General features: G+C 43.8%; 3 protein-coding genes across 6 annotated transcripts; 1 reads left to right on the top strand and 2 right to left on the bottom strand.

The window, feature by feature from the left end:
* The first annotated feature begins 14563 nt into the window (after positions 1-14563).
* On the top strand, positions 14564-27615 carry PLA2G1B (phospholipase A2 group IB). The gene is made up of 4 exons (XM_044289393.1): positions 14564-14597; positions 22130-22289; positions 26180-26307; positions 27497-27615. Exons 1-4 carry the CDS (start codon positions 14564-14566, stop codon positions 27613-27615), a joined length of 441 nt encoding a protein of 146 aa, XP_044145328.1.
* A 2361-nt stretch (positions 27616-29976) lies between these two features.
* LOC122934148 (hydroxysteroid 11-beta-dehydrogenase 1-like protein A) lies at positions 29977-105700 on the bottom strand. The gene is made up of 7 exons (XM_044289378.1): positions 104585-105700; positions 80057-80227; positions 74740-74870; positions 66536-66647; positions 46717-46905; positions 31943-32086; positions 29977-30222 (listed from the first exon to the last, which is right to left on the bottom strand). The coding sequence occupies exons 2-7, from the start codon at positions 80139-80141 to the stop codon at positions 30008-30010; spliced, it is 876 nt and encodes a 291-aa protein (XP_044145313.1). The 5' UTR covers positions 80142-80227; positions 104585-105700; the 3' UTR covers positions 29977-30007.
* A 2280-nt stretch (positions 105701-107980) lies between these two features.
* On the bottom strand, positions 107981-120052 carry SIRT4 (sirtuin 4). Of its 4 annotated transcripts, none has more exons than XM_044275430.1 (4): positions 119987-120052; positions 116236-116752; positions 115783-116077; positions 107981-112465 (listed from the first exon to the last, which is right to left on the bottom strand). In XM_044275430.1, the coding sequence occupies exons 2-4, from the start codon at positions 116727-116729 to the stop codon at positions 112286-112288; spliced, it is 969 nt and encodes a 322-aa protein (XP_044131365.1). In that variant the 5' UTR covers positions 116730-116752; positions 119987-120052; the 3' UTR covers positions 107981-112285. The 4 variants fall into 4 exon arrangements, with proteins under 4 accessions (XP_044131365.1, XP_044131363.1, XP_044131366.1 ...); XM_044275428.1 differs by lacking the exon at positions 119987-120052 and adding an exon at positions 118518-118661; XM_044275431.1 differs by lacking the exon at positions 119987-120052 and adding an exon at positions 118403-118425.
* Positions 120053-127505: the final 7453 nt, after the last annotated feature.

Raw genomic sequence — 127505 nt, 5'->3', positions numbered from 1 at the left:
TAAGCTGCCCATAAACATTCAATAGCTGTCAATGATAGTTTGGCTGACCGCTATCTATCCCAACTTCCCCATACACAAGTTCGGCTCAGCCGAATGGGTAGTGTATTTAGTTGTTTGGCCGTCTGTGCACTAAGGACCGCAATTTGCGGTCCCCAATGCACGGGCACCATCTGTACGGCTGCTGTAACGGATCCAGACGCATTCAACTTGAGTGGGTCTGTGATCCATCCGCTCCGCAAAAAAATAGAACAAGATAAAGTGAATGGGTCTGCATCCTTGATGTGGTGAGCACACAGCCAGTGCACACATATTGTGGACCCGCTGTTTGCGGGCCGCAATACGGGCCATGGCCGGGAACAGCCGTGTGCATGAGGCCTTATCCTGCTAAAAATCTGGAATGATCTTTATAGTTTCTGATAGATTTGACCTCCCTCTGGGCAGAGCCTCATGGGACATGTAGTTAGTTACCAAATCTACTGCCTGCAGATAAGGATTTTTACAAAAATCAATATGCGAGAGGCTGGACTATTTACCGTAGATATAAAAATAAAATTAGACGTTGCATGAAGGAAAGTAGATTAAAACAGTGAAAATGTGAACTAAGGGGTGGTCAGTATAGATTGATATGTCGACTGTAGACTTATAGGAGTAATCAATGTACCAGAATACCAGCCCCAAGATGGTCTGGGTCCTAAGAAGAAGTTGCCAGAAGCCCTGCTAATTGGAGAACTAGATCCTAGGTTACACAGGAGTTTTAAATATTTCCAACCCAAAAATAGAGCAGATATCTTGCCAACTATTGTGACTTACTAGTTAATGGTAGATTGTGATGTGGGAGGGTGTAGAATGTGGCGTGACTCAGACCAGCAGGTAGTTTAGATATAAACCCTGCAGACAGTTTACAATTCTATGTGCAACGTAGGTTTACTGAAGGGTCTGTTAGGCTCGCTTCATACTTCTTATTGACCTTTATGTTTTGTTTCTTCACCCATATACTGGATTAAATTCAAGGAGGAGGTGAAAGGACATATTGTATTTTCCTTCTCTTAGGATGCGAGATCAATTTTTTTCTTTGCATTTTTTCATTTTTTGTAAAGAAAAAATGGAGGCGAAGTTAGTGTGAAGCGAACCTAATAATCTTATGCAATACTAATTTGATTGATCCTGCTATGCTATTCGTATTCTTTACGACTGAAATATAGTTATACAAACTTTTAAAATGGTTGTCATATGTGCCTTTTGGATGTGCATGTTTAACTAATACATGAGGGTCTCATGATCCTTTCTTCCCTAGCTGAGGCCGAGGTCCATGTTGGACACACAAAAGTACAACAGCAAAAAACATTTGCGGTACATTGCAGCTCCATGGCAGTTACCAGCTGAATGGAGAGCTTCCAACTGCAAGGCCCCTTCGCTATCAGCTCCTGGCCTGCAAACATCGTTGTAGGAAGTAGTTGTTTCATTTAAACAACTTTTCTACATTTAGGAGTGCTAAATGTAGAAAATATTTTTTTAATGGCCTCATGCACACGACCGTTGTGTGTTTTGCGGTCCGCAAACCGCGGATATGCAAAACACAGATGGTGTCCGTGTGCGTTCCGAAATTGGAGCCCTCTCCTCTGCATTCAGTAGGGACCCAAATTAGTTATCTCAGCCCGTTGAACACACCCTCATTAGCCACCCGCCAGACAAAAATGGATGGGACAGACGGAAATTAGCATCTCAGTTCTCTGTAAGCTTTTTACAAGATGGCCATAGGACAATTACTTCTGTTTACTTCTATGACTCATTCCCAGGTTTAATGATCTTCTGGGAGATGATCTGCGCAGAGCACCACATTGGATTGGTTCTTCTTTATGAACTAGCATAACCCTCTTTGTGTTGTCATATATGAGGAACTAAATCAGACTCAGGGGACTAGCAATTCTGAACATGAAAAATACCTTTGCAAGAGCCCAAATAATTTCCATCTGTTCAGCGCGAGCATATTGACAACTCACGCTTTGTAATATCAAATGTGTTAAAATGATGCTGTGGTGAGGAGCTTTCAAGAACGCAAAAATTATAAAAAAGAGTCAATCTCGCTCCAAAAACTGGACCAGCATTTCTAGAAACAAAGCATTAGGTTTAAAGATGCATAAAATTTCATAAAGGCCCTGCACCAAATATGTGGCGAAAAAAAAGTAGTGCAATTTGTTGCATCTTGGGTTTCTACACTTTTTTCCATGGGGATACAATATCTCCTTCTTGAACGCGCCTAATCGACATGAGGAGTCTTATAGGCCAAGCATTCCTCTGGAATTCTGGTAAGTCAGTATGCAAATCAGCTCTTAACAAGCTCTGCCTCTGATGCCACCAGATGTGAGGTAGTTATCCTATAAGTCAATATTTGACCTTTTAGACAGGCCTTGAGACATGACTTGGATAATAATTAAGCCATCATCTCTTCTACAGACAGCTATTTTTGGGTGATTGCCCCTCATCAGTGGAAAGCAAAGTGTACTGGCTTAGCTGGGTGAGAGGTACAGCTGTCTGTAGATGAGGTGCTGGCTTAATTATTATCCAAGCCATTTCTCAAGGCCTATTTAAAAGTTAGAACATGGAGTTGAAGCATAGTTACCTTATTTACAGCTATCCGGTGGCATTAGCTTGCTAAGAGCTTATTTGCACACACTTTCTTCTGACATGCTGGACAAGGAGGTTGGACTTAGTAGAAAGGCGAGTGGTTTGATTGGAAAGAGGGACGGCCAAAGATGCACCATTTTGCACCAAAATTGTGCCACAGTTCTGACGTTAAAATCTGTCAAAGTAAGCCGGTCTAAACAACTTGTCTAAGTTTACACCAAAACTGACTACCTTACCTTCATAATAAATTCCCTCCAAAGGGTGCAGCTGTGGTCAGAGTACAGTCACAGGAGAGAAAACTTAAAGGGGATGAACATGATTATGGGGTCGGCCATCTTTCCCGAGCTGTTACCAGCTTTTAGAGATATGCTTTGTAGCAGCCATCATGGGTCATGGACACAAAAGACTGAAAAAAACATATACAACTCATCAGGACATACATATAAATTAGTTAAGCTTGATTTCTTAAGAGAAAAACCTTACACCTTTGCATAGTTCTGTTATTCAGGCTTTGTTTACATGCTGCAGCAAACCTGTGGGGGCATGTAACAGCAATGACTGAGCTCTGATGCAACCAATTACATTCAGAAGTCACATAATTAGTGAAATGATGTCCACCTGTGTGCAATCTAAGTGTCACATGATCTGTCATTACATATACACACCGTTTTTGAAAGGCCCCAACACCTAAGCAAGAGACATCACTAACCAAACACTGCCATGAAGACCAAGGAACTCTCCAAACAAGTAAGGGGCGATGTTGAAAAGTACAAGTCAGGGTTAGGTTATAAAAATATATCCAAATCTTTGATGATCCCCAGGAGCACCATCAAATCTATCATAACCAAATAGAAAGAACATGGCACAACAGCAAACCTGCCAAGAGACGGCCGCCCACCAAAACTCACGGACCGGGCAAGGAGGGCATTAATCCGAGAGGCAGCACAGAGACCTAAGGTAACCCTGGAGGAGCTGCAGAGTTCCACAGCAGAGACTGGAGTATCTGTACATAGGACGACAATAAGCCGTACGCTCCACTGATGCCGGCATATTAACCCCTTGTATGCTGTGGTCAAAGCTGACCACAGCATGCAGGGTGTGTGCAGAGGGTACGGGTTCCCTCCGTGTCCCCGCGCTGCAGTGAAGGGGACCCAATGGCAGAGAAGGCAGCCTGATGCCTTCCATAGGTATCGGGGCTTGCCTTCTACGGCAGCCTGTGAGATCCAGCCCCTTAGGCTTGGTCTCACAGGCAGGCTGTCAGTGTAAAAGCTGATTCAGATGTATTGTAATGCATTGCAGAGGGGATCAGACCCCCAGAATTTGAACTCCTAGAGTGGGACAAAAATAAAAAGCAAAAAAAAGTGTTTTTCATAATAAAAAAAAAAATGTTTCAAGTATAAAAAGCCCCTTTCACATTAAAAAAACACATATAAAATTGTAAAAAAAAAAGAAAACCAGACATATTGGGTATTGCCGCGTCCGTAACAACCGTCTCTATAAAAATATCACACATTCCACCCCCATCACTTGAATGCCGAAAAAAAATTAAATAAAAACTGTGCTAAAACAACAATTTTTTGTCACCTTACATCACAAAAAATAATACCAAGTGATCAAATAGTCATATGTACCCCAAAATAGTACCAATCAAACTGTCATCCCGCAAAAAATTAGTTCTTACATAAGACAATTGCCCCCCTAAAAAAACTAAAACATCGCTTTCAGAATATGGAGACACAAAAACATGTTTTTTTTTTCCAAAAATGCTTTTATTGTCTAAAACCGAAAAATAAATATAAAACAGACATATTAGGTTTTGCCACATCCGTAACAAAATATTCTTTAAAAATATTACATCATCCACCCCATCACCTGATCGCTGTAAAAAAAATAAAAATAAAAACTGTGCTAAAACAACAATTTTTTGTCACCTTACATCACAAAAGATGTAATATTAAGTGATCAAATAGTCATATGTACCCCAAAATAGTACCAACCAAACCATCATCGTATCCCGCAAAAAATGTGCCCCTACATAAAGCAATTGCAGGAAAATTGTAAAAAATATGGCTTTCATAAAACAGAGACACTAAAACATGATTTTTCTTTTTTGAAAAATGCTTTTAGGTATCGCTGCATCCATAATGACCTGTTCTATAATAATATCACATGATCTACCCCCTAAGGTGAATGGTGTAAAAAAATAAAAATAAAACCTGTGCCAAAACAAACATTTTTTGTCACCTTACCCCAAAAATCATATGTCATGGTTTGAATCTCTGTGACAATGGCCACACCCATCTGCCTCCCAGCCAAGCTCTTGAACTAATCCCTGCTTACTTCATTTGCATAGCCAATCAGAGGGGGTTTTACAATTTGCCAATTGAAAGAGGTGTTCCAACTGTCAATATAAATATATGTGATGCATTTAATAAAGAATTTGTCAGTTTGAACTCACATACAGCCTGACTGTGAGAATTAAAACGACACGAGCGGTCGTTTGAGGCCGGATCATCAACGGTGGAACTAGCAGATATTGTGGTCACATCAGGGAGTGCCGTGAGAGCAGAATAGAGCGAGCAGGGGCTCGTTACATTGGTGGCAGCGGTGGGATTGGCTCTCCAGTTACTGGGACACTCCAAATCACAACTAGGAATGACCAGCTACGCAGCCTGCAGGAGAGACACGCTGAAAGATTTACTTGAGAGCCGAGGAGGGATCGCTGGGACAAAGAACAAGGCCACCTTGATCAGTGAGTTAGCTGAGATGGATCAGAGGGATGGCGATGCTGGGCCTCGGCCCGTGGAAGACTTGTTTCAGCAACGAGTTAGAGAGCGGTTGGCATTATATGGTGCCAACCCATCCGAGACCGCCATACAGAATGCCATCAGAGACATCCAGCTACAGGATGAGCGGCAAGAGAGAGAACTAGAGCGACAAGAGAGAGAATTGGAGCGACAACATGAGTAGAGAATGGCGGAAATACGCAGATCAGAGACAGCACCTAGAGATACAGCACCTGTCCGTAAGTTGCCCTTTCGCGCATTCAAATTATTTAAGGAAGGAGAGGAGGAAATAGAAGAGTTCTTCCAGGACTTTGAGAGACTGTGCCAGATACATAAAGTGCCGTCCCAAGATCAGGTCGCCTTACTGGCGAGTAACCTAACTGGCAAAGCTGCGGATGCGTATCGGGCCATGGAGAATGAGGACACCATGGATTATAACAGGGTAATAGAAGCCCTGCTAGCCTGATTTGCCATTACCCCTGAAGCCAGCCGGATTAAGTTTTGAGAATCCCAGAAACAAAGCAACCTAACCTACGTCGAGTGGGCACATCGTCTGCAGCGGAACCTCAAGGGCTGGTTCCAGGGAAGCCATGCTCATACCATAGAGGACATCACCCAGCTAGTTCTCTTAGAGCAGTTCTTTGACCACACCCTTCCGATAGTACGGGATTGGGTGCGAGATAAGTGGCCACAGACGGTACAGCAAGCAGCGACTTTGGCCGATGAATATCTGGACTCTCGGAGGCCAGCGCTATCCACTACTGCGGCCCAGTGTACCAACCTCGAGCCCAACTCCAGTATCTCAGTGGGCTGCCTCTAGACCCTTAGCCCGATCAAAACCTTCTACCGGGCCTAAGTTCTATACATGTAATCAGACGGGTCATCTGCAGCGTTATTGCCCTAACCGATCCCCGAGGTACCAAAAGACTGCCCAGTTATCCAGGTCGGCGACTTATTGCCTCCAGAACGAGGCCAACCCTCTAGATGTTCAGGAAGAGCTTGGTGAGCTGTTCGAGGCTGATCCCGTCGAGGCCGCAGCTGAAGATAATCGGCAACACCATCGTCAGGCGGTATAGGTTAATGGGCAGCCGGCCCAGGGACTTCGTGATTCCGGGGCTACGATTACCCTTATTCAGCCTCACATGGTTCCTCAGTCAGCCCGAATCGGCCAGCCTGTGGCAGGGGGCAAGGTGCTGCGTTTATCCACCGCCATAGTTCACCTGGATTGGGGCTCAGGGAAGCGACAAGTGTGAGTAGGGATACTCCGTGAGTTACCTGCGGAAGTACTTTTGGGGAATGACTTGGGGCATTTGACTTCTTCATTTGCACCAGAGACCACCATGGCCGTGACCACCCGACAACAAAGCCACCTACAAGGCAACTCCACTCCTATGGGGACCCAGGTAAGACCAAATCCTCCCACGTTACCCCGACTTGACAACCCCATGTCCTGGGATTCTCCTTCAGACGTTAGGCAAGAAACCCGGAGAGACCCTACTTTAGCGTGCTATTGGGACAGGGCGGGCAAGGATCCAGGGGGATTAGGGGAAGACAGAATAGAGTGGGAGGGAGGGCTTCTTTATCGTTACACTGAAGGGGTGGGCAACAGGAAGCACGAGGGCCCCGACAAACAGCTAGTCGTACCCCAGAAGTACAGACAGGAGCTATTGAGGCTGGCTCACGATATCCCCTTGGCCGCACATTTAGGGATAGCTAAGACCCGGAGTCGGTTGTCTCGTGCTTTCTTCTGGCCTAGGTTACATGCAGAGGTACGAGAATACTGCCGGACCTGTGAGACTTGCCAGAGGGTAGGAAAGGCGGGGATCATCCAAAAGCCTCTCTACACCCCATGCCGATAATTAGGGAACCCTTTAGCCGGATAGCAGTAGACATTATTGGCCCACTGGCCCGCCCCAGTGCCACTGGGAAGAAGTATATTCTTACAGTGGTGGATTACGCCACCCGCTACCCGGAAGCTATTCCCCTATCCAATATCCAGGCTGACACGGTAGCTGATGCCCTACTGCGGGTGTTTACTAGGGTAGGACTTCCCCAGGAGATATTGGCTGATCAAGTTCACCGCCGAGCTGACCCAGCAGCTCGTGCCACTGCGCTCCTGCCACTGGGGACTCTGAATACCTGCCGATGCTGGAGCTTCCTGCAGTCAGTAACCGTTCTGGGGGGGTGGAAGATGTTCAGTTAGGAGATGGGTTAGGACCCCAGGAACAAGAACAGGTCAGGGAATTACTCCAGGACCGGAAAGAGATGCTCTCAACACTCCCTGGATACACTCACTTGGCAGTGCACAAGGCGGAGACCCTCGGGCAGAAGCCCCTGAGACAATCAGCCTATAGGATTCCCGGAGCTGTGCATGAAGGGATGAGAGCAGAGATTAGGGAGATGCTTGAGTTAGGGGTGATCGAACCATCAGCAAGCCCCTGGGCTTCCCCTGTAGTATTAGTCTCAAAACGGGATGGCGACTGAATGACTGTACTGTGACAGATGCCTACCCCATGCCCCGAGTGGACGAATTGTTGGACTAAATAGCTCAGGGACATTATCTGACGACTATTGACCTGTGTAAGGGCTACTGGCAGATTCCCCTGGAGGCGGACGCCATTCCAAAGTCGGCCTTCATCACCCCGTTTGGCCTTTACCAGTTCCGGGTAATGCCATTCGGGATGAAAAATGCTCCGGCTACCTTCCAACGAATGATAGATCAACTCCTCGTGGTTTGCAGGATTTTGCATGCGCATATCTTGATGACATCGCAATCTATAGCCAGACATGGGAGGAGCATCTCAGACACTGGGCATAGTGCTAGACAGAATCAGAGTTGCAGGCCTGACCCTGAAGCCAGACAAGTGTAATATCGGGATGTCTGAGGTACAATATTTGGGACATAGAGTGGGATGTGGGAAGCAGAGGTCGGAGCCTGCAAAAATCGAGGCCATCCTAAACTGGCCGGTTCCCAGAACCAAGGCCCAGGTACTTGCATTTTTAGGGACAGCCGGGTACTACAGAAAGTTTGGAGGCACTAGGCCTGCAGCCTATCTGAGACCGGTGCAGGCGGGACAGAGGCCATACAGTGCGGGACACAGGCCGGAAGAGGCCTGCATCGCATCACTGCCAGCCTGATGGAGGTAAGTATAAGTGTTTATTTTTTTTATATGGTACTACTACTGGCACATGATTGGGGGGCATCTATGGGGGCACCGGTTACTGGCACATGAATGGGGGGCATCTATGGGGGCACCTGTTACTGGCACATGATTGGGGGGCATCTATGGGGGCACCTGTTACTGGTACATGATTGGAGGCATCTATGGGGTACTTGTTACTGGAACATTATTGGGGGCACATCTTACTGGCACATAATTGGGGGCACTGTGGGGGCATCTATGGGGGCACTTCTTACTGGCACATTATTGGTGGCACTTTCTACTGGCACATTATTGGGTGGCACTATGAGGCCACTTTTTACTGGCACATTATTGGGGCTACTATGGGGGCATCTACTGAGGCCACAAAGAAGGGGTATTTTATATGGGGGAAGGGGGCAGAGGAACACTATGGGGGCTTCTACTGAGGCCACAGAGAGGGGTATTTTATATGGGGGCTCTGTATAGGGGTATTTTATACTGGGGAACATTATGGTGGGTACTATGGGGAAGGGGAGAGAGGGGTATTTTATACTTGCAAATTATGGGGGGCACTGAGGGCATCTACTAGGGCACTATATATGGGGCATTTTATACTGGTACATTATGGGGGGCACTATCTGCATGGTACTACTATTATCAGGGGGTTTATCTGTTTCTGCAGTATAGTATTGTCGAGCACAGCTGCACAGTATTGGGGGTGGTATGATGATTTGTCCAGAAGATGGGAGGATGATGGAAAAGTAGTAAACTAAGGCCCCTTTCACACGGGCGAGAATTCCGCGCGGGTGCAATGCGTGAGGTAAACGCATTGCACCCACACTAAATCCGGACCCATTCACTTTAATGGGGCTGTGCAGATGAGCAGTGATTTTCACGCATCACTTGTGTGTTGCATGAAAATCGCAGCATGTTCTATATTCAGCGTTTTTCGCGCAACGCACGCCCCGTAGAAATGAATGGGGTTGCGTGAAAATCGCATTGGCATCCACAAGCAACTGCGGATGCAATGCGATTTTCACGCATGGTTGCTAGAAGATGATGTTAGTAAATTGATTAAAGTCAATTTACTGTATTATTTTCCCTTATAACATGATTATAAAGGAAAATAATAGCATTCTTAATACAGAATGCTTACTAAAATGTTGCTTGAGGGGTTGGGGTTAAAAATAAAATAAAAATTAACTCACCTCCTCCACTTGATCGCGCATCCGGCATCGTAAAAAAGTAATCTGCAAAATACTATATATTCGTGTCAGAAGTTGTGCTTTTTTAATTTTTTTGAATATTGATACAGCCATTTTATTTGATATCAGCTTTTGTGCTGATTTTTTTTTTTCCGCTATTTCCCCCCCCTCTAAATTAAGGGATACTATAGTCACCAGAACCACCACAGCTAAAGGTAGTAGCTCTGGTGTCTATAGCATGTCTCTGCAAGCTTTTTAATGTAAACACTGCCTTTTCAGAAAAAAAGGCAGTATTTACATTACCTCTAGTGGCCACTCATCATTATTAAAGTTTACTACTCAACGAGGTGTGTGGATTTTTTTTTTTGTGTGTATGTGTTGTGGTGGAGGGCGTGATTGCATGCTAGGGTATGGGAAGGCGGGATCCAGGGGGCCCAAGTAAATTCTTGCCCAGGGTCCAATTAATATTAAAGACGGTCCTCGGCCACCAGAGGAGTAGCAATAGCCCAGGGGTGGCGAACCTGTGGCTCTTGAGCCGCATGTGGCTCTTTGCTTCTCCAAGTGCGCTCTAGCTGTGGAGCTGGAAGCAGCCACGAGCACCCCGTGCTCAGATCTCTTTTCCTGATCGGGCACTGTTGCTACTTTGCAGCTCCAGCTCACTCTCCACTTCGTCCTGATGCACACAGTGTGAGAACGTAGTACGTGGAGACACGCACTATGACCTGACGTTGTGCTAATCAAGTCACAGTGGAGAGCATGTCAGAGTAGCAGGTGCTCGAACAGGAGCCCAGTGCCTGATCAGGAGAGGGAAGAGATTTATTTATTTATTATAGAACTGAGTATGGGGGTCTTGAGCTAAGAATGGGATGTTCTGATCTGAGCATGGGAGGATCCTGATCTGAGAAATGGGTCTCTGATTTGAGCATGGGGGGAAGATCTCAGCATGGGGGGGAAGATCTCAGCATCAGGGTTTAGATTTGAGCATGGAGGGCAGATCTGAGCATGGGGGGGGGGGGGGGCAGATCTAAGCATGGGGTCTTGTTTGAGCATGGGTTGGTCAGGTCTGAGCATGGGGATCAGATCTGAGAAGGGGGAGATCTGAGCAGGGGGGGGGATCTGAGCATTGGGGGGAGATCTAAGCAATGAGGGTCTGAAATTGGAGTCTGATTTGTGCTGTCTGATCCGAGCATTGGGGGTCTTATTTTGGGTGTCTGATCAGGTTTGGGGATCTTATTTTAGGTCAGATGAGAATTGAGGATCTGATTTAGGAGTCTGATCTGAAGTCTGATGAAAAATATATTTTTCCTTTTTTTCCCTACTAATGAAAAATAAGAAGAAAATATTTTTATCAGACCTCAGATCAGATGGAAAACATTTTTTTTCTCTTATTTTTCTTTGTTAAAACCTAGGTGCATCTTGTAGGGCGAAAAATACAGTGACTCTTGTGTAAATGTATAGCTTGTGGCTCCTGGTAGTCATATTTTTATTTATTTTTTGGCTCTTTGTGTCTGTAAGGTTGGCCACCCCTGCAATAGCCATTCACAACTGGATTCCTTTCATAATTATAAAACAACACACTGATTCAGAGGGTTGTCTGCTTCTATGAAAGGGGAAATAGGCTTGCAGATATATACCTTTGCTAACTTCTATGCCCCTAACTCTGGGCAAATCACCTGGCTACTCAAAGCGCTAGACACACTTCATCTCTTCGCAGAGGGCACGGTTATCCTAGGCACAGATCTTAATGTCACACTAGATCCAATAGTAGATTCCTCCACATCCAAATCCCACATTCCCCCCAAAAGAGTTAGGTAGACTCTCAGACAAACTTCATGATCTAGAACTAGTAGATACCTGGAGATTATGTAATCCATCGATGAGAGATTACTCTTTCCACTCAATACCACATAACTCATTCCAGCGCCTAGACTATATTTTTACCTCCAGAACAGCCCTCCCCTTGTCTCAGCAGCCCAAATAGGCAATATCACGATATTGGACCATGCATCCTGCTCAGTCACATACCTCTTGTCACAAGTCCCACGAGGGGAGTGGATTTGGAGGCTAAATGAAACGCTATTAGGCTTAGAGAAAAATCAAGCACATGTTAGAAAGCACCTTCAAGAGTTCTTTAAGGACATCGCGTCCGAACAGACTTCCCCAGCATTACTATAGGAATCACATAAAGCTTACATTAGGGGTGTTCTAATCGAATTGGGCTCTCGGAACAAGAAAGAGAGACAGAAGATAATAGATGACTTACTGGATCAAATAGCCAAGGTAGAAAGTTCTATCAAGCTTTCTTATTCTCAGGAAAAACAAGCTAACTTAGCAACGCTTAGACAGCAACTTAAACATATACTAGTCCTGCGTCATGCCAAACAACATCTCTTTTTTAAACACAAGTTGTATGCCCATGGAGATAAAGGGGGAAAGTTAATGTCCTCCCTGATTAAAAAATCAAGGGAAAAAAACGTTTATTTATTTTTAAACGTTTATTAAAAAGATCAAGGGGAACCAGGGACAACAGTACACGCAGACAAACGACATAGCTAGAGCTTTCCACTCATTCTACACAGGACTTTTTTTTTTTTATCAGATAATTTTTATAAAAATCTTCTGTAAATTGCAAAAATACAGAGAAAGAAAATAGTCTGCACAATATACATGTAACAACCAATAAAGGTATTACCACAGCATTACATGATCAGTCATAAAATTAATTCCATGAATACAATATGTAGCATCCAGCATAGTAGAAGACGTACATGAGATCAAGTAATATTGTTATACAATATCTATTGTACAAACCAAGTTTCCCTCCCCTTTCGGTTTATAAACAAAAGACCGTCCCTCCCGTGCCAACTAAAGCCCAAACCCCCCCCCCCCCCCCGCCAGAGCGATGGAACAGGTCCGACCTCCAAAATTGGTTACATTATCAATACTTCCAGAGAATAGCCACTGGTGTACTTCTCTTATCTGTTTAACAGGCCACTTCACACCCAACTTATGTCATTCTGTTCATCTTCAAACAACACATATCCAAAGCTAATTAGATACACAGGACTTTATAATCTCCAGTCTAACCCCTCCCCAGCAACACAAACATCGATCAAGACCTTCCTAGACACCCTAAATTTACCCTTAATCTCTGAATCTGAGGCGGACAGTCTATCAGCGCCAGTTACATTATCAGAAATACAAACCATCATTAACAGCTTCCCACAAGGGAAATGTCCTGGCCCAGATGGACTCCCGCTTCTTTATTATAAAAAATTTGGAGATGTGTTGACACACCAACTTGTTTTTCTGTGCAACTCTTTGTTCCAGGGAGGCAGGCTGTACCCCCAAACACTAGAGGCCCACATCACATTGATCCATAAAATCAAGCCTCATTAGTAGGGCATTTAAATAGAAGTATGCAATGGTGATTTCCTCATCTCAAACAATTTATTGAAACAAAAGTCAACAAAACAGGTGGTTATACCCCCACAAAAAATGTCAATGTCTCAAAAACTTGTCATGTGGCCTTCAGCATCAATTGTCATCCATGAAGATGAAATTAGGCCTGTGTTGTTCATGCAGAGGCACAATGACTGCATTAATTATGTTTTTCAAGTATTATGGGCTAGTCACTGTAGCAATCACAAACTGTAGGGCAGTTCTGTATTGACTAGACACACCTGCCCAAACTCTAACACCATCACCACCAAAGGCACATATGGTGGCAACAGTGGCTGATGCATAGCGCTCTCCTTGACGTCTCCAACATTTTATGGGGGCCTTCAATTCTGCTCAGTGTGAATAGACTTTCATTAGGGCACAGCACTGAGGCCTACTGGTCCCTCATCCAGCATAGATGCTACCTGGCCCAGTCAAGATGATGATGCCTGTGGTCAGGTACTCTTGCAGATCGTCTAGCACGCAGACCACGCTGAAGTAAATGGTTTTAAATGGTCTGAAGTGACACTTTGGTGCCTCGCACCTCCCTTAAATATGCTTGTAGTTGTGTGGCATACATCAACTGGTTCTGCAGGCCACTGTTCACAATGAAGTGGTCATCATGTGGGATGTGGCCAATGAACGTCCACTTCTATGCCTTTCTGTGACTCTTCCAGTCTCTCTGTATCTCTATTGCAACCTGCTGATGACTCTCTGGGACACTCTATGGTGAGGTAATGTTGATCAATTGTTAGGTGTCATCTTGGTCTCTTGATGTCAAAATGTAAACAGCATGATGAGGAGGACTGTTTAAATACCATATCTAATTGAACCAGGAAATTTATTGGGTGATTCATGGATCAAACACCTGTTGTGAATTTTGCCATTAAGCTCCTTGTTAGAGAACAGCAAGTTGTGCAAAAGATACTGAAACATTGAACAGTTGGACATGTGCATTCAAAAGTTTATAGAAGGTCATATTAAGTTCACTTGTAAATGTTAGAGCGCATTTTAGGTTCATCCTGAAATTTTACCCACAAGCCAAATGTCCCTAACTTTTTGTGAATAGGGTATGAATTTGTGGTATTTAACCTATTATTAAATTCAAATATATTATAGAGAAGTAAGCAACAGACTGATTACACAAGTAAAAAATTATATCTTTCCTACGAAAATACAGGCCTTCTAGTAACAGTAAAAAAAAAAACAGGTTGAAGGCCATGCTTCGTCTGTCACATCTAAAGTGAGAAAATGTGCACTTGGCAGCAGAGTGTTGTCAGAACTTGATATTTCTGAATGTGAAGGTCAATGTTTCACTATTTATAGGGCTAAGGTTAAACATGCACATCGAGTCTTTACCACCATGATGCTCCGATTCATCGCTGTTCTCCTAGCAGGTAGGGTTATTCTTTTTACCTGTGGCACATGATTAGTTATGGTCTTCAACTACCATGGTTGTGGAGAACGATTCTATCAAGAGTATTGTATACTGGTATAATATATACTGTGACACAGTGAGGGGTTGTGTCTGGCAAGGCAGGTATTTTCCTCCCAACATGTGCGGCTGGGCTGGTTTCCGTCCAGATGAGGTCAAATACCGGACCAGAATTTAAGTGCCCGTCCGGGTTTTGGCAACACCTGGCTGTCCTTAAATAGGCAGCTGGACTCAGAGATGTCTCTGTTTTTGGGATCTGAGGCTTTGTGCCGTGCTATAGGGCTGAGAGCCGCAGGCTGGGGAAACAGGCTGGAGGCAGAACTGCCAACAAGGTGACTTGTGTTATATGAACTTTCCATTGTGTGTGAATTAACACCAAGACTGCAAAGTTACATGCTGTTTTGCGCAACTGCCTCAAGTGTGAATAAACACTGACGTTTTGAGTTAAGAACTTGTATTTTGCCTCTGTACTGTGCCCGCTTACCCTATCTACCAGAGTGAAACCCCACAATACATAATGGTATAGCAAGGTTTTATATGTGTTACAAAAAAACATAGAACTATGCAAAGACACTAAGGCTAGTTTCACACTAAGAACTCCGACAGGCTTTTCCGCCGGGTGAACAGCCTGTTCGATCCGTGCTGCCGCTAGTGCACGCATGCCCCCGGACTACCGCACCGGCCCAATTGACTATAATGAGTTCAGATGGCAGCACGGCAAACATGCCGAGAGGCGGCCAGAAGAAAACTATGACACGTTGTAGTTTTATTCCAGCCAACTCTCTGCATTTTTGCCATGCTGCTGCCGGAACTCCAGCCTGCCCCCATTATAGTCAATGGGGCCGGAGCGGTAGTCCGGGAACATGCCTGCACTAGCGGAAGCACTGATCCAACAGGCAGTTTAACCACCGGAACAGCCTGCCGGAGTTCCTTGCCGCTAGTATGAAAGTACCCTTAGCGACTCCAGTGGCGGATCCAGAGCCTGGTCTCGGGAGGGGCACTTTCAGATTATTTTCTGCCCGCCGCCACAAAACAATGGTGCTTATAGAACAGACTACACAGTGTATGCTATATGTGTATAACATAAACATATTTCACATGAACACTTACAGTTACTTGGCTTGACTCTTGGGGATCTCGGACGCCACTTCCACACTTTCGCCGGGGGCTCGGCGGAGCTGATGTGCTTTAGCCTAATGAGAAAGATTTCATAATAAGGATTTGGAGAAGGGGCAGAGGGATAGCAGAGCAGGGAGAGGATGGTGCTGCTACTAGGGGGCTCATACCATAGGGGAGTAATAAAGCCCACCATAATGTTCCCCCCCCAGTAGAAATAATTCTCCTTATAATGTGACAGTGCAAAAAATACCCCCTTGTAATGCCCCCAGTTGAGCTAATGTCCCCATAGTGCCCCCATAATGTGCCAGTATAAAATACCCCTATATAGTGCCTCTAGTAAATGACCCCATAGTGCTCCACACCCTCCTTCCTCCTAGTGCCCCCCATAATGTACCAGTATAAAATGCTCCAGTAGATGCCCTCAGTGTCCCCCATAATTTGCAAGTATAAAATACCCCTTCTTAGTGCCCCCCGTAGATGACCCCATAGTACTCCTCTCCCCCCTTCCCCATAGTACCCACCATAATGTGTCCCAGTATAAAATTGTACTGTACAGAGAGCCCATATAAAATACCCCTTCTTTGTGGCCTCAGTAGATGCCCCTATAGTGCCCCCAATCATGTGCCAGTAATAATAGCCCCCCTGTGCCAGTAATAGCAGCCCCCCTGTGCCAGTAATAGCAGCCCCCAGTAATAACAGCCCCCCCCTGTGCCAGTAATAAGAGCCCTTCTGTGCCAGTAATAACAGCCCCCAATAATAAGACCCCCTCTGTGCCAGTAATAACAGCCCCCAGTAATAAGAGCCCCTCTGTGCCAGTAATAACAGCCCCCAGTAATAAGAGCCCCTCTGTGCCAGTAATAACAGCCCCCAGTAATAAGAGCCCCTCTGTGCCAGTAATAACAGCCCCCCTTTGCCAGTAATAAGAGCCCCCCCCCCCTTTTGCCAGTAATAAGAGCCCCCTTTGCCAGTAATAAGAGCCCCCCTTTTGCCAGTAATAAGAGCCCCCTTTGCCAGTAATAAGAGCCCCCCCTTTGCCAGTAATAAGAGCCCCCCCTTTGCCAGTAATAGCCCCCCCTTTGCTAGTAATAGCCCCCCTTTGCCAGTAATAGCCCCCCTTTGCCAGTAATAACCACCCCCAGGTGCCAGTAAAAGTATTGTATATAATGAAAAAAAAAAAACACACATACTTACCTCCATGTCAGCGATGCGATGCAGGCCTCTTCTGGCCTGTGTCCCACGCTGTATGGCTCAGGCGGCGCGATGACGTCATTGCGCCGCCTGCGCCGGCCTCTGATAGGCTGCAGGCACTAGGCCGGCAGCCTATCAGAGGAAGGGAAAGGGACACGCCTCTCCCTTCCCTGCCGCAGCACAGGCAGGCATCTGTATCACTGTCCTGAGGACGGCGATACAGATGACTGGAGATGAGCGCTTCCACAATGGAACGCCCGCCGCCAGCTCTTGCAATTGCCCCGTTGCCCCCCCCCCCCCCTGGATCCGCCACTGAGCGACTCATAGAGACACATATTGGTGTAGGCCTATTAAAAACTATTACAAAGGAAAAGTGATGGAATATAATCCAATGAGGAAACATGAAAGCCAGTACCTGACTGATTGTTATGAGTATGGGTGGCCTCACAGTTGACAAGTCAGCAGGGAGTAAAATCAATATTGAGATTGCAGAGGGTCCACTGCTGCTTTTAACTTCTGCAATTCAAAAGCTGAAAGCATTGGGTAAAACTTTCTGCATAAATTTACATACTGTACAACGCTGAGGATCTGTTGCCAGAGGCGGATTCGGAATTTAAAGTGGCCCTGGAAAAAATAAATAAATGGCCCCATGTTGTAAGCAGGTCCAAGTTGACAGAAGCTGGGGCAAGCAATACCTTAGTGCAAGACACAATACCACTGTTCAGCATTTAAAAGAAACCCCAGCAGAACCAGATACCACAGTGCAGAATAATATACTGCCCCAGCAAAACCACTTATCACAGTGCAGCACAATACACTGCCTCAGCAGAATCAAATACCATAGTGCAGCTCAAAATACTGCCGTCTGTGCCACAGTATGAAACTATATCTTCAGGGGGACACATGTCACCAATAGACAGGAGAGCATCAGATCTTTATATACCTTGCTAGTGGCCAAGAGGAGGACTTGGGTGGCTTTCTGGGCATCAGCCCACCAGGAAATTTCCCTGTAGGGTCTATGACCAGTCTGCCCATGTCTGTTGCACACTAATTCACCATAGCAAATTTACAGTGTTTATGCCCTATTGACTAGTACCGAGTTTTCCTTACGTTTACTCCAGTAGTATTATGCATTTACATGAATTCGCTTACTTTAGAGGCCCTGTTTCAAAACTTTTAAAGTCCCCCCTAATATACGGTACATCCACACGTGGCATACACTTAATTAAGACATATGGGTTTGAATTAGGAAAAAAATATTTTACTACTATTTGTAATGATTTAGTTCTATTACTTCTTTGCAGAAAAACTACAATTGTGTTCAAAATAATAGGAGTGTGTTTAAAAAAGTGAATAAAGCTCAAAATCCTTCTAATAGCTTTTATTTCCACACACAAATGCATTGGGAACACTACACGTTCTATTCCAAATCCAAACATGAAGGAAAATATATAAAATTTGTGTTGTCTCTCTAAAAAAAATGGAAGAAAAGTGATTAGACTGTTCAAAAAAATAGCAGCGTTTGTATTCTTCTTTACAAACTCAAACATTCACTATATAAACTGATTTTTTTTGAAGATTTAGCTTTCCTTTGAATCACTTAACTAATATTTATTAGTATACCCACTGTTTCTGAGAACTGCTGTACATCTGTGTTGCATGGAGTCAACCAACTTCAATCAACTTCAGGTATTCCAGCCCAGGATGATTGGACTACGTTCCACAGTTCTTCTCCATTTCTTGGTTTTGCCTCAGAAACTGCATTTTTTGTCACCCCACAAGTTTTCTATTGGATTAAAATCCGGGAATGGGGCTGACCACTCCATAACGTCAATCTTGTTGGTCTGGGGTCGTTGTCTTGTTGGAACACCCATTTCAAGGGCATTTACTCTTCAGCATAAGGCAGCATGACCTCTTCAAGTATTCTGACATATTCAAACTGATCGATGACCCCTGGTATGCGACAAATAGGCCCAACACTGTAGTATGAGAAACATCCCCATATCATGGTGCTTGTGCCACCATGCTTCACTGTCTTCAGTGTACTGTGGCTTGAATTCAGTGTTTAGGGCTCATCTGACAAACTGTCTCCGGCCACTAGACCCAAAAAGAACAATCTTACTTTCATCAGTCCACAAAATGTCTCTTTAGGCCAGTCAATGTGCTCTTTGGCAAATTGTAACCTCTTCAGCACATGTCTTTTTTTCAACAGTGGGACTTTGTGGGGGCTTCTTGCAGATAGCTTGGCTTCACATAGGCGTCTTCTAATTGTAACAGTACTCACAGGTAACTTTAGACCTTCTTTGATCTTCCTGGAGCTGATTGTTGGCTGAGTCCTTGCCATTTGGGCTATTCTTCTATCCATTTGAATGGTAGTTTTACGCTTTCTTCCACGTCTTTCAGGTTTTGGTGGCCATTTGAAAGCATTTGCGATCATTTTAGCTGAGCAGCCTATCATTTTCTGCACTTCTTTATATGTTTCCCCCTCTCCAATCAACTTTTTAATCAAGGTACCCTGTTCTTCTGAACAATGTCTGGAACAACCCATTTTCATCAGAATTTCAGAGAGAAATGCACTGTAACCAGCATGTACAACATTTGCTGCCTTCCTTCCTTAAATAAGGGCAATAATTGCCACCTGTTTTTCAAAGAATGAATGACCTCACTCATTTAACTCCACACTGCTATTATTTTGAACATGCCCCTTTCAATACGTGATTGAATTACAGAGAATCAGCAGCATGCATGTCATGACTGTTGAGTCTGTTGGGTTTCTATTACTCTACTACACCTACTAGTAAATTATTTGCCATGTAAAAATATAATTTCTACCAAAAACAGTGATTGATCAGGTTAGTGATGTCTGACTTATTATTTTAAACACAACTGTATATAGACAGAAAACATGATCTGTGCCAAAAAAAGACAAAATTACTTAATCTAACAAAATAAAAATCTATTGCAAGTAAACCTGAATGGTACTCAAAGTCAGTAAAAGTAAAAACCTTCTGTAATGAGTCACTAGAATTTTTATTTTTATTTTTTTAAACTAAACAAGCAATTTTCCAAATGAGTTTAGGTCACTGCGTAGCAGCAAAGGACTCAACCTGGCAATGCTGTATCTCTGCCTGTAGTGGACTTCACTACTAGTATTTCCATTAATGAGTAGCCGAGGGATAAATATGGTAAATCATTATTTACCCCCCCCCCCCCCTCCCCACCCTTTTTAAGTTAATCGGATGTAGAAGGCCCAGGGTCATATTATAATTGGAGGTAGAGAACTCCAGCTCTGGTCCTTGGCTTGTCCCGATTGTCCCTTGGGCACCCACAACATTTATTTCAGTTCTACTTTTAGATGTTACTTTCTTAACTTTGTTTTTTGCCTTAATTCATAATGGCACATTGGTTAATGTAAGCACTATTAATGAAAACAAGATCAGTTTCCATCAGAGAGAAACAAGCAATCCTTTCCCAAAGGAAAGTTTATTGAGAGATTTTCCTACATTCTGCTGGCTTCAAAAATGTACAGCATGCAAACTGTCTACTTTAATGGGAGCGGAGTTGAAGGACTACACCTTGAAACGGAGCTCTCTGCTTCAAGCTCCATCTGAAGACACTTGATCGGTGAGGGTTCTAGGTGTCAGACCCCTACCAGTCTGATATTGATGATCTATACTGAGGACGGGTCACCAACATCTAAAGAGTTCAAAACTCCTTTAAAGAGGACCTCTCACCACTCCTGACATGCCTGTTTTAATAGCTTCATACATTCCCCATGTAATAGCAATTCTGGAGCATCTATTCTTATGGCTCGATGTTGTGCCATTCCTTTTTTATTTCAACTAAAAGTTATGACTGCATTGCTAGCAGTCTGCAGTAAGGGTATAGAGGGGAGATAACAAGTTGGGGGTGTGTACCTGCACAGACTCACTCTATCCAATCAGTGCTTCCATTTTCAGACTGTGCAGGTACCTTGTTACCAACTATCTGTACCCTTACTGCAGACTGCTAGCAATTCATTCATAACTTCTAGTAGAAATAATAAAGGAATGGCACAACACGGACATTCTGCAGAGATAGTCCTACATGTTGATAGTGGAGTCTATCATTTTGTCACCCAAAAGATCTTTCATATGAAATGATGTTGCACAGCATAACATCAGAAATTCAAACCAGAACTGCAAGGGTAACACTGTGACCAATAGATGGCATTAAAGAGGACCTTTCATGGGTCCAGACATTATAAACTAAGTATCAGGACACGTAGGGCATAGTGCAGGGATCTAACTGCAGTTACTATTTTTTCTGGGCGCTGCTCCGTTCGCCCACTGTGGCCACCATTGTATTCTCCCGCCTGGTATGCTCATCTTAGCATTGGTACAGGGAGGAGGAGACTTCCCTGTTTCGCAATGGGCGTCTCCTTCTCCCTGCCTGTAACACAGTCCAATCGCAACGGAGAGTGTCACAGCCAGGGAGAAGGTGAGTTTTTTTCTCTTCTCTGCTGCGATTGGACAGCGCTGCAGCCAGGGAGAAAGACTCAGTCTCCTCCTCATTGCTCCGATGCTAAAATTAGCATACCAGGCGGGAGAATACAACGGGGGCCACAGCGGGTGAATGGAGCGGCTCCCAGAAAAAATAGTAAGTGCAGTTAGTTCCCTGCACTATGCCCTACGTATCCTGATACTTAGTTTATAATGTTTGGACCCATTAAAGGTCCTCTTTAAACTATCATACAACTACAGCGAGCATTGTGTGATACTGTTGAATTATAATACCGCCATGTTTCGGGGCATGTTTGGGATATAATCAATATATTCTTTTGTATATCTTATGTCAAAAGAGAATCAAAAGATAATCTTCATAGTTTCTATCTTCAAAACCACTGTCTCCGACTATGCCAGCTTTTCTCTGTTTAGTATGAAACTGGATAGTGCTGGGTTATAAAGACATTGGGGGAGATTTATCAAACTGGTGTAAAGTAGAACTGGCTTTGTTGCCCATAGCAACCAATTAGATTCTACTTTTCATTTTTCAGAGCTCCCAATCAGGTGGAACCTAATTGGTTGCTATGGGCAACTAAGCCAGTTCTATTTTACACCAGTTTGATAAATCTTCCCTATTATCTGTATGATAATCTGAGGACAAGTCCGTTTACCCCTTCAGTAACATATTTTGGTTTTGTCCTAGTATCCTGCGCCTGTGCCTCTCCTCCCAGTCGGGCACTCTGGCAGTTTCACAGTTTGATCAAATGTGCCATTCCTAACAGTGCACCCCTGCAAGAATTTAATAACTATGGATGTTATTGTGGACTCGGAGGTGGTGGGACTCCCAAGGATGCTCTAGACAAGTAAGCTTTAATTTCTCTCTACTGAACTGATGAACTGATATTGACTGTGCAGCTCATGGAGCATCCTGACAAATCAATATAGTAGATCTATGGGATGGTGCTATGGTTCATAATCTTGTTCATACTACTGTATATTCTAGTTCTATTTTATTGATCTGCAGATCATTCTGCTAAGGTTAGCCACATATAGTACCACAATAATTTTCTCCAGCATTTTGAAATATTTTATGCAGATTTTACCTTCAAATGGCTCTGCTTAGTTTAAAGCGGTTTTACAAGATTTTTTAACCAATGACCTATAGGTTACCGGTAGGGATGAGCGAATCGACTTCGGATGATACAGCCAAAGTCGATTCACAAAAAACTTTGTCATAATACTGTACAGAGTTCCTGCTCCGTACAGTATTAGAATGTATTGGCTGCGATTAGCCGAAGTTATTACTTTGCGAAGTCGCACGAGACTTTGTGTCATAACTTCGGGAATGAATTATTACTGTAAAAAACCTTGGCACCGAACTTGGCTACTGGTTCCTAGTGGTACCTTAGAACCAAAACTGAGTTCGGTACCAAGTTTTTTTTTACAGTAATAATTAATTTGCTACTTCGCAAAGTATTAACTTTGCTGCGGGAACTCTGTACAGTATTACAACAAAGTTTTTTGCAAATTAACTTCAGATGTACCATCCGAAGTCGATTCGCTCATCCCTAGCCATCTGTATCTGATGAGTGGGGTCCGTCATCTGGGACTCCCATGATCAGCTGTTTGAGATGGCACCAGCGCTCGCAGTAGCTCCACGGCCATGTTCATCAGTCACATGGCCTAGGCAGTGGCACAGCTCAGTCTTATTGAAGCGTATTGAGCAGAGCTGCGATATCAAGCACTGCCTCTGTACAATGTAGAGAGAAGGCTGCGGCGCTACTGTGAGCTCTGGTGCTGATTAGACGGTGTTTTGGGTGTCAAAACCCCACTAAATCAGATAGGACATCAGTTTAAAAATCCCAGAAAACCCATTTAATATATTACCACCATTATCTTTTAAAATCACTGTGTTAAATATACAGTGTATATATATATATATATATATATATATGTATTTATATATACAATATATATAAGTATATATACATATATATACACTATATATATATATATATATATATATATATATATACATACGGTCTTGTTTATGATTAGTGCAATTGTCTGTATTATGTATGTATACCCCTTTTCATATGTACAGGGCCATGGAATGAATGGCGCTTTAATAATAAATAATAATTACGGTATATATATATATTGTAGATAGATAGATAGATAATTAAAAAAAGAAACTCCACAGCACTTCTAAATATAGTGTGCGTATTTATTCCACCAGATGCGACATTTCGGTCCTCTCAATAGAACCTTTCTCAAGCAAGGTTTTACTTGAGAAAGGTTCCATTGAGAGGACCGAAACGTTGCATCTGGTGGAATAAATACGCACACTATATTTGGAAGTGCTGTGGAGTTTATTTTTTTATTTGCATGGTGGATTGCATCTACAGCAGCTGGCACTCTCTCCTCACTGTCTGGATTGCGGTGCTGCCCAGAGTTATATTTTTTTTTAGATAGATAGATAAAGAAAATGTTCTACAGAAGGCAATAATCCAATACTATAATAATTCTGTAGCAAATTTTCTCATATCTCTACATTGTGTTATTCCTCTGTTACTCCTCCTAGAAATCTATGAATAAACTGACAACTGTGCATTTCCATTCCTCCTATAACTGTCATTTTAGTCATATATATATATATATTTTTTAAATATTTTATTATTTTAATGCAAAATTAATAACCATATCACATATCCAATATTTTACAATCCATAAGTCCGTCCAATCCAGTCCACAGACGTAGTTAACAATATTTGCATACAAATATCCATATTTATGTGAAGAAATTTAAAAAAAAAACAAGTGGAGGACTCTATCTGAGGAGAATGGCAGGATTCGCCCGGCATCCAAAGCCTAGTAAAGGAGTTGTGCGAGGTGGCTCATTTTATCTAAGTTCTCTATAATTGGCGTGGGCAGAGGCCCGGGGTCCGGACGACCCTCCCAGCAACGAGCACGCCCCGCACACGCTCCCTCCCAGACACGGGTAGACACGATCGGCAGAGTCAACACTCATGTGGCCGATCACTTGATACTCACATGCTACATACTGCATAGGAGATGAGCTTGCAGCAAGCTTTAATCTCCAGCTTTTTTATTAGACAAAGGACAAAGAAGGGGGTCCAGCAGTCTTTATCGCCATGGTGGATAACCCACTCACATATTTTACTGCCTCGTCCCCATATGCTTGGATAAGATAACAGTGCAATAGTTCGCCATACCTCACAGAGATCTCATATGGTCGAAACTAAAATCGAATATCCCTCGACAGTCTCGAGGAATTAAAACGAATGTAAGCAAGAGTCAGGGCTGAAGGCCTACTCTGTGTCGTTAAGAATGCACTCAGTAGCACGCCCACCACACGTGACGTCTCATTGCCTGCTGTGCAGCCTCATGTCTGACGGGAGGAGCCGTACCTTGAGCCGCGCCCGGCGCCCGGGCGCCCCCGGGTCCCGAGCCCCAATGCCCCGCCAACATATCACTCACTATTCTAAGTACGAATTCCAATCTTTGTTTTACTGCCGGAAGGTCCTCCCATCCTCCAACATTCCTAGAGATCCTCGTATACTGAAGTATAGCTTCACATTCTTCCCCAATAGTATACATATAAACAAGGCGGACAAATGGAATTTCCCCCTAACCCCAACCACTCACCCTCCCACCTTGCAGGAAGAAAAAAATAAAATAAAAAAATCTCTGTATACAGTAGCGAAAAGAAATAGCCTCCTAATTAATTATCTATGTCCCATTCCTTCCATAAATTATTCCACTTTAAGTGAGCTCCTCTTTGTTTATAAAGAATCTTCTCGTAGCTTTTCACTTTCTCAACCAAGCTCAACCAGTTTTTACAGTCTGGGGCGATAGAGGAAAACCAGGCTCTAGAAATGAGGAGTCTAGCTAAGAATATCACCTTAATCAACAGATGAGAATTTTAGTCATATATTTAGAGAAGGAATAACTGTGCAGTTTTAAGAAAAGGTGCAACAGAATGGTTAAATTATTGTGAATATGAAGCATTTACTAAAACAAGAACATCAGGAGCAGTAACAGGTCCTCCTGAAAATTTACACTCATAGAAGTACTCAAGTAATTAAATTTCAAGGCCAAACATATCCAACCAGATTTAAAAGGAACCCGTCACCAGTTTTATGGTGTCCTAACTAAGGGCAACATAAATAAGTGACTGATTCTTGCAAAATGCTGGGTCACTTTCTTTAATTGACACAGTCAATCTGCCAACATCTTGTATTGAAAAGCTCCAGCTTATAATGATGAGTCATGAATATTCATGAGTTCCTGACACTCCCCGCCCACCTGCTGCTGATTGACAGTTATTTTCCATATGAATCAGCAGCAGGTGGGCAGGGGAGTGGCTTTAGCTGTTAATTAAATAAACGCTGGACTCAATGACATCACGCTGGACTCAAATCAGCTAATTAGCATGTGGCATCTTTGTGTGTATATTATGAGGTAACCATCTGTCACACCAGTAAGTGAATACATCTAAGGCACGTTTTAGTAGTTAATGATTGTATATAATTAGTTAGATTATAATCAAATATCCACATGACAGGTTCCCTTTAATGCAAATTTGTATTCACAACTCTTTTATGATTAAAACACTACCCTAGTGTTAAATGTATCCATTACTTGAATTGCTTAGACAGAATGGACAAAAACTCCACATTTTAGTGCAGATATAAATGTAAATGGATGACTCTTGCAATTATTCTTACAGATGCTGTCAGGTCCATGACAACTGCTACTCCCAAGCCAACACATACCCCAGTTGCAGTGGCCTTTCAGATAATCCATATACCAGGAGCTATGCTTATACCTGTTCAGGAACAACTATCACCTGTACATGTAAGTGTTAAATAATATTAGCTTAATATATACAATAGGAATGTCAAATACAATGTATACCGTAATTGCAGATGCAAGCTGTGTATAAGGCTACATTCACGCGAACGTATGAATGAGTCTGCATCCGTTCCACAATTTTGCGGAACGGGTGCGTACCCATTCATTTCTATGGGGCCACAAAAGATGTGCTGTCCGCATCTGTTGCTCCGTGCCTCGGCCCCGCAATTTTTCTTTTAACATGTCCTATTATTGTCCACAATTGCGGACAGGAATAGCCATTTTCTATGATAGCTGTGGCATGTGCAGTCCGCAAAACACAACGTTCGTGTGAATGTAGCCTTACAGTAATGTCAGTAACAGATATAAAGCTAGAAATTTCCCACTGACACTGCCAATAGTCTAATGTTGTAAGGACCTCTGACTCTACCCCGATGGCAAAAGAAAGGAGATAAAATAATATTGCAATGCAATGGATGGGTACACCCATGGCATCACATACATGACCAGTTGCTTGGACTGGCAGAAGCAATGTGCTTTGCACAGAGGCACACACAGATCTCATAGGGACCCCATAGAAAAACTTAGTATGTTCCCCCTGCACCTAGTTTCTCAATGTCCGTGAATCAGTCACTCCCAGGCAATGAAGAACATGCACATTACCCCAGTTTTTTTTGGGAAGAAATCTAAATTAAATACAAACTGTAATAAAAAAAAAATACTAGGTGTATAATGTACTTACACCTGAAAATGGCATAATCCCAAAATACATGAATACATCTCCTGCTTCTCTTCTATTACAAAGCTAGCCACCACTAGGGGGAGCTCAGTGAATAGGAATGAATACATCTACCATGCAAGCTGTAATAATCTCTTTGCATTGAGCTCCCCCTGGTGGCGACTGCATGAAAATGCAGTATTTTCGCACAGGGAAGACAAGAACAAATTCAGTGCCGGGCCGCCCTCCCCCCAGGCCCCATGGCAGCTGCGTGGTCTGCCTCTATTTCAGGTACACCACTGGCTTCGCAATGAGCTGCAGCTTGAGAGCGTGTTTAATGGGCAAAGTATCCACTGCTTCGGCTTTTTATGGAAATCTTTCCTATGTCTGACTAGCAATAGATGCACTTTTGCTCTACAAAACTTTATACAACTCTGAACCTTGACCATGCCATTCTTATGTGTCTCTCAACAGCTTATAGTGATCCGTGTGGCCAGTTTATCTGTAACTGTGATCGGGCTGCGGCAATCTGCTTTTCAAAATCTCCATACAACCCTGGCTACAAAAATTTGGATAAAAGCAAATACTGTTAAGGGACAGTAATATAACAAGAAATCAAATAAAGGTATAAAACCAAATGACTGGTCTGTGTTTTTCTTTGCTTATACCAATGTTGACCAACCTGCCACGTTCGCATTGAAAATAACTGTATGTACAGTACAATCGGTGGCCAGAACACTAACATACAGTACAGTATAGTGCAGCACATCACACTGGAGCACAGCACAATAATACTACGCACATACTGTATAGTACAAGAGGATAACGTATAGCACCAGATCCTATACATTATGCACTGTAACACAACGACATTCTAATAAACCATCACACATCAAAACAATCAACAAGCATCAGACATGTGATATAGGATGGGGAGAGGGGGGAAGGGAGGGGGGTCTCAAGCCCAAAGATTTTTGAAAGACGGACACGCCAAAGAGAGAGGGAGGAGGAGAGGGGTATCAATCATCTTCTTTATCGATGTCTGGATGGAATAGACTCTGAGCAGACTGTGGCAGTCCTGGACGGGCATCCTCTCCCATGTATGAAAGTTCTCAGGGGCAGGCCCTCCGGAATGTCCATACATGCCAAGTCTTTGTGCCCGCTGAATAACCTGCTAAAATCCACATGCTTCAAAACAGCCTCAGCAGTGGTAGCAGGGAACCCAGGAATAGACCATGTGAAAGGGGGTTGTCCAGGTTTTTTATTTCTCCCCCAGCCAGCGGTACCTGTGAAGAAATCTATACTCCCCTGCTCCCGCCTCTCTGTTCCTACTCCGTGGCTGTAAAGGTGCACCTGAACCTGTCAGCGCGGATGTTGACAGATGGGAACTGGAAGTCCAGTGAAGAAAGCCTGGGACCCACAGAGCTAGAACAAAGGGGCAGTGAGCTATTCAAGGGGTTGTGCCATAAACTACTTTTCTCTCTAAAGTTTATTTTCATCAAGTACTCTAGCTCCCATTCCACCTTGGATTGTTTTTTATTTTTTATTTTTCAAATTTACCTTTATTTGCAGTTTTCTCTTATCCCCCATGCTTGAATCCTACTTCCTGGCTTGTCGTGTGACTGCTGTTCCATCATGTCATGACCTGTTCATTTTCTACTTTCACATATTCAAATGCTCTGTACAATTTTTGCTAATGTCCATTATTTGTTAGAGCAAATTTATCCTTATGTTTATCCATCCGTCTGTCCATCCATAACTGATGCTGTAACTGACATGTGCCTGACACTACACATAGAAGAGTGGTTATTGAAGGGAAGGAATAGAAGAGCTGTGAGCCGGGGCGGCAGTATTTTGTGCTGCATTGTGGTATTTGGTTCTGCTGGGGAGATATTTTGTGCTGCTCTATGGTTTTGCTGGCAGTGCCTACTTCTTTTGTCCCCTAACAGTGATGCCCCCCACAATGCCCCGACAGTAATGTTCCCAAGTGGCTAGGGAATAAAAAAGAAAAAATCTTTCCCTGCTGCCCGTGATGCAGGCCGCAGACCTCTTCCCACCTACCGCCTGGGAAGCAGACGGCCAGACGCGATGTCATTGGGCTGCGTCTCAGGGCAGAGGGGCGTGATAGTGTCATTGCGCCCGTCTGATCAGGGATTTAATGCCTCATACGCCTCAGACATACTAGAGTAGGACTGTGGACAATTAGGGTGAACAGCGGAGCAGGGAACTATTGTATCCCTGCCCTGCCACAGTATTCAACTGAATTCAGGAGGACAACTTGTAGCTGCACAGTAGAGTGCCGCCACCCAACTTCCTGGTGCCCTAGACGTATGGCAAAGGTGCCTAATGGTAAATACGGCCCTGGACATATCCTGAGGATAGTTCATCAATATCAGATTGGTGGAGAGCCAACACCTAGCAGCTCCACTGATCAGGGGTTTTCAGCAGCTGCCTGGAACCGGAAAAACACAGTGGACGGTGTCAGAAGCAAAGAGCTCCAAGCAGAAAGGCCATGCTGGGTTACTGCATCTCATCTTCCATTTACTTGGTGTGGCCACAGCTTTGTATGACACCAGGGGCATAGCTATAGGGGTTGCAGAGGTAGCAATCGCTACTGGGCCCAGGAGCCTGAGGGGCCCAAAGACCCGTGTGCAACATAAGAAGACACTGGTATTATAGAAAGTGCATGCTGGTCAAGTTACATCTCTGGCTGGAGGGAAGGGGTTAGGTCAAGAGTTTGGCATGGTGGGGGTGCCGTTTCAGTTTTTCCCTCAGGCAGCACGGAGGCAATGTGCTTCCCTGACCCCTGGCCACAAAGCGCTGAGGGAAAGGGGCCTCAAGCTAAACTTCTGCACCAGGGTCCATGAGCCTTTAGCTACGCCCCTGTATGACACCATAATAGTATTTTAGCATAATTTATCTAATAAACAAAGTGTTCACAAAATGAAGACGTACAAATTTCAGTGTTTTATTGATTCAGGTTGTTCACTGAATATTTTCTAGCACATAGAATTTATCCAGTATATAGCTAATCAGAGTTGGAGTCCAATCTCGCAACATCACAAATGGTTTAATACCCCAGAAAGGATAAAACACTTCTGGTTTCCGTAAGACGGCTGCTTTTACCACCTCATCAGCGCATATCTCTTTGGGTGATGCTGACATGGTCACTTTGTCACCTACTTTACGCAGAGCACTCTCTGTAAAATAAAAACACATGTCACATAGTCCATTCGATCTGATACCAGTAGACTTGACCTTAATTAATATTAACCTAGAGCAGGGGTACTCAACAGGCAGACCGCGAACAGCCGTCCGGACCCCTGCATGTCCCACATTCAACTGTATGTACATCCTGAGCACTTACATAAAGTTCTATACCTTGATGAAGCAGGGTGCCGTCACCTCACTGCTCCACCATTCCCTGGCCGGTGCTCCCTGACCCCAGCAGCAGGTGCAATTAAATGACATTGTCATGTCCGCTGTGCTGAGTGGGAGAAGCACATGGCATGATGTGCTCTGGTGGAACGGGCACTAGGTAACTAGTGCTTATTTTATTAAAAGATACAAAATATCACTATTGGTACACTAAGTGGGCATATCTCCTGTCAGGGCGCAATAAAGTGGCATATCTACTACGAGGGGGCAAAAAGGGCATATCTACTGTGAGGGGGCATTAAAGAGGCATATCTATTGTCAGGGGGCACTAAATTGGCATATCTAGTGTGGTGAGCACTAAAGAGACATATGTACTTTGAGGGGACTATAAAGGGGCATATCTTTTGTGAGAGGGCGCTAAAGGGGTATATCTACGATGGGGGCACTACTGGGGCATATCCAGTGTAAGCGGACACTAAGAAGTCATATCTACTTTGAGGGGGCTCTAAAGAGACATATCTATTGTGAAGGGGAACTAAAGGAACATATCTAGAGTGGGGGTACACTAAGAAGTCATATCTACTGGGGGGGGGGCACTAAAGGGACATATCTATTATGAGAGGGAACTAAAGGGGCATATCTAGTGTGAGGGACACTAATGGGGCATAACTACTGTGAGGGGGTACTAAGGGGGCATATATTTTGGGAAGGGACACTAAAAGGACATATCTATTATGAAAGGGAACTAAAGGGGCATATCTAATGTGAGGGACACTAATGGGGCATAACTACTGTGAGGGGGTACTAAGGGGGCATATCTATTGGGAAGGGACACTAAAGGGACATATCTATTATGAAAGGGAACTAAAGGGGCATATCTAATGTGAGGGACACTAATGGGGCATAACTACTGTGAGGGGGTACTAAGGGGGCATATCTATTGGGAAGGGACACTAAAGGGACATATCTATTATGAACAGGAACTAAAGGGGCATATCTAGTGTGAGGGACACTAATGGGGCATAACTACTCTGAGGGGGTACTAAGGGGGCATATCTATTGGGAAGGGACACTAAAGGGACATATCTATTATGACAGGGAACTAAAGGGGCATATCTAGTGTGAGGGACACTAAGGGGACATAACTACTGTGAGGGGGCATTATGGGGACATATCTACTATGAGCAGAACTTGCACCGCACTGTGCTATCTGTGGCTCAGCGCAGCAGGTATGATGGCGTTTTGTCATTGCAGCTGCCATCTTAATCAGTGTGGGGGCCATTTAAGGGGGTCATTGTTGAGTGGGGGACACTTAACGGACATCCTAGTGGACACTAAGGGGATATTCTTATTGTGTTTGGGCACAATTGGGATTGGATGGCTTACTGTAAAAAAATAAAAATAATCTTAAAAATGAAAGCTGGAAACTGATTGGTTGCTATAGGCAACTAAGCCAGTTTTCCTTTACACCAATTTTGATAACTCTACCTCAATGTCTTAGTGTATGTTGAGCAGCACCCAAGCAGATGCCATGGACCTCACCTGTATCAATAAATCCCAGGACAGCCATAGTGACAGATACATTATTCTTGTTGAGATCAAATTCTCTGCGGAGGGAACTGTAGAAGCCTTCCAGTGCGAACTTGGTTGCACAGTAACTTGTTGTAAATGGTGCCCCAATACGTCCTGTTTGGAGAAGAGCTATAGTCACAATATGTTCCAGCTGACTCAACCTTGAATTAGGCATTCTATATTGTATTTAAAGGAGAAAAAGTGGGTAAATATTTCAGAAAGATCAAACCCGAATGGGTAATTAAAGGGATGCTCAGCTTTATTTTTAGCTGTTTGACAACGTTTTCAGTATGCGTTTTAACTTTTAGAGGACCGGTGGTTTTCTGTTTTTTTTCTTCCATCTCTCTGCCTTTCCAGAACCATAACTTTTTTTTTATTTTTCCGTTCACATAGCCGTGTGAGAGCTTGTTTATTGAGGGACAAGTTGTACTTTCAAATAGCACTATTTTATATTGCATACTATGTAGTGGCTAAGCTGGAATATATTCCAAATGGGGTGCAATTGTGGAAAAAATGCAGTTCTGCCACAATGTTATGGGTTTTGTTTTTATGGTGTTCCCTATGTGGTAAAATAGTACCTTATCAATTTCATTCTCTGGGTCAGTACTATTAAAATAATACCACATTTATGTCATTTTTCTTGTGTTTTAATACAGAGAAAAAAAATAAAAACCTTGTAAAAATGTTTTTTTTCCCCTTTATATTGCCATATTCTACACTCTGCCCCATAACTTTTTTAAATTTACATCTATGGAGCAGTGTGAGGGCTAATTTTTTTGAGGAGTGATCTACTGTATATTTTTTTTTTTACTTAAAATAAAACTAAAACAATAACAAGCAATCATTAGACTTAACCTGTTAGACTTTACCTGTAATCTGTAATGGATAGTTATCCATTACAGAATACAGCATTCAGTGTATTCCAATGCAGTGCTGCCACCTGCAGGCCTGTATTGGAATATACCGGGCTCTGGCCTGTTACTGCAATGTAACAACTTCCCCAATCTCAGCTGGAGTGTCCTTACAGCTCCACTACAATGTGGACGGTGAGCAGGTGAAATTACAGCTCCACTGCAATGTGGACGGTGAGCAGGTGTAATTACAGCTCCACTGCAATGTGGACGGTGAGCGGGTGTAATTACATCTCCACTGCAGTGTGGACGGTGAGCAGGTGTAATTACAGCTCCACTGCAATGTGGACGGTGAGCGGGTGTAATTACAGCTCCACTGCCATGTGGACGGTGAGCGGGTGTAATTACAGCTCCACTACAGTGTGGACGGTGAGCAGGGGTAATTACAGCTCCACTGCCGTGTGGACGGTGAGCAGGTGTAATTACAGCTCCACTGCCATGTGGACTGTGAGCGGGTGTAATTACAGCTCCACTGCCATGTGGACGGTGAGCGGGTGTAATTACAGCTCCACTACAATGTGGACGGTGAGCAGGTGTAATTACAGCTCCACTGCCGTGTGGACGGTGAGCGGGTGTAATTACATCTCCACTGCAGTGTGGACGGTGAGCAGGTGTAATTACAGCTCCACTGCAATGTGGACGGTGAGCGGGTGTAATTATAGCTCCACTGCCATGTGGACGGTGAGCGGGTGTAATTACAGCTCCACTACAGTGTGGACGGTGAGCAGGGGTAATTACAGCTCCACTGCCGTGTGGACGGTGGGCGGGTGTAATTACAGCTCCACTGCCGTGTGGACGGTGAGCAGGTGAAATTACAGCTCCACTGCAATGTGGACGGTGAGCAGGTGTTATTACAGCTCCACTGCCGTGTGGACGGTGAGCGGGTGTAATTACAGCTCCAATGCTGTGTGAATGTTGAGCAGGTGTAATTACAGCTCCACTGCAATGTGGACAGTGAGTGGGTGTAATTACAGCTCCACTACAATGTGGACGGTGAGCGGGTGTAATTACAGCTCCACTACAATGTGGACGGTGAGCAGGTGAAATTACAGCTCCACTGCAATGTGGACGGTGAGCGGGTGTAATTACAGCTCCACTGCCGTGTGGACGGTGAACGGGTGTAATTACAGCTCTACTGCAGTGTGGACGGTGAGCAGGTGTAATTACAGCTCCACTACAATGTGGACGGTGAGCAGGTGAAATTACAGCTCCACAGCAATGTGGACGGTGAGCAGGTGTAATTACAGCTCCACTGCAATGTGGACAGTGAGCGGGTGTAATTACAGCTCCACTACAATGTGGACGGTGAGCAGGTGAAATTACTGCTCCACTGCAATGTGGACGGTGAGCGGGTGTAATTACAGCTCCACTGCAGTGTGGACGGTGAGCAGGTGTAATTACAGCTCCACTGCAATGTGGACGGTGAGCGGGTGTAATTACAGCTCCACTGCAGTGTGGACGGTGAGCAGGTGTAATTACAGCTCCACTACAATGTGGACGGTGAGCAGGTGAAATTACAGCTCCACTGCCGTGTGGACGGTGAGCAGGTGTAATTACAGCTCCACTACAATGTGGACGGTGAGCAGGTGAAATTACTGCTCCACTGCAATGTGGACGGTGAGCGGGTGTAATTACAGCTCCACTGCAGTGTGGACGGTGAGCAGGTGTAATTACAGCTCCACTACAATGTGGACGGTGAGCAGGTGAAATTACAGCTCCACTGCCGTGTGGACGGTGAGCAGGTATAATTACAGCTCCACTGCAATGTGGACGGTGAACGGGTGTAATTACAGCTCCACTGCAATGTGGACGGTGAGCAGGTGTAATTACAGCTCCACTGCAGTGTGGACGGTGAGCGGGTGTAATTACAGCTCTACTACAATGTGGAGGCTGAGCAGTTTTAATTACACCTCCTTTGCAATGTGAATGTTGAGCAGGTGCAATTACAGCTCCACTGCCGTGTGGACGGTGAGTGGGTGTAATTACAACTCCACAGCAATGTGGATGGCAAGAAGGTAAACAGAGAACACAGCGCTCATATGAGCACTGAGTTCTCTTCAAACAGCTGATCAGCGGACGTGCTGGCAGTCAGTTCCCCACTTATCTGATACTGATGACCTATGCTGAGGATCTGCACCAGATTTATCACATGGGCTCAGGCTGGATGATACATATGATACAGGAATAGACACTTTTCTCTGACTGTATACCAACTATTGGCTTACTTTGAGACCATAGTTTACGCTAGAATTGTGGCATAATGTTGGTGCAAAAGGGTGCCCTGCCCTCCTTGAGAATGTCAGAAAAAAGTATAGAATCCCTAGTTACACCAAATTGTGCCATTTTGCACCACTTATTAGACAGATTTTTGACACAGACACATTAGTAAATCTGGGCCTTAGTTTTCTCTTTTCACAAAACCATGTATTTTGCAAACTTGGGATAAGAGTGCTTATCAATCAGTCATATCTGGTAACTACTAATGAGGTAGTTGGGAAGTGGGACAGTTTTTAATTAACATTTTGCTATAAATCATCTACAATTTTCAGCATCTCCTATGCATATTAGCTACCATACTATCAGGGGCAGACTAGGAACCTAAAGTGGCCCTGGAAAAAAAATCTAAAAGTTGCCCCATGCTGAGATGGGCTTGGGCTGCCCCCCAGGCCATCGCCCACAGCAAAAATTTTCTATAGGTCCTATGACCAGTCCGCCTCTGAATACTATCTACCTTTTATAGGGAGCCTGTCAACAAGAAATTCACTATTAAACCAGGTATCTTGTAGGGCTATCTCATCTGAATGTAATGATACCTTTCACTTCAATGCTTCATTCTGGAGAAAAGCACTTGTGATAAATATGCAAATGAGTAGTTAAATATGCAAATGAGTAGCTTTAAGGGTGGGCCCAAGCCACTCGATGCACCCTTGCACCTGCTGTCTCCTCTGCCAGACACTTCCTCTCCTTGATTGACAGGGCCAGTTTCCTGCATAGTCATCTTGCTTGGCCCTGTCAATCATGAAGTAGAGGCAAGGGTTGGCAGAGGAAGCAGGAGAAGCAAGGAGGCACACAAAGGGGTAGAAAAAAGGTTTAGAAAAACATAGTTGCTTTCTTACAGAATCAGCGCCATACCTGCCTATAGGTTGTGTCTGATATTACTGCTCAGCTCTACTAAAGTAACAGCTTATGGACAGATGTAGTTCAGTTTTTGGAAGAAAGCAGCCTGTGACTAGGACAGGTTGGCTCCACAGCTCCTTACAGTTACGCTGGGTTCAGACCTGAGCGTTCGCGATGGAGCGCTCTGTATGCGCGATTGTACGGGTGTTTGCAATCGCGCATACAGAGACAAGCGAACGCCCATTGTCGCGCGTTCCCGCTGAAGTCTATGTACGGGAACGCGCGACAAGACGCCCCAAAGAAGCTCATGTACTTCTTGAGGCGTCAGGCGTTTTACAGCGCGATCATACGCGCTGTAAAACGCTCAGATGAGAACCATTCCCATAGGGAATCATTGGTTCTTGCCTGTTGAGCGTTTTACAGCGCGTAGGAATGACAGCATATTTTATGTACTATTGCTCCATTACTATCTATGGCAGAATAAGAACGTTGTTCTACAATTGAGAATAATGGTACAAAAGGAGCAGCTGTCCCGGGCCCAGTTGCTCCTGGGCGGCCCAAGGCAGCTGCCTCTTGAGCCCCGCTAGACACTGGTGACGTGGGGGGTGGCGGCAGGGCACAGGGAGATGAGCGCTTCCATTGTGGAAGCACTCATCTCCATAGTCATCTGAATCGCCGTCCTCAGGACAGCGATACAGATGGAAGTGCTGCGGCGGGGCAGGGGAGGTAGAGACGTCTCCCTTCCCCGTTCCTCTGCTAGGCTGCAGGCACTATTGCGCCGCCTGAGCCGTACAGCGTGGAACACAGGCCGAAAGAGGCCTGCATCGCATCGCTGCCAGCCTGATGAAGGTAAGTATAAGTGTTTATTTTTCTTATATGGTACTACTACTGGCACATGATTGGGGGCATCTATGGGGGCGCCTTTTACTGGCACATGATTGGGGGCATCTATGGGGGCACTTGTAACTGGCACATAATTGAAGGCATCTATGGGGGCACTTATTACTGGCACATGATTGGGGGCATCTATGGGGGCACTTGTTATGGGCACATGATTGGGGGCATCTATGGGGGCACTTGTTACTGGCACAAGATTGGGGGGCATCTATGGGGGCACTTGTTACTGGCACATGTTTGGGGGCATCTATGGGGGCACTTGTTCCTGGCACATGATTGGGGGGCATCTATGGTGTACTTGTTACTGGCACATGATTGGGGGACATCTATGGGGGCACATCTTACTGGCACATTATTGGGGCAATGTGGGGGCATCTATGGAGGCACTTCTTACTGGCACATTATTGGTGGCACTTTTTACTGGAACATTATTGGGTGGCACTATGGTGGCATCTATGGGGCACTTCTTACTGGCACATTATTGGGGGGCATCTATGGGGGCACATCTTACTGGCACATTATGGGGGCACTTCTTACTGGCACATTATTGGTGGCACTTTTTACTGGCACATTATTAGGTGGCACTATAGGGGCATTTATGGGGCACTTCTTACTGGCACATTATTGGGGGCACTATGGGGGCATCTACTGAGGCCACAAAGAAGGGGTATTTTATATGGGGGAAGGGGGAGAGGAACAATATGGGGGCTTCTACTGAGGCCACAAAGAAGGGGTATTTTATATGGGGGCTCTGTATAGGGGTATTTTATACTTGGCCACATTATGGTGGGTACTATGGGGAAGGGGAGAGAGGAGTACTATGGGCACTATGGGGGGCACTAAGAAGTAGTATTTTATACTTGCAAATTTTGGGGGACATTGAGGGCATCTACTGGGGCACTATATATGGGGCATTTTATACTGGTACATTATGGGGGGCCCTAGGAAGAAGGGGGAGAGGAGCACTATGGGGCATTTACTGGGGGCACTATATAGGGGTATTTTATACAGGCACATTATGGGGGCACTATGGGGACATTAGCTCAACTGGGGGCATTAAAAGGGGGTATTTTTTGCACTGGCACATTATAAGGAGAATTATTACTACTGGGGGGGCATTACGATGGGCTTTAATACTACTGGGGGTCTATGGGGAACCTGATTACTAGTATGGGCACTATGGGAGCATTATTACTTCTGGGGCACAGTGGGGACATGTTGGGGGCACTGTAGGAGCAGTATTACTACTATGTGTGCTCTAGAAGAGAATTATTCCTATTGGTGGGACTTTTGGGAGCACTATTATTGTGGGGCACCTTAGCACAGTATCAGCTTACCACAATTATTTTTGGGGGACGTTATGTTTACACTATTATTGTCAGGGGCACTATTTGCTGGGCGCAGTTATTTTAGGGCACTGTGTGCCAATAATTATTAAAGGGCACTATCTGCATGGTACTACTATTATCAGGGTTTTATCTGTTTCTGCAGTATAGTATTGAGGAGCACAGCGGCACAGTATTAGGGGTGGTATGATGATTTGTCCAAAGGATGGGAGGATGATGGAAAAGTAGTAAACTAAGATTTTGTTTGTTAACTGCAGAGACGATAAATGGCTGAAAAATGGTGGTCTGGTCTGAAAGGAGAAGATGAGGAAAGAGAACATCTACATCAAAGAGACGTCACTGGATGTAAGAGGTATGTGGCGCTGTATTACCCTGTATGTAGGGGTGGATGGAGGGGTTAGTAGTACAGTACTATCTGCACATTGTAAAAAAAAAAAAAAGTAATCTGCAAAATACTATATATTTGTGTCAGAAGTTGTGCGTTTTTAATTTTTAGAATAATTATACAGCCATTTTATTTGTTACTTTTGTGCCGATTCTTTTTTTTCCTCTATATTAAGGGACACTATAGTCACCAGAGCCACAACAGCTAAACATAGTAGTTCTGGTGTCTATAGCAGTATTTACATTACTGCCAAGGAACACCTCTAGTGGCCACTCATCATTATTAAAGTTTACTACTCTATGAGGTGTGTGTATTTTGTGTGTGTGTGTGTGTGTGTTGTGGTGGAGGGCGTGATTGCATGTTAGGGTATGGGAAGGCAGGATCCAGGGAGCCCAAGTAAATTCTTGCCTAAGGTCCAATCAATATTAAAGACGGCTCTGAGTACAGCAGTGATCTGTCAGTTTTGCCAAACTGAAAGTACTGCCCATGCTGCCTACCCGCTTCACTACGGGCTCCTCGGCAGTCGGTAGCCAAGTGAATCTTCCCCCACCCACCTCAGCTGCTTTTGGCTGGGAGGGAGAGGGCAGCACTGCCATTGGCCTGCAGAGGCAGAAAAGAATGCGGCTTGGGGATTTAACATCAGGAAACATCGCTGCGCGCCCCTTCCCCTGCCACCACGCCTTGAGGAAAAAGGCACGAGGACAAAGCACATCAGAACTGTAAGTACCTTTTCTATCTGCGATGCACCCCTAACCAGCACCCCCTGCGTTACATGCACCCCTGACCAGCGCACCCTGCGTTACATGCACCCCTGACTAGCGCCCCTTGCGATACATGCACCCCTGACCAGCGCACCCTGCGTTACATGCACCCCTGACTAGCGCACCCTGAGTTACACGCGCCCCTAACCGCCACACTCTGCGTTACACGCACCCCTGACCTCCGCATTCTGTGTTACAAGCAGAATAAGTAGTATTAGTTGCACACACCAACAACACCCACAGGGTTATTTCACAAAAGGGTGAAGAGTTTGGAGAAGTCAGGAGAAGTGAACAATATAGGACAACATAGCTGATTTGAAAAAAATTCTCCAATTCAGCTCATTTTCCTATTCAGTTATATTGTCCTAGATTGTTCCCTTCTCCAAACTCTTCACCCTCTTGAATAAGCCTGTGAGCGTCTGTTCATTGGTCTTCTTTAGTGACATGTTTAACATATGGGATTATTTACACAGCCCTGGTGTTTGCTGAAACTGCTTTAAACTATAAAGAAAAGTTTCTCTCTTTCTCAGGTCTGAAGCAATACCGAGGAAGAAAGGAAAACTCTTGAAAGCTTGTCTTTTTAAGTTTTAGGTTAGTACAATAAAAAGGTATCCCTGCATACCGCAATACTCTCGTATTTTGTAATCTCTTTTATATATACGGTACTTATTTAGTTTTTTTTCAGTAGTATGATTAAGTGGTGAAAGTTATTAGTGCCCCCCAATTTTTGACTGTGGTATCTTATGTGCCCCCCTGCCCCTATATATTGTTCCTAGAGTCGCCACTGCTGACAGGAATGCAGAGCAGGATTACATCCCTTTTCCCATTCCTGTCAGACTGGTCAGCCATTACAGCATAGCATGTAAATCAGGCACGCTCAACTTGTGGCCCTCCAGCTGTTGCAAAACTACAACTCCCATCATTCCCAGACAGCCTACAGAAGGGCATGGTGGGAGTTGTAGTTTTACAACAGCTGGAGGGCCGCAGGTTGAGCATGTCTGATGTATAGGATCACATTATTACCATCTACTGTAGAACAGGGTAGTAAAGGAGCGACCGTAAATAAGATATGCTGCCAGGCTGAGTTGCCTGACAGCAAATCCTAGAAGTGTGAAGTGAAGGAAGCCCCAGCGCATAGTATAACGAGGCCCTGCCCCCTGATTCCCTCTAAGCAGATGTACAAGTGGAGACAACCCATTCTAATCCAGTTCTAGGACGGGTTGTTGAAGATATTGATGTCAGCATCAGTGGTGGCCTAAGGTAGTGATAGGGTTAATATAACATTCCTTATGGTCTAGGTAGGGTTGTCACAATACCAAAATTTTTATTAGATTTTAATACCATAAAAAATATTGCGATACTTAATATCATTTGATACCACGCGGAAAAAATAAAACACCAAAAAAGCCGTGTGCATTGCATATTTTATGGAACGTCCGGGTTATAATAGAACAGTCCTATCTTATTTTTTGGGGGTACAAGGTGACTAAAAATGGCGAATCAAATTTTTTTTCTGTTATGGCATTCACCGCATAGGAAATATTTTGGGCGTGGCGATATGTAATAGGTTTATTTTTTATTGTTTGTAAATTTTATATGTAAAATTGGGAAAGGGGGCAATTTAAACTTTTAGTATGTTGGGTTTTTTAAACTTTTTTTTTAAACTTTTTATTTACTATTAGCCCCCTTAGGGGCTAAAACCCTTGTCCTATTCACCCTAATACAGCTCCATTAGGGTGAATAGGATCTTACACTCTCCCTGCTGCCCTGTGCTTTGTGCACACAGCAGCAGGGAGCTTACCATGGCAGCCAAGGCTTCAGTAGCGTCCTGGCTGCCATGGTAACCGATCGGAGCCCCGCGAATACACTGCTGGGGCTCCGATTGCCACTGCCACCAATGAACAGGAGGGGAAGGGGACCCTGTGGCCACTGCCACCAATGAATATAACGACGGGGGGGGGGGGTGCACCTGTGGCCACTGCGCCACCAATGATACTAATACTGGGGGAGGCGCACTGCGCCACCAATGGCTATAATTTATAATACTGGGGGGGCGCACTAATGAATGTAATTAATACATTAATTCAAGTATAGGAGGCAGCAGCTGCCGGCAGCAGTATCACATACCCGGCACCCGGCCTCAATAATAGGGCATGCGATCCACCGAAACGCGGTTCTGCAGATCGCATGCCCTGTTATTGAGGCCAGGTACCAGGTATGGAAGTTGGTGCTGGTATTAAGATACAATGACAACACACTTTACTTGCTTAATGTGAATGGAATGAATATACCACAGAAACGTAGTCAGGTTTATCATACGCTTAGGAAAGAAAACCCAGATATACAGTAGTGTTTTTACAAGAGACGCATTACAGACACACCCATGTTCCCAATATGACTAGTAAGCATTTCCCAGAATGGCATCACGCCACCCATTCCTCGGCATCAAGAGGTGTCTCCATTGGACTAAGTAAAAACCTCCCACTTCAGGTGACAGCGAAATTGATTAACCCCAATGGAAGGTTTTTGTTTATTAAGGGGAAAATCCTAAATTCACTGGTCACCTTAGCCACTATTTACGCCCCGAATAAGGGACAGATTAAATGGCTCCTTCAGATGCTTGATCCCTTGAAAAACTTTGCTGAAGGAATCTTAATACTAGGAGGTGATTTTAATCTCACATTGGATCATGCGGTAGACTCCACATCTGTCACGCCCCATCTATCAGAGAAACAAAAACGTAGACTTCAAGTGGCTCTGGCAGACGTGGGACTATCTGATGTATGGAGATTATTTCACCCGGAGGTTAAGGACTTTACCTTTTTCTCCAAAGTCCATGGCACCTACCAGCACCTAGATTATGTGTTCCTTTCTAACAGCGCTATATCTGCGGTTTTGAATACTTCTATAGGGTCTATAACAATTTCGGATCATGCCCCTGTGAGCATGAAGTTACAAATCAGAGATATCCCTGGGAAGTCCTGGTCTTGAAGGTTAAATACTACTCTGTTAGAGGAGATTGCACATAGGAAACGTTTTAATAAGGTACTCTTAGATTACTTTAGTCTGAATGAGTTCCCCAAGATTACGAGCCCGATTTTGTGGGAAGCCCACAAGGCGGTAATAAGAGGAGAATTTATCAGCTTAGGATCCAAAGTCAAACGACAAAGGACCCAGATTATAGATTCCCTGCTCTTGCAAATTTCCACTTTAGAAAAAATACATAAAGCAGCCCAGACTGCCGAGGTACTGAATCAGCTAAAATCCCTTAGATCTCAACTAAAGGATAAACTGAATGTTAAATCTGCTAAAATACTTCAGGCACTGCGTTACTCACATGGGGACAAAGGTTCCAAATTAATGTCGAACCTGTTGAAGTCTCAGAGAAATAAATCCTTTATCCCGGTAATTAAATTTAAGGGAGGGCTTAGATTAACCGCTACCCCAGCAATTGTGAGGGAATTCTGTAGGTTCTGTTATACTAGAACACATGAGAATCTTCCCCTGCAATCCCGCATTAATGATTTACTATACCTACCTTATCTTCCGAGGATAAAACAGATCTACTAAAACCGTTTAGGCCCCTTTCACACGGGCGAGTATTCCGCGCGGATGCGATGCGTGAGTTGAATGCATTGCACCCGCACTGAATACCGACCCATTCATTCCTATGGGGCTTTTCACATGAGCGGTGATTTTCACGCATCACTTATGCGTTGCGTGAAAATCGCAGCATGCTCCTCTTTGGCCTCTTTCACACGGGCGTCAGTTTTTTTTCCCGGATAAGAGGCGGGTGCGTTGCGGGAAAATGCGCGATTTTTCCGCGCGAGTGCAAAACATTGTCATGCGTTGCACTCGCGTGAGAAAAATCGCGCATGTTTGGTACCCAAACCCAAACGTCTTCACAGAAGTTCGGGCTTGGGATTGATGTTCTGAAGATTGTATTATTTTCCCTTATAACATGGTTATAAGGGAAAATAATAGCATTCTGAATACAGAATGCATAGTAAAACAGCGCTAGAGGGGTTAAAAAAAATAAAATAATTTAACTCACCTTAGTCCACTTGATCGCAAAGCCGGCATCTCCTTGTGTCTCCTCTACTGAACAGGACCTGGGGTGAGCTGCTGCATTAAATAGAGGTTAAGGACTTTTGATGACGTCACTCCGGTCATCACATGGTACGTCACATGATCTTTTACCATGGTGATTCACCTAACCCCTCCAGCCCTATTATACTATGCATTCTGTATTCAGAATGCTATTATTTTCCCTTATAACCATGTTATAAGGGAAAATAATAATGATCGGGTCTCCATCCCGATCGTCTCCTAGCAACCGTGCGTGAAAATCGCACCGCATCCGTACTTGCTTGCGGATGCTATGCGATTTTCACGCTTCCTATGGGGCCTGCGTCGCGTGAAAATCAGACAATATAGAGCATGCTGCGATTTTCACTCAACGCACAAGTGATGCGTGAAAATCACCGCTCATGTGCACAGCCCCATAGAAATGAATGGGTCAGGATTCAGTGCGGGTGCAATGCGTTCACCGCACGCATCGCACTGATTGCATTTTATTGTATATCTTTTTAAGTGTGATTAATTGCTGTAATAAATTGCCACATTCTATATGACCCACATAATTGAGTGCCAGTCTCTTACCATTTATTTCCAATAATTCCATACTATGTGGTTCGGTTCTTTCCTCCACAGGTCCAGGAGGCAAATATCACTATCATCCCCAAAGAGGGGAAAGATCCAGAGGCATGTGGAAGCTATCAGCCGATTTCGCTCCTTAACACAAATCTAAAATGGTGGGCTAAATTATTAAGTCACCGCATGGCGGGTTTGTTGCCTGGGCTTGTGGGAGAGGGACAAGTAGGATTTGTGCCAGGTAGAGAGGGGAGACATAATATCAGCCGGGTGGTAAACGCGGTCTGTTACGCCAGGAAGAAAAACATGCCTTTAGTCCTATTGGGGACAGATGCCGAAAAGGCATCCGACAGAGTAGGATGGACTTACACGCGTAGCGCATTACTAGCTTTTGGTTTCCCAATGGAATTCATAGCAGCTATCTTCTCATTGTACTCAGCTCCCACAGCCCGCATTATGGTAAATGGCTCCCTGTCTGACCCTTTTATTATTAGGAACGGTACTAGGCAGGGCTGCCCTCTCTCCCCAACTCTTTTCATCTTAGTCTTTGAAACATTGCTGCTGAAATTTAGACAAGATTCTGATATCAAAGGAGTGCAACTAAGTGGCGACACACACAAGATGGCGGCCTTTGCCGACGATTTGCTACTGATGATCACCAATCCTAACAAAGCCATGACACGGGTATTAGATATCTTCAGAACCTTTGGAGAGATCTCCAATTTTAAAATTAACCTTGAGAAATCCGAGGCCATAGGGGTTTCATTAACCCCCACCCAACTGAGATAAATTAAAGATATATCCCCATTCAAATGGCCTACCTCTGCGATTAATTATCTAGGAGTGTTGATATCAGCTAATCCTGCCCACATGTTTCGTCTAAACTACTCTCCCCTAGTAGCGAAAGTTCTAACATTTTTTAACAAATCCTTGATCCCTAGGATTTCCTGGATAGGTAGGAAAAATGTGTTAACTACATACATCCTTCCCAGCTATTATATGTACTGCGTTCCCTACCAATCTCTGTATCTAAAGCCTTTCTAGATAAGTTGAGGTCCATCATGGGGAAATATCTATGGGCCAATAAGAAAGCTAGACTACCTTACTCCCTACTTACACGAAAGAAGAAACAAGGAGGGATTTCACTACCGGATATGTATGCATATGTCCAGGCTATACATTTAGAGAGATGGTTAGCTTTAGTCAGATCGAGTGATGCACTCTTGCATGTGCGCATGGAAAGAGCAGTGCTAGGGAAGCAGGGTGAACATTTGCTATGGCACAAAGTTCCTACATCAGGCACCTCGGGGCTTATAAGTGTTATTACCAACAGCACTATTAAGTGGTGTCAGAAGTCTCCTGCGCTGAATCTCAGTAAGGGCCGCTTATCCCCAGTAACCCCTCTAGATGCTTTGCCTCATGTACTATCTGACAGAGTGGTTGAGACTAATCTGGTGTGGGACTCAGTTTCTGAGCTCAGATTTGGTGATCTCTCGAGGTTGTCCACCTCCTCTGATTATTACCGGTCCCTCTGGGGCGAGTCGCCGAGGGTTGGTAATACTATACAAAGATGGGATTTTGAGGTCACGTGCAGGAGAAAATGAATCACCTGTGCAGAATGGAGGAGTTGGCGAGTTGGGAGACTCATAACAGACAAGGTTTCCTAAACACTTGGCAGCCATGGTTGACACATATCGGAGAACAGGGAAACATGTGTGATCAAGGGCCTTCTGATTAGAGATTATGGTTTAATGGTTTGCTAGAACCTTGGGAACAGGCAAGTCATAGGACAAACTGCTATTTCCTATAACACCATTCTGTTGGTATCTGAACAGGAGAATAATGTGTGAAGTTAGATATAGCATTAAGCAGTATCTTGATTTATGCTTATGTCAGGTTAGATCAAGATGTGAACATGTTAGACTCTTTTTCCTTTTTGTTGAGGTTTGACATGCTCAGATCTTGGAATCAAGACTGTATCAATAATCGTAATATTCACAATGCGTGATAAATTAGGTCGGCTGACCCATATTCCAGATTTTGCTATAAGTCATATTTGTGAATCACGATGTATTGACTTATTTGACCAGTTGCACTGGTTCTGACTTTTCTAAAGATCTTGTGTATATGTACTTATATGCTTTTTGTGTTGATAAATAAAATAAAAAGGGAATAATTAAAAAATATATATATTTTTTCCTCTTATTTTTCTTTGTTAAAACCTAGGTGCATCTTGTAGGGCGAAAAATACGATGACTCGTGTGTAAATGTATAGCTTATGGCTCATGGTAGTCATCCTTTTTTTTTTTGGGCCACCCCTGGTCTAGAGACTGAATTGGTTAACACCATCCCTAGTGGTCTAGGATGGTGAAGGAATTTAAAATTCAGTACCTGGTATCCAGTGGTTTAATCATTTCCCCATGTTCCAGCACTGTCTCTTTTCATCTTCCTCTTTCACTATGAGAACAATATAAGGCAGGAATCATGGTACTTATGTTGATTTTCCTTAGGTGGGTGTAGGGATGGGAGGGTTAGGAAGTTTTGATGCTGTGTAGACTTGGTACAGATTCACAATGAATTCTACCTATTTGATAGTTTAGACTGTTGAATTAATCTACAGGTGCCCTAACAATAATCATTTTAATAAAGCATTTTAATAAACCATTAATATTACCACTCAGAGAGGACATAACAACGATGCTCCCTTGGGAATCTAGTAGTGCCTTCAGTGCTGTAGACGTCAGCTGGATGTAACTGAGAAAATTGACATTGTTGGTACTCAGCACATCATCCATGTCACCATTAAAAGATCCAAATGACCCACTTCCTCTAATATGATTCAAAACCAGATAATCCAGACCACCTAAATAAAGAAACCAGAAATAAAGTCTTGCTTAAAATTCAATAAAATATCACTGTGGCTGTATCTACAGTGCATCTGGAAAGCCTCCAGTCCCTTTCATTTTTTTTTTTCACATTTTGTTATGTTGCGGCCTTTTGCTAAAATTAAAAATCAAGTTTCCCCTGTCAACCTGCACTAAACCTCCTTAATGAGAATATGAAAACAGAGTTTTAGAAATATTAACAAATTTGTCAAAAAGGAAAAAATAAAATTTAGCATGGACTTAAGTGTTCAGGCCCTTTGCTATGACACTTGAAATTTAGCTTGGGGGCTCTCGTATTTCTCTTGATCATCATTGAGATGTTTCTACACCTTGATTGGACTCCACCTGTGGTAAATTCAGTTGATAGGACATGATTTGGAAAGATACATGCATATAGGGTCTCACAGCTGACAATGCATATCAGAGCAAAAAACAGGACATGAAGAGGAAAGAACTTGTGGTAATGCCCAGAGACAAGATCTTGTGGAGGCACAGATCTGTAGAAGAGTAGGGGTAGGTCTACATGACAACATTTGTCGCGTGACAATTTTTATAATGGAAGCCTGTAGTGCCGCACTGCAACATGCTGCAACTGTGGCACGACAGTTGCAAAAAACCCAATAAAGATGGATTTTTCTGCGACCAAAATGTATGGTCGTGTGCATGTAGCCTAATGAGAAGAGAATACATTTCTGCTGCACTGAAAGTTCCCATGAGCACAGTGACCTCTGCACTTCTTAAATTAGTAACATAGTTTATAAGGCCGAAAAAAAGACATCTGTCCATCCAGTTCAGGCTGTTATCCTGCAAGTTGATCCAGAGGAAGGCAAAAAAAAAACTGTGAGGATTAAGCCAATTTTCCCCACTTAAGTGGAAATAAATTCCTTCCCGACTCCAATCAGGCAATCAGAATAACTCCCTGGATTCCTCTCTAGTAGGTATAGCCTGTGATATTATTACACTCTAGAAATACATCCAGGCCCCTCTTGAACTCTTTTAGTAAACTCACCATCACCACCTCCTCAGGCAGAGAGTTCCATAGTCTCACTGCTCTTACCGTAAAGAATCCTCTTCTATGTTTGTGTACAAACCTTCTTTTCTCCAGACTCAGAGGGTGTCCCCTTGTCACAGTCCTGGGAATAAATAGATGATGGGAGAGATCTCTGTACTGACCCCTGATTTAGTTATACATAGTTATTAGATCTCCCCTCAGTCCTCCTTTTTCTAAAGTGAATAACCCTAATGTTGATAATCTTTCAGGATACTGTAGTCCCCCCATTCCAGTTATAACTTTAGTTGCCCTCCTCTAAACCCTCTCCAGCTCTGCTATGTCTGCCTTGTTCACAGGAGCCCAGAACGGTACACAGTACTCCATGTGTGGTCTGACTAGTGATTTGTAAAGTGGTAGGACTATGTTCTCATCACTGGGATCTATGCCCCTTTTTGATGCAACCCATTATCTTATTGGCCTTGGCAGCTGCTGCCTGACATTGGTTTCTACAGCTTAGTTTGCTGTTCACAAAAATTTCTAGGTCCTTTTCCATGTCAGTGTTACCCAGTGTTTTACCATTTAGTATGTACGGGTGACTTGCATTATTCCTTCCCATGTGCATAACCTTACATTTGTCAGTATTAAACCTCATCTGCCACTTATCTACCCGAGCCTACAATCTATCCAGAGGGGCAGCGAAGTGGCAGGGAAGGGGGCGCGGTTACCTTGACATGAAGCAAGGACGCCGCTGCCCCCTTGACTTCAAGCCTGATTGGAAAATAGCACAGGTAGAGGATAAAAGAAAGTTTTTCATACTTCTGCCTCATCTGAATGCAGTAAGAAAATCATCATTAGAAACTCACTGCCATCTACTTGAAGGTACTGCTGGCGGTTTGGGATGGCTTTTGCGTCTGACAGATTCCCTTTAAATATGAGAAATAAGGGTCTGGCTATGACATTACTTAATTTTCTTAGGAAACAGGGGTGTATGCCATCTGTTCCTGGCAATTTGTCTATTTTAGTCTTTTTAAGATGCCGCTGTACTTCTTCCTGGGTCAGACAGGGCACTTTTAATGGGGAATTTACTTTCACATTCTGCATTTCATCTGACAGTTTATTTTCCTCAGTAAATACAGTGGAGAAAAAAATATTTACAGCTTTGCTTTCTCATCTTCGTTCTCTGCAACTCCCCCCCATTACTCTGTAGAGGGCCGACACCTTCAGATTTATACTTTTTACCATTTATATAATTGAAGAACATTTTAGGGTTAGTTTTGCTCTCTTTGGCAATTAATCTCTCAGTCTCTAGTTTGGCTGCTTTTATTTGTTTTTTACATATTCAATTTTTTTCTTATAGTTTTTCAGTGCTTCCTCGCTACCCTCCTGTTTTAGTGATTTAAATGCTTTCTTTTTGTCATTTATTGCTTTCTTTACAGTTCTATTTATCCACATTGTTTTTTCTTGTTTCTTAACCTTTTATTCCCATAAGGTATGTACCTCTCACAATTAGATTTTAGGATGCATTTAAAAATATCCAATTTCGTGGTTGTATTTTTATTTTTGACGACTTTGTCCCAGTTAGTTAGGCCTATGGCCTCTCTTAGTTGGCTAAATTCTACTTTTTTGATGTTTGGCATTTTTGTTCCTCCCTGAAGAAACACTCTTTTGAAGGACAATTGGAAGGTTATTACTTTATGGTCACCATTTCCCAGGTGTCCCCCAACCTGCACATCTGTTGTTCTGTCAGGTCTATTGGTTAATGCAAAGTCCAGTATGGCTGTCCCTCTAGTCGGGCCCTGAACCAGTTGGGAAAGGTAATTGTCTTTGGTTATTGCCAAGAACCTGTTTCCTTTACGAGATATACAGGTTTCAGTTTCCCAGTCTATATCTGTCACTGCCTGCCCTATGAGAGGTCTGAGAAGATCAGATAGATTTGCAGCACGTCAGTCTATCTGAAAGGTATTTCTGTTTTTCCTTGCTGTCTGTTGTTGTGGGCAGGATCTCACCTCTCCACGGGTTCTGCTCATTTGCTGTTTAATGGATCTATTTAAGCCCGCCTCTCACTGCAGACCTTGCGGTTGTTATTTCCTTCTGGAGTTCTAAGCTGGTTGTTAGAGGTTCTCTTGCTTCTTACTCATCTCAAGCTAAGTCCTCCTGTTTCTACTTTGTGTGTGTTTTGTCTCTAGGTCTCAGGGAGACGCTGGTCCCTTTACGGTGGAAAGCCCCGGCAGTCTCATCCCCGCTCTCTAATTTAGGGTTTGTGACAGTTTCAGCAGGTCTTAGGTTATAGTGTATGAGTTTTTCCACCATTAGGATTAGCATACTGTTAGCAGTCAGGGAGAGGCTCAGGGATAACTAGGAGGTTACCATCCCCCTCCTCTCTAGGTTTGGGACCTAGTCTGTGTTACTGTGGTAGTTTGTTTATTTGGTGTTCTTCCTTTCCCCACTTACCGTGACAATATCTGGGTAGTTGAAGTCCCCCATAATACCAACCTCGTTATGATCTGCCGCCTCGTCTATCTCGTTTAGTAGACTGTGGACTCTGGAATATTAGGTGGTTTATAATAAAGTCCTATTAGTATTTTATTATTGTTTTTGCCTCCATGTATTTCTACCTGCAGTGACTCCACAGGTTCATGTCCCTCACTTATATCTTCTCAGACTGTGGATTTTATACAGGACTTTACATAAAGGCAGGCCCCTCCTCCTCTCCGGTTTTTGCGATCCTTTCTAAACAGACTGTAACCCTGTACATTAACTGCCATCCAGCCATGTCTCAGTTATTCCTACTATGTCATAGTTCTCCTCACACATCACTAATTCCAGTTCACCAGTTTTATTAGTCAGGCATCTGGCATTAGTATACATACAATTAAGAGGTTTATTTATATTTTTTACTCTACACATTTCTTTCTGAACTGTTCTAGTCCCTCCTTCCATTCCTCCCCCAGTCCCATTACCTTGCCCCTGGTCTCTATCTGCACTATCTTCCCATTCTATAACGTAATTACCCTCCCCCAATCCCTAGTTTAAACACTCCAACCTTCTAGCCATCTTCTTCCCCAACACAGATGCCCATCCTTACGATAGAGCCTGTAGCCGACAGAGAAGTCGACCCAGTTCTCCAGGAACCCAAACCCCTCCTTCCTACACCAGTTCTTGAGCCACTTGTTAACCTCCCTAATCTCCTGCTGCCTTTCTTGTGTGGCTCATGGTACAGTTAGTATTTTGGAAAACACTACCTTTGAGGTCCTTGCCCTAAGCGCGTGACCTAAACGCCTAAAATCATTTTTAAGGACGCTCCACCTACCTCTAACTTTGTCATTGGTTCCGATATGGACCATGACTGCTGGATGTTCTCCAGCCCCACCCAGTAATCTGTTAACCCGATCCGCGATGTGTCGAACTCTAGCGCCAGGAAGACAACACACCGTTCGATGATCCTGGTCTTTGTGACAGATCGCCCTATCTGTACCCCTAATAATTGAGTCTCCCACTACCAGCACCTGTCTGGCCTGCCCTGCTGTCCTGGTCCCCTGCTTACTGGAGCTGACATTCCCCTGACTGCCAGAGGAAGTGCCCGCCTGTAGCAGTGCTCTCCCTAAACTGACATCCCCCTCATCTGCCAACCTAGCAAACTTGTTGGGGTGTGTCAGATCAGGGCTATCCTCCCTGGCACTCTTCCCTCTACACTGCTTTCTAACTGTTATCCAGCTATCTACCTCATTTTCCTGAGCCTCCTCGCTATCACTGCCCCCCACCCCTCACATCTACCCTATAGAGTGCTTGCTCAGTGAGCAGCAAACTCTTTTCCAAATTGTCAACGCTTCTCAGTGTTGAAACTCGCCCGGTTAGATACACGATGTGCGATTCCAAACTGGCAATTTTCTAACATTTTGAACAAAGATATGTACACTCAAACGGCTCTTCCAGGACTGTATACATTAGACAAGATGTGCACTGAACTGCGCTTTTAATAATAGAACACATACTAAATAGGGATTATGCAAGAAAAGAGAAAAAATACAATATGGTGCAGTGATAAGAATCTAACTTACTGTAGTCCCCTCCTAAAGTCCCTGAATCTCAAGTCACGTAATCTAAAGTCACACACTTAAAATAAAAACACACACTTGAAATCAAACACGCAAACGCTCACAAACTCGCGTTGTTTGTCTGCTTGTATAAGTGCAGCTCTCAAACCAGACAGCTTTTTTCCTCTGGAGTCAAAGAAGCTTGGAACAATCAGGGCACTTCCTATAGCTGTCCACCCTACCAAACTAAGTAATCAGGGCAAAAAGGCTTTGGTAAGAGAGATGACCAAGAACTGAATAGTCTCTCTTGCTTAGCTCCAAAGATCCTTTGTGCAGATGGGAGAAAAGTAGGTCAACCATCACCACAGTATTACACCAATCTGGACTTTATTGCAGAGTGTCCATAAAGAATCATCTTCTCAAAGACACATGCAAGTTTTGGGGAAAAAAGCACCTAAAGAACTCTCTGATGGTGAGAAACAAGATTCTCTGGTCTGATGAAACCAAAATTGAACTTTTTAGCCTCAACTAAGTGTCATATTTGGAGGAAACCAGGCACTAACCAATACCATTTCCACAGTAAAGCATGGTGTTTTTGAGGGGCTCTGACTGGGAGACTGGTCAGAGTTGAGGAAAAGCTGAATGGAGCAAAGATATTCTGAATGAAAACCTGATCCAGAGTGTTCTGGACCTCACACTGGGCTGAATGTTCACCTTCCAACAACACAGTGACCCAAGTATACAACCAGGACAGGATAACTCTGTGAATGTGAGTGGCCCTGTCAGAACCCTGACTTAAACCCAATCGAACATCTCTTGAGAGGCCTGAAAATGGCTGTTTACCAATGATCCCCATCCAACTCGACAGAGCTAAGTAATAAGTAAAGGGTCTGAATATTTATGTTAATGCAACATTTTAGTTTTTGCTTTTCAATAAATGAGAAAAATTTCAAACATTCAGTTTTCACTAACATACATAAACACAGGGTGGATGCAAGATCTTGGATAAATCTGGATGTTATAATACTGATTAAAAATAAGGTTATATGAGATAGCCATCACGGGACATGTGCTGTCCTATGGTGGGTGATATACTTGGATATACTATGTCCTGGAGTGCCATTACTACAAACTGGATTCCCAAAAAGTTGGGACACTATACAAATCATGAATAAAAACTGAATGCAATGATGTGGAGGTGCCAACTTCTAATATTTTATTCAGAATAGAACATAAATCACGGAACAAAAGTTTAAACTGAGAAAATGTACAATTTTAAGGGAAAAATATGTTGAATCAGAATTTCATGGTGTCAACAAATCCCCAAAAAGTTGGGACAAGGCCATTTTCACCACTGTGTGGCATCTCCCCTTCTTCTTACAACACTCAACAGACGTCTGGGGACCGAGGAGACCAGTTTCTCAAGTTTAGAAATAGGAATGCTCTCCCATTCTTGTCTAATACAGGCCTCTAACTGTTCAATCGTCTTGGGCCTTCTTTGTTGCACCTTCCTCTTTATGATGCGCCAAATGTTCTCTATAGGTGAAAGATCTGGACTGCAGACTGGCCATTTCAGTACCCGGATCCTTCTCCTACACAGCCATGATGTTGTGATTGATGCAGAATGTGGTCTGGCATTATCTTGTTGAAAAAAGCAGGGTCTTCCCTGAAAGAGATGATGTCTGGATGGGAGCATATGTTGTTCTAGAACCTGAATATATTTTTCTGCATTGATGGTGCCTTTCCAGACATGCAAGCTGCCCATGCCACACGCACTCATGCAACCCCATACCATCAGAGATGCAGGCTTCTGAACTGAGCGTTGATAACAACTTGGGTTGTCCTTGTCCTCTTTGATCCGGATGACACGGCGTCCCAGATTTCCAAAAAGAACTTCAAATCGTGACTCGTCTGATCACCGAACAGTCTTCCATTTTGCCACACTCCATTTTAAATGATCCCTGGCCCAGTGAAAACGCCTGAGCTTGTGGATCTTGCTTAGAAATGGCTTCTTCTTTGCACTGTAGAGTTTCAGCTGGCAACGGTGGATGGCACGGTGGATTGTGTTCACTGACAATGGTTTCTGGAAGTATTCCTGAGCCCATTCTGTGATTTCCTTTAGAGTAGCATTCCTGTTTGTGGTGCAGTGTCGTTTAAGGTCCCGGAGATCACAGGCATCCAGTATGGTTTTACGGCCTTGACCCTTACGCACAGAGATTGTTCCAGATTCTCTGAATCTTCAGATGATGTTATGCACAGTTGATGATGATAGATGCAAAGTCTTTGCAATTTTTCGCTGGGTAACACCTTTCTGATATTGCTCCACTATCTTTCTGTGCAACATTGTGGGAATTGGTGATCCTCTACCCATCTTGGCTTCTGAGAGACACTGCCACTCTGAGAAGCTCTTTTTATACCCAATCATGTTGCCAATTGACCTAATTAGTGTTAATTGGTCTTCCAGCTCTTCGTTATGCTACTTTTTCCAGCCTCTTATTGCTACTTGTTCCAACTTTTTGGGGATTTGTTGACACCGTGAAAATTTGAATCAACGTATTTTTCCTTTAAAATTATACATTTACTTGGATTAAACGTTTGATCTGTCATCTACGTTCTATTACAAATAAAATATTGACATTTGCCATCTCCACATCATTGCATTCAGTTTTTATTCACAATTTGTTTAGTGTCCCAACTTTTTGGGAATCCGGTTTGTACTTTTTTCTGGCACCTTGCTACTTTCTCCTATGTGCTAATTTATATCACCTAATGTACTTCATGTCATCTTCTCATAATGTGCATATTTGTTCATTAAACTGATTATGTTCATGTAATTGCCTGGTCTACCAGAAGATGGAGGCAACATTAGCAATGTTAGTTTCCCTGGAGAGGAACCTGCTAGTTCCATTCCAGCCCTCTCTAGAGAGGGAGGAGTTTAGTTAGTCAGTGAGTCAGAGTCTAGTCCACCCTCCTTAGGGAGAGGTTGTGTTTCGGCTAGCAGAGCACTGCCTGCTCTGCTAGGCCCCAGATGCCCTGCCTCTGAAGTCTACATGGCTGCTTGTCCCCTTCTGGGCTTGCATTGCCTTCATCCAAGCTGAAGCTAGAGCTTGAGGTACTCCAAAGCCAGGACAAGAAGTTGCTAGGATTAAAGATCAAGTAAGAGACAGACTACAGCTAAACTAAGCTCCAGAAGAAGAGGAAAGTTCGTATTTACTCCAGCTAGCATAGCAGGGCTAAGATTGTTGCAGAGAAGTATTTGCCTGCCAAGGTTAAGCCAATACCTGCTGAAGACCAAGATACCGTTTGGAAACTATTTGGATTACCATTTATGCCAAGTAAAGCTGTGTTCGATGTTACTACAAAGCCTGGACTCCATTTATTCTACTTATTATATCATCCAAGTTCACCTACACCTTTTTTCACTTCTTCGTACCACATCACATCTTTAATCCAAGGATATCTAGGTAGGAACACTGTGACACATGTACATAACATCTACAGAGACTGTAGGCCACCCTGCACCACTCTGGCAATCCTACCCTGGGTACCACCAATACATCTACAAAGGGGACTCTAAGTCCTCTCTGCTTCACGTAGAAACCTCCCAAGGGGCAAGGGATACCCCAGGCATGGCCTGTGGGCCCTTTGCATACTTTTGAGGGGAAATGCAAGGAAAACTAGAGGAATGGTCAAAAATCGGGCAACTAAAATAAGTGCAAGATAATGCACCTGGGGCGTAAAAACCCAAGAGCAGAATATAAAATCAGTGATACAGTCTTAACCTCAGTATCTGAGGAAAGGGATTTAGGGGTCATTATTTCAGAAGACTGAAAGGTAGGCAGACAATGTCATAGAGCAGCAGGAAATGCTAGCAGAATGCTTGGGTGTATAGGGAGAGGCATTACCAGTAGAAAGAGGGAGGTGCTCATGCCGCTCTACAGAGCACTAGTGAGACCTCATTTGGAGTATTGTGCTCAGTACTGGAGACCATATCTCCAGAAGGATATTGATACTTTGGAGAGAGTTCAGAGAAGAGTTACTAAACTGGTACATGGATTGCAGGATAAAACTTACCAGGAAAGATTAAAGGACCTTAACATGTATAGCTTGGAAGAAAGACGAGACAGAGGGGATATGATAGAAACTTTTAAATACATAAAGGGAATCAACAAGGTAAAAGAGGAGAGAATATATAAAAGAAGAAAAACTGCTACAAGAGGACATAGTTTTAAATTAGAGGGGCAAAGGTTTAAAATTAATATCAGGAAGTATTACTTTACTGAGAGAGTAGTGGATGCATGGAATAGCCTTCCTGCAGAAATGGCAGCTGCAAATACAGTGAAGGAGTTTAAGCATGCATGGGATAGGCATAAGGCCATCCTTCATATAAGATAGGGCCAGGGACTATTCATAGTATTCAGTATATTGGGCAGACTAGAGGGGCCATATTGGTTCTTATCTGCCGACACATTCTATGTTTCTATGACGTAAGAGATATCTGGTATACCTGGGAGATGCAGAGGAAGCATTGATGCAGCCATCTTGCAGCCCTCAGATCCATTATATATATCATGTTGTCGTCACACAAAAGATACAAGGTGAAAGAGAATGTTGTAATCCACATTATGCACCTTATTGTGATTGGTACCGTATTTTTCGCCCCATAAGACACACTTTTTCTTCCCCCAAAATGGGGGAGAAATGCCCCTGCGTCTTATGGGGCGAATGCTGCCACTTTTACATCGCAAGCTGCGATGTATGAGCAGAGCGGGGACTCGGGGAGGGACTGGGAGGAGCTGGGGGCCGGCAATAGCGGCGGGGCGGTGCAGTCAGTGTAGTATAGCACCGCCCCGCCGCTCCGGTATGCTAATATAAGATCTCATATTGTAGTAATAGTTATTAAACTTGCCCCCCAACTGCTATTACTACCTTACCTCCTAATCGCTGCTGTAGAATTCAGGCCAGGCGGGCGGGCGGCAGCGTAACTCGTGTCACGTGCCTGCGCCGCCTACTCTATGAATGAAGTAGGCGGCGCAGGCAAGTGACGTCAGTGAGACGCGCCGGCCGGCCGTCCTGCCTGCCTGATTTTTACAGCAGCGATTAGGATGAAAGGTAGTAATAGGAGTTGGGGGGCATGTTTAATATCTATTAATGCAATATGACAACTTATATTTTGTGCTGGCGGCGGCGGGCGGGCGGGAGGAGGGGGTAGGTTGGGGTTGGTTCGGATTGCGATCTGTGGATGGCACTGTTACGGGGGGGGGGGATCTGTGAATGGCACTGTTATGGGCTGGGGGGGTCTGTGCATGGCACTGTTATGGGCTGGGGGGTCTGTGGATGGCACATATATAACAGTGCCACCCACAGACCCCCCCCCAGCCCATAACAGTGCCATCCACAGATCCCCCCTGTAACAGTGCCATCCACAGATCCCCCCTGTAACAGTGCCATCCACAGATCCCCCCTGTAACAGTGCCATCCACAGATCCCCCCTGTAACAGTGCCATCCACAGATCCCCCCTGTAACAGTGTCAGCCACAGACCCCCCCCCTGTAACAGTGCAAGCCACAGATCCCCCCATAACAGTGTCAGTTATCCACAGATCCCCCCATAACAGTGTCCGTCATCCACAGATCCCCCCCATAACAGTGTCCGTCATCCACAGATCCCCCCATAACAGTGTCCGTCATCCACAGATCCCCCATAACAGTGTCCGTCATCCACAGATCCCCCCATAACAGTGTCCGTCATCCACAGATCCCCCCCATAACAGTGTCCGTCATCCACAGATCCCCCCCATAACAGTGTCCGTCATCCACAGATCCCCCCATAACAGTGTCCGTCATCCACAGATCCCCCATAACAGTGTCAGTCATCCACAGATCCCCCCCCATTACAGTGTCAGTCATCCACAGATCCCCAGTAATAGTGCCATCCACAGACCACCATTAGTTCCAAACCCACCAAACACCTTTTGGCTAAAAAAATTTTTTTTTCTTATTTTCCTCCCCAAAAACCTAGGTGCGTCTTATGGGGCGGTGCGTCTTATAGGGCGAAAAATACAGTAGTTATGGGAGTGCAACTGTGCAAACAATATTGATTGGTGAAAGGTTTGTCACAACCCCTTTTGTAAGGTATATTTAAACTGATGATAACACTGATGTATTATAGCTTGAAAAAGGCTTGTAAGAAGCCAAAAACATTGCCTGTTCTTATGTATTAACGGGTTTGGAATAAAAGATGCAAGGTTGCTTCTAGATTGAGCTTTGATGAGCCTGTCCGCTGGTGGCTGTGCATCTGAGGATTAAGAATTGGGCGCTGGTGCTGTCTCCGCATATTGACTATCCTGAGGATAGGTCATCAGTATCAAAATCACGGAAAACCCCTTTAAATATTGTGGAACACCCAAAGGGTTAACAAAGTTTGTAAAACCACATTTGAATAACTTGTTGTTGGGAGGTTTGTATTATGTAAGCCCCAAAATTGACTTCATAACTGGTTCTTTAACAATGTGGATTTTGGAATATTTCTTAAAAATGTAAAAAATGACATCTAAAATTCTAAGTCGTTTTCCTAAAAATATAAAATGATATTTTCTAAATGATCCCACCATAAAGTAGACATCTACTGTCTATGTAAAGCATCTTTTAGTCTAAGGCTACATGCACACGAACGTTAGGGCTCCATGCCCGTGCTGTGGACCGCAAATTGCGGTCCGCAATGCACGGGCATAGACCGTGGGGCAGTCACATGAGGATCGCGGACCCATTCACTTGAATAGGGTCCGTGATCCGCATCCGATGGTCCGCACCTCAAAAAGTAGTGCATGCGCTACTTTTTTGCGGTGCGGAGGCACAGCTAGAAACACCACGGAAGCACTCCTGTGGGGTTCTGATGCGTGCCTCCATTCCGCATCTCCTGGATTGCGGACCCATTCAAGTGAATGCGTCCGCGATCCGTGATGCCGAATGCACACGGCCGATGCCCGTGTATTGCGGACCGCTATACGGCCACGGGGGGCACACGGTCGTGTGCATGTAGGCTTAAAAGCAGAGAAATTCTAATTTGTAAATTGGTAATTTTTTTAAATTTTTGGGTAAACTTGGATTATTTTTATAAATAAAGGTGAGACATATCGACTCAAATTTAGCACTGCCATTAAGTGCAATGTGTCACACAAAACAGTCTCAGAACAGCTTGGATAACTAGAAGTGTTCCAAAATTATTACTACATAAAGTGACACATCAGATTTGCAAAAAAATGGCCTGGTCAGGAAAGTGAAAACGGGCCAGCGGTAGAAGGGGTTATAAAAATATTTTTCTTGCACGGTAAACTCTGTGATAGAATAAAAAAAAAAATAAGAATAAGGCCTCATGCACACGACTGTTGTATGCATCCGTGGCCGTTGTGCCGTTTTCAGTTTTTTTTCGCGGACCCATTGACTTTCAATGGGTCCGTGGAAAAATCGGAAAATGCACCGTTTTGCAGCCGAGACAGTGATCCGTGTATCCTGTCTGTCAAAAAAATATGACCTGTCCTATTTTTTTGACAGACAACGGTTCACGGACCCATTCAAGTCAATGGGTCCGTGAAAGAACACGGATGCACACAAGATTGGCATCCGTGTCCGTGATCCGTGGCCGTTGGTTACTTTTATACAGACGGATCCAAAGATCCGTCTGCATTTTCAGAGCTGAGTTTTCACTTCGTGAAAACTCAGATCCGACAGTATATTCTAACACAGAGGCGTTCCCATAGTGATGGGGACGCTTCTAGTTAGAATATACTAAAAGAACTGTGTACACGACTGCCCCCTGTAGTTAACACATTGGTGGCCAGTGCGGCCACCCCCCCCTCGCCTGTAGTTAACTCTTTGTTGTCCAGTGCGGCTGCCCCCCCCTCCCCTGTAGTTAACTCATTGGTGGCCAGTGGGACCCCCCTCCCTCCCCTGTAGTTAACTCTTTGTTGTCCAGTGCAGCCGGCCCCCCCTCCGTCCCTGTAGTTAACTCGTTGGTGGCCAGTGGGCCCCCCCCCTCCTTCCCCCTCCTAATTAAAATCTCCCCCCCCCCTATCATTGGTGGCAGCGGAGAGTACCGATCGGAGTCCCAGTTTAATCGCTGGGGCTCCGATCGGTAACCATGGCAACCAGGATGCTACTGCAGTCCCGGTTGCCATGGTTACTTAGCAATTTGTAGAAGCATCATACTTACCTGCGAGCTGCGCTGTCTGTGACCGGCCGGGCGCTCCTCCTACTGGTAAGTGACAGATCATTAAGCAATGCGCCGTACAGACCTGTCACTTACCAGTAGGAGGAGCTCCCGGCCGGACACAGATATCGCAGCTCGCAGGTAAGTATAATGCTTCTACAAATTGCTAAGTAACCATGGCAACCGGGACTGCAGTAGCGTCCTGGTTGCCATGGTTACCGATCGGAGCCCCAGCGATTAAACTGGGACTCCGATCGGTACTCTCCGCTGCCACCAATGATAGGGGGGAGATTTTAATTAGGAGGGGGAGGGAGAGGGGAGGGCCCACTGGCCACCAACGAGTTAACTACAGGGGAGGGAGGGGGGGCCGGCCGCACTGGACAACAACGAGTTAACTACAGGGGAGGGAGGGGGGCCCACTAGCCACCAACGAGTAAACTACAGGGGAGGGAGGGGGGGGGGCCGGCCGCACTGGACAACAAAGAGTTAACTACAGGGGAGGGAGGGGGGGCCCACTGGCCACCAATGAGTTAACTACAGGGGAGGGAGGGGGGCCGGCCGCACTGGACACCAATGAGTTAAAAACAGGGGGGGGGGGTCTGCCCAGGCAGCAGGGGGCAGTCATGTACACAGTTCTTTTAGTATATTCTAACCTGAAGCGTCCCCATCACCATGGGAACGCCTCTGTGTTAGAATATACTGTCGGATTTGAGTTTCACGATCTAACTCATATCCGACAGTATATTCTAACATAGAGGCGTTCCCATCGCTTCAAGTTAAAATATACCATCGGATTGGAGAAAACTCCGATCCAATGGTATAAAAGGGACTCCTGACTTTACATTGAAAGTCAATGGGGGACGAATCCGTTTGCAATTGCACCATATTGTGTCAACATCAAACGGATCCGTCCCCATTGACTTGCATTGTAATTCAGGATGGATCCGTTTGGCTCCGCATGGCCTGGCGGACACCAAAACGACTTTTTTTTCATGTCCGTGGATCCTCCAAAAATCAAGGAAGACCCACGGACGAAAAAACGGTCACGGATCACGGACCTACGGACCCCGTTTTTGCGGACCGTAAAAAAAAACGGCCGTGTGCATGAGGCCTAAGGATATCATGTCCTCAGCATATTTGCCAATTCTCCTGGAACGTCTAGGATGTTTCCAGAAAAAATAGACATCCCACACACTTTCCAAACATTTCCTTCGCATGGTGTTGCAATGCTGCATCCCCAGCCCTGCTACAGTACACTACTGACAAAAAGTTAGGGATATTTGGCTTTCAGGTGAAATTTATAGATGTATAGAGCTGAGGACATGGGCTGCTAGATGGCCTCTAGCACATCTGCAATACCCAGTCCCCATAGCTCTGGGTGCTTTTATTGTGTCAAAAAACCTGATTTGACATATATATATATGCAAATTAACCTGAGATAAGTCCTGTCCCTGACTCATCTCAGGGATGTGCTATCGGCCATCTAGCAGCCCATGTCCTCAGCTCTATACACAAAATCCCAGTGACAGGTTCCCTTTAAAGGGTTTCTGTCACCAGAAATACCTAAATTAAACTGGCTGACATTAGCGATGTGCTAATGTCAGCTCAACCTAACTAGCCTATTCCTCGTTTTATCCATGCCCCCGTTACTCCATAAATGTAACTTGTATAATATGCAAATTAGCCTCTAGGAGCAGGGGGGGCGTTGTTTCTGCTCCTAGAGGCTCCGTTCTCCCACCTCTGTCACTTCCCTCCAAGTCTTGATTGACAGGCCCAGGCAGCGTTCGCATCCTCCTGCCGACACTGAGTGCATGGTAAATCTTGCGGCTGCGCCGTGCCGTTCTAAGTTCAGCGCAGGCACAGTAAGGAGGTCAGCAGCCAGTTAGCATCCTTCATTCACTATGCCTGCGCTAAATACTGAACGGTACGGCACAGGCGCGAGATTTAACATGCACTCCAGACTGGCAGGAGGATGCGAACGCTGCCTGGCCCTGTCAATCAAGACTTGGAGGGAAGTGACAGAGGTGGGAGAACGGAGCCTCTAGGAGCAGAAACAACGCCCCCCCTGCTCCTAGAGGCTAATTTGCATATTATACAAGTTACATTTATGGAGTAACGGGGGCATGGATAAAACGAGGAATAGGCTAGTTAGGTTGAGCTGACATTAGCACATCGCTAATGTCAGCCAGTTTAATTTAGGTATTTCTGGTGACAGAAACCCTTTAAGTAGAAGCATGCACTGGTGATTTCCTCATCTCAAACAATTTATTGAAACAAAAGCCAATAGGTGGGTATACCCCCACAAAAAATCTAGGTGATACATTTCCTAGCTCTACTTCATTTTGAGGATTGTAAATTTTCCATAAGTTGGACTCTCACCAATCAAATATATAAAGCTAAGTGTTTGTATGTGTGTGTGTATGTCCGCTAAAGCAGCGGTCCCCAACCACCGGGCCGCGGCCCGGGACCGGGCCCTGGAAGATTGTTTGCCGGGCCGCGGCCATACAGAGGAGGGGAGACGCCAGGACAGGGGAGGGCAGGGGGGAGGGCCCGCGGCCCCGCAAGTGCTTTTTTTCAGTGCGGCGGCCGGGCCCTCCCTATATTTTGAGTGCGCCTGCGCTGCATAACCTGTTGTAATCCCGCGAGACCCGTGAGCTCCTGCGGCGGGTCTCGTGTCGCAGAATCACACGGCGGTGCGCCGCAGGAAGAGCCACGGGATTGCGCATGGAACTGAAGCCCGCCACAGCCTGCAAGTACGGGGGGCAGATGATCAGTGGCACTAATGTTTGAATTTAGAAAGGGGTGAGCCCGCACCGGCCATATGAGGGCAGGGACAGCAAATAATGAGGGGCAAAAACTGAAATATATATATAGAGAATGGGGGCAAAATGAAATATAGGTAGAGAGGGGCCTCTGACAAAACATTGGCAATTATAACTGGGTTATTATTGCCAAAGTTTTGTCAGTGACCCCTCTCTACCTATATTTCATTTAGCCCCCAATCTCTATATATTTCCTTTTCATATTGCTCCCTCATTATTTGCTGCCCCTGCCCTAATATCATATCACATTATAATAACCGGCACTAATGTCTGAATTCAGAAAGGGGGGCCCACGCCGGCCATACGAGGGCAGGGGCAGCAAATAATGAGGGGGCAAAATGAAAATGAAATATATACAGAGAGGGGCAAAAAATGAAATATATAGGAGTGGGGGCAAAATGAAATATAGTGAGAAAGGGGGCGACTGACAAAACTTTGGCAATAATAACCACGTCGGCCACATGAGGGGCACGGTGGTGCTCATGGTTATTATTGCCACAGGGGGGGCCCAAATTCAAAGGTTGCCCTGGGGCCCATATTAATTCTAGTTACGCCACTGCGCCAGACGCATGCGTGCCCGACGCGCATATCAGACACAGCGTGTGGCCGTACTGTGGGTCGGAAAAAGAGTGTTCCTTCCTTCCAATTGTGATGCCGGACAGCCACTGCCACCAATATGAAAGCTGAAAAGGGCTAGTGAGGGAGGGATTGGTTAGGTCTCATTGCCCCACCAATGGAAATTAATATGAAGGGGGGGGGGGGGTTGTCTGCATCCAGTTTCAGATAGTATCTGAGGGAGTGAGTGGGAGAATGACCTGCAGTTCCTTTTCCATGTCACCTTGAAAATATCAGCAGTGCAGCAGAGACCCTAGTCAGTTTTGAGCCACATTTTAATAATAAATGTAATAGTTATCTATTTTAACATGAACCTTGTGTTTTGTTATGCGCGTGAATCAGTCAGCGCCGACCATCCCCCAATAAGCCCCGCCCAACCCCCGAAGCCCCGCCCAAGACCTAAACCCCCCTCCCTCCCCGGTCCCTGGGAAAATTGTCTGACATGAAACTGGTCCTTGGTGCAAAAAAGGTTGGGGACCACTGCGCTAAAGGAATCCGCACCGTTGCATTTACAATCACAAAATTTGGCACACAGGTACATCAGGTGTCCGAGAAGGCTTTAGACCGGGTCTCAGCTCTTTAGCACGTACCGTTCCTGAGATATTCCCAAAAAATGCATTAGCCAATAGAAGCTTGGTCACATGACCCTTATCAGCCAATAAAAGCTCGCAGGCCCTTAGTCTCCACATACACACAGTTTTACACCAGGTTTCCATAACAACCCAGAAATTTTTCTTCACTGCTGTAGGCCAGCTTTAAAGGGGCAGGGCGCTGTGGATGACACTGTTAAGGGAGTGGAATGCTGTGGAAGTCACAGTTCAGGGGGTAGGTAGGGTTGCCATGCAGGCCACCCTCAAAAGGCAGACTTAAAAACCCCGCCCCTAGGTCATGCTAAGCCTTGCCCCTGACCTGGTTAGGCCACGCCCCTCCCAAAAATGAAGGAAATATTCAACTTTTGTCAGCTGCAGGGGTGGAAGGGTAACTTTCTCCTTGCTGCTCACGCTCATACACCACAGTGCTACTGTCCGAGAGTGAGCTGTTCAAAAGGACTTCCCTTGTTTCCGTCCAGGTATGCGACGGACGACGTAGGACAAGGAGTCTGAAAGCTGGACTGTCCGTCTAAAACTGGACCTCTGGCCACCCTAGAGGCAGGTTGCTGTGAAGGTCACAGTTAAGGGGACGGGATGCTGTGGAGGTCACTGTTAAAGGGGTTGGATGCTGTGGAGGTCACTGTTAAGGGGGTGGGATGCTGTGGAGGTCACTGTTAAAGGGGCGGGCTGCTGTGGAGGTCACCATTAAAGGGGCGGGCGCTGTGGAGATCTCTGTTAAGGGGGCAGGGAACGGTGGAGGTCACAGTTAACGGGACGGTCCGCTATGAAGGTCAGTGTTAAGGGGCGGGGTGCTATAGAGGTCACTGTCAGGGGCGTAGCTAAAAGCTCACGGGCCCTGGTGCAAGAGTTCAGCTTGGGCCCCCCTTCCCTCAGTGCTTGTTGGCAAGGGGCAGGGGAGCACATATCCTTCCTGCTGCCTGAGGGAAACATTGAAAGGACACCCCCTCATGCCAAATTCTTAACCAAACCCCTTCCCTCCAGCCAGAGGTGTAAATTGACCAGTATGCACTTTCTATAATGCAGTGTCTTATGTGGCAGAAGGGTCTTTGGGCCCCCTCAGGCTCCTGGGCCCAGTAGCGACTGCTACCTCTGCACCCCCTATAGCTATGCCCCTGGTCACTCTTAAGAGAAAGGGTGTTGTTGAGGTCACATTTTAAGGTAACATAGCTTTGTACAGGTCACTGTTAAGGGGGCGGGTTATTGTGGAAATCCCTGTTAATGAGACAGGGTACTGTGGAGGTCACTAATAAAGGGGCGGCCACTGTGGAGGTTACTGTTAAAAGGGAGAGCACTGTGAATGTTACTGTTAAGAGGGCAGGGCGCTGTGGATGTTACTGTTGAGGGGGCAGGCCACTGTGAAGGTCACTGTTAAAGGGCCTGGGTACTGTAGATGTAGATGTGTAGTGGATACTGTCAATATCTTTTAAGGACACAGACAAACATTAAATGAAATAGATGAAATATACCCGTGTGAAGCTGGGTCCTGCTGCTAGCAAAGAAATAAAGGGTAGATCAGTAAGTAAAGTCCTATCAGTTTATGACTTTTGTTTTTTATCCTATCTTTTATTATAGAAATAATGAACTTTTATTTGCATTATGTTTTTATCAATTAAAAGTACATACCTAACATTTTTTCCCCATATGTTTGGGGAAGCTAGCCTTAACTTCTGAAACATCATACTTTACCCTGGTAGAAGCGTTACCCTTGTAGGTAGGGACAGACACAGACAGTGAGCCCTGACCTAGAACTCAGCCCGTTTCACTATCAAACACCAAAAGACAAACAACACAAAAACAGGGTAATATGTAAATGGGTCAGAACCAGGCAGGCTATGTAGTACCAAACAAGAGACAGAGAGTGGTCAGAATAACATCTATACTCAATATTTCTCTATAATGTTTTGCATGCTCTGCTGCTACTCTGTATATGAAAGCTCAGGATAGGGTAGCAGAATTTCCTCCACTTTCTATGTGCAGTGTATGGGAGACAATATAGCAGCTAGACTTCATACACTAGCTCAGGGAGAAATGAGAATTAGAGGTGAAGCCTACAGCAGAGACAATTGCAAAAAAATCCAGGATATAGTGTTAATTCTCATGTACATGCACATGACAGCTTATCCTGTAAAGCCACCTGTAAGTGTAGGTAAGCTTTAACATAACTATTTGACTTACAAAAACAGTAGGTCATAAATGTATGATAAAATGATAGGTATAACTAAGTGATTCTAGATTGTCATCTACATTGATCAGTGAAAGTTCTAATACTGTAAGTCAGTCAGCTAAATGTGTAAATGTGATGGTGGAGTCTTTGGTTCATATTTTACCAAGTTTTGTGATTGCTTCTTGGGCCACATTCTGAGCCGAGGTCAAATTCCCCATATCAGACACCATGTAATGGGCTGATCCTGCCCCCAGTGTCAGACATTTTTTTGCCACCTGCAAAACAAGTAAGATAAAGAATAAAGGCAGAGTGCCATAGGTCTGATCTGGTTGACATACATTGTTATTTTTCTTTTTATGGTAGTATACTTAGAACTTAAAGACCAAGGTGTCCATAGAGATGAAGATAGAGACGTCAGAAACCAGTACAAATGAATATTATCCCAGTCAGCACTCAATCACATTCAGCGGGAAGGAGTAACCTCCACGTGTAGTCCTGAGAAATCTCAGCAGCCGTGTAGTTATAAATCAGTATGAATAAATAGAAGGAAAAAGCGGCACTCACTGAATCTTCACAAATCGTAGCTTTATTACAGGTTAAAACACTGCGGATGAGGGTCACAATTGCAGCTAAATTAGGCAAAAGCCGTTTCGCGCTAAGATCGTGCTTTGTCAAGCCCATAAAGCGCGATCTTAGCGCAAAACGGCTGTTGCCTGATTTTGCTGCAATTGTGGCCGGCATCTGCAGTGTTTTAACCTGTAATAAAGCTACGATTTGTGAAGATTCGGTAAATGACGCTTTTTCCTTTTATTTATTCATGCGATTATTGGTCTGCTAATTCTAGCAGAGCAGCACCTATTTCACTGCATGTTTGCTGAAAGAGAAGTGTTGCTGACATTGGTCCACGATTAGCAGTGCCGACTGTGATTTCTTCTTGTTGTGGAGTTAAATCAGTGTTTTGTTTTATTTTCTGATCATAATATGCATCAAGGATATACCCGGACGCGTTTCGGCATAACATCCTTCATCAACAGGTGATCCAACAGAGTCAAAGGATACATTTACAGTCAGGTCCATAAATATTAGGACATTGACACAATTCTAACATTTTTGGCTCTATACACCACCACAATGGATTTGAAATGAAACAAACAAGATGTGCTTTAACTGCAGACTGTCAGCTTTAATTTGAGGGTATTTACATCCAAATCAGGGGAACGGTGTAGGAATTACAACAGTTTGCATATGTGCCTCCCACTTGTTACGGGACCAAAAGTAATGGGACAATTAGCTTCTCAGCTGTTCCATGGCCAGGTGTGTGTTATTCCCTCATTATCCCAATTACAATGAGCAGATACAAGGTCCAGAGTTTATTTCAGGTGTGCTATTTGCATTTGGAATCTGTTGCTGTCAACTCTAAAGATGAGATCCAAAGAGCTGTCACTATCAGTGAAGCAAGCCATTATTAGGCTGAAAAAACTAAACAAACCCATCAGAGAAATAGCAAAAACATTAGGCGTGGCCAAAACAACAGTTTGGAACATCCTTAAAAAGAAGTAACGCACTGGTGAGCTCAGCAACACCAAAAGACCCAGAAGACCACGGAAAACAACTGTGGTGGATGATCGAAGAATTATTTCCCTGGTGAAGAAAACACCCTTCACAACAGTTGGCCAGATCAAGAACACTCTCCAGGAGGTAGATGTATGTGTGTCAATGTCAACAATCAAGAGAAGACTATACCAGAGTGAATACAGAGGGTTCACCACAAGATGTAAACCATTGGTGAGCCTCAAAAACAGGAAGGCCAGATTAGAGTTTGCCTTCACAGTTCTGAAACGACATCCTATGGACAGATGAGACCACGATTAACTTGTACCAGAGTGATGGGAAGAGAAGAGTATGGAGAAGAAAATAAACTGCTCATGATCCTAAGCATACCACCTCATCAGTGAAGTATGGTGGTGGTAGTGTCATGGCGTGGGCATGTATGGCTGCCAATGGAACTGGTTCTCTTGCATTTATTGATGATGTGACTGCTGACAAAAGCAGCAGGATGAATTCTGAGGTGTTTCGGGCAATATTATCTGCTCATATTCAGCCAAATGCTTCAGAACTCATTGGATGTCGCTTTACAGTGCAGATGGACAATGACCCAAAGCATACTGCAAAAGCAATTAAAGAGTTTTTTAAGGGAAAGAAGTGAAATGTTATGCAATGGCCAAGTCCATCACCTGACCTGAATCCAATCGAGCATGCATTTCACTTGCTGAAGACAAAACTGAAGGGAAAATGCCCCAAGAACAAGCAGGAACTGAAGATGGTTGCAGTAGAGGCCTGGCAGAGCATCACCAGGGATGAAACCCAGCGTCTGGTGATGTCTATGCGTTCCAGACTTCAGGCTGTAATTGATTTCAAAGGATTTGCAACCAAGTATTAAAAAGTGAAAGTTAGATTTATGATTATTATTCTGTCACATTACCTTTGGTCCCTTAACAAGTGGGAGGCACATATGCAAACTGTTGTACTTCCTACACCGTTCACCTGATTTGGATGTAAATACCCTCTAATTAAAGCTGGCAGTCTGCAGTTAAAGCACATCTTGTTAGTTTTATTTCAAATCCATTGTGGTGGTGTATAGAGCCAAAAATGTTAGAATTGTGTCGATGTCCTAATATTTATGGACCTGACTGTATATAGAGAAATGAATCAATCACAATCCTGTGACGTCAGACGCCCAAATGGGCGGTAAATACAAAATAAACAATCTACAACAAGGTTTCACTTTAGGTAACATATAGTATATACTACCAGTCGCAGTATTCAACGTGAGGACAAAGTCTATATAGAAAACAAACAAAATAAGGATCAATGTTGAAAATCAGTTTTAGAACATTCCATAGGACAATATATTTCATTACAATCGTGTTATTTCATAGTCCCTATTTAAGCCTCTAGGATGAAGTGTATCCAATGTGTGGATCCAGTAGGCTTCCCTGCGTATCAAGATTTTTTTAATGTCACCACCCCTCCTTGGTCTCCTGATTTGCTCCAAAACCTGGAATTTCAATTGTGCTATTGTATGTTTATATTTATCAAAATGATATGGGAGGGGTAACAATAGATTTTTTGTTCGTATTGTGGACTTATGTTTACAAATCCTATCTCTTATTGTCTGCATAGTTTACCCGATATATACCAAGCCACATGGGCATTTTACCAGATAAATAATGTTAGTTGATTCACAGGTAAAAAAGAATTATATTTTAAAAGGCTGTCCTGTACTGGGAGGATAGAATATAAGGCCTTTGATAATGTGAGAACATTGAAGGCACAGGAAAGTGCCTTTTCTTTGCGTAGCCAGAACACTCTGTCTGCTGGTTACCTTCTCTGTCTCTAATATTTTGCAAATCAGTGATTATACGGAGACACAGAAGGAATTTTTCTACAGATTTTACGTTTGGTTCTGTTTCAGAACTTTTTCATGTTTGAAGACACTTCTTACGTACAGCGGCGTGGAACCACGATGGGCTCGAACGTGGCCCCGCCCTACGCAAATGCATTTATGTCACCTTTTGAAGAATTATATGTATACAACACTGAACTAAACCAGAATTTATTGATCTGGAAAAGATTTATAGATTACATTTTTTGCGTGTGGGTGGGGCCACGGGAGGCCCTCCTCTCCTTTTACAATCATTTGAATACAGCCTGTGAGGGCCTGAGATTCACCATATCATATGATCAAAATACAGTGAACTTTTTAGACACTGTAGTGATGAAAGTGGTGATCTTTACACTGATTTATAAAGGAAAGAGACAGATAGGATGTTGAGATTGACCTTTATACATAAATTTCATCCCTATAACTCAGGTTTTGACAATGTGGTACGAAAACACTGGCATTTACTAACAAAAGCCCATCCAGGAGTGGAAGAATTTAAACATCCACCATTAATTTGCAATAAAAAAAACAACAACTGAGTTACAGGGACAAATTGGTACATACTGATTTGGGCAGTGAGAAGGTAACCAGCAGACAGTGTTCTGGCTACGTAGAGAAAAGGCACTTTCCCGTGCCTTAATTGCTCTCAGTGTTCTCACATTATCAAAGGCTCTATATTTTATCATCCCCGTAAAGGTCAGCCTTTTAAAATAGAAGGTTTTTTTACCTGTGAATTGACTAACATTATTTATCTGGTAAAATGCCCATGTGGCTTGGTATATATCGGGTAAACTATGCAGATAATAAGAGATAGGTTTTTTAAACATAATTCCGCAATACGAACAAAAAATCTATTGTTACCCCTCCCATAACATTTTGATAAATATAAACATACAATAGCACAATTGAAATTCCAGGTTTTGGAGCAAATCAGGAGACCAAAGAGGGGTGGTGACATTAAAAAACTCTTGTTACACAGGGAAGCCTACTGGATCCACACATTGGATACACTTCATCCTAGAGGCTTAAATAGGGACTATGAAATAACACAATTGTAGTGAAATATATTGTGGCGAAACCAACCTCGCCACTGGGTGCTGGAGAAGCCTGGTTGCCAGCCTCTTGCCCCAGGACTATGGGCCCTCTCATCAGCCCATGCTAAACTTAAACCCCATGGCGATTTGACTGTTTGTGGCATCTGAGCGCTGTTCGGATATTTTGAGCGCTCAGATCCAAGCCATCTGGGGATAAGTTGAATGTGGGGGTTCTGTTCAGTTTGATAGGAGTTATGTATTTTTTGTGTAGTTTTGTTGTTGTGAATAGAGGTATTTTCTGTACCTAGTTGGCTTACCACACCCAGTTAAGCCAATTATCTCACACATGAGCAATTATTCTCTGTGGAAACAACTACAGACTGACTTGCTGACTGTAGAAGCCTACGGCCTGTTCCTACATTTATTATCGATTGGGGTTTGGGCTATCCTAGTAGTGCTACCTGACACTGTGTGGTGTGCAGAGTCTCTCTTATTAGAGACCTGTCACATTCACCCATTGTTTCAATCAGGTGCCTATGTATGGAAGCTATCTATACACCCCAGATAAATAGAGGAACACGCCACATATCATTGACTCCTTATATTTTGGAGCTCTAGTGGTAGGGATGATTATAGGGATCAGCATCATCAGTCTGAGATATCCCCCTTCACCCTACCAAGCCTAACGTGTTGCAGATAATTTTAATATATAATTTAATAAAAATAATTTTAACGTACTTTATTTAGGCAGTAAAAAGATACACTTTGAGCTAGTACGTAAACGCTACTGTGAATCACCAGTTAATTCAATTATCTCACACAGCCTAACTCTGTAAAAACTGGTTTTGGGCAGAAAAGCCATGCTTCCTTTGGTCACAAAGGACTTTTACTAACTTTTGAATCCCTGGTCTAATTCGTGCCATTTTTGGATATGTTAAATGTCTATGTTTTATGCAATAGCTGCACAATTAAATATTCTTATGTTTTTTATTGTCTTTTGCTACCACGTGCCTTATTAAGTTTTGCCTCTACCCTTGGAGATAAATTGGATTACTTCCCAATTGTCTCCAGGACAGAAGACATTGTGAAAAACTGTGTATTCTCCTGCCTGTGATAATTACATTAACCCATTGTGTAAGGTAATTGTATCCACAGGCAGAGGGGAGGATTTTGTGTGGGAGTGTCTGAGTGTATTGTACGTGGTTACTGGTTGTTTTACAAAACCCTGTGGGTGGTACTAATGTGTAAGAATGTGTATATAAGAACAATAAACACACAGCTCAGGCTGACCACTGCTTGACCCTCAACACAGAGCCTCGTCTCATGTGTATGGGGATTGCTATACGCTGTATACTCCCCTGGCTATAACTCCTAGCTCTTGTAAGAGCTGTTCCTGTTCCTTGTTCCTGTGGTGGTTACGGTGTAGAATGGAGTGCTTGGAGTCCTCGGGAAGCACTAGGAGCATCCATCAACGGAGGTACCCGGTTAGGGTGCCAGGAGATCCGTTACATATACTGTCCTATGGAATGTTTTAATACTGATTTTCAACATTGATCCTTATTTTGTTTGTTTTCTTTATAGACTTTGTCCTCACAATGAATACTGTGACTGGTAGTATATACTATACACTCACCTAAAGAATTATTAGGAACACCCTACTAATACGGTGTTGGACCTCCTTTTGCCTTCAGAACTGCCTTAATTCTAAGTGGCATTGATTCAACAAGGTGCTGATAGCATTCTTTAGAAATGTTGGCCCATATTGATAGGATAGCATCTTGCAGTTGATGGAGATTTGAGGGATGCACATCCAGGGCACGAAGCTCCCGTTCCACCACATCCCAAAGATGCTCTATTGGGTTGAGATCTGGTGACTGTGGGGGCCATTTTAGTACAGTGAACTCATTGTCATGTTCAAGAAACCAATTTGAAATAATTCTAGCTTTATGACATGGTGCATTATCCTGCTGGAAGTAGCCATCAGAGGATGGGTACATGGTGGTCATGAAGGGATGGACATGGTCAGAAACAATGCTCAGGTAGCCCGTGGCATTTAAACGATGGCCAATTGGCACTAAGGGGCCTAAAGTGTGCCCAGAAAAAATCCCCCACACCATTACACCACCACCACCAGCCTGCACAGTGGTAACAAGGCATGATGGATACATGTTCTCATTCTGTTTACGCCAAATTCGGACTCATCAGACCAGGCAACATTTTTCCAGTCTTCAACAGTCCAATTTTGGTGAGCTTGTGCAAATTGTAGCCTCTTTTTCCTATTTGTAGTGGAGATGAGTGGTACCTGGTGGGGTCTTCTGCTGTTGTAGCCCATCCGCCTCAAGGTTGTGCATGTTGTGGCTTCACAAATGCTTTGCTGCATACCTCGGTTGTAACGAGTGGTTATTTCAGTCAACGTTGCTCTTCTATCAGCTTGAATCAGTCGGCCCATTCTCCTCTGACTTCTAGCATCAACAAGGCATTTTCGCCCACAGGACTGCCGCATACTGGATGTTTTTCCCTTTTCACACCATTCTTTGTAAACCCTAGAAATGGTTGTGCGTGAAAATCCCAGTAACTGAGCAGATTGTGAAATACTCAGACCGGCCCGTCTGGCACCAACAACCATGCCACGCTCAAAATTGCTTAAATCACCTTTCTTTCCCATTCTGACATTCAGTTTGGAGTTCAGGAGATTGTCTTGACCAGGACCACAACCCTACATGCATTGAAGCAACTGCCATGTGATTGGTTGACTAGATAATCGCATTAATGAGAAATAGAACAGGTGTTCCTAATAATTCTTTAGGTGAGTGTATGTTAACTAAAGTGAAACCTTGTTGATTGGTTATTTTGTATTTACCATCCATGTGGGCGTCTGACGTCACAGGCTTGTGATTGATTAATTTCTCTATATATATGTATCCTTTGACTCTGTTTGATCACCTGTTGATGAAGGCTGTTATACCGAAATGCGTCCAGGTATATCCTTGATGCATATAATGATCAGAAAATAAACAAAACACTGATTTATAACTACATGGCTGATGGGATTTCTGGAGAAAACAGTACAAAAACAGAATTGTTTTCTAAAAATGCTATGTTAGACTTCCCTTAGTATGTTTCCTACTAATCTTAGAGCAAAAACTGCAGCCATATTGCATCTGACCATTGCAGCTAATAACTGATCTCTTTGGTGCATTGTTAAGGCAAGCAATTGACTGCGGCTGTCACATGTTGTCAACGTAACCTCCCTGCTGCAGCCTTGTGCAGTGGCGCTGGATCCATTAGGTAAGTACTGCTCAATCCTATATCTCAAGTTATGCCCAAGCTGGACAACCCCTTTAATGGGGTATTCCGGTTATAACAAATTATTACCTATCCTATCGGAGCGCCAGAGATAGAAATGAATGGAGTGGTGGCCCTGTGAATCGGGGGTAACTTGTTATAACTGTAATACCCCTTTAAACATCCCCTAGCCCAGTGGTGGCTTACCTATGGCACGGGTGCCAGAGGCGGCACTCAAAGCCCCCTCTGTGGGCACCCGCACCCTGGAAAAAGTCTATGGTGTACCAATATGCCTTAGACTTTTCCTGCCATTCACCAGCACAAGGCGCACTATAAACAGCACAGGCAGCGCATTGAATGTAGGTAGGCTATTATAGCTAAATGATAAAGTACATGGAAGATATACTATATTGGTATAGAGGTTAAATTGCTGTGTTGGAACTTTGCGATAAATAAGTGGGTTTTGGGCACTCGGTCTCTAAAAGGTTCACCATCACTGCCCTAGCCATACTGTCATACTGTATGATGGCCATTTATTTGTGGTATAGCTCATTTAGCGTGAATTGTATTCATAGAAAGAAAGATTAATCTGTATAAACCTACCTCCTCTAGTTGTTTAGCTCTTCTGGCGGTGAGCATCACATGAGCCCCCATTTCTGCAAATTTATATGCAATCTGTTCTCCGATCCCAGTACTTGATCCAGTCACTAGTACTCTCTTCCCTTTTACCATTTCTGCAAGAAAGCAAAAGTTACACAATTGGCAGGCAGCACCATGCTTGGCAGTGTCCGTACTACTCCTGACATAAACATTAAGGCAACAATCTTCCATCACCACATGCGATCCAGATAAAAAAAAAAAATTATCTTTATTGTCTCCATTAAAAGGTTTCCATAACAGAGCGGTATGACAGGTTTACATAAAAGCATGCTGCGCTTTTTGCTCCGGCCAAAAATCCTGAACACTTGCCGCAAGGCCGGATCATTGAAAGGCATTAATCCGGATACAGCCTTAAGCTAAACGTCGTTTCGGCGCATTGCCGGATCCGACGTTTAGCTTTTTCTGAATAGTTACCATGGCTGCCGGGACGCTGAAGTCCTGGCAGCCATGGTAAAGTGTAGTGGGGAGCAGTATACTTACCGTCCGTGCGGCTCCCGGGGCCCTCCAGAGTGACGTCAGGGCGCCCCAGGCGCATGGATGACGTGATCGCATGGCACGTCATCCATGGGCATGGGGCGCTCTGACGTCATTCTGGAGCGCCCCGGGAGCCACACGGGCGGTAAGTATACTGCTCCCCCACTCCCCACTACTACTATGGCAACCAGGACTTTAATAGCGTCCTGGCTGCCATAGTAACACTGAATGCATTTTGAAGACGGATCCGTCTTCAAATGCTTTCAGTACACTTGCATTTTTCCGGATCCGGCGTGTAATTCCGGCAAGTGGAGTACACGCCGGATCCGGACAACGCAAGTGTGAAAGAGGCCTTAGTATCACACAAATTTTAATTTGCTGACAATTATATTATAATATAACCAATCAATATTTGTATATCAAATCATATTGATGGCTTAAAAGGGTTGTCCGGGTTCAGAGCTGAACCGGGACATGTTTATTAGTTGTACACGTTCCATCTGTTTTATTCTATTTTCAGCATGATGTAACAAATGATGGGAATATCCCCTACTTTATAATCTATCATGCAGCTTGTCAGATTCTGCAGGGAAAGAAAAACACATCCGTAATCGGATCCAGTCACCATATGGGATATTAGTCACCACATGTTGCGGATGAGGATGCTAGCAGTCACGTGTTCCCACTCAATTATTTTCTATATGTAGCAGTGTTAACCTTATTCCCCTTATTAGACAACATAGCATTCAAAATTGGCAAATTTTATTTTGCAATATTGTTTGTAAAGTGTAAATTCATATCGTTGTTATTAATATTTTGAACAAATTAATAAAGTCCATCTCTGTCAATATCATGCCTGTCTCATCTATACACCTCTCGTACCAATTAATGCGTGGGCGGTATATACAGGGAGTGCAGAATTATTAGGCAAGTTGTATTTTTGAGGATTAATTTTATTATTGAACAACAACCATGTTCTCAATGAACCCAAAAAACTCATTAATATCAGAGCTGAATATTTTTGGAAGTAGTTTTTAGTTTGTTTTTAGTTTTAGCTATTTTAGGGGGATATCTGTGTGTGCAGGTGACTATTACTGTACATAATTATTAGGCAACTTAACAAAAAACAAATAAATACCCATTTCAATTATTTATTTTTACCAGTGAAACCAATATAACATCTCAACATTCACAAATATACATTTCTGACATTCAAAAACAAAACAAAAACAAATCAGTGACCAATATAGCCACCTTTCTTTGCAAGGACACTCAAAAGCCTGCCATCCATGGATTCTGTCAGTGTTTTGATCTGTTCACCATCAACATTGCGTGCAGCAGCAACCACAGCCTCCCAGACACTGTTCAGAGAGGTGTACTGTTTTCCCTCCTTGTAAATCTCACATTTGATGATGGACCACAGGTTCTCAATGGGGTTCAGATCAGGTGAACAAGGAGGCCATGTCATTAGATTTTCTTATTTTATACCCTTTCTTGCCAGCCACGCTGTGGAGTACTTGGACGCGTGTGATGGAGCATTGTCCTGCATGAAAATCATGTTTTTCTTACCTTGCAGACTTCTTCCTGTACCACTGCTTGAAGAAGGTGTCTTCCAGAAACTGGCAGTAGGACTGGGAGTTGAGCTTGACTCCATCCTCAACCCAAAAAGGCCCAACAAGCTCATCTTTGATGATACCAGCCCATACCAGTACTCCACCTCCACCTTGCTGGCGTCTGAGTCAGACTGGAGCTCTCTGCCCTTTACCAATCCAGCCATCTGGCCCATCAAGACTCACTCTCATTTCATCAGTCCATAAAACATTAGAAAAATCAGTCTTGAGATATTTCTTGGCCCAGTCTTGACGTTTCAGCTTGTGTGTCTTGTTCAGTGGTGGTCGTCTTTCAGCCTTTCTTACCTTGGCCATGTCTCTGAGTATTGCACACCTTGTGCTTTTGGGCACTCCAGTGATGTTGCAGCTCTGAAATATGGCCAAACTGGTGGCAAGTGGCATCTTGGCAGCTGCACGCTTGACTTTTTTCAGTTCATGGGCAGTTATTTTGCGCCTTGGTTTTTCCACACGCTTCTTGCGACCCTGTTGACTATTTTGAATGAAACGCTTGATTGTTCGATGATCACGCTTCAGAAGCTTTGCAATTTTAAGAGTGCTGCGTCCCTCTGCAAGATATCTCACTATTTTTGACTTTTCTGAGCCTGTCAAGTCCTTCTTTTGACCCATTTTGCCAAAGGAAAGGAAGTTGCCTAATAATTATGCACACCTGATATAGGGTGTTGATGTCATTAGACCACACCCCTTCTCATAACAGAGATGCACATCACCTAATATGCTTAATTGGTAGTAGGCTTTCGAGCCTATACAGTTTGGAGTAAGACAACATGCATAAAGAGGATGATGTGGTCAAAAAACTAATTTGCCTAATAATTCTGCACGTAGTGTATTTGACTTTTCCCATTATGCCATATAGATATTTTCCAACTAGGTAAAAAATTATGCCCTCATGGATACCCCCCTCATTTGCAAATAATATGCTCCATTAAATACAAATAATTGTATTTTAAGGTGAACTCACCGGCCATAATTAGAAATTCCTTTAAAGGGATTCTATCAGCTAGGTTTAGCCTATTGAGCTGAGGACATGTGCTGCTAGATCGTCACTAGCACGTCCACAATATACATTTCCCAAAGCTCTGAGTGCTTTTATTCAATTAAAAAGTGAGGCTAGTAAGGAGCGCTAGCGGTCTGTTACCAACGGTTCAGGAGCCCAGCCACTCCCTTTGTGAAGGAGCCCAGCACCTCCGCATCCTCCGAATCTCCTCCTTGCTCCCAAAACGTCACAGATTTGAAGTGTTGTAATCTCGCGCATATGCGAGTATGCGGCATGTGAGTGCCGACATGGTGTTCCTTCCCTGTGCTGGCATCAGGCTCAGGGAATGAACTGCGCATGAGCTAGCTGGCATGCGCGAGATTACGGTGCTTCAACTAAGTGACATCAGGGGAGAAAGGAAGAGATTCAGAGGATAGGGGCAGTGTTGGGCCCCTGAAACGTTGGTAACAGCCCCTTGGGCTCCTTACTAGACTCATCTACATATATATAAAATCAAAAAATGTAATTGAATAAAAGCACTCAGAGCTATGGGAAATGTATATTGTGGACATGCTAGTGGTGATCTAGCAGCACATGTCCTCAGCTCTATAGGCTCAAACTAGTTGACAGAATCCCTTTAAGAGAGGACTGTACATACTGTAACTGTCCAAATGCCATTTCAAAGCCTATAAACCCAAATCATGGGAAATAGAGGCATATAGGGTCACAACATCCACTGTGGCCAACTGTGCTATTCCCAGTTTATTTATGTCTAGAATCGTGCGAAATACATTAAAGTCAAATATGGGTACAAAGTTCAAACCCTTATTAAGTACCGAAACTTGAGCATCCAATAAAATATAGCTGAAAAGATTAATAACAGAGTCACTTCTCTCTGATTCAGTCATTTTCTGATGAGATATTTACTTGTTTTCTTCCATCTTTCTTCTGTTTTTTTGTTTTGTTTTTTTAAATCCTTCTGACTATCAGATTCCATTATGATTGCCTTTCTCATTATGATTGCTCCGGTGTATGATTAATGTGGGAGGTGTCATAGGGTTATGAAAGAGAACAATGCCATTCATTGTTCACAAGATTATAATTAAAGGGGTTGTCCCATCTTGAACACTGGGGGTATATTGCTAGGATATACCCCCAAAGTCTGATAGGTGTGGGCCCCATACCTATTCTTAGAACGGAGCCCACAAAATTCAGGAGGGTGCACCGTGCATGTGCGGCTCCCCTCCATTCATTTCTATGGGACTGCCGAAAAATAGCACAGCAGCTATTGAAATTGAAATCAATTAGAAGCGCACCGTGCAAGCACAGCCAGCTCTCCATTCACTTCTATAGGGGTTACAGAAATAGATGCTGTCCCATACAAATGAATCAAGGGTGACCGCACTCGCATGGTGCGCCCTTCAGCACTTTGTGGGCTATGTTCTAAGGAGGTTCTATGTTCTAAGTCCGGAAGTGGGACCTGCACCTATCAGACATTGAGGCATATCCTAGTGATATACCCCCAATGTTCAAAATGGGACAAAACCTTTAAGACTTTTTAGCTGAAGTATGTAAACCTGTCATTACTGCTCTGATATGGAAGCCTTTTAATGGAGGCTTTACAGCGAAAGGTAAGATGCACAATACACTGCAATCCCATACCCGTATTTTCATTTTATATTTCTCAATACATTTTAATAGGAATACTGAAACGTATCTAAAGCCTCATTCACACGTCAGTGTTCCACGGACGAGTGCTGTTCATGTTCTCCGCGGACAGCACATGTCCCCATTCATTTTAATGTTTGCATTCACACATCATTGTTTTTCCACGGTCCGTATTTTAAGCACAGAAGCATGCTCTATTTTGTCCGTGTTCATGAATCCATCATGTCCATTATAGTCTATGGGTCCGTGAAAACCACAGATGCCATCCGTGTTTCATGGATCATTAGGAAGAGATTCTTTGAAAATTATTTTTCAGCTGTGCAGTGTCAGTGAAACACGGATGACACACGGACAGCAAAAAATGGACACATGGACTACACACGGATCCTTCACAGGCACATCACTGAACACCTTTTCACGGACTACATCACGGACTTGTGAATGAGGCTTAAGGCATATTATATAGAATACTACAATTAGCACATCATCTATTACAATATACTACCACACTTACCTGGAGATATGCTCTCCGAGCTGTAAAAGTAATAGGCACCCAGCCCTATGACCAGAGAGAAGAGCAGCACATTGATCCCAGCCATGCTGCAGGTCAGCCACTTGTTGATGACAGGAAAGTGACTACTGGACAGAAGAGTCCGCACTGACTCACAGCTTGTCTGCCAGAGACCTGTGAAAGGGAAGGGAAAAAGCTCCTCCCAGGTAAAAGTCTGGCAATCTCTGCAGCTATAAACGCCCAATCTTTACTGCTTTTTACAGGTTTTATGGCTAAAGAAACATTTCACCATGCAAAGTCCTCCAATAAAACGTATCTTTTACTATAACCATTTAAAATATCCAGTATAAAAAAATACACAAAAAATAGCTAAAGACACTGTGACGGACTGAAACATCACTGGGGCTGCTGGAGAAGCCTGAGGGCCAGCCTCCTTCCTACAGACTATGGACCGAGAACTATGGAGACCCCCCTCAGACCTTTTGGGGTTACAAGGGACTATGAACCCTGATTTATGTGTGTAATTTATATGCCACATATTTCCTATTGCCCATTAAAAAGGCATGGTGTGGATTGAGCAACACAAAAAGGGTTAACTCTGCACTGAGACTCCCACTGATTGTGTTAGTAATGGGATTAAGATAGTTGATTATAATAGCAGCCGACTCCTATGATACAGATAATCCCATCACATGTGTCTCCTCTTCCCATTCATTCATTATAGAGGGGGTGAAGATATCTGTTTGCATGTTCATTGTTGATTGCGTCAAAGACAATGCCAGTGTGTTTGTGAATTGCGTCACAGACAATGCCATTGTGTTTGTTGAATAGCATTAGTTTTGTGTTTAAACTGTACAGGATTGGCTGCTATGCCATGTCCTCAGTATGTCATGTGTATATAAGTCAATGCTGTGTGTTCAATAAAGAGTTCCTGTTTTACCCTTAATCATGTTGAGGCTGGTGTTTGGGTAACTGATCGAGACTGGGGATTGCTATACGCTGAAGATTTGCTATACTCCCCTGGCTATAACTACTAGCTCTTGTAAGAGCTGTTCCTGCTCTCTGGATTTAGGAGAGGTACACCCACTGGAGCCTGGAGCCTTGTTGTAGGTACAGAGTGGGTTGGAGACGGCGAGACCTCAACCAAGCTTCGGCGGTTCGTGGGGTCTGTGGCGGTTATGGTGTCAAGTGGAGTGCTTGGAGTCCTCGGGAAGCACTAGGAGCATCCATCAACGGAGGTACCCGGTCGGGGTGCTAGGAGATCTGTTACAGACACCCACCAGAGGCAAAAGCTAGGGATTTCTATCCAACCAACGAAATAAGTCATACAGGGGTACTAATGCAAAGAATATTTTATCCATTGTATTGTATCCATAATGGACTGTCCATTTATCCCCCATTCCTAGCCAGGAGTGATCTATCGTCTGAGGAGGGTTCAGTACACAAATCCCCTTTATCCAGGGTTAATGAAGCTCCTGTGTTGGAGATTAAAGGGGCCTGTCCCATCGGCGTGGGGAGCCTTTTAGGCTATACATGCTTGGACCCAGTTAAACCAGTACTCTCTGCTCTGCACTGATGAGGGACAATAACCTTAAAACAGCTGTCTGCAGATGAGGTGCTGGCTTATGTAATATCAGAGTTATGTCTCAAGGCCTATTTAATGGGTTGAACATTGACTTAGAGGATAGCTGCCTTACATCTGGTGGCATCAGAGGCAGAGCTTGTTAAGAGCTCATTTTCATCCCTTTCTTCCCAGAATTCCAGAGGAGCATGTATGGCCTACAAGTCTCACGCCGATTAAGGTGCTTTATCTCTAAGGAGAGATAGTATCCCCCAAATATTGTGATGGAAAAATGAATCTAGCCAGCAAAGGAGATAATATGGCCAATCACAATACATTAGTAAGTGCTTGTATTAACTTTCTCTACACTATAAATGCAATTTAGTGAAGTGAGACAACCCCTATAATGGGGGGGGGGGGGGAGGGGGAGAATTTATGATAAGGGGAATATTTGAAGTCAGTTTTGCTTGAGTACGTTATCAAATGTTACATTGTTTGATATATTTATCTTTCCCTTAAACCTAACACTTTTGTCTAGAAAAATTGCTTGTTTTCCTACTCCACCATCCTACTGGAGTGAGACTATGACTTTTTTTGTTGTTAAAAAGTGAAATTCATTAACATAGCTAACCACTTTTCCATCTATATATTTAAAAACTGAAATGAGTGGTGTAAAAATGCAAAAAGTCAAAGAATTCCCCATTTTGTGACTTTTTGAAGTCAGCATTCTGGAGTGAAGGCATAATAAATCAGATAATGTCACAGAGTTGAAGCGCTGTAATCTCGCGCATGTGTGAGTATGCAGCATGTGTGTGCCGACATGGTGTTCCTTTCCTGTGCTGGCATCTGCCTCAGGGAATGAACTGCGCATGCGCCCGAGATTACGGCGCTTCAACTATGTGGCATCAGGAGAGGAAGGAAGAGATTCAGAGGATAGGGGCGGTGCTGAGCTCCTTCACAGTGGGCGTTGCTGGGCCCCTGAAACGTTGGTAACAGCCCCTTGGGCTCCTTACTAGACTCATCTGCATATATATAAAATCGTTTTGTTTTTTATTGAATAAAAGCACTCAGAGCTATGGGAAATGTAAGCAAAGCCTATAAACCCAAATCATGGGAAATAGAGGCATATAGGGTCACAACATCCACTGTGGCCAACTGTGCTATTCCCAGTTTGTTTATGTCTCGAATCGTGCGAAAGACATTAAAGTAAAATATAGGTGCAAAGTTCAAACCCTTATTAAGTACTGAAACTTGAGCATCCAATAAAATATAGCTGAAAAGATTAATAACAGAGTCACTTCTCTCTGATTCAGTCATTTTCTGATGAGATATTTACTTGTTTTCTTCCATATCTTTCGTCAGTTTTTTTTGTTTTGTTTTTTAATCCTTCTGACTATCAGATTCCATTATGATTGCCTTTCTCATTATGATTGCTCCGGTGTATGACTAATGTGGGAGGTGTCATAGGGTTATGAAAGTAAATGCCTATAGGACCAGACTAGGGCAAGGTTAATTATACACTTTATTTACAGATGCCTAAACAGGCAGAAAAACCTATCTTGGCCCAAGTCAAATTAATATATCACTTTTATTGAATATACATTAAAACCTGAATAGATGCATAGAACACAATGGTACTGACCATTGAAACAGAAAAGTATATAGGATATTAAAAACACAGCCACCAAACCTCTGCTGTTGACATTGGCTTAATGACATAGGAGAAAGCAAGAGGAAAAAGGGAAAAACACGAGGGAAGGGGGGGTGAACATTCACTATCCCTGCCCCTAATTGTGAAAGGGAAATTTGATTACCCTACCTCGTCTGCACTTAATGGCTACAATGACAACTAATTGTATTACTTTCACATCTATTGCATGTATACTGGTGTACGATTTGTGTCATCAGAACACCCAGGCAAATATAGATGCTACCTATCTCCTGCCTATTAGTGCAGACGTGGATAACACTTTAAATTCTCCTATAATCGCCAACTACTGTCAGTAATGAAGCTGTAATCCATCCGGACTACTCATGAGACAACCACACAGTGGGAGGGTGACCGCACATTAAAACCTAACACTGCCCCCCGACATGTTTCGCCAGTACTCTGGCTTCCTCAGGGGTAATGGGCAGCAAACTTTGCTGCCCATTACCCCTGAGGAAGCCAGAGTACTGGCGAAACATGTCGGGGGGCAGTGTTAGGTTTTAATGTGCGGTCACCCTCCCACTGTGTGGTTGTCTCATGAGTAGTCCGGATGGATTACAGCTTCATTACTGACAGTAGTTGGCGATTATAGGAGAATTTAAAGTGTTATCCACGTCTGCACTAATAGGCAGGAGATAGGTAGCATCTATATTTGCCTGGGTGTTCTGATGACACAAATCGTACACCAGTATACATGCAATAGATGTGAAAGTAATACAATTAGTTGTCATTGTAGCTATTAAGTGCAGACGAGGTAGGGTAATCAAATTTCCCTTTCACAATTAGGGGCAGGGATAGTGAATGTTCACCCCCCCCCCCCTCCTTCCCTCGTGTTTTTTCCTTTTTCCTCTTGCTTTCTCCTATGTCATTAAGCCAATGTCAACAGCAGAGGTTTGGTGGCTGTGTTTTTAATATCCTATATACTTTTCTGTTTCAATGGTCAGTACCATTGTGTTCTATGCATCTATTCAGGTTTTAATGTATATTCAATAAAAGTGATATATTAATTTGACTTGGGCCAAGATAGGTTTTTCTGCCTGTTTAGGCATCTGTAAATAAAGGGTTATGAAAGAGAACAATGCAAATCATTGTTCATGAGATTATAATTAAAGGGGTTGTCCCATCTTGAACATTGGGGGTATATTGCTAGGATATGCCTCCAAAGTCTGATAGGTGTGGGTCCCACCTCTGGGACCCATACCTATCCTTAGAACGGAGCCCACAAAGTTCAGGAGGGTGCACCGTGCATGTGCGGCTGCCCTCCATTCATTTCTATGGGACTGCTGAAAATAGCACAGCAGCGCGCTTGGCTATTTTTGGAAGTCCCATTGATATCAATTAGAAGCGCACGTGCAAGCACAGCCAGCGCTCTATTCACTTCTATAGGGGTTACAGAAATAAATGCTGTCCCATACAAATGAATCAAGGGTGGCCACACTCGCATGGTGCGCCCTTCAGCACTTTGTGGGCTATGTTCTAAGGAGGTTCTATGTTCTATGTCCAGAAGTGGGACCTGCACCTATCAGACATGAGGCATATCCTCATATCCTCAACCTGTCATTACTGCTCTGATATGGAAGCCTTTTAATGGAGGCTTTACAGCGAAAGGTAAGATGCACTATACACTGCAATCCCATACCCGTATGTTCATTTTATATTTCTCAATGCATTTTAATAGGAATACTGAAACTTATCTAAAGCCTCATTCACACGTCAGTGTTCCACGGACGAGTGCTGTTCATGTTCTCCGCGGACAGCACACGTCCCCATTCATTTTAATGTTTGCATTCACACATCATTGTTTTTCCACGGTCCGTATTTTAAGCACAGAAGTTTGCCCTATTTTGTCCGTGTTCATGAATCCATCATGTCCATTATAGTCTATGGGTCCGTGAAAACCACAGATACCATCCGTGTTTCATGGATCATTAGGAAGAGATGCTTTGAAAATTATTTTTCAGCTGTGCAGTGTCAGTGAAACACGGATGACACACGGACAGCAAAAAATGGACACACGGATCCTTCACAGGCAGCTTCACGGAAGGCATCACTGAACACCTTTTCACGGACTACATCACGGACTTGTGAATGAGGCTTAAGGCATATTATATACAGTTGCAAGAAAATGTATGTGAACCCTTTGGAATAATATGGATTTCTGCACAAATTGGTCATAAAATGTGATCTAATCTTCATCTAAGTCACAACAATAGACAATCACAGTCTGCTTAAACTAATAACACACAAAGAATTAAATGTTACCATGTTTTTATTGAACACACCATGTATACATTCACAGTGCAGGTGGAAAAAGTATGTGAACCCCTAGACTAATGACATCTCCAAGAGCTAATTGGAGTGAGGTGTCAGCCAACTGGAGTCCAATCAATGAGATGAGATTGGAGGTGTTGGTTACAGCTGCCCTGCCCTATAAAAACACACACACCAGTTCTGGGTTTGCTTTTCATAAGAAGCATTGCCTGATGTGAATGATGCCTCGCACTAAAGAGCTCTCAGAAGACCTACGATTAAGAATTGTTGACTTGCATAAAGCTGGAAAGGGTTATAAAAGTATCTCCAAAAGCCTTGCTGTTCATCAGTCCACGGTAAGACAAATTGTCTATAAATGGAGAAAGTTCAGCACTGCTGCTACTCTCCCTAGGAGTGGCCATCCTGTAAAGATGACTGCAAGAGCACAGCGCAGACTACTCAGTGAGGTAAAGAAGAATCCTAGAGTGTCAGCTAAAGACTTACAAAAAGTCTCTGGCATATGCTAACATCCCTGTTAGCGAATCTACGATACGTAAAACACTAAACAAGAATGGATTTCATGGGATGATACAACAGAGGAAGCCACTGCTGTCCAAAAAAATACATTGCTGCACATTTACAGTTTGCACAAGAGCACCTGGATGTTCCACAGCAGTACTGGCAAAATATTCTGTGAACAGATGAAACCAAAGTTGAGTTGTTTGGAAGAAACACACAACACTATGTGTGGAGAAAAAGAGGCACAGCACACCAACATCAAAACCTCATCCCAACTGTGAACTATGGTGGTGGGGGCATCATGGTTTGGGGCTGCTTTGCTGCGTCAGGGCCTGGACGTATTGCCATCATCGAAGGAAAAATGAATTCTCAAGTTTATCAAGACATTTTGGAGAAGAACTTAAGGCCATCTGTCCACCAGCTGAAGCTCAACAGAAGATAGGTGTTGCAACAGGACAACGACCCAAAGCCTTCTGGAGTGGCCCAGTCAGAGTCCTGACCTCAACCCGATTGAGATGCTGTGGCATGACCTCAAGAAAGTTATTCACACCAGACATACCAAGAATAATGCTGAACTGAAACAGTTCTGTAAAGAGGAATGGTCAAGAATTACTCCTGACCATTGTGCACGTCTGATCTGCAACTACAGAAAACGTTTGGTTGAAGTTATTGCTACCAAAGGAGGTTCAACCAGTTATTAAATCCAAGGGTTCACATACTTTTTCCACCTGCACTGTGAATGTTTACATGGTGTGTTCAATAAAAACATGGTAACATTTAATTCTTTGTGTGTTATTAGTTTAAGCAGACTGTGATTGTCTATTGTTGTGACTTAGATGAAGATCAGATCACATTTGTGCAGAAATCCATATCATTCCAAAGGGTTCACATACTTTTTCTTGCAACTGTAGAATATTACAATTAGCACATAATCTATTACAATATACTACCACACTTACCTGGAGATATGCTCTCTGAGCTGTAAAAGTAATAGGCACCCAGCCCTATGACCAGAGAGAAGAGCAGCACATTGATACGAGCCATGCTGCAAGTCAGCCGCTTGTTGATGATGGGAAAGTGACTACTGGACAGAAGAGTCCGCACTGACTCCTAGCTTGTCTGACAGAGACCTGTTAAAGGGAAGTGAAAAAAGCTCCTCCCAGGTAAAAGTCTGGCAATCTCTGCAGCTATAACGCCCAATCTTTACTGCTTTTTACAGGTTTTATGGCTAAAAAAACGTTTCACCATGCAAAGTCCTCCAATAAAACGTATCTTTTACTATAACCATTTAAAATATCCAGTACAAAAAAATACACGAAAAATAGCTAAAGACGCCAGAGGCAAAAGCCCGGGATTTTTATCCAACCAACTAAATAAGTCATATAGGGGTACTAATGAAAATAATATTTTATCCATTGTATTGTATCCATAATGGACTGTCCATTTATCCCCCATTCCTAGCCAGGAGTGATCTATCGTCTGAGGAGAGTTCAGAACACAAATCCCAATATATCCAGGGTTAATGAAGCACCTGTGTTGGAGATTAAAGGGTCCTGTCCCATCTGAATATTTATGGCATAAGTGTCAAGTAGATGTCGGTTCTATCTCTGATAACTGCTCCTATCTCAAGAATGGGCCTGGCTGTGAATGTTGCTATGGAACTTCTGAAAATAGCCACCCCTTCATAGTAGTGAATGAAGGTGTGGTCACACAGCTTGCTCTCCATTCATGGTGGGTCCCATACCTATGGGACAATTATGTCATATCAAATAGATATGGGAATAACCCTTTAATAAATAGACAGAATAAGATTGCGTTAGTACTATAGCAGCGATCTCGAGAGAGAGGAGTGAAGGAGGATGGGATGAGTGGCTAAGATGGAGATAATTGTATTTACAGGTCACAGTGACAGTCCTCCCTGCATCCGTGCAGTGAATGGAGGGCGCACCCTTTCTTCCCTCGGGGCACTCCCTGGTATTGGGGCACCTGCCTGGTGGTACTTCAGGTGCCCTTGATGGATTATGTTTGGCTGGGTGTAAGGCTGGAGTGTGGACGCCAGTGAATAGTGGAGACAATAACCAGGCCCATTGATTGCAATAAGTCTTTCTTTACTCAGTCGATGATAGGTGCAGTAGTACATTTAACAGCAAAAAATACAGAGTTCCAAAGCGTATCACAATGCAGACTTCTCCCAACAGCAGTATATAGGTAACAATAATGGCAGTTGTAGTACTCAATAGTTAAAGAGGTCTTCCAGGTCTTCTATACTGATGGCCTATCGACAGGATAGGTCATTAGTATAAGATCTGTGGGGGTCTGACTAGGTCAGTGATGTCATGTCCAATGGTCTAGTTACAGCAGTTACAGCTCAGTCCCATTCAAGTTAACGGGCCTGAGATACCAAGCACAATTTTTTCTTCTCTTTCTCCCCCCAGGCTGCCATTGTCTACCCTTTACCCTTTTCTAGTGTATAGCTGATAGCTTACTATTGAAGGGGTTTAGGAGTGGCTTAATATTGATGACCTATCCTCACTTGAATGAGACAGAGCAGTAGTAATTACACTGCACTGGCAGTCGATGACATGCACTACCTTTTCAAACAGCTGATCGGTGGGGTTTCCAAGAGTAAGACACCTGTCAATCTGATACTGATGACCTATCCTCAAGATAGGTCATCAATATTAGGCCACAGCACAGCCCGTTTAAGGCTACTTTCACACTAGCGTTCGATCGGATCCGTTCTGAACGGATCCGCTCATATTAATGCAGACGGTGGCTCCGTTCAGAACGGATCCGTTTGCATTACCATGAACACTATTTTTGTTCATGATAGTGCAAACGGATCCGTTTTGACTTTACATTGAAAGTCAATGGGGGACGGATCCGTTTGAAAATTGAGCCATACTGTGTCAACTTCAAACGAATCCGTCCCCATTGACTTAGGCTACTTTCACACTAGCGTTCGATCGGATCCGTTCTGAACGGATCCGATCATATTAATGCAGACGGAGGCTCCGTTCAGTACGGATCCGTCTGCATTAATAATTTAGAAAAAATTCTAAGTGTGAAAGTAGCCTGAGCGGATCCGTTCAGACTTTCAATGTAAAGTCATAGGGGGACGGATCCGCTTGAAGATTGAGCCATATGGTGACATCTTCAAGCGGATCCGTTCCCATTGACTTACATTGTAAGTCTGAACGGATCCGCTCGCCTCCGCACGGCCAGGCGGACAGCTGAACGCTGCAAGCAGCGTTCAGCTGTCCGCCTGTCCGTGCGGAGGCGAGCGGTGCGGAGGCTGAACGCCGCCAGACTGATGCAGTCTGAGCGGATCCGCTCCATTCAGACTGCATCAGGGCTGGACGGAGGCGTTCGGGTCCGCTCGTGAGCACCTTCAAACGGAGCTCACGAACGGACCTATGAACGCTAGTGTGAAAGTAGCCTTACATTGTAAGTCTGGACGGATCCGTTTGCCTCCGCACGGCCAGGCGGACACCCGAACGCTGCAAGCAGAGTTCAGGTGTCCGCCTGCTGAGCGGAGCGTAGGACAAACGGAGCCAGACTGATGCATTCTGAGCGGATCCGTATCCACTCAGAATGCATTAGGGCTGGACGGATCCGTTCGGGGCCGCTTGTGAGAGCCTTCAAACGGAACTCACAAGCGGAGCCCCGAACGCTAGTGTGAAAGTAGCCTAAGTTCAACCCCTGTTTATTATAGCACTTTACTGTATATTGCTGCTAAGTCTCCACTGTGTTTTCCAGGTAAGTATTTTAGTATCCATGTAATTATACTGTGACTATTGTGTACAAAAGTCTGTATACTGCCATAAGAGAGGTTGGAGCTTTTCCCTATATTATCCAAGAACGCCAACCGCTGCTGGATTGCAGGGTGGTCGTAACCATTGAAACAAGCAGTGTATATTGTGATGGCAGAAAGGGACGCAAATTAGCTCTTAACAAGCTCTGCCTCTAATGCCACCAGATGTAAGGCAGCTATCCTATAAGTTAATGTTCAACCCTTTAAATAGGCCTTAAGACATGACTTAGATATTAAGTAAGCCAGCTTCAGGCCGATTGCCCTTTATCAGTGCAGAGCAGAGAATGTTAGTGTCACGGATGGTGTTGCAGAAAACAAGAAGTAACAAATAAAGATCCGACTGACTTGATCCCAAACTAAGGAACAAAAGGGTGAGCCCTATTAAAGCCCTATAGCTCTCCCTGACTGCTCAGCCCATGCAAAGATCTCTGTGATAGAAAGTTGCATGTCCACGTACCTAGACTGAGTGACACCTGAAAACCCTATAATAGTGAGGGGACACGACCATCGGCTCCCTGCACTTAATACGGAGGGAGTCAGGGTCACCTAGACTCAAGCCAACAGGAAAACACAAATAAAGGGATAGACTTATCTGAGAAACCAGCAGTAGCAAACTTCTAGCAGTGAGCACAATCCAGGAAGTAGTATAAACCGCAAAGTGAAGCAGTATGGGAGGGGATATAAAGGGAGGCAATCACTGCTAATAGATGACAGCTGGGAGAGGGAGAAGAGATGTCAAAGCAAAACCAAAACAAAAGAACATCATGCAGGAGGTACTGAAGAACGTCTGTCAGAACTTCTCAGATATCTAGCAGTGACAGTTAGTTTAACTGGGTGAGAGGCCTAAATCAGGATTTGGGGTGTACTATCTCTCCTTGGGGAGAGAGATGGCCTTAATCAGCGTGGGGAGCCTTTTAGGCTATACAAGCTCGGACCCAGTTAAACCAGTACTCTTTGCTCTGCACTGATGAGGGACAATCACCTCAAAACAGCTGTCTGCAGATGAGGTGCTGGCTTATGTAATATCAGAGTCATGTCTCAAGGCCTATTTAAAGGTTTGAACATTGACTTATAGGATAGCTGCCTTACATCTGGTGGCATCAGAGGCAGAGCTTGTTAAGAGATCATTTGCATTCCTTTCTTCCCAGAATTCCAGAGGAGCATGTATGGCCTACAAGTCTCATGCCGATTAAGGTGCTCTCTCTCTAAGGAGAGATAGTATCCCTCAAATATTGTGATGGAAAAATTGATCTAGCCAGCAAAGGAGATAATATGGCCAATCACAATACATTAGTAAGTGCTTGTATTAACTTTCTCTACATTATAAATGCAATTTTGTGAAGTGAGACAACCCCTATAATGGGGGGGGGGGGGACTTTATGATAAGGGGAATATTTGAAGTCAGTTTTGCTTGCTTACGTTATGCCACATTTATCAAATGTTACGTTGTTTGATAAATTAATCTTTCCCTTAAACCTGACACTTTTGTCTAGAAAAACTACTAGTTTTCCTACTCCACCATCCTACTGGAGTGAGACTGTGACTTTCTGCCTTGTACAGGTGCTGAAGAGATCCAGCCTCAGGCTGGATCTCCTAGGCAAACTGTTAGTGTATGACTCAGACCCCCAAAAGTGAACATCAGAAATAAAGTAAAGAAAAAAAAAAGTTAAAAAAAAAAAGTGTTTTTAATAAAATTAATAAAGTAATAAAATGTATAAAAGTAAGAAAAGAAAAAAAACTCCCCTTTCCCCTTATTTTATAATAAAAAACAGAAGACAAAACAAAAGAAACCACACATATTAGGTATCGCCGCGTCCGTAATGACCGGCTCTATAAATATATCACATGACCCACCCTGTCCGATAAACACCATAAAAAAAAGTACACCTTACATCACAAAAAGTGCAACACCAAGCGATCAAAAAGGTGTATGTCCCACAAAATGGTATCAATAAAACAGTCACCTCATCCCGCAAAAAATGAACACTAAAACATAATTTTTTTGTTTCAAAACTGCTATTATTGGGCTAAAGTGAAATACATAAAAAAATATATACATATTAGGTATTGCCACATCCGTAACAACGAGCTCTATAAAAGGTGAACACTGTAAAAATGTGTAAAAAAAGAAGCCATTTTTGTCACATTACATCACAAAAATTGCAACAGCAAGTGATCAAAAAGGTGGATGCCCCTCAAAATAGTACAAATCAGACCCTACCTAAGAGAATCGGTCAAAAAATAAAAAAGCTATAATTCTCAGACAATGGAGACCCTAAAATATGATTATTTTTTTGCTTCAAAATGGCTATTATTGTGCTAAAGTGAAATAAAAATAAAAAAGTATACATATTAGGTATCGCCATGTCCGTAACAACCATCTCTGTAAAAAATATAACATGACCTAACCACTCAGGTGAACACCGTAAAAAAAAAAAAAAACTGTGTAAAAAAAGCAATTTTTGTCACATTACATCCCAAAATAGTACCAATCAGACCGTCACCTCATCCCTCAAAAAATGAGAGGCTAACTAAGAGAATCGGTCAAAAAATTAAAAAGCTATGGCTCTAAGACTATGGATACATTATTTCAGTTTAAAAAATGCTATTATTATGTAAAACTTAAATAAGAAAAAGTAGATCTACACATCCGTAACGATCTGCTCTATAAAAAAGTCACATGACCTAATCCCTCAGGTAAACGCTGTAAAAACAAATAAAAACTGCGCCAAAACAGCCAATATTTTGGTCACCTTGCCCCATAAAGCGTAATAATGAATGATTAAAAAATCATATGTACCCAAAAATGGTACCAATAAAAACGTCAACTCTTCCTGCAAAAAAACGAGCCCCTGCACGTCGGCAGAAAAATAAAAAAAATAGGACGTTCAGAAAATGGAGATACAAAAACCTAATTTTTGTTTTCAAAAATGCTTTATTATGCAAAACTGAAACAAACATCATAGAAAATAGACATATTTGATATCATCGTAACAACCTGCTCTATGAAAATAGCGCATGATCTAACCTGTCAGATGAATGTTGTTAAAAATAAAAACGGTGCCAAAACATAAATTTTTTGGTTACCTTGCCTCACAAAAAACGTAATATAGAGAAATAAAAAATCATATGTGCAGTTAGAGTGGAATAGACGGCTCTACCACTTGGGTAAATGCTAGAGGTGCGGGCTGCTTGAACTGACTCACCCAGTCAGGGGCATGTAATTATAGAAAGAAAGAGATTAAGCAGGCACACTCTATTTGGGTTCAATTAAATATTTATTTAAATTAGTAATAGGATGTTAGGTTATTATATGTTTGGGTATATATGGTTATGAGGGTACTGTGTGAGTAATATCACTCTGAGGTGAATGTCCTGGAGATGAGGTGACAATATATAATGATGTAGATAAAAATGAAAATAAAAATAAAATACTAGTAAAAATGCTCTGTGGTGAGTATCTTGGAGACAAAGTCACAGTATATAATAGTCTGGAATAAAAAAATTTTTGCAATAAAAACTGCTGCAATAAAAAGACAGCTATGGTAAAAAAAGGCAAAAAGTCTGTTAGGTCTTTAAAGTGCTGTTTTTTGTCACAGTGACTGCTGTTTAGAGGACAGAGATAATTCAAGTAGTTAGTGAGGATGTCCTGAGTGCAGTATTAATCCTTTATAGAGATAGTTCATCAATAATGTTGCCGCTTAATCCACGGTAAGTGCTGCGCTTGTAACAGTGTTTTAGTATAAGCATGTATGTATCTTTGTTATACACGCTGTGGAAGGAAGCGGAGCTCTGTGCCTGGGTGCGGCGTCCCGCACTGTCTCTGGCTACAGAGATCACTTACCCTTCCTGGCGCTGGCACTGTTCTCTTCTCCTTCAGGTCGCAACTTCCTAGGAGGCTCTCTGTTCAGTAGCGTCCCTCGTGTTGCCTTGGATGCTGGGGGCGTGGCTCGCGCGTCTTGCTGAATGACGTCAGCGGCCCGTAGTAGCGGTCCTGGTCAGCGCTTGAATTTCTCTGCTGTTCGTACTCTAGTCCAGAGTAGCAATTAGTGTGATGATCCCCGGCTGCTTAAACGCGTTTCGGGACTTAGTCCCTTCATCAGTAAGTGGAGGATCATAGTCCATGTTGTGATATTTATAGGGCAGCAGTAATTAGCTTCTTTATTGGCTAATTCATTTAATAGGGTTCCTTTGTACATTAATTACTTTCATGCCCATCTTTATCTGTTTATTTAGTTAAGATTTAAAATGGTGTGAGGGATATTGGTTTTTATAGTTGCTTGTATAGGCACACATATATATATATATATATATATATATATATGTGTATCTAACGGTGAAAAATAAAATAAAGACATAATTGAGGGTGATTGATGTCAATTGCTCTTTCAATATGATAGTCCCTCTATTTGTTAAGTGAAACAAAAATAGTTTGTGTTGCAGGGCCAGTCCTATATATATGGAGCTCCCTAATCTATCATATTGATGACATAATTTGAAACACACATGAAACAAGAAACTAGAAGATAAAATTAATACTCATTGGTACCCCAAGTTTCAACAAACCAAATCAGTCACTAAATACACCAAATAAAAGATTTCCCCAGTATACTGACCCTACATCAGACCTATACATCAGATTATCTTTTAATCCAAATCAAACATTCTCTCTCATGCTACCATACCCGGGAAAGCACATTCTTCCCCCCATCACGCCTTTTAAAACACACAGGGAACTAAATCCTAGAAGGCCCAATTTAACTACCAGGAGTACATGATACCACACTTTGGAATTCACACCTTTCTATCCTTGAAATGTAAAGGGGGACAATCCAGGCAATCTCTGGGTCTAGCATATTACGGACCAGCGATGCAATGAGTGCCCCCAATTATATTTCCATAGAACTCCACCTTTACGGTTATTTATATTAATATACTCCACAAATACAAACAATTGGATATCCCAAGACCATCTGAGATGAAAAACCAATAAATTCCAATCACGCATACCACCCCTCAACATTATCCCTCAATACTATCCCATAATATTAAATTGAACTCTGCACTTTAATGGACCTTCTGTTCCGTTATATTTGGGATGATAAACCATAATACAAAAACATGTAGGATCCTCTACTCAATGGACTGATAACACAAAAAATATGCAGGATCCCCTATTTAATGGACCAACAATATATGTATCCAAAGCATAGAAGCATCAAGACCACAAATTATGTCATCAATATGATAGATTAGGGAGCTCCATATATATAGGACTGGCCCTGCAACACAAACTATTTTTGTTTCACTTAACAAATAGAGGGACTATCATATTGAAAGAGCAATTGACATCAATCACCCTCAATTATGTCTTTATTTTATTTTTCACCGTTAGATACACATATATATATATATATATATATATGTGCCTATACAAGCAACTATAAAAACCAATATCCCTCACACCATTTTAAATCTTAACTAAATAAACAGATAAAGATGGGCATGAAAGTAATTAATGTACAAAGGAACCCTATTAAATGAATTAGCCAATAAAGAAGCTAATTACTGCTGCCCTATAAATATCACAACATGGACTATGATCCTCCACTTACTGATGAAGGGACTAAGTCCCGAAACGCGTTTAAGCAGCCGGGGATCATCACACTAATTGCTACTCTGGACTAGAGTACGAACAGCAGAGAAATTCAAGCGCTGACCAGGACCGCTACTACGGGCCGCTGACGTCATTCAGCAAGACGCGCGAGCCACGCCCCCAGCATCCAAGGCAACACGAGGGACGCTACTGAACAGAGAGCCTCCTAGGAAGTTGCGACCTGAAGGAGAAGAGAACAGTGCCAGCGCCAGGAAGGGTAAGTGATCTCTGTAGCCAGAGACAGTGCGGGACGCCGCACCCAGGCACAGAGCTCCGCTTCCTTCCACAGCGTGTATAACAAAGATACATACATGCTTATACTAAAACACTGTTACAAGCGCAGCACTTACCGTGGATTAAGCGGCAACATTATTGATGAACTATCTCTATAAAGGATTAATACTGCACTCAGGACATCCTCACTAACTACTTGAATTATCTCTGTCCTCTAAACAGCAGTCACTGTGACAAAAAACAGCACTTTAAAGACCTAACAGACTTTTTGCCTTTTTTACCATAGCTGTCTTTTTATTGCAAAAAATTTTTTATTCCAGACTATTATATACTGTGACTTTGTCTCCAAGATACTCACCACAGAGCATTTTTACTAGTATTTTATTTTTATTTTCATTTTTATCTACATCATTATATATTGTCACCTCATCTCCAGGACATTCACCTCAGAGTGATATTACTCACACAGTACCCTCATAACCATATATAGCCAAACATATAATAACCTAACATCCTATTACTAATTTAAATAAATATTTAATTGAACCCAAATAGAGTGTGCCTGCTTAATCTCTTTCTTTCTAAAAAATCATATGTACCCCAAAATAAAACTGGCACCTTATCCCGTAGTTTCCAAAATGTGGTCACTTATTTGAGTTTCTACTGTAGGGGTGCATCAGGGGGGCTTCAAATGGGACATGGCATCTAAAAACCAGTTCAGCTAAATCTGCCTTCCAAAAACCATATGGCGTTCCTTTCCTACTGTTCCCTGCCGTGTCCCCCCACAGCAGTTTACGATCACATGTAGGGAGTTTCTGTAAACCGCAGAATCAGGGTAATAAATATTGAGTTTTATTTGGCTGTTAACCCTTGCTTTGCTACTGAAAAAAATGGATTAAATTGTAAAATCTGCCAAAAAAGTCAAATTCTGAAATATCATCTCCATTTTCCATTAATTCTTGTGGAACACCTAAAGGGTTAACAGTTTGTCAAATCAGTTTTGTATACCTTGAGGGGTGTCGTTTCTAAAATGGAGTCATTTTTAAGTCATTTCTATTATGTAAGCCTCACAAAGAGACTTCCGACCCAAATTGGTCCTTAAAAAGTGGGTTTTGGGACAAGATGCAATCCTTACTCTAACTCAGCTCCGCAGAGGACACACCTCTTGCACTATCCCCACCAGATAATGCCATGGGGCCTGCAGCATCGCAATTCAAAGGCCTAGCATGGTTATTCCGAGGACCTTGGGTGGAGCCCCTGCAGTGATGATCGGAATGCTTGTAACCACCTTACCACAACTCTGGAAACTATGTGCAAGCTTCCTTGAGCAGTACATTCTGGCAGATCGAGGGTTGTTGAACTCGGCAGGTGGGAGAGTACCGTGGATTGACCCTACCTCAGACCCTGCTGGTCCTGATATAGTGAACCAGGTTGTAAAGTGCGCACTCTCTGTGGTATACCACATGGTGAGAAAACCAACAAAGGACCCTCGCCAGCAAATAACTAAACGGTTCAATGCCCTCTATGCTACCGTAAAGCCAGGTGCGCAAATCCCTGTTGTATACTTAAACACTGAACTTGATGGTCGTGGGGCGGCACAGTGGCTTGCATTGAAAGGTCTTGATGGGGACATACTGAGGGCTTTACTGGAACTTGAGGATCACGACAGTGTTGGACCTTCAGGGAGAGCATTTATTGCTCAAGTAAAGTTAGTCGCATCGTATGCTGAGATGACCTCGTACCTCACCATTAAATTGTTTATTGACGAAGGGCTGTCAAGGGCTGCTATGCTTCCTGGTGTTGGCAAAGAAATAAGGGAATTTGTCACCGCTGAGAAAGAGCTCTGCAACCAGCACAAGGATTTGTTCCCTTACCTTAAATCACTGAGGATGTCAGGCTTCAAGAGGCTTGCACCCGGGAAGTTTTCCAACTTGTGTATCACGATCGGCGTGACTATCACATACGTGACACAGAGGGAGGGAAAGAGGAAGGCCCTGCCCAAGTGAGAGGGAAGGTGGTGACCCCTGACTCACCTTGCGGCTGGCACCTGGCTGCCCTGACGTCCCTAGACGGGTTCCTCACCCGTACGCCGATCACGTGCCTAAAACCCTGGCTTTCCCTAAGATGAGCCCTAGATAGTGAACAGGGCGGTGGGAACACTAGTCCGCACCACTAGCTCTAAAGGAAAACACCAAGGGGAGGACAGACAATACAGACTCAACGTATAATCCCAGGTGGGCGACAACAGGAGACAACAAAAAGCCCAACAGGGATCCGGAGGGTAGCACTCTGGAACAACCAGGATTCACAGCTCCAGTGGGTCAGTATAGAAGTCCAGGCAGGAAGCTCTATAACTGGCAACTAGAGAAGTGTGAGAGGAGAATATAAGGAGGTTGGGAGTGGCAGACAAGAAACAGCTGAGGAGGAGAAGCTACGGATCCCTGAGTGAGACAAAAAGGATTGCAAGGCAAACACAGAAAACAATCACTAAGAAACAACGTGATCTTTAGACATAGAGCGCGCAGCCACCCGCTGCGACTTCCTGACCCCGGATATAACGGAGTCAGACGTGGCTCTTGACACCCTCGTGACAGTACCCCCCCTTTCACGAGGGGCCTCCGGACACTCAGGACCAGGTCTCTCAGGATGAGAGGCATGGAAAGCCTGAATTAACCTGTTGGCGTTTACCTCTGACGCTGGAACCCACATTCTTTCCTCGGGACCGTAACCCCTCCAAAGCACCAGATACTGAAGAGAGCAGCGGACCCGACGAGAATCAACAATTCTGGATATTTGAAACTCCAGATTACCATCCACAATAACAGGAGGAGGTGGCAGCGGTGATGGTTCTAGAGGTGGAACATACTTCTTGAGTAACGACTTATGGAAGACGTTATGGATCTTAAAAGTCTGAGGTAGCTCCAGGCGAAAAGCCACAGGGTTAATGACGGCTACTATTTTATAAGGACCAATGAACCTAGGGCCCAGTTTCCAAGAGGGAACCTTCAACTTAATATTCCTAGTAGACAACCACACATAGTCATTCACTCCTAGGTCCGGACCTGGCGACCGTTTCTTATCGGCCATGCATTTATATTTACCACTCATATTTTTCAAGTTAGCTTGCACCTTCTGCCATACCGATGAAAGAGATGAAGAAAACCGTTCCTCTTCGGGAACCCCAGAAGACCCCCCCTCTTTGAAAGTACAAAATTGGGGATGAAAACCGTATGCACCAAGAAATGGTGACTTGCCAGTGGATTCCTGACAGCGATTATTTATGGCAAACTCGGCTAACGGTAAATATGATGACCACACCTCTTGGTTTTCAGACACAAAACACCTTAAATATGTTTCTAGGTTTTGGTTGGTACACTCAGTCTGTCCATTCGACTGAGGATGGAAAGCTGAGGAAAAGGACAAGTGTACCCCCAAACGGGAACAAAAAGCTTTCCAAAACTTAGAAATAAACTGGGTTCCCCGATCCGAAACCACATCGGAAGGGACCCCGTGAAGCTTCACGATTTCACTGATAAACACCTGAGCAAGAGTCTTAGCATTAGGAAGTGCGGGTAGCGCAATAAAGTGTACCATTTTGCTAAACCTGTCTACTACTACCAAGATAACTGTTTTACCCGCAGACAACGGTAAGTCAGTGATGAAATCCATTGACAGATGTGTCCATGGCCTATTGGGGATGAAAAGTGGCAATAAAGACCCTGCTGGACGTGTATGAGAGACTTTCGCGCGTGCACAAGTAGAACAAGTAGACACGAAATCCATTACATCCTGACGCAACCTTGGCCACCAAAAACGACGAGACAATAGCTCCAAGGTTGCTTTACTACCCGGGTGCCCAGCAAGTGCCGAATTATGATGTTCCTTTAATAATTCAAGACGCAGGTTTAACGGTACAAACAATTTCTCTGAGGGGCAAGAGGCCGGGGCGTTCCCCTGGGCCTCTAACACCTTTCCCTCTAGAACAGAGTGTACAGCAGAGACAACCACTCCTCTTTGTAAAATAGGTACCGGATCACTAACATTACCCCCTCCAGGGAAACTACGAGATAATGCGTCTGCCTTGGTATTTTTTGCCCCAGGACGATAGGTGATTACAAAGTTAAATCTGGTAAAGAATAGCGACCACCTAGCTTGTCTAGGGGTGAGACGCTTAGCCGATTCTAGGTACAGAAGGTTTTTGTGATCCGTAATCACCGTGACGGGGTGGATTGCTCCCTCTAAGAAGTGACGCCACTCTTCAAACGCCAGTTTAATCGCCAACAGTTCCCTATTTCCAATATCATAGTTCTTTTCTGCAGTAGATAACTTTTTGGAAAAGAAAGCGCAAGGACGCCATTTGCCAGAAGACGGACCCTGAGACAATACAGCCCCCACTCCCACCTCTGACGCATCTACTTCAACAATAAAAGGCTGGGAGACATCAGGTTGAATTAGAACAGGTGCCGAGGTAAATCTCTCTTTTAGAGAGGAAAATGCAATTTTAGCGGCGTCAGACCATTTAGAAAAATCAGTCCCCTTCCTAGTCATGTCAGTAAGGGGTTTAACGATCACTGAATAATTTTTAATGAACTTTCTATAGAAATTTGCGAAACCCAAAAACCGTTGTAGAGCTTTAAGGTTCTCAGGAAGATCCCAATCTAAAATTGCCTGGACCTTCCTAGGATCCATACGGAAACCTGAAGCAGATAATAGATATCCCAGGAACTGTATTTCCTGAACGGCGAAGACACATTTTTCAATTTTCGCATATAATTTATTCGTCCGTAGGACCTGCAGTACTTGCCTGACATGTACTTCATGTGTTTTCAGATCAGCCGAATAAATTAAGATATCATCTAGGTATATGACTACAAACCTGCCGATGAGATGACTAAAAATATCATTAACGAAATGTTGGAAGACAGCAGGGGCATTGGTCAGACCGAAAGGCATGACTAAATTTTCATAATGCCCCTCAGGGGTGTTAAAAGCTGTCTTCCACTCATCCCCTTCCTTGATACGAATCAGATTGTAGGCCCCCCTAAGATCAAGTTTGGAGAACCACCTAGCACCCGCAATCTGATTAAAAAGGTCAGGAATGAGAGGAAGAGGGTATGGGTCTCGGATGGTTATCCGGTTTAGCTCACGGAAATCTAGGCAAGGACGCAGGCCCCCATCTTTCTTTTTAACAAAGAAAAACCCTGCAGCCACGGGTGAAGAAGAGGGTCTGATGTGTCCCTTAGCCAGACTCTCGGAGATATAATCTTTCATGGCTTGTCTCTCGGGACCCGAAAGATTATACAACCTGGACTTGGGTAATTTTGCACCGGGAATCAGGTTAACCGGGCAATCATAAGGACGATGAGGTGGTAGCTTCTGACAACCCTTTTCAGAAAAAACGTCCTCAAAGTCCGAAATAAATGTAGGTAGGGAAGCTATGGAGGCGATTAAGCAATTGTTATTTAAGCAATTCTCTCTGCAATGCTCACTCCACTCCAATATCTCCCTGGCCTGCCAATCCACCACTGGATTGTGCGCTACCAACCAGGGAAGACCCAATACCACAGGAGAGGGAAGGCCCTCCAGAACGTAACATGAAAGACACTCATTATGGTGGTCCCCTACCCGAAGGTGTAAGTTATGGACAATGTGAGTGAGGTTTCTCTGAGACAGAGGAGCAGAATCAATAGCGAATATGGGAATAGGTCTCTGCAGCGTACAGAGAGACAAACCCATAGTGCGGGCAAAATGGGCATCTATCAAAATTTACCCCTGCTCCACTGTCTAGAAAAAAAGAAATAGACTCCGTCTTAACACCAAAAACAATAACCGCTGGCAACACAAATTGAGATGTTCGTATGGAGGAAACGTATACCCCCCGGCTGACATCCTCCGCACAGCCTGGGGTTAGTAGTTTTCCGACGGTCTTTTGTTTTTGAGAAAGGAGGGACAGACATTAATGAAATGACCCCTCCCCCCACAGAAAAAACAAGCCCCCCACCTACGGCGAACCTCAGGAGGACGGACCTGACGAGAAGTTCCTCCTAGCTGCATAGGCTCATCTAAGTCAGTACAGACTAACTGCTGCTTGGGAGAGGTTACCAATTGCTCAGGAATTTTCGATCTCTCCCTAAGACGTCTATCTATTCTGATAGAGAGGGACATAACAGCATCAAGGGAAAGGGGGGTCTCATACAGCGCCAGCGCATCCTTAACCCTTTCAGATAACCCAGAGCACAACTGACTCCTGAGAGCCGGGTCGTTCCACTGAGTATCCGTAGCCCACCTACGGAACTCTGAGCAATATTCCTCTGCTGGCCGATCTCCCTGTAGGAGTCTCCGTAACTTCGACTCATCCAGGGCGACTCGGTCAGGGTCATCATATATGAGACCCAAAGCCCCAAAAAATCCCTCCACTGACCGGAGAGCCTGGGAACCAGGGGGTAACGAGAACGCCCAGGATTGCGGGTCCCCCTGAAGCAGGGAAATAACAATCCCCACCCGCTGTTCTTCATTACCTGAGGAGTAAGGGCGCAGCTTAAAATATAATTTGCAGGCCTCACGGAACGTCACAAATTTGTCCCTTCCCCCAGAAAATCTGTCAGGAAGAACAACCTTGGGTTCTGTAACAACCTGGTTACCCATAGCAACCGCTGGGCTTGCGGTCTGCTGCATTTGCTGCTGTTGTTGGAGGACAGACGCCTTCAATCCTGCCACCTCCAAAGACAGGCCTTGAAGCTGTTTTGCCAAAGCAGCAATAGGATCCATATTGGATTCTAAGTAGAGAGAAAATTTATTTATTTTTTTCTCCCAAAAAATAAGGGCCAGTTATAATATCACGATCGGCGTGACTATCACATACGTGACACAGAGGGAGGGAAAGAGGAAGGCCCTGCCCAAGTGAGAGGGAAGGTGGTGACCCCTGACTCACCTTGCGGCTGGCACCTGGCTGCCCTGACGTCCCTAGACGGGTTCCTCACCCGTACGCCGATCACGTGCCTAAAACCCTGGCTTTCCCTAAGATGAGCCCTAGATAGTGAACAGGGCGGTGGGAACACTAGTCCGCACCACTAGCTCTAAAGGAAAACACCAAGGGGAGGACAGACAATACAGACTCAACGTATAATCCCAGGTGGGCGACAACAGGAGACAACAAAAAGCCCAACAGGGATCCGGAGGGTAGCACTCTGGAACAACAACCAGGATTCACAGCTCCAGTGGGTCAGTATAGAAGTCCAGGCAGGAAGCTCTATAACTAGCAACTAGAGAAGTGTGAGAGGAGAATATAAGGAGGTTGGGAGTGGCAGACAAGAAACAGCTGAGGAGGAGAAGCTACGGATCCCTGAGTGAGACAAAAAGGATTGCAAGGCAAACACAGAAAACAATCACTAAGAAACAACGTGATCTTTAGACATAGAGCGCGCAGCCACCCGCTGCGACTTCCTGACCCCGGATATAACGGAGTCAGACGTGGCTCGACACCCTCGTGACATTGTGTAAGGTTGCTGTTATCCAGAAAAGAAAGATTTATGGAACATTTGATCGCTATGTTTCTACAACTTCCACTCCCACCTTAGCAGAGCATGAAATCAATGAAGCTGTCCAAGAAGGGCCCTTAAGGAAGAAGATGATGAGCAGTGAAGATGAAATTGGGGTCAAGAGTGTTTTCCGAGCAACAGACGCAGATATTATATCTTGCAGTGGCCCGAGCCAAAATCAAGGCCGCCAGACAGACCTACTAGCAGCCCTCTTAGAGAGACTATCGCAAGGAAACATGACAGCCTAATGTATATATTGTACAATTCTTCTCCGAATTACAGTAATAAAAAACATGACACAATGTCATCGGAACTACTCGCCAAAACCCTCGAGATTCTAGTTAAAAAGCTCAGGTTAGTTGACGAGCACGATGAGTCAGAGACTGAAGAGGGATCCCTCTCAGGCAGTGAAGGACAAGACGAGGAAGGCCAACAAGGAGGCCAGGGAGAAAGAGAAAGCAGAGCAGAGGCTAAAAGGGATAAGCCAGGAAGAGATAACAGAAGCTCTTCAGCTGGCACAAGACGAGATGGACGAAGCACTGTCGTCGGTGGAGTCAGTACACGCAGCATCACAAGTTCAGGGCCTGGTCCTCGAAGCACAGCAGAGGTCCCAAATATTAGGAATGTCGATAGAGACCGTGTTATTACCCAGAGAGGTTGTGTAGAATCGAGGAAACCTATGTTCTCCTTGACAGCTGCAGTGATTAGGATAGAGCAGAAGCTACAAACACTCAATCTGTCTTGCGTTGTTGGGTCATATTCCCAAAAGCCGATGGTTAACCTCACTCCTGCTCTTTCCCCACAGGTCTTACCGGAGAAGCCGTCCACCAGCAATGCTGTTACTAGCCTTCCTAGCTCTGGCCCAGCTTCCACTTCTGGTTTCTGGGGAGCCTTTGATTAAGGCAAATCTCTGCTCTACCTCGGGAACCCCTAGTGTCTTGTCTTTCTCCCTCCCATCGTTTTCCCCGATACAACCTGAGCAAAAAGTTTGCAGAGTTACCATTACCCACACTGAAGCACGTCCTCTTCAAGCAACTCTTCATCGATGCAAAAGGCTTGTTACAGTAACCTCATGGGGAGTATTCCAAGACTGTGATTTTACATATCTTGCTACGCTGCCTCGCAAAGGATGTGTACAAGTTGAAGCATACCCCCATGACCCGTGTGATGATTAGTGGTATGCCGGAGATCACCCCTACATTTGGAAATTATCTGCACAAAGATTCAAGAGCGAATTTTGTTTGTGCTTACCTACCACTGAAGCCACCGTTAGCTTTCTACCTTATCCAACGAGGCTCTATTGCTCCTTTGATGACTGCTCAGTCTGCTCTCCTACAGATTTGACCTCGGGGGTTTGTGTATTATCCTCCGGCACGGAGATTACCTTTGTTCCGCCCGTGATTAACGACGAGTATGAGAAGCTAGGAGGTTATTGGAAAGTTATTCTATAACCCTCGTCATGTGATGATTGACACCCTCCATGCCTCATACCCTTTAGATAAAAATTTCCTTTTCCGAGATGACAAGTTCAAAGTCTAATGCCGAATCCGTACAAAACACGATACAGAACAGAAATATACTAATGATAAACAAAGGCTTTTACTCCGCGTTTTGAACGACACCACACATATGGTACACCTGTTACTAACTTCTTTATTGAGTCAACCTTTAAACAACATGTCTGCATTTGCCCGGCAAATACTTGGGATAAAAAACATTATTGGGGTGGTAAACAAGGGCTTAGTATTGTATTGGGAATGTCAGCCCGTGCCGGTGGAACTGCTCCCGTGGGCCAACGATACACTGTATACTCCTGTATTATTCAACAATCAAACCTATTACATGAACCCTTACACTCAAAATCTTTATGCCACATCTCCCCTTGTTTCGTCTGGTATGTACGTAATTATAGCCCAGCCGAGCAGCTACTACTTAGGAGCGACAGGGTCAGGCATGATACCAAAGAAGATTCAAGCTTCAGGACGCTACCTCAACCTTACTTCGCCTCTAGAGGGTCACGAAGCATTAAAAGATCTGAGGACCCATGTACATCTGTCTGATCCATTGTCAATTGCAGTAGGGTCTAACTTCGATCGAGATGACTTTAAACATGAAGTTCTAAGTCAATCCAGCGACTACGCTGCGCTTTAATCCATGGGGTTTAGCTCTATTTTACTATTTATCTATAATTTTTACAAGTACGGCAGGTTTGCCAGAGCACTCCCTCCTATATCTGGGGACCAGTATTAAAGGGGGAAAAAATAAAAAAAATAAAAATAAAAAATAAGTGGGTTTTGGCAATTTTCTGAAAAATTTTAAGATTTGCTTCCAAACTTCTAAGCATTCTAACGTCCTAAAAAAATTAAATGTAATTTTTAAATTGATCCAAACATGAAGTAGACATATGGGGAATGTAAAGTAATAACTATTATATGAGGTACCACTATCTATTATAAAAGTAGAGAAATTTGTGAATTTTTCTAAATTTTGGGTAAATTTGGGATTTTTTTACAAATAAAGGTGAAATATATTGACTCAAGTTTATGACTATAATGAAGAACAATGTGTCACGAGAAAACAATCTCAGAATGGCTTGTATAAGTAAAAGTGTTCCAAAGCTATTACGACATAAAGTGACACATGTCAGATTTGCCAAAAATGGCCCGGGCAGGAAGGTGAAAACAGGCCCTGGGTTGAAGGGGTTAGAAATAAAAAAAAAATCATTCATGCAAAAAATGTATATTAAAAGAATTCTGTCATCTATTTTGACTATGCAAAACTGCTGATAGCTTCAGAACAGGAGAAACACATATTTTCAGGAGTTTATTATCAGTAGTGTGAATATGAACTTTTACTCTGCTGTGCACTGCCCTGAGTTGCTTCACAGTCCCATCACTCTGCGGGTTGGATGATACAGTGATCTGTTAGAGTGCAAAATGTTGGATCAAAATCCACTTTGCCTCTCTCAACTAAGTGGTGTAACTTGACAGAAGAGGGGGATGTTGCGTAGTAAAAAAAAAAAGAAAAAAAAAGGGCACAATCTAATATAAACACAAAAAAGGGCATGATGATTACTTCCCCTAAAACTACCACAGATCAATGACACAAAAAGAAAAATGGAGGTAGTAGCGTATATAAAACGTAACTTTTAATCAATTTTACATAAAAAATATATGAATAAACCATGCACCTAAATATAATAAGTGTGCACACCAAAATACGTGCCACAAACAAATTGCAAAAATGTTAATTACCCTATCAACAGGCAAATACTAAGGGCAAATAACAAAACAAGCTTCCAAATACTGAAGTCGTGGTTACCGGATACCAAAAAAAGGAAACACTGTCCCTAGATCACCCTGTCAGGTCTAGTATGCCCTAATGACCTCCTAATACAGAGTCATCTCCCTGACAAGAGCAGCCCTGTCAGGAACCTTTGCCTAGACAGGAGGCCTTGGATGTCCTTACCCAGGGAGAATAATATTGAAGGACCCCCAGGGAGGACATTTTTCAATTTGATTGTGGCACGTGTTTTGGTGTGCGCACGCTTTTTGTTAAAAGTTAAGTTTTATATATACTACCTCCATATTTCCACAAATTTCTGCCACAAAGTGAGCCAATATGTGGTATAAAGTCAGACCCATATTTATCATCCAGGGTGTGCCCCTTTCATAAATATTGTGCATATTTAGGCCTAAATTTTTGCGGTCTATATTTTTGGCAGGATTAGTAAATCAGCCCCCATCAGCCTTCTCCATTTCCAGCTAAGCCATGCCTCCTCATCTACTGAGACACAGTGGGCATTCATATTTTTTTGCCATATACAGGTTGAAGAAGGCCTATATGCTGAAACATCACTGTTATGTGCTTTTGTCCTGTATACCTAGTGTGGTCCTCAGAGTGCCTGATGAAGGGCGATTATTACGCCTGAAACGTTGCAACTGACAAACCACCTATTCCGGCTGAAATAACATGAAATAAAATCATTTAATTATCACCAACAAAGGAGTGCTGTCTAAATATTTGTGACACTTACAAGTTCTGGAGGTGGAGCTTTAGAAGACAACCCGGACGTGCACCCACCCTCGCCATTCTATGAATAGAGTGCTGTGGCCTATTTTTCTATAAAAGGGCCATTACTCTTACTGGGGCACACTAATGGGGGCATTACTATTACTGAGGGGGAACTAATGGGGCATTACTATCACTGGGTGCATTACTATTACTGGGGGCGCTAATGGGGGCTTTAATATTCCTGGGGAGCCACATTATGACAGTGACTTCACACCTTGTGTTAAGCCACACCCCCACAACCACACCCCCTTTGGGTGTGGCTTAACTTGCCCAGTATTTTTTGTTGGGAAAGGTGGCAACCCTAGCATGAGCCCTTAGGTGGTCAACGTATTTTAAAGTGATACAATTACACTGCCAGATGGATCAACAAACCTCCAGCCGAGCAACATAAGTGTAAGGGTTTCTGCATGCAGTTTTGAAAGTGGATCATAAAAAGAGAGAAAGTATAAAGAATAGATACAACTTCTCTTATTTTTTTTTTACTCATTCCTGATTTTGCCACCAAAACTGCATGAAGAAACCTGACCATGTGGCTGTATGATAAGAATCACGAGACTATTTGTAGCAGCTAGAAAAGTATAAAGAAAGCCACTTTTAATGCATATGTCAGAAATACAGACTCCATTAGGAAGATTTATTATGGCTTACCACTACCAAAACATGGGCAGGGCATGAGGAGGCGTGCACCAGAAAACTGGAGTACGTTACATATGAAATCCATGTCTGCTCCTGGCTAGCATAGATTTCAGTCTGGCCCATGGAGAACAGGAGATGCAGCAAATTCATTAAGAGGCACGAGATTTATCTAAACTAACCCTTACGGTTAGCGGAACTAGAGATGGCACTTCAGTCGTTCCTGAATGAAAAAGCGCCTAGATGGGTTACCGGCGGAGCTCTTTAAAAAATATAGTACTATCTTATTAACATAGTTACTGATAGTGTTTAATAAGGCTTTTCAGAGGGGACTACTGCCTGCTTCAATGAGGAAGGCAATAGTCGTGGTTTTGCCGAAACCAGGGAAAGACCCGTCTCTTCCTGATTCGTACAGACCTATTTTCTTACTGACCTCCGACGTTAAAATTCTAGCTAAGGTCCTAGTAAACAGGCTGCAAACTGTAATTACTACTATTATACACACTACTATATACATCACTTAATCTCAGGCGGCTGTTCCTCAATATTCAGAGGCAGTTGGAGGCGGTCAGGAATCGGGCTATACTATCCCTTGGTGCAGCTAAAGCCTTCAATAGTATTGAATGGCAATATCTGTGGAAGGTGTTGAGGGCTATGGGCTTTGCCAATATAGAAATTGAACCCAAGAGATAAAAGTATCAATGTCCTATGGCAAGGATTAGGTCTAATGGTGACACTTCGGAGGCTTTTGAGCTGAAAAGGGGAACCCGACAAGGCTGTCTGGTCTCTACTCTTTGCTATAGCAATTGAACCAGTATGTATCTTCCAATTTTGCATGGCCATGCTTAAAATTTCAGACTCTTTATGAATATCCCATCGATCCCAGACACGTTTTGAAATAGATCCCTATTTCTTCCTCTCGCGTCTGGGATCGATGGGATATTCATAAAGAGTCCGAAAATTTAAGCATGGCCATGCAACATTGAAAGATACCAAGGAAATTACGTTCTGAAACGAACGAAAGAAAACCGTCTGGTGGTCGACTTTATTAACAGCTGGCTACTGATAGCAATCTATCATCAAAAGATCGAAGCTTCACTGCGATTTTTAGCCGCGATTGAAGAGTCTGTATTATACGAAAGAAAAAGTAACAGCTTATCTCGCGGTAATTGAAGCGATCTTACGGAGTTCCGATTTTATGACGTTAGTAAGCAACTACACTCTGCCTTTTGCATTTGATTGAATCGACATCGACGTAAGCGCTCTTACATGTGGGACGCCACAGATTTGCGCAGTAAACAGTGAGTACCCTACTCATCCTATTATGAGACTGTTTGCTATGGATTTTGCCGAATAGGTATTTGCATTGGTGACATTATGCATTACCTGCATTTTATGGACTTGTTACATGAGATAGTCCATCCATTATCTCATCCACCCCACTATTACGTGTATGTATGCATGCTTTTATGTTTTAATTTAATAAATTGCACTATTTTACTTTATTGGTTCTTTGCGAGAACCCATATGTTTCAGTGCCGGTACAATACTATTTAATTTTACTGTTTTTGAAGGGGTGATTCATTTTGGACATTGGCACCTATCCGTGTATATAGAGAGTGAGCCGTCCCATTACAATTCATTAGTGAAGAACGTGTCTCCCTATATGCGGATGACATGCTAATATACATAGGGGATTTGAAGGGGTCGATCGGTCTTATAATGTCCCTCATACAAGATTTCGGTGATAAATCAGGTCTAAATTGGGATAAATCTATTCTCTTCTCGTTGGACCCGATTCCCTCTGGTTTCTTCCTTCTGTCCACCCGACTACAAGTTGCTAAGTGTTTCAAATATCTGGGCATTAACGTCTCATCAGATATCGGCAATTATGTAAAAGATAGTATTGATCCGCTTCTAAAAAGTATGATTGACAAAATGAATGCATGGTGTAAGCTGCCACTGACTGTAGTGGGCAGAAGCAATCTCCTTAAAATGATACTTATGCCGAAGCTTATGTATGTTTTGTATAATTCCCCGGTGTGGCTCCTGCAAAGGATCTTTTTTTTTAATACAGGGCTTGTTTAGAAGCCTGATCTGGCGTAAAACAGCCAGGATGAAGCTGGACACCTTGCAGAGGGGAAAGGATTCAGGAGGATTATCTATCCCCAATCCTTGGCCATACTTTATCGCTTCACAGATGCAACAGGCTCCTTGGGGGAAATGAGTCAGCAAAACTAATAGCTCACATTATAAGAAGCAAATTCCCTATAGTATTGTTGGAATAGGGTGGTCTTCCCGCTCAGGTTGCGGGACTACCTACAATTAATTTAATCTGCAAGGTGTGGCGCAAATGCTGAGATCTGCTGTCAGTAAACGGTTTCACCCAGGCTACTCAACTGTGGAAAAACCCTCGGTTACCCGAAATATTCCACCTGGAAGGGTTCTCCCCGTGGGAGGAGAAGGGAGTGGTATTTCTGTACCAACTGCAGAAGGACAGGGAGTTTAAGTCATTTGAACAGATCCGCAATACACTAGGGACGTGTGAATGGATCCTAAGAATGGCAGGACCATCTCTTCGCTAGGAGTTGGGGGGGATTGGGTGGGGGTTCTGGGACTCAACTATTGGCTCTATATGTCATTTCCATTTCTTGTTGCCATATTACATGAGATGTATGAGTCCCTATTGTTTGTACAATTTTCAAAATGTGTTGAATAAAAAATATCTGATTTAAAAAAAAACAGGCATGAGACTAGCGCAGGGCAAATTAAGAGAGACATTAAGAAAGTTCTATCATTTCCCACTGAACCAGTTAGCACTGTTCGGTGGAGCAGTTGTAATCTGCCCCAGGACATGATCTGCATGAAGACTGTATGTTCTGTGCCTAGGTAGGTGTGCTCATTTGAAAAGTAACAAATATATAGGTGTTTTTACAGTTATGCATGAGAGCCGGGGCATATGTTTAAAAATCTAATATTTGCAGGGGAAGAAACACCTTCATTATATTATTGGAGTCACCAGATTTAATAGTTTGGCAATATAATAATATCAGCCACATTCTTTCACCATCCTACAAGTAATGACATATGTTAGCCAAAGGTTAAGTGCACAAGTGGTGCATGTGGCAAGTGAGGTAGTTTCATCATAGTAACAAACTACTATCCAAGATGGACAATACACTCTGGTGGTCTTTGTGTGGTATCTTCAAACTATTTTCAGTATACTTATGCCCATTTTTATTTGCTCTTACTAGAATCTGTGTAATGTAGTTATGCTAATATTGCTTTTTACATATACTGTATAACCCATGACCTGAGGGTGCTTTTGTACTTCGCAGCAGGGGTGACAAGTCTCTGATGCGTCATGTGAACCAGTGACATGACAGCAGCGCTAGGGAGAAAAGGGGTCAGAGCCCTCCTCAGATCCAGCTACGCTGGGGGAGGGGCTGCCCGAAAAGCCACCAGGGGTGAACAACCCTTTTAAGCCAATGTCACGAGTGGATCATTCAGGAGGGGAAATATATGGGAAAGTTTCCATTTTGTCTCTTTTTTTAAATCCACTCCAAAAACAAACTGCAAGTGTGAAAGCACCTTTAGGAAAGTTTTACCTGACTCACAGTCGGCTCAGGATTTACTATTGTAATACAGGCGCAGGAGTACACCCATATTACACTGGTTTGAAACTGGCTCTAGTTGTAGTCTTGTGGACTGTAGCTATCACTCCATAATAAAAATCAGTTGCATAAAAAATAATAATAACCATGTGTAGCTCTACTCCTTTACAAGTGATGAACTATTCTCAGGACAGACCATCAATATCGTATTGGGATAGGTCAGACATACTGCCCCTCCTCGCCATCAGCCGGTTGGCAGTGGCTCTGGAAGTCGATCAGATGTTGATGTCCTATCCTGAATCTGATAGACCATCACTTGTAAAGGAGTGAACAAACCCTTTAAAGTAAAGGTCCACCATTTGTTTTTCTCACTCTAAACTGGTCCAATATACTGTGCAGATGAATTTCTTAATATATATTTTGACTGGCGGGAGCCACGTTTTTTATGGTATACAGAGCTCCAAATCACCCTGCACAGACATGAATTTAGAGGGAGCAATGTAATAAGACCTAAGCACCCCTAACTGGTGCATATAAGCAGCCACCATGTTACCTTTTACATTTCGGACCTAAAAATGAGAAAAGACAGGATGGTAACAGGTGGTTTCACTTTAAGTTCACATGAAAATATTCAGCCCCCAATTTCTTGCTGCTCCTGATCCACTGCCATTATCTTGGGTAAGACATCTCCGCAGCGAGCATTAACTTTAACCGCTGAAAGGTGATCGGCTCTTGTGGCTCCAATGTTAAGTATAGCAACAGGAATGTTCTTCTCTTGGGCTTTCAGTGCAAACCGATATCCAGAATAAACCTGGAAAAAAACAAAAATGTAATCATTCAAATATGTTTAAAGGAGTTGTGCAAGAATGGCCAGCTGGACCTGTAAAGGGAAGCTTACTTTCCTACTTTCCGGCTCTGGCTCGCGATACTCTGCTGCACTCCCTTGCTGAAAAAAATCCGGTTTGACTCCACCTGCAGCCAATCACTGGCCATGCTGGTAATCACCGTATGTTGTGTGACCATTTGTCATGATGAAAGGGGAGCCCATCACCACCACAGCCAGTGATTAGCTGTAGGTGTTGTCAAACCGAATGTTTTCATTGAGCGAGCCTAGGGGAGCATCGCAGGCCGGGTGAGAAGGAGCGGGGAGCCAGAAGCAGGGAGCAGGAGAGTAAGCTTCCCTTTACAGGTCCAGCCATATGGGGGGGAATGGGGGGCGGGTTCTATTTTTGCACAACAATATTTTTAAATAATTTATCAGGGTATTTTATTGGTTTCGGATGTAGACATTTAAGTTACATATCATGTGAGAACAAGACATGGAAAAAATCCAGCCTGTAGTTTGACATCTGACATAGTTCAACGCTAGATCCCGGGGTGTAATTCTAGTTATCAATTAACATGCAGTAAAAGAAGAACCTGCTTCTCGGTCTTAAACAAGGCAGAAGGTGGATGAACTCCGTGTCAGAGTGTAAAAACCTTGCATTCAAACAAACCTATGTGTGAGGCTTACAGCTTCATAGCTCAGGGCATTCGACAGGTCATTTTATTTTATAGGGACTGCTGTGGATTTTGTGTTATGTATGGTAAAGGGTGAAATCCAATGACCGTTTTCACTTGCTAATAATTAAAGGACTATACATGGAAAGACGGCTCCACCAATGCAGTAAGTCAATAACACTTTTTCGAATAATGTACATTATATTTTTTCATTCCAATAAAAAATCCTGTTTTGGGTGTAAAATATACTGTATTTACTTTTGTGGCTTATTCCCATCTAGACATTTATAGGATTTCCAAAGGATATGTCATAAATGTCCGATAGGTTCAGGTCCCAGAGGTGAGACTCACACCTATCTCACGATCAGATATCTGTCACGTGGCGGCTTACTCAGGTTTTTTCAGTCCCGCAGCAGTAAATGAAGAAATACGCATATGTACGGTTTCATCTCCATTCCCGGCAGCGTGCTGCAGGGCCTCCTTGTTGAAATAGGAACAGGTTCCAAAGGTAGGGCCTGAACTCATCGTTCTTTTATGGCATATTCCGTGGATATGCCATAAATGTCTAGATGGGAAAACCCCTTTAAAAGGGGGTTCTCCATCCTATTATGAAATATTTGTCCAGAGCAGCTCAAACACTGCTTATTTCTGCTCTAAATACCTGTGTTTCAGGTCAGAATTTTCCTTCCCCTGTTCTTGGCATCAATACATCCTGGCTGTAAGTTAACATGCAGAACTTCCTGTTTTCATCAGATTCCTGCTGCGTTTTCTAACCAATCCTAACATGCTTTGCTCTGTAATGTTTCTCACATGAGAGTTGAGCCTTTGCTCTAATGGCCCGGACCGGCAGGAGTTCTGATCCGGGCTGTTTAACTCCACAGATATCAAGGTCAATAGTGACCGCAGCATCTAAGCGTTTACAGAAGGAGCGGACTCCCTCTCAGGGTTGCCAAACAGAATTTTTCCTTTTTCTGGACAACTTATTCAAACATCACAGACAGTCAACATTTTTTTACTGGCAAATTAGAAAATCATAATGAATGAGAAAGATTATAAGTAAGGGTACTTTCACACTGGCGTTGTTGGATTCCGGCAGCCAGTTCCGTCACCGGAACTGCCTGACGGATCCAGAAATCCATATGCAAACGAACAGCATTTGTAGATGGATTCGGATGCGGATCCGTCTCACAAATGAATTGCAATACCGGATCCGTCTCTGGTGTCATCTGGAAAAACGGATCCGGTATTTGTTCTTTTCACATTTTTAAAGGACTACGCATGCGCAGACCGGAAAACCAGATCCGTTTTTCCAGAACACTTGGTGCAGGATCCGGCATTAATGCATTTAAATGGAAAATAATGCCGGATCAGGCATTCCGGCAAGTGTTGCTGCAGTACTTTCTCCAGCTAAATACTGTAAGAGTGACTGAACTGAAGACATCCTGATGCATACTAAATAGATTGCTCTACATTCAGAATGCATTAGGATAAAACTGATCAGTTTTCTTCCAGTATTGAGCCCCTAGGACGGAACTCAATACCGGAAAACTTTAACGCTAGTGTGAAAGTACCCTTACATGTCTATAGATCACTATACTAACAAGAACTCATTACCAGCATTTACCGTGAGCTGTAAAATGATAATAACCACCAGCCTCCAAAAATAAATAAATCATGGACACGTCTATTTTTTTTATACGGACACAAGCAAAGAGTTGCCTATTTTTACAGACTGTCCAGAAATTTCTGGACGGTTGGTAACCCTGCTCTCTCTGTATCCTATCGGCACCCCACAAATGAGGCCTGCTTTCAGCATATTTGTAGATGGCTGTGCCTCTCTGGCGCAGCCTGCTGGTGAATGTCACTATAGCACAGACAGAAAAATACATAACATTGCGTAAGCAATACAATGCATCATAGAAATGATCAAAAGAACGCTTATTAAAGTTCCCTTGTGGGACTAAAACGTTTTATTAAGGCCTCATGCACACGGCCGTGTTCCGCGGCCGAGAGCGGTCCGTGGTAACACGGCCTGGATTCCTGTTGAGAGCAGGAGCGCGCGGCGGCATTGGTTGCTATGACGCCATGCGCTTCATGTTGCCACTGTACTATAGTAATACACTCGTATAGTGTATTACTGTAGTGCAGCGGCGGCATGAAGCGCACGGTATGTGTGTGCTGCAAGGTATGTGGGTTGCGCCTGCACAATCAGGCAACCTCGGGCACTGACTGCTCATAGCGCCCAAGCTGGCTCACTGGTTATACCGGGAGCGTAGCACTGGACCAGTAGAACTATATACAAAGTTTATCGCTATTAGACTGTTTAACCACATAAAGGGGAGGACCATTAAAAAAAAAATTACCAAAAATTGCAGATAACCCTTTTAATGCCTAAACAAAAAAAAAAACGTCTTTCAATGATTGAGAAATACGTTTTTTATCTGCCTTACAACCACAAATATGTACAGATATTTTACTACCGATTTTCTCTTACAAACCACAGCAGAAATCATTTTGTATCGACCCACAGTAAGCTAAAACAGCAACAGTAACAACCAAGAATCATGGGGGGAAAAAAAATGTATTATCCCATTCCCTAACATACATATTATCTCCATGACTGCGTACCTGAAGCGAGGATCCAACAACGAGCACTGCATCCGATTCACCTAAGCGCTCATAAAGAGAGTACACCAATTCTCGGTTTACCGTGTCACCAAAGAAAGTCACCTGTGGTTTAAGAATACCTCCGCATTTCTCACAAGAAGGCACACGGAAGTACGACACTTGTTCATCTGTGAGGAAGACGTCGCCATCCGGTGCAACTCCATATGCTTGCTCGTTCCAAGATGGATTTAGAGCAATAAACTTTTCTTGAACTTCAGATCTCTTAATTACTGTATGACAGCCGAGGCAGATCACCCTAAATATGGGGAGTATTCACAATGAGAATGGGTAATACTGAAATTAGGCCCTTAGCAGTACTGGATAGATGAGAACAGCCACACTAGGAACAGGGTTTGCAGTAAATGATAAACTTGAAGAGAATATTGTGAAAATGGAGATGCAACAAACACCTACCTATGAGTACAGCCATGTAACTCGTTCATACGACGCTGTCCGGCCTTGGCATGTAGAGCATCTACGTTTTGTGTTACTAACCAGTGCAATTTCCCAGTATTCTCCCAGCTAGCCAGGGCCAGGTGTGATGGATTGGGCTTATGGGAAGAAAATTGTGGCCACCCTACAAAGTTGCGAGCCCAGTACCGTTTGCGCGCAGCGTGACTCCTGACAAACTCTGCGTGCTGGATAGGCCTCCGTTCAGTCCTGGCATACAGCCCTACACCCTCTGAGCGGTAATCGGGAATTCCTGATTCCGTAGAGATGCCAGCTCCTGTCATGACAAACAGGCGCCGAGAGCGAAGAATAAAGTCTTGGAGCTTCTGCACGTCATTTGGATCTGCAGATGGGCAAGATGGGACATATTCGGACACGTGGAGGTGAGAGCTGAGCCTGACCAGACCTATGCGTCGCATTCGATGTAAAGGGGAGCATTTCATGACACAGATCCACATCTTTCATGTATAAATCAGCTCATCTGCAAGGGAAGCAGAGAATACGTTAAAGCCCATCGGGTCGCCAGAATTCAAGTTTCTAAGAGTAGAAAGAGCAGAGCTGTTAGCTGCCGTCACCGTCCGCGATGGACAGAGCTGTGGAGTGCCGGCGCCAAGTCTACTCCAAACCAGCTGATTAGTGGGCATGCCAGGTGTTGGACTGCCACCGATCAGAGACTAAAGTACGGATACAATTCTGAATAACCCTTTTGTTAAAGGAACATTCCGTTATTTAAAAAAAATATCTTCTAATATGCTGAGATTCCTCATCAAACAGATCATCAATACCTGATCAGTGGGGGTCTGACTCCTGAGACCTCTGCCAATCAACTGTATGAAGGGGCTGCAGCGCTATGTGTGCACTTAGGCCTCTTCCTAGGCCACATATATCGGTCACATTGCCTAGGCCGGTGATGGCTAACCTCTGGCACTCCAGCTGTGGTGAAACTACAACTCCCAGCATGCTCTATTCATTTCTATGGAGTTCTGAGAAAAGCCAAGCAAGTGTACATCTCGGGAGTCGTAGTTTTACCACAGCTGGAGTGCCGGAGGTTAGCCATCACAGGCCTAGGCGCAGCTTAGTTCCATTGAAGTGAATAGTAAGTAGTACGTTTTAAGGTCCGTGGTAGCGGAATCCATAACGGAATTCTTAGATAACCCGACCTTGTACGCCGAACTTGAAAACAGAAGTTCACTCAACACTACTCTGCACCAGTTGTGATTTTACCACCGCTGACCATGCTTCATATTGAACTCCATTATTCGTGGTCAGCACTTTAGTAGAGCTTAGGCCTCTTTCACACTTGCGTTGTCCGGATCCGGCGTGTACTCCACTTGCCGGAATTACACGCCGGATCCAGAAAAACGCAAGTCTACTGAAAGCATTTGAAGACCGATCCGTCTTCAAAATGCTTTCAGTGTTACTATGGCAGCCAGGACGCTATTAAAGTCCTGGTTGCCATAGTAGGAGCGGGGAGCGGGGGAGCGGTATACTTACAGTCCGCGCGGCTCCCGGGGCGCTCCAGAGTGACGTCAGAGCGCCCCATGCACATGGATGATGTGCCATGCGATCACGTGATCCATGCGCTTGGGGCGCCCTGACGTCACTCTGGAGCACCCCGGGAGCCGCACGGACGGTAAGTATGCTGCTCTCCCGCTCCCCACTACACTTTACCATGGCTGCCAGGACTTTAGCGTCCCGGCAGCCATGGTAACCACTCTAAAAAAGCTAAACGTCGGATCCGGCAATGCGCTGAAACGACGTTTAGCTTAAGGCCGGATCCGGATCAATGCCTTTCAATGGCAATTTAGCTCAGGGCAAAGGAGAGCATCAGAGCATGAACTGCTCCGATGCTCAAGTCAGAGTAGTTTCAGAGTTGCTGATCCCTGCTCTATAGGAACATATCTCTTCACTGTGGTATCTGGCAAGATCTCCACATCTGCGTCCTTCCCTATTGGCTCTCCAGCTGAACCACATTGGTTAATAGTTTGTTATGGCGGCTCCTTAGGAAGTGCAGGGACCGGTCCCCCACAGAGCAGGCGCAATGTCCGCAGCATGGGCGGATCTTATACACCAGTGTCCCGCAGTGCTCAGAGGACACACAGGGAGCAGCCATTACACACATGCTACACACCACAACAACACCGGCACCATAACCCGCCTCACAGCTGGGTGTCACCGGCCACGGTAATGGGAGACACCGCAGTAGTTGTACAACACCCGATACACTGCCCACAATACACACTTACCCCAGCACCGATAGGAGCTAGAAACTACAATTCCCACAGTCCTTTGCGACAGGAAGTTCTCATGTCATAGGAGCCTCAGTGCAATATAGGACGGGCAGACAGGTCATGTAGGATACCAGAGGGTCCATCAATTTCCTGACAGCCCCGGAGGCTGGAATGGCACACCGAGGGAGCCCTGTGAGGAGAACCTGCACACCCCTGACCTATAGACTAGCATTTTAAGAGTTTGTGCTTATTGGTTGTTGATAAACATATTTTTATTATTATGCATCTCAATATATTTGTCACTGAGCCAGGAGTATAAATCTCTGTACTGCCCTCGGTGACAGGGAGGGGGGCTCACCTCCGCCAATCTCTACCCCATGTCCTAAACCAGTCTGGGTGACCACTGTGACAACTGATTGGCTGAGCAGTCACATCACTGCAGAGCCTAGGGCCCCTGACCCATACATATGGGAGTGATGGGGCATCAGTGAGGACTCATGTTCTACAATTTTTTTATAGCATTCTGAGACCCCCTTTTTCAGACCGCTGTCCAGACAGCCCCTCTAATATATCTGTGAGCTAAGCAGCTGCAAAACACTGACACCACTTTGGGGGATCTGTATGACAGGATTGGTAACAATCCAGTTGGTCCAATAGGTTCTGGAGATGTCTGGGCTGTCTCGCAGCCTTTAGACTATGTTCGCACGGTATAAAGGGGTATTCTGGTTGTTACAAGTCTATGGATAGGGGATTATTAGAATATTCTACCACTGGGGACCCCACTGATCATGACAATTGGAAACTGTACGTCTTGGAGACCGCCACCCCAGAAATGAATGGAGCCGCAGTTTGCATGCCCAAACTATGGGAGTTCCAGAAATAGATGAGAGCTGTACCGGGCTGTCTCCGGAACTCCCACAGAAATGAATGGAGCGGGTGGCAGTGAACATGCTTGACCTGCCACTCTGTTCATTTTGTGGGTACAGGATCCCTGTTCTCATAATAGTTATTCACTATCCTGCAGATAGAGGATAACTTGTAACAACTGGAATACCCCCATAAATCCATGTGACCAAAACCAGGAGCGAATCTCCCTCTGAGGACTTGGTGGTGGAAATGCTGCCAAAAATGTGCCAAATACCACTAGCTATTTTAACCCTTGAAGTCAATGGAGAACACAGCTAAAATACGCTAGATAGAAGCAACATGCTACAGCAACAAGCATATTTGAAAAGTGCTATGTAAAAAAATTAGTGGGAAGCTGCTCATGAGTAAAGGTACTTTCACACTTGCGAGAATCAATTAAGTTATGGCGACAGGCACTCTATCATCTAGCATTGCATGGCGAACAAACTACATCATGCGGGTCAATATATCATTTCAATCATTTAAAGTGTAACTGCCGTTTCATTTTTTTATTCCCTAATGGTATAGTACACCCCGCTGTATAAGTTTTTTTGTGATTTAAAATTTGATCATTTTACCTGCTAATAACTCCCACAAACGCAGGCTACTTTGCTATTCAGCAGCTCTCATCTCACAGTCTTCTCAGTATTAGAACAAGAGACGGAGGAGCTCAGCCCTGGCAGCCTGGAGCTGGGCTGGGGCAGAAAGTGGAGGGCGGAGGGTAGCAGCTAGAAATATGCAACTGGTCTTGTTTGAAAGCTGACAGACCAGAATGACAGCTCTAGGCCAAGCAGCAGAGGAGAAATCACTGTTAGAAATAGAGTTGGGAATAATCACGGGTAAAATCTGCTTTTACTTTCAGCTTCATTCACAGCATCCCGATTTCTATCTTTGATACCTTCCCCTGTACTGAACAGATTTATGTCATTCTGGTATTGTCTGAAAGCTTGGAATGTCAGCTTTCAGACAATACAAATCCCATATACCAAACAAGAGATATAATCGGCTAAAGCAGCCCTCCCCTCCCCATCGTTCTATGGAGTTCTAAAAACAGCCAAGTAAGTGTGCCTCTTGGGAGTTGTAGTTTTACCACAGCTGGAGGTTAACCATCACAGGGATTGGTTATCAATATCAGATCCGCGGGGGTCCGACACCTGGCACCCCCGCTGATCATCTGTATGAGGAGATGCCATCTCTTTTTCTGACTGCTGCTGCTGTCTATGGTCTTTTCTACAGTAAAAGCCTGGACAACCCCTTTAAGGCTCCTTTCACATCACCGTTTCTTCTTTCCATTCTCCGGCTCCGTTGAGGACTTTCGTCTCCGCTCAAAAATCATGTTCTGAGCGGACACCGAACGGACCCCAATATAGTCTATGGGGTCTTTAGGCTCCGTTACGCTCAGTTATCTGCAGAATCCGTACTTTCCAGAGAACGGAAAGGAGAAACAGTGATGTGAACGAGGCCTTAACCCCTTAAGGACTTAGCCCTATTTCACCTTAAGGACTTGGCCATTTTTTGCAAATCTGACCAGTGTCACTTTAAGTGCTGATAACTTTAAAACGCTTTTACTTACCCAGGCCGTTCTGAGATTGTTTTTTCGTCACATATTGTACTTCATGACACTGCTAAAATTGGGTCCAAAAAGTTAATTTTTTTGCATAAAAAAATACCATATTTACCAAAAATTTCAGTTTCTCTACTTCTGTAATATATAATAATACCCCCAAAAATTGTGATGACTTTACATTCCCCATATGTCTACTTCATGTTTGTAGCATTTTGGGAATGATATTTTATTTTTTGGGGATGTTACAAGGCTTAGAAGTTTAGAAGCAAATTTTGCAATTTTTCAGAAATCTTCAAAATCCCACTTTTTATGGACCAGTTCAGGTTTGAAGTCACTTTGTGAGGCTTACATAATAGAAACCACCCAAAAATGTTTTCGGCAGGTTTTCAAAACAGTTTTTACAAACTTTGTTAACCCTTTAGGTCTTTCACAAGACTTCATGGCAAATGGACATAAATTTTGATTTTTTTTATTTATTTTCCTGGAAAAAAACAAGGGTTAACTGCCAAACAAAACTCAAAATGGGTTGCCCTGATTCTGTAGTTTGCAGAAACACCCCATATGTGGTTGTAAACTACTGTTTGGCCAAATGGGAGGACATAGATAGAGGGGAACACCATATGGGTTTTGGAAGGCAGATTTTGCAGGACTGGTTTTGTTTATACCATGTCCCATTTGAAACCCCCTGTTGCACCCCTAGAATAAAAAAGTGACTCCATTTAAGAAAGTACACCCCTCAAGGTATTCAAAACTGGGTTTACAAACTTTGTTAACCCTTTAGGTGTTCCACAAGACTTAATGGCAGATGGAGAAACAATTTAGAAATTTCTATTTTTTGGAAAATTTTCCATTTTAACCCTTACTTTATTACTGGAAAAAATGGGTTAACAGCCAAACAAAATGAGTTGCCCTGATTCTCTAGTTTGCAGTAACACCCCATATGTGGTCGTAAACTACTATTTGGCTAAACGGCAGGACATAGAAGAAGGGGAACTTCATATGGTTTTTGGAAGGCAGATTTTGCTGGACTGGTTTATTTACACCATGTACCCTTTCAAGCCCCCTGATGCACCCCTAGAGTAGAAACTCCATAAAAGTGACCCCATCTAGGAAACTACAGGATAAGGTGGTTGTTGTTTTGGGACTATTTTAGAGGTAAATATGATTTTTGGTTGCTCTATATTACTCTTTTTTGAGGCAAGGTAACAAAAAATGTAAATTCTAAAATTGTTTCTACATTCGCTATTTAGCTATTTTGTGGAACACCTAAAGGGTTAACATAGTTTGTAAAGTAACTTTTGAATACCTTGAGGGGTGTAGTTTCTTAGATGGGGTCACTTTTTTGGAGTTTCTAGTCTAGGCTACATCAGGGGGGGGCTTCTAATGGGACATGGTGTCAAAAAAATCTGCCTTCCAGAAACCATATGGAGTTCCCTTCGTTCTATGCCCTGCCGTGCAAACTACAGAATCAGGGCAATAAATATTTAGTTTTGTTTGGCTGTTAACCCTTGCTTTATTACCGGAAAAAAGGATTCAAATGGAAATTTTGCCAAAAAATTGGTGTTTTGGCACCGTTTTTATTATATATTTTTAACGCTGTTCATCCGAGGGGTTTCGTCAAAAGTTATTTTTATATAAGCCGGGTAAAGACCCCCTAGATTGTGGAAATTACAGGCCCATTGCGCTTCTTAATTCAGATTTGAAAATTTTCACGAAAACTTTGGCTAACAGACTCTCGGATTGGCTGCCCCAACTGATACATAAGGATCAAGTGGGCTTTGTTCGAGACCGACAGGGCGGAGATAATACAAGGCGGACCATTGATCTAATTGACATCGTAAATAGGCGCGGAGACTCAGCATTGTTGCTAAGTCTGGACGCGGAGAAAGCGTTTGATCGCTTAGGTTGGCCTTTTATGTTCTCAGCCATGGAGGCTTTTGGTTTGAAAGGCCCCTTCCTTACAGCCCTTCGTGTTCTATATGCCCAACCTACAGCGACGGTGAAAATGAAACATGCTCACTCCTTACCCTTTCCTATAAAAAATGGTACGCGCCAAGGGTGTCCATTATCACCTTTGCTTTTTGTTCTGTGCATAGAACCCCTGGCGGCGGCCATACGTTCTCACCCTGATATCCATGGGATTAGGGTGAATGCAGTTAAATTCAAACTTTCACTATTCGCTGATGATATTCTGCTAACATTGACTGACGTGCATACTTCGCTCCCCAACCTTTTTAAATTATTGGAGACTTATGGTAGGATGTCGGGTTATAAAATGAATGCCACAAAAACGGAAGCTCTCCCTCTTAACCTATCTCCTGATAGTTTGGTCATTTTAAAGTCTAACTTTCACTTTCAATGGGTGGAAACGTCCCTGAGGTATTTGGGGGTAAATTTGACCCCTACCTATTCTTCGCTGTACGCTCAAAATTTTCCACCTATGTTCCGAGAACTTAAAGCCTTGCTGATTAAATGGATGCCTTTTCCCATTTCCTTGCTGGGCCGTATAGCGTCAGTCAAGATGAATATTTTGCCTAAATTGCTGTACTTGTTTGAAACTCTCCCAATTCCTGTTCCTGAGAAGGAGCTGCGCGATTTTCAATCATGTATACTCAGGTTCATCTGGAATGGTAAGAGGCATCGTATAGCTTGCTCCATTTTAGTGTCACCTAAAACTCAGGGAGGACTGGCGGTTCCGGATATTAAAAAGTACTACTGGGCTACGCATCTTAGAAGACTGCCGGCTTGGTCCAACTTATATGCATACTCCAGATGGATGGAAATAGAAAAGCTGTGGATAGCCCCGGTACATCCGAATTCGCTTATTTGGAGCTCCTTACAACCTTCGCTTAGACCTGAGCTACTGGGTCCCATGTCCTTTACCTGTAATATATGGTTGAGGTGTAATAGACTGTTTTCACTAGCGTCGGAAAAATCTTCTATGATCTCCTTTCTGTATAATCCGCTATTTGCGGTAGGAATGCACGCAGCTTTACTTAAGATATGGTTCCCCAGGAAACTGTTTAGATTTGCGGATGTTGTGAACTATAGGACTCTGGGTTTATTATCATTTGATGAGGTGCGAACCTTGCATCAAATACCGGAGTCTTCTAGGTTTCAATATGTGCAGATTTGTCATTTCTTTTCGGGCCTCTTTCACTCGTTAAAGGTGTCAACCCCTTCACCGTTTGAAAAACTTTGTAGGATGCAGGTTACAACACGAGGGCTCATATCAGATATTTATCTTATTCTATCATCCTCCTCTGTTACTCACTCCTATATGACTAAATGGGAAACTATCTTAGGACATCCTATACTGTGTGCGGATTGGAAACAGATATGGGAGCGAGCAGCGAAGTCGTCTTCGTGTGTTACATACAGGGAAAATACATATAAAGTGCTTATGTTCTGGTACCATACGCCACAGATGTTAAAACACTTTAACCGGGATACCTCTGATAGATGCTGGAGGTGTATGATAGGTGAAGGATCTCACCTTCACATTTTTTGGGAATGCCCTGTGATTGAGCCCTTTTGGAGAATGGTGGGATCGGTTCTCTTTCAACTCCTCGCGATTCATTTTCCTTTCACACCTCTTTTTTACCTACTGAACATGCCAAAAATAATATTAAAGAAACATTACCTGCTCCTAGTCCTTCAGGTGTTGACGGCGGCTAGGCGCCTAATTGCGAGGTTTTGGTTGAGGACAGATGCACCTACCCGATTGGATCTCATACATAGTGTAGGAGAAGTTAGGAAAATGGAATATCTGACTGCGTGCATTACTAACTCAGTTGATAGATTTACTAGGATCTGGCAACCATAGGATGATGCTTTCGACCATTTACAATAAAAGGTCACTGAACTTTGGTTTATCTGTATCCCCTCTTTTTTACTTTTTTATTTACCCTTATGTGTCGTGTCTGTGTAATTGTCTTATGACTCATTGCGGTTTTGGCTTTCATGTGCCTATTGACTTTTGATGCAGAATTTATGTTTGATGTACCAATGGGTAACTTTGAGGTTGATGTTATGCAATATAACATTGTACTTGTGATATTTCCTGTGGATGTGCAATGTGACATTGTATCTGTACTACTTTTTCAATGACAAAAAAATTATTAAAATAAACAATTAAAAAAAAAAAAAAAAAAAAAAGTTATTTTTATAGCGACGACTTTTACGCACGCGACGATGCCCAATATGTATGTCTCTCAGACTTTGGAGACACTAAGCAGGCCTCCTAAAACTGCAGCCCTCCAGATGTTGTAAAACTACAGTTCCCACCATGCCCTGCTGATGGCTTTAGGTTGTCTGGGCATGCTGGGAGTTATAGTTTTACAACATCTAGAGGGCCGCAGTTTGAGGATGCCTCCACTAAAACTAATATTTTTTTGGGGAAAAAAAAATATTTCCGTGTCTCCAAAGTCTAAGAGCCATAGTTGTTTATGTTCTCTAGGGAACTGTTGGGGATTATAAAAATTTTGTACTCCATGGAAGTGTGATAATCCCTGAAGCAATCGATAACGCAGAGGCCCGGATGATCGGGGCACGTGTCGCTCTGAGTGGTGGTGTCCTTCCGTATCCCCCTCCTGCGACACACTCTGCACTTTTTTTTGGGTTCATCCCTTTTTTCCAGTATGGGGGACCACACCTGGAAAGTGTTGGCCAGGGACGATCTGGGCGCCTCCAGTTCCCGAGGTACTCCGGCCTGCTCTTTCCCGGTCCAAAAAGATCAGGGCCTTGAGGACTGCCTCATAGAATTGGAGGAATGTCCCTGTGCTGCCAGCTCTTCGGGATAGTACAAAAGAGTTGTACAAGGCAACCTGTACCAAGTAGACCGCAACTTTTTTGTACCATACCCGGGTTTTGCGCATGGCGTTATATGGCTTGAGGACTTGATCAGAGAGATCAACTCCTCCCATATACCGATTGTAGTCGACGATACAATCGGGCTTGAGGACCGTTGCCGCGGTACCTCGCACAGAGACAGGGGTGGTGCTGTTGCCGTGGATTGTGGACAGCATAAGGACATCCCTCTTGTCCTTATACCTGACCAGCAACAGGTTTCCACTGGTAAGGGCACGGGTCTCACCCGTGGGGATAGGTACCTGGAGGGGGTAGGCAGGGAGGCCGCGTTGATTTTTCTGCACGGTCCCACAAGCGAACGTGGATCTGGCGGCAAGGGACCTGAACAAGGGAATGCTGGTATAAAAGTTATCCACGTACAAGTTGTCATTACACCTAGGGGCTCGAGCTCTAGTCCTGTCTCGCCCTTATCATGCCTAACTGGCGAACACGACACAAAACACGGCCGTACAGAAAAGGGGACTTGCGACACTTTTTATATCTAAAAGTGTAGCAAGTTCCTTAGTAAATGTGCCCAATTGAAAGTGCAGAGGGTGCGGCAGTTGCAGAGATAGCAGAGCCTCGAGTTGTAATGACAATGCCCCCTATGGTTCTAGAGGCTCATTTGCATATATTCAAACTTACGGGGTCATTTATCAAACGTGTAAAGTAGAACTGGCTTAGTTGCCCATAGCAACCAATCAGACTCCACATTTCATTATCCAAAGGAGCTGTGAAAAATGAAAGGTGGAATCTGATTGGTTGCTATGGGCAACTAAGACAGTTCTACTTTACACCAGTTTAATAAATGACCACATTAATCTTTCTCAGCAGTGCAGGCACATATGCACATGGGACCAACACAGATGTCTTCAGCTGCCAAACACACATGTAACAGGTCAGCCAGTGTTAAAGGGCATCTGTCAGCAGTTTTGTACCTATAACACTTTTTTTTGTACAATCTCTCTTGATTAAAGTGGTTTTCCGGGCTCCTAATACTGATAACCTATCCTAAGGTTAGCTCATCAGTATGCGATCAGTGGGGGTCCGACACCCCAAACCCCCACCTTCAGATGTTCCTTGCAGCCTCTGGTGCTGAAACTAGCTCTTGAATGGAGCAGGAAGCACAGCGCTCTTTAAAGTGTAGTGGCCTTGCCTGGTTACTGCAGCTCAGCCCCATTGAAATGAATAGAGACATTCTGCTTCAGAAAAACCGCAACACGTCATTATTTAGGCAGCAGAATGTTATTCTGCAGCGGAACACAGGGTGTCGATTGAACCTTTTTACCCTATAGGCCGGTTTCACACGAGCGAGTTGCCCACTTCAGACTCGCTGCGTGAGTATAAGACAGCTACCGTCTTGACCTCCCAGAACTGCCGGGGTCGCATAGCATTATATTGATTCATGATGCTGTGTAACAATTAGAGGGTATAATGATGCTGTCAGTGTTATCCAATACATTCCATAACTTTTACAGAGTATCATAAATCAATATAATTTTGCACAGATAAGAGACAAAAGGACGGCACTCACCGCTATGCGCTGAAACAATTTCTTTTATTCCTGGTAGAGGGCGGACAACATACATTTTTTTTCTCTTATCTGTGCAAAACTATTGAAGCTGTAACTGCCTGGTTACACGTTGGACAGAGTACTGCCGGCAGCGCACACAATGCAACTG

Source organism: Bufo gargarizans, chromosome 1 (assembly GCF_014858855.1).
Source record: "Bufo gargarizans isolate SCDJY-AF-19 chromosome 1, ASM1485885v1, whole genome shotgun sequence".
Classification (NCBI taxonomy): domain Eukaryota; kingdom Metazoa; phylum Chordata; class Amphibia; order Anura; family Bufonidae; genus Bufo; species Bufo gargarizans.
This window is presented reverse-complemented; position numbering and strand designations above follow the sequence as displayed.

Coding starts and splice junctions, on each gene's coding strand:
- SIRT4 (XM_044275430.1), bottom strand. CDS start 116,729: ATGTGGATCTGTGTCATGAAATGCTCCCCTTTACATCGAATGCGACGC. Junction 116,078..116,235: donor TTACATGGCTGTACTCATAG/GTAGGTGTTTGT, acceptor CCCCATATTTAG/GGTGATCTGCCTCGGCTGTC. Junction 112,466..115,782: donor TTGTTGGATCCTCGCTTCAG/GTACGCAGTCAT, acceptor GTTTTTTTCCAG/GTTTATTCTGGATATCGGTT.
- LOC122934148 (XM_044289378.1), bottom strand. CDS start 80,141: ATGGCTGGGATCAATGTGCTGCTCTTCTCTCTGGTCATAGGGCTGGGT. Junction 74,871..80,056: donor CTCGGAGAGCATATCTCCAG/GTAAGTGTGGTA, acceptor GCTTTCTTGCAG/AAATGGTAAAAGGGAAGAGA. Junction 30,223..31,942: donor CCTGGGATTTATTGATACAG/GTGAGGTCCATG, acceptor TTTATTTTACAG/AGAGTGCTCTGCGTAAAGTA.
- PLA2G1B (XM_044289393.1), top strand. CDS start 14,564: ATGATGCTCCGATTCATCGCTGTTCTCCTAGCAG. Junction 14,598..22,129: donor CATCGCTGTTCTCCTAGCAG/GTAGGGTTATTC, acceptor GTTTTGTCCTAG/TATCCTGCGCCTGTGCCTCT. Junction 22,290..26,179: donor CCCAAGGATGCTCTAGACAA/GTAAGCTTTAAT, acceptor TTATTCTTACAG/ATGCTGTCAGGTCCATGACA.